This window comes from Rana temporaria, chromosome 13 (assembly GCF_905171775.1).
Source record: "Rana temporaria chromosome 13, aRanTem1.1, whole genome shotgun sequence".
Classification (NCBI taxonomy): domain Eukaryota; kingdom Metazoa; phylum Chordata; class Amphibia; order Anura; family Ranidae; genus Rana; species Rana temporaria.
In genome coordinates this window covers 4,828,252-4,944,446 of record NC_053501.1, presented here as the reverse complement: position 1 = coordinate 4,944,446, position 116,195 = coordinate 4,828,252, and the positions used below count along the sequence as shown (strand labels likewise).

At 45.3% G+C, this 116,195-nt stretch overlaps 3 protein-coding genes across 5 annotated transcripts in view; 2 read left to right on the top strand and 1 right to left on the bottom strand.

Annotated features, from left to right (window-relative positions):
• The first annotated feature begins 3,265 nt into the window (after positions 1 to 3,265).
• Positions 3,266 to 30,938, top strand: LOC120920553 (phospholipase B1, membrane-associated-like). The gene is made up of 16 exons (XM_040332698.1): positions 3,266 to 4,121; positions 6,164 to 6,228; positions 8,092 to 8,182; positions 11,563 to 11,621; positions 11,708 to 11,775; positions 14,130 to 14,173; positions 17,167 to 17,287; positions 17,510 to 17,561; positions 17,738 to 17,818; positions 19,888 to 19,953; positions 22,030 to 22,121; positions 26,022 to 26,103; positions 28,359 to 28,466; positions 28,602 to 28,697; positions 28,792 to 28,863; positions 30,622 to 30,938. Exons 1-16 carry the CDS (start codon positions 4,034 to 4,036, stop codon positions 30,784 to 30,786), a joined length of 1,350 nt encoding a protein of 449 aa, XP_040188632.1. The 5' UTR covers positions 3,266 to 4,033; the 3' UTR covers positions 30,787 to 30,938.
• An 11,133-nt stretch (positions 30,939 to 42,071) lies between these two features.
• Positions 42,072 to 87,472, top strand: LOC120920653 (interferon-induced very large GTPase 1-like). 2 transcript variants are annotated; one of them, XM_040332849.1, is made up of 3 exons: positions 42,072 to 42,217; positions 46,987 to 47,053; positions 78,950 to 87,472. In XM_040332849.1, exons 1-3 carry the CDS (start codon positions 42,083 to 42,085, stop codon positions 86,275 to 86,277), a joined length of 7,530 nt encoding a protein of 2,509 aa, XP_040188783.1. In that variant the 5' UTR covers positions 42,072 to 42,082; the 3' UTR covers positions 86,278 to 87,472. The 2 variants fall into 2 exon arrangements, with proteins under 2 accessions (XP_040188783.1, XP_040188782.1); XM_040332848.1 differs by lacking the exon at positions 42,072 to 42,217 and adding an exon at positions 44,042 to 44,130.
• Positions 87,473 to 101,984: 14,512 nt separating this feature from the next.
• ERO1A (endoplasmic reticulum oxidoreductase 1 alpha) overlaps positions 101,985 to 116,195 on the bottom strand; it is a 54,188-nt gene continuing 39,977 nt past the window's right edge. For both annotated transcript variants that reach the window (XM_040333679.1, XM_040333680.1), the window contains exons 11-16: positions 113,969 to 114,061; positions 112,187 to 112,433; positions 108,801 to 108,870; positions 106,538 to 106,624; positions 104,526 to 104,659; positions 101,985 to 102,494 (exon numbers count right to left, since the gene is read on the bottom strand). In XM_040333679.1, coding sequence (XP_040189613.1) covers positions 102,437 to 102,494; positions 104,526 to 104,659; positions 106,538 to 106,624; positions 108,801 to 108,870; positions 112,187 to 112,433; positions 113,969 to 114,061 — 689 coding nt within the window. In that variant the 3' untranslated portion in view covers positions 101,985 to 102,436. The remainder of the gene's footprint in view (positions 102,495 to 104,525; positions 104,660 to 106,537; positions 106,625 to 108,800; positions 108,871 to 112,186; positions 112,434 to 113,968; positions 114,062 to 116,195) is intronic.

Here is a 116,195-nt window from a genome sequence, read left to right as displayed (position 1 = left end):
AACACCCTAGAGAATAAAATGGTGATTGTTGCAATACTTTCTGTCACGCCGTATTTGCGCAGCGGTCTTACAAGCGCACTTTTTTGGGTAAAAATTACACTTTTTTTAATTAAAAAATAAGACAACAGTAAAGTAATCCCCATTTTTTTTTATTTTATGAAAGATAATGTTACGCCGAGTAAATTCATAACCAACATGTCACGCTTCAAAATTGCGTCCGCTCGTGGAATGCCGACAAACTTTTACCCTTTAAAATCTTCATAGGTGACTTTTAAAAAAATCTACAGGTTGCATGTTTTGAGTTACAGAGGAGGTCTAGGGCTAGAATTATTGCTCTCGCTCTACCAATCGCGGCGATACCTCACATGTGTGGTTTGAACACCGTTTACGTATGTGTTCGCTTCTGCGCGCAAGCCCATCGGGACGGGGTGCGTTTTCTGGCTCCTAACTTTTTTAGCTGGCTCCTAGATTCCAAGAAAATTTGTCAACCCCTGGCCTAAAACATCCTGCCCGCAGCTCGCTGCGATCCTGGGTCCTAATGGGAAAAAATAAATCGATTTGGTCAAAATCTGAATCGATTTTTCCTCGCAACTCGATTCAAGATTCAAATCGATTTGTTTTCCCCAACCTTAACACAAGTTCCGTGTTGATACGTTATCCATTTTACATACTGTGAGCCGAGTATAGGTAGCAAGGAGGGTGAGCACACCCTCATGCCGCGTACACGCGACCGTTTTTCAGGTTCTAAAAATTTTTATTTTTTTCATGTCATTAAAAACGATCGTGTGTGTGGGCTTCAGAGCATTTTTCGGGTTCTAAAAAATGGGCAAATTTTTTTTCGAACATGCTCTATTTTTTCACAACGTTTGTAAGGTTGTAAAAAATGATCGTGTGTGGGCTTTAACGGCGTGAATAAAACGCGCATGCTCAGAAGCAAGTTATGAGACGAGAGCGCTCGTTCTGGTAAAACTAGCGTTCGTAATGGAGTAAGCACATTCATCACGCTGTAACAGACAGAAAAGCGCAAATCGTCTTTTACTAACACAGAATCAGCTAAAGCAGCCCCAAGGGTGGCGCCATCCGCATGGAACTTCCCCTTTATAGTGCCGTCGTACGTGTTGTACGCCACCGCACTTTGCTAGAGCATTTTTTTTTTCACGATCGTGTGTAGGCAAGGCCATTATAATGATCGGGTTGAAAAAAACGTTTTTTTCTAGAGCCTGAAAAACGTCATTTTTTTTCACAGATACCGGTCCAACAATGTAACGACACATAGTGGTTTAATTTTGTGCTATTTACATGATGTTTCTATACAGTGATCCAAACAAGTAAAAAAAGTTAAGAAAATAGTTGCGCTACTTAACCACTTAAGACCCGGACCTTTAGGCAGCTAAAGGACCTGGACAGTTTTTGCGATTAGTCACTGCGTCGCTTTAACTGACATTTGCACGGTCGTGCAACGTGGCTCCCAAACAGAATTGACGTCCTTTTTTCCCCACAAATAGAGCTTTCTTTTGGTGGTATTTGATCACCTCTGCGGTTTTTATTTTTTGCGCTATAAACAAAAATAGAGCGACAATTTTGAAAAAAATTTTATATTTTTTTTCCTTTTTGCTGTAATAAATATTCCCCAAAAATATATAAACATTTTTTCCCTCAGTTTAGGCCGAAACGTATTCTTCTACCTATTTTTGGTAAAAAAAAATCACAATAAGCATTTATCGATTGGTTTGCGCAAAATTTATAGCGTTTACAAAATAGGGGATAGATTGTTGAGCCCAATTGGCCTGTTTTCAGCTTATAAGCCTCTGACTCGGGAGCCCCTGGTAGAGCAGACAGAGGATCAAGAGTCTAGAGGGGCACAAGCGCCTGATGGTAAGCTGGTTAGCGGACCGGATGTGGAGGCAGGCAGGCAGGTGTTGGAAGGGTCCTGGGAGGATACCACAGCAAACAGGAACCGAGATATGGCACTTGCGGGATAGGAGCCAAGCGGATGGCACAATCAAGTTCAGGTTAGTGGATCATGAAACTGGAACGGATCCGAAAGGGTTAGTCAAGTCCAGGCCGGGTCGATTTATCGGGCGGGCAGACAACAGAGCCAGGGGTTGAGCAGAATCGGTAGTCAGATCAAGCCGGGTCAGGGGCAGGCGGAAGAGGTCACAGGAAGCCCGGTCAGGTAAACAGGAAACAAACGGATAAGCAGGTGCAGATTCTTCAGGGAACACTGTAGACTGGTCAGCAAGATGGTGAGGGGCCAGACTGTTTAAATAGCATGTCTTGGCGCCAAAGCGCCGTCAGCGCACACGCTCCCGCCGCGTGCGCCACGCACTCTGCTGCAGCGCACGCAAAGGCGCGCCAACGCGCATGCGTCGGGACTGAATTCTACTGCCGTTGCCATTGGTGGCTAAATTGCTGGATCGTCTACCATGACATTATCACAAAGATGGGTGATCCCCACGCTCGAGGACATTCACCTGAATGGAGAAATCCAAGTGTGTAATAGGTTGAGAAGAACGCCAAATGAAAAATCCCTAGAAGTTCAAAGTCTTTATAGGTCAACTGGTTCCAACGAGCAGGGCAAAGCATAGCCAATGTGCTTTGGGGGCCACACGATCTCCCTTCATCAGTGAGTGACAAACTTTTATATAGCGCAACACATGCGAACTGAATCGCCTCTGGGCGCTTAGTATCCGTTCCCTACTGTCCTTTTGCCTTCAGAAAAGATGGGTTTTGAGGTTTTTTTCTGAAGGCCATGTGATTCACCTCCATTTGGATGCTGGTTGGTAGAGCGTTCCATAGTCTAGGTCCCTGGACTGCAAATCTTCGTTCTGCTTTGGCCTTGTATCTGGCTGTGGGTATCTGGAGTAGATTTTGGTCGGTGGATCGGAGAACGCGATTGGGGTTGTGACTTTTAAATTTTCCGCATAGATATTGGGGGGGCGTTTCCTCGAACACACTTATGCATTAGGTAGAGTGCCTTAAAAGTAATTCTGTCTTTTACTGGCAACCAATGAAGGGATCTCAGTGAAGGTGAGATTGATTCCCATGTTTTTTTTCCCAGTCACGGGTCCAGTGGCCGTATTTTGAACGACTTGCAGACGAGAGATTTGGTATTTTGGGAGTCCGAGGTAGAGGGCATTTGCATAGTCGAGTCTGGAGTTGATAATTGTTCCCGCCACGACTGCAATGTCTTCTTTCGGGATAAAGGGGGTGAGTCTACGTAGTAGGCGCAGCAGATGGTGCGATCCGCTGACTACTGACCCTATTTGTGCGTCCATTGTCATGTGGGTGTCAAAAATGACTCGGAGACTTTTGACTTTGGTGCTGGGGGTGATGATTTGTCGCAGAATGGGTGGCGGTGTCCATGTCCATGTCAGGGCTAGAGGAAAAGTTTACTATAACAACACAAAATGATGATAAAGAAAAAATTGCTACTAAATATCAATTTTATAATCAACAATTCGAAACTGAGAAGCCCCAACAGGAAAGGATCAAAGTTCATTCACCGTGTTTTCATCCCACAACCTCATTTACGCCGCGTTTGTAGAAAAATGTCCCTACTTTCCAAATAAAAGCCTCATTCATTGATCAGGTTATTTATTAATGGACAATCGCAGATGTTCCCATGCGTGTGAAGGTTTTCGTATCTTTGAACATTGTTGATCCCTGAGCTTCTCTCCAGAAGAGTCTTGTTGGCTCTCTATAAAGTGGTGAATGCGATAAGAAATTGATAATATTCGTGAGAAATCGCTGATGATGTATTTAGTATCTCGCTATCTTGCAGACGCAGTTTATATCGAATAATTATTGCAGCTCTTCTGCCAGGAAAAGGTCCCAACCTCCCCCTAAACGATCACAAAAACACGGGAGCTATCTCTCCGGGGGATGGACTTTGACAGCGCAATTAAACTGCTGCACAAAATAACCCCCAACAGGGAAATGCCTATAAGTGCTGCCCGGGCAGCTGAAGGACCACGTCGCCCTGCGTTCACATTACTGGCACCCCACTGGACAACTCCTAGACGTTTAATGTATGAAAGGTACTAGAGAAGACATCAGGAAGATGGCGGCATTACAGGTGACCCTACTAATCTGCATGCTGTACCTGAACCCTGTACATGGTGAGTGTCCTTATCCTACTAATATATGCAGTGGCGGTGCATCCATAGTGGGCGCAGGAGCGCCGCCCCCTCTCTCCCCTTTACCCGTCACTCAAGTCAACAATACATAGATGCATTGCATGCATCTATGTATTGTCGCCGCTGCCGCCCACTATTCAGATGGCCGGCCCCCTGGTGAGCGTCATCTGAATAACAGCAGTTGGTTGGTTTTTGGAAGTGCCTCAGAGCCAGACTGTGGGCTCTAATTGGCTTCCAAATAGTTAACCAGGGGACGCACAGAGTGTGCGTTCCCTGGTTAATACTGACACGCGTCTCAGCCAATCAGGTTCACCAGGTTTAGTTACCGGTAACCTGATTGGCTGAAGCGACATTGAGGGAGCGTGGAGGGAGGATGGCTGACCCGAGAAAGCTAAGTGCCAGGTGGGGGGGGGGCGGCAATCTGGTGGTATTTGAGGGGGCAATCTGGTGGCATTTTATGGGGAAAACTGGCGGTTTTCGAGGGGGCAAACTGGCGGCAATTGATGGGCACAGTGGCGACAATTGATGGGCACAGTGGCGACAATTGATGGCACAGTGGCGACAATTGATGGCACAGTGGCAACAATTGATGGCACAGTGGCGACAATTGATGGCACAGTGGTGACAATTGATGGCACAGTGGTGACAATTGATGGCACAGTGGCTGTGTTTCATGGCATGGCACAGTGGCGACAATTGATGGCACAGTGGCTGTGTTTGATGGCATGGCACAGTGGCGACAATTGATGGCACAGTGGCGACAATTGATGGCACAGTGGTGACAATTGATGGGCACAGTGAGGCTGCAATTGATGGGCACAGTGAGGCTGCAATTGATGTTTCTTTTTTTCATTTGTTTGCGCCCCTCCAAAAATTGACCACCAGCCACCACTGAATATAAGAGGGCTGCAGAGTATTGATCTATCTCATCTATCAATGAAATGTACATAATATATTCTGCAGATAACCCCATTGCTAACATCTCTAGAGATCTGCACAACATTGCTTTGTCCCACCTTTACCCTAACGGACACTGTAACGAAACGTCCCACACTTTGCTTGAGTGCTTACATCATATACCACTTCCTCCCAGTCTGAATATAGATATCAGATATTCCAACCGCTCACAAGGATAAAACAAGACGATACTTACTTGATTGCTGAACATGGACTGTTTATTAGAACCAGAATACAAGTCTTATATACAGTAGCAGAGGAGGTTCCTACCTTCTGCTCATATTACTCTAAAAATACACCTGTAACAAATTAACATGAGCTAATTGACTAATCCCTTAAAGCAGCCGATGTGACTCTGTGCATTCTTCCCACTGATCACCAATGTAAGGGACATTCTTCCCACTGATCACCAATGTAAGGGACATTCTTCTCACTGATCACCAATGTAAGGAACATTCTTCTCACTGATCACCAATGTAAGGGACATTCTTCTCACTGATCACCAATGTAAGGGACATTCTTCTCACTGATCACCAATGTAAGGGACATTCTTCTCACTGATCACCAATGTAAGGGACATTCTTCTCACTGATCACCAATGTAAGGGACATTCTTCCCACTGACCACCAATGTAAGGAACATTCTTCTCACTGATCACCAATGTAAGGGACATTCTTCTCACTGATCACCAATGTAAGGGACATTCTTCTCACTGATCACCAATGTAAGGGACATTCTTATCACTGATCACCAATGTAAGGGACATTCTTTTCACTGATCACCAATGTAAGGGACATTCTTCCCACTGATCACCAATGTAAGGGACATTCTTCTCACTGATCACCAATGTAAGGGACATTCTTCTCACTGATCACCAATGTAAGGGACATTCTTCCCACTGATCACCAATGTAAGGGACATTCTTCCCACTGATCACCAATGTAAGGGACATTCTTCCCATTTACCCCCAAGGTAAGGAGCATTTATTTCCCTGCCCCCCATTTAAATGGTCTTATGAGAAGTACCCCGGGACTTCTAATGAGCTCTCTAAATCTTGTGCTTTGCAGCAGTGGACTGGATGGCAAATTACATGGATGGAATGATAGAACAAATCTCTCGATATGGGCTGCAGGTAAGGGAGTCCGATGACTGCATTACAGTTTATATAGTGGATAGTAGATCTCCCTCAGCAACAATAGATCCCCCTACCAGCAACAGTAGACCCCCCCCCCAACAGCAATAGATCCTCCAGAAAACACCTGCAACAATTGAGCCCACCCTGCAACAGTAGATCCCATCCAGTAACAATATTCCTCTCCCTTGTAACACTACACTCCCACCCAGCAACAATAGATCTGTAGCTGAAATGCGCTAGGTTGTTTGTTTGTTTTTTGTGCTCTGCATTTCTTTTTAATCAAGGAGAATTCAATTTTTTTGTATTGTACACTAAGGGTATATGATATATGAACACAGGGATATGCAGCCATACAGTGTTAAATACAAGTGTATTTCGGCCCCCGGAAGCCACAGGTGATGTGTACAAATCAATTACAGGATACAGTAGCACATGATGCTATGGTCCTAAACCACAGAAGCATATGGACAGCTGCCTTAAGCTCACAATGCATACTATCCAAAGGAATCATTTTCCTCTCTTCCTACAATTTAATATTTGGACCTCTGATAGATGAAATCATATTCCCTCTGATCATTAAAAAATGACAATTGTTGTGTATAAAGACCAGAGATGAACACACACTATATTACCAAAAGTATTGGGACGCCTGCCTTTACACACACATGAACTTTAACCACTTAAGACCTGGACCTTTAGGCAGCTAAAGGACCCGGACAGTTTTTGCGATTCGGCACTGCGTCGCTTTAACTGACAATTGCGCGGTCGTGCGACGTGGCTCCCAAACAAAATTGGCGTCCTTTTTTTCCCACAAATAGAGATTTCTTTTGGTGGTATTTGATCACCTCTGCAGTCTTTTCTTTTTTGCGCTATAAACAAAAATAGAGCGACAATTTTGAAAAAAATTCAATATTTTTTACTTTTTGCTGTAATAAATATCCCCCAAAAAAAAATATATATATATATATATATATATATATATATATATATATATATATATAATATATATATATATATATATATATATATATATATATATATATATATATATATATAAATATAATATAATATAATATAATATATATATATATATATATATATATAATATAAAAATCCTCAGTTTAGGCCGATAAGTATTCTTCTACCTATTTTTGGTAAAAAAAAAAATCACAATAAGCGTTTATCGGTTGGTTTGCGCAAAATTTATATCATTTACAAAATAGGAAATAGTTTTATTGCATTTTCATAAAAAAAAATTTTTTTACTACTAATGGTGGCGATCAGCAATTTTTTTCGTGACTGCGACATTATGGCGGACACATCGGACAATTTTGACACATTTTTGGGACCATTGTCATTTTCACAGCAAAAAATGCATTTAAAATGCACTGATTACTGTGAAAATGACAATTGCAGTTTGGGAGTTAACCACAAGGGAGCGCTGAAAGGGTTAAGTGTGACCTCATTTGTGTTTCTAACTGTAGGGGGGTGTGGCTGTAGGTGTGACGTCATTGATTGTGGTTCCCTATAAAAGGGAACACGCGATCAATGACGGCGCCACAGTGAAGAACGGGGAAGCTGTGTTTACACACAGCTCTCCCCGTTCTTCAGCTCCGGGGACTGATCGCGGGACTCCAGTGGCGATCGGGTCCCGCGGTCACGGAGCTTCGGACCGGGTCCGCAGGCGCGCGCCCGCGACCCACGGCTGGGAACTTAGAGGACGTACCTGTACGTGCTTGTGCTCAGCCGTGCCATTCTGCCGACATATATGTGCAGGAGGCGGTCCTTAAGTGGTTAAGTGTGATGGACCTTTCAAAGCCTTGTGTGATTAAATAAACAATATCGTTCGATCATCTTCAGCAATTTCCAGAGAAGGCTGCAGGTCGAATGAGCTACCACCGACAACTTGCCTGTCCTGACACCTCCCCCTCTCCTCTGACACCCACTACAGGTAAGTCACTGCGTTTCATAATCTCTTTCTTTAGTGCATCTAAAGACAAAAAAATGTAACAAATGGTTAGCCTATGAGGAATGGGTTAGACTTGTTGTATTTTGTATTTGTTAGGTGGATAATGTGGCCGTAAATAATATATATTTTTTCTGCTAACCTGAAATATAATATAGTAAAATATAATGTGGCACCCTCTAGAGTGGTAGTGCAGACAAATTGTAGTCTGGCCCAGGGATAAACCTGAGTAATCTGGGTCAGGGTTATCAGAGGCCAGGGCTGGATGACCTATCCTGGCATCTCTCTGGTGCCTCCCCCTGATTCTAGAATGTTGGAGAATATTCTAGAAGTTAGTGGATGGAAGCTAGGAGGGGTTGCCTTGTAGGGGCCCTTAGACAATCCCCCAGAAAAGGGCTAAGGAGCCCTTAAATAAAAAGGAGACATGCCAGCTGGAAAGGTGAAGAAGTAGTGCCGAGGGAGTCTGTCGGTGGCTCTTGAGGGACCCCTGCTGGGAAGGGAGAGGTTTACCTTGGGTTGGAGCTTAGGGGGGGGCTGGAAGGATGCTACCACAGGAGGCAGTTGGAGGGACCCTAACCAGACAGACAGAAGGGAGAGCAATGAGAGACGGTGAGTAGATCAGCACAGTGCAGGGACAGACAAGGGCAGAGACTGCCAGCTGTAGCAGGTCTTTCTTGAACACGTGGAAATTTTCACTTAGGGGTGTACTCACTTTCGTTGCCGGCGGTTTAGACATTAAAGTGGTTGTATACCCTTTTTTTATAACTTTATGCTACAGGTAAGCCTGTAATAAAGTGGTTGTAAACCCAACCAGGCAATTTGCACCTAGATTAAGGCTTACCTGTAGGTGCAAGAAATATCTCCTTAACCTATACGGTTAAGGAGATATTTGCAGAAAACACTGCGCTGATGTCTACGGCGCATGCGCACACTGAGCGTTCCGGTTTTATCAATGGGATAATGCGCCGATACAAGGAAGACGCTCCGAGGGGGCATGGCGGCGGCGGAGGGGGAATTGAGGAGTGCTTCGGGGGCTTTGATTTCAGGCAAGTGCCACATAATGATCTCAGGTAGGTGCCACATAATGAGCTAGTATGCATACTAGCTCATTATGCCTTTTTCTTGCAGTTTTTTTTTTTTACAGGAATTTTTTTTGGGGGTTTACTTCCTCTTTAAGGCTTACATACACTCGGCGGCTATGGATGCAGAGTGTATGACACGGGAGCGCGCCCAAAAGGGAGAGAGCTTCCCAGAGGGGGCTAGCTATTGCGGGCAGGAGCCGCAAGAGCTGCCATGGGACCCCAGAAGAGGAGGATTGGGGCCACTATGTGCAAAACGAACTGCACAGTGGAGGTAAGTATGACATGTTTGTTATTTAAAAAAAAATAAAAACTGAACCTTTTAGTGTCACTAAATCCAGAGGTGATCATATATCACCAAAATAAAGCTCTATTTGTGTGAAAAATAAATGAAACAAATGTAATTGGGGTATAGTGTTTTATGACCGTGCAATTACCAGGTAAAGTAGCCCAGTGCTGAATATCAAAAAAATGCCCTGGTCATGAAGACAGTAAAACCTTCCGGAGGTCAAGTGGTTAAGAGACGAACTAAAGTCTGGAGGCGCATGCGCGGCGTGTAGGATGGCGGACGTGTGAGAGAAGAGCTCCGGTCCCCATCTCTCTGTTCGCGGCTCCTGCTCAGCTCACACCACATTATCCGCTCCAGGAGCGAAAAATCGGCTTCCAAAAAGCGACGTACAGAGGATTTATCCCGCTGCCATCGTCGCGGCCTATCCACACCATGGAGCGTTTGTACAGATACCGTTAAATCCCGCCCAACGGTCAAAAGTGTACCTTTGCTGGACCACAGCTCCCAGCAATCCCAACCACCTGACACTGCAGCTGTAGTGACCGTGGCTGTACTAGATCTCAGGCTGCAATCACTTCTCCAGGACCTGGCCCACAATATTGCAAGAGAGGTGGGTAAAAATAGCACACGAACTTCGGGGGAGATCGATCAATTGGGGGAGGGCACTGACACCTTGGAGAGCAAGTTCGATGAGTTAACTCAGTATGTCCATGTACTGGAGGAAGATAATGCCGCCATGAAGCACACAGTCTCCCAGCTCCAGTTACAGCAGGAAGATCTGGAAAATCGAGTAAGGCGGCAGAACTTGAGAATCCAAGGGATCCCCGAAACGGTCAGTGATAAGGAGCCCTACCTTCTGGGCCTGTTTGTTACCTTAGCTCCCCACATCCTAGACATAGATTGGCGACTTGATCGGGCCCACAGATCTCTAGTTACAACCCCCCCCCCCCCCCCCGGCTCTTACCACAGAGACGTTATCGTATGTTTCCACTTCTATGAAAGTAAGGAAGCCCTCACAGTCGCAACCCGCAACAAATCACGCATTGACTTTAAACAATCCAAGATCCAAATATTCAGCGATCTTTCCCCAATCACTTTGACAAACTAAAGTCTAACTCCAGCTAACATTTTTTAAGCAATTATAGCCATGTTTTTTTTTTGGGGGGGGGGGGAGGCAGGGCCGATCCTAGGGTCACAGGCGCCTGGGTGCAGAAATATTTCTGGCGCCCCCACATGGGCATTGTCGTTTTACTAACTCCTCCCCTTTACACATGTTTCTATGGCAATGACTCAACCACAGAGATGCTCCCCCACAAAGTCCTCATTACCCTGGTATCCTTACATGATCTCTTAACAATAAACAAAATACAGGAAGAGAAGCAGAGTACTTTATTGGGACCTAGAGGGGGGACTCTCTGATGGACACAGCGAGGGCTTCTGTTAGTGAGTCTGTTAGAAAGACCCCCAGACATACTACAGACATGATACAGGAGACGGCCAGAGACTGCAGACATGATACAGGAGATGGCCAGAGACTGCAGACATGATACAGGAGACGGTCAGAGACTGCAGACATGATACAGGAGACGGTCAGAGACTACAGACATGATACAGGAGACGGTCAGAGACTGCAGACATGATACAGGAGACGGTCAGAGACTGCAGACATGATACAGGAGACGGTCAGAGACTACAGATATGATACAGGAGACGGTCAGAGACTGCAGACATGATACAGGAGACAGTTAGAGACTGCAGACATAGTACACAAACAAGGAGAGAAGGAAGGAGGGGAGAACTCTGGCACTTTGGCGCCCCCACCTCTGCAGGCGCCTGGGTGCAATACAGCCTGTGCACCCTGCCTAGGATCAGCCCTGGAGGGAGGTTTGAACCACATTAATAAAAACTGAATGTTTCAAGCATTCCTGCCAGTGTTGTCTTTTTCTAGCACATATAAAGTTCATTCAGTCACTGACGAATCATTTCCTTCCTGACAGCCGACCGTGTCAAGCCCGCTGATGTTAAAATCGTAGCCGCCTTGGGAGACTCATTAACGGTAGGAGATTCCGGGTGATCTTTGGGTGTTCAGAAAACTCCAGTTGAATTTCTGAGCCATCTGATTAATGTGTTTTATTATTACAGACAGCCATTGGGGCCAACGCAACCAACGTCCTGCAGCTCCCAACCGAATACCGACAGTTCTCTTGGAGGTAAGCAAGTCGTATACAGATAGGGCCAATTCACACCATGTGCGGCGGTGACGGGCGTTTTACCGCGTGTTAAATGTCTGTCACTGCAAGGAGGCCTGGGACAAGGGGTGGCTGCCCTGGGATCGTTTCCTATGTGTCCCATTTAGTGCTGGGACAAGGTCATCTAGAGCCCAGGGCGAACATGCCAAACTGCCCCCCCCCCAATGTATAACCATTATGTGTCAGCAAAACCCCCCCCCCCCCCAAAAAAAAAAAATAGAAAAAAAGTGATCACTAATTTGTATGCTTACTTCCTAAGTATAAATCCCCCCCCCTTCCAATACCAATCCACCCCCTTGGCCCCCCCCCCCCAAGAAAAAAAATCCGTCCTAGCACAAATCCTCTCACTTACATTTCCCCTCTTAGTACACCTCTTCTGCCCCCATCAAATACCCTCTCCCAGCACAAATTCCCCTCCTCGCACAAATCTCCCCCCCATTCCCCTCTAAACACAAATCCCCCCCAAATTTCCCCTCCTAGAACAATACTTACCACCTGCAGCCCCCACAAATGTCCCCTTCCAACACAAATCCCCTCTCCCCCAATCTCCTTATGGCACCTCCCACCTCACGTGATACCACAGTGCCCAGGGCCGCCGTCCCTCCTGCCCACCCCAATTCCATTCACACTGCAACACAGCCTAGCGCTGTGCTGTGATAAAATGCAGACATAATGCAATTTATTGCAGTGCACCGGCCCGAATCGCACTGCATTGTCGGCATTGCAGCGCATCACGCTACCCAACATTGCAGTGAATGTGAAAGTCTTATGTTTTGTACAATTTCAAATTAAAGTTCTACAAAAGCCCCCCCCCCCAAAAAAAAGGGAACCGTGTGATGCATAGCTCCCAACTGTCCCGGATTTGGAGGGACTGTCCCGGATTAGGAACAATGTCCCGCTGTCCCTCTTTCCTCCTCAGTTGTCCCTCATTTTGCTCCGATCTATATAGTTGTATATAAAATCCACTATTTATCTTTCAAAAAGTGTTTTCCAGGGGAAAGAACTTACTAAAGCCTCTTGCAGCCAATGTTAGGGCTAGACATGTGTACTTCCGAGAAATTAGTTAATTTTTGTTTTATTCGTTTTTTAGCTTTTATCAGGAAATTTAGAAATTCAAAAATATGAAAATTTGGAATTAGGAATTCAGAAATACTAAAATTCTGAATTAGAAAATTCTGAAATTTCTAAATTTTCTCATTTCCGATTTTGGAATTTTTCAGAATTTCCAGTTTTAGAATTTTTCCTATTCAAATTTTTTTGCATTTCAATTTTTGAATTTTGACTTTCCGATTTTCGAAAAAGAAACTTCAAATTTTCACATTTCGGAAATTCAGAATTTCCGAATTTTGAAATTTCAGAAATTAGTAATTTTGGAAAAACGGTAATTTCGGAAATTACCGTAGTAATTTCGGAAATTGGTATTTTCGGAAATTCGAAAATTCGGAATTTGACGTTTCAGAAATTAGAAAATTCAAAAATTCGGGAATTTAAAAACTCTGAAATTCGGAAATTTCGGAATTAGCGAATTTGTCAAAATTCGTAAAAAAACTAATTCAGAACTAAACGAATTGCACATGTCTAGTTGCGGCCTCCCTAGGAAGCAGGGGTGTATTTAGGTCTTGTGCTGCTCTAGGTCTGACTAAATTCATGCACCCCCTAATTTAAATATGACCCACCCCTTCCTGTCAAGGCCACACCCCTTGTGGTTTAAGACCCACCCTGAAATTTTCAAGTGGGGACACTAGTTCTGATGGCCTGGGGGGGCAATGGATTCCCTTAATTTGCATAGATTTCCTGTTTGGCTATGGGGCAGGAAGTGAAATCTCTGCAATGGGACAGGGATGGTAAAAAATTAGAAGCCCCCCCCCCACAGTTGCAGAATGCCAACCGCCCACATACTGGAAGCAGTGCGACCGATTTATGGGGGCGCTAAACTAATTTGCCCAACAGGGTAGCGCAAGCCGGCGGGGACACTGTCCGTGCTGCCCCCCTACAAAGTGCTGCCCTAGGCCTGGGCCTTGTTGGCCTAGGCCAGGATACAGCATTGCTAGGAAGACAGGAGACAGGAATCTGGTACAGGAAAGGGTTCTGTTCCTATCAGAATTTGGAAAGTATGGAGGTTGACCCAAGATGCAGGAGGTGATGTAGGAGGTGATGTTGCAGTCTCTCTTCTCTCCCGCCGCTCACCGTGGCTCGGCTTCACGGAGTGCCACCAGTCCGCGGCCCGGGGGGGGGTTGGGGACCCCTGCTATAGACAGAACCTCCACCTGCTACAATTTTATACATTGATATCATTTTTTTTTTAATCTTTCCAGTATCGGAGGTTATGGAAATATATCTGATGTCATCACCCTGCCCAGTAAGTGTTTTTTACAGTGATTTCTATTGTTTAAATTAATTAAAAAAAAAAAATTATGAAAAAAATATGAAATGCATTTTTATAAAGAGTAATACCGAAATGTATTATTATAGCAGCTACCTACCATCCAGTATTGAAGGCTCTATTCTGAGCATTGACAATGCTTACAGGAGGGGCGGAGACAGACTGTTAAAAGGAAATCTCCCCATTGTGGGAGGGGCAGAGACACAAACTACTGCAGGAAATCTCATCATTGTGGGAGGGGCAGAGACACAAGCTACTCCAGGGAAACCTCCCCATTGTGGGAGGGGCAGAGACACAAACTAGTGCAGGAAATCTCCCCATTGTGGGAGGGGCAGAGACACAAACTACTGCAGGAAATCTCATCATTGTGGGAGGGGCAGAGACACAAGCTACTCCAGGGAAACCTCCCCATTGTGGGAGGGGCAGAGACACAAACTAGTGCAGGGAAATCTCACCATTGTGGGAGGGGCAGAGACACAAACTACTGCAGGGAATCTCACTATTGTGGGAGGGGCAGAGACACAAACTACTGCAGGGAATCTCACTATTGTGGGAGGGGCAGAGCCACAAACTACTGGGGGAAATCTCACCATTGTGGGAGGGGCAGAGACAAACAACTCCAGGGGAACCTCCCAATTGTGGGAGGGGCAGAGACACAAACTACTCCAGGGAAACCTCCCCATTGTGGGAGGGGCAGAGACACAAACTAGTGCAGGGAAATCTCACCATTGTGGGAGGGGCAGAGACACAAACTACTGCAGGAAATCTCACCATTGTGTGAGGGGCAGAGACACAAACTACTGCAGGGAATCTCACTATTGTGGGAGGGGCAGAGACACAAACTACTGCAGGGAATCTCACTATTGTGGGAGGGGCAGAGCCACAAACTACTGGGGGAAATCTCACCATTGTGGGAGGGGCAGAGACAAACAACTCCAGGGGAACCTCCCAATTGTGGGAGGGGCAGAGACACAAACTACTGCAGGAAATCTCACCATTGTGGGAGGGGCAGAGACACAAACTACTGGGGGAAATCTCACCATTGTGGGAGGGCAGAGACAAACAACTCCAGGGGAACCTCCCAATTGTGGGAGGGGCAGAGACACAAACTACTGCAGGGAATCTCACTGTTGTGGGAGGGGCAGAGACACAAACTACTGCAGGGAATCTTCCCCATTGTGTGAGGGGCAGAGACACAAACTACTGCAGGGAATCTCCCCATTGTGTGAGGGGCAGAGACACAAACTACTGCAGAGACATGTGATCATTGAGGAAGAGACCTAGACATGCGGTTCATTTTTGTTCCGAACTGAAATTCGGTCAAATTTTTCATTATTAATTACAAAAGTAATGAATTTAAACAAATCCAAAATTACAAATCAAAATTTCAGACGAAATTCTAATTTCAATCAAATTAGAATTTTCAAAGAGAATAAAATAGAATAGAAAATAAAAGAATAGAAAAAAAGGGACAAAATAAATAAAATAGAGCAAAACAGAACAAAATAGAATAGAGAATAAAAGTACAGAATACAAAAATAGAATAGAAAATAAAGGAATAGAATAAAATAGAATAAAAATAGAATAGAATAAGAAATAATATAGAATTTCGAATAGGAAACATTTGAATAGAAAAGAATAGAAAATAAAATAGAATAGAAAATAATAGAATAAAATAGAATATAACAAAATAACCGTTGTAACGGAACCCCAAATGGGACAGGGGTTAACGCCGTTTAAGACATTCCATTCCGAACCCTAGACAGCTACCGGCACGCCACAATCCGGCAGACGAACCCCAATAACGAGACACACAGGTCTGTTTGAGGTTCAAACGAATAGAGAGTTTAATGGGAAACTCAGGCTTCTTATATACAGTTAGCAACCAATTATGAACAATGACTGAACTCCACCCACAGCATGATACAATGAGTCCAATACACATCTTTTGGGTAGACTTTCTGGCACCAGGTCTGACATGATTTACATGAGATATTTAACTAATCATTTACCCAGACAAGGTGGCTCTGAGATAGGCTCCTCTCACCTGCTATACAATACACATTCCTTTAGTAGACATAATTTACATCAGGGATCCTCAAACTACGGCCCTCCAGCTGTTGTAGAACTACACATCCCATGAGGCCTTGTAATGCACTGACATTCACAGACATGACTAGGCATGATGGGAATTGTAGTTCCTGAACAACTGGAGGGCCGTAGTTTGAAGACCCATGATTTACATGCTAATTAACTACAGCTGACAAGTCAGACATGTGCTAACTCACAACACACATTATCATCAATAGAACTTCACACAATACAGTGTCAATTAGCATAAAAATTGAAAGGTTCTTGGAAGCCAGACTAAGGTTAATTTACATGACAGTAGCAGACGACATTAACATCTTAACAGTCTGTGTTCCTACATTGAATGAGTCACTCTTTCTTATTGACCTGTTGGGTTCAGAATCAACAACCTGTAAATAGTTCTTGCAGACATTCTTGAATATATTGTGGATTACAGACCCATGTTAAAACAATCCAACACATGTCCCTTATTTCCTGGCTCAATCTGTGGAAGAGCTTCTGGGTCCCACAGCCCTCCCGTTACAACCGTTATTCAAATTTTGAATAGAAAAAAACAGAATAGAAAAAAATATATAATAGAAAAAAAAATAGAATAGAATGGAATATAACTAATCTTCCAAAATTCGAATTTTCGAATACAATAAATTTGATTTAGAATGGAATTTAGTTTGAATGCAATTTTGAAAAATTTGAATAGATTTGAATTCAAATAAACTAAACAAATTCCCAAAACGATTTAAATGAATATAACGAAATAAATTTATGTAAATAACGAATTGAAATGAAACACAAGAAATGTTTTCGTTCTGCACGTGTCTGACCCAGACAGTTGCACGTTCACCATTTTTCTTTGGTTATGTGATGTTTGTCACTTGTAGATATTTTGAAGATTTTTAATCCGGATTTGGTTGGCTTTGCGAAGAGAAGCACCTTGACCTACCGACCGGCTGAGCTGGAGGCTACTGGACTCAACCTGGCCAAAACTGGAGCCAATTCTTAGTAAGGATTATACATCTATTATATTATATTATGTATTTCAACCTGTTTGACAGTGTTTTATATCTTATATCTGGAGGGCGGTGATGTCACTCCTGTATTATATATCTTATATCTGGAGAGCGGTGATGTCACAGGTGTCACATTATTGCTCCATGGTGGAATTTATCATTTATGTGGATATTTATATTTTATCACCTTCTGCTTCATTTTCTTTCATTTCAGCTTATTTCCGGAGCAGACCAGACATTTGATTGATACCCTGAAAACTCTCCCGGTAATAATCTGATATATATATAAATCTATGGATAATACGGGGGGGGGGGAGGGGTTATTATGTGAAGTGTGGCTTTGTCGTGGCTCCGCCCCCCCCAGTGACACCGATAGGCCGATCCATTTGCCGCATTGTATTTCTCTGTCGGATTCGCTCTCAGTGTCTTTCTGTCTCATTAGGGGATAAACTACGAAGAGGATTGGAAAGTCATCACCATATTTATTGGCGCCAATGATCTGTGCGACTATTGCAAGAATAAGGTGCGCCGCGTTCTCATGATGTTACATTTCTCCATGACAGGTCCACTTTATTATCATCGCACTCCGGAACGAGTGATACTTGGGTACATTCTGTCTGGGGATACATTGTACAATAATGCTACAATCATAAACTGAAAAGTCAATTACAGATCAAATCAAATATTGTTCAACTCTCGCTCAATGAAAGATGGATTCTGATTGGTTCCTGAGTGTTACTGTTCCTGTCCGCTATAATTCAAGGATCAGCATTGAAGCGGTATTAACACCAGAAGCAAACATTTATTATATTGCAGCTTACCAATTCTTAGATGTGATGGCTGCAATAGTTTTCTTTTTTTTTTAGCCCTTCTTTCTCCTGCTTTCATCTGGTGATCCAGCCAGTAAGTCTGTTGTTTAACCACTTGCCGCCCGCCATATAGCAAAATGATGGCGGCAAAGTGGTTTCAATATCCTGACTGGACGTCATATGACGTCTTCAGGATATTGAGCCGCTGCGCGCCCCCGGGGGCGCGCATCGTGGCGATCGTTGTTGCGGGGTGTCAGTCTGACACCCCGCAACACGATCTAGGTTAGAGTCTATGATGGAGACTCTTTACCACGTGACCAGCCGTGTCCAATCACGGCTGATCACGATGTAAACAGGAAAAGCCGGTGATCGGCTTTTCCTCACTCGTGTCTGTCAGACGCGAGTAGAGGAGAGCCGATCGGCTGCTCCTGTGACAGGGGGGGTTTGTGCTGATCGATTATCAGCACAGCCCCCCAAGGATGCCCACTGGACCACCAGGGATGCCACTAGACCAACAGGGATGCCACCAGACCACCAGGGATGCCATGCCACCAGACCACCAGGGATGCCACCAGACCACCAGGGATGCCATGCCACCCTAGACCACCAGGGATGCCCACCACAGGTATGCCACCCTAGACCACCAGGGATGCCAATCAGAAATGAATAATGGATGCCAATCAGTGGGCATCACTGATTGGCAGGCATTATTGTTTGGCACTGATTGGCATCCATTAGTACAACACATTACAGTACATCAGTGCCACCTATCAGTGCCCATCCGTGACACCTATCAGTGCTCATCCATGCCGCCTATCAGTGCCCATCCGTGCCGCCCATCAGTGCCGCATATTGGTGCCCATCAATGCCACCTCATTTGTGCCACCTCATTGCTGCCTATGAGTGCCGACTTATCAGTGCCCGTCAGTGCAGCCCCATCAGTGCCCATCAGTGAAGGAGAAAACGTACTTATTTACAATGTTTTATAACAGAAACCCCCAAAAACTATTTTTTTTCTCAAAATTTGCGGTCATTTTTTTATTTTTTTTGCAGAAAAAAAAATCTCAGAGGTGATCAAATATCATGAAAAGAAAGCTCTATTTGTGGGGAGAAAATGATACAAATTTTGTTTGGGTACAGTGTAGCACGACCGCGCAATTGTCATTCAAAGTGCAACAGCGCTGAAAGCTGAAATTTGGTCTGGGCAGGAAGGGGGTGTAAGTGCCCGGTATGGAAGTGGTTAATAAAAAATAAAAAAAACAAGCTCTCCTGCAAATGTATCAGTTTACAGGGTCGAAACAAACCATTTGCCACTGGCAGGGGTGCTGACAATGATCAGCTTTTATTCAATAATGTAAAACCTTTTTAGGCGAAATGGAAAAAAAAAACTGATTATATAGTGTAAGCTGGAGCGTGTCTTCAGTTTGTTAGTGTATCTAAATCTGCTAATACAAATAACACCCCCCCCCTCCCTCCCCAGACTGACAATGCTGCTGTCCAAAGGTGCCCCCTGTGCTCCTTCACCCAGAGTAAGGGGGGGGGGGGGGCGCTCTAATACAAGAGGTGTGTTACTGGCCAGATCACCATGTGAGGGAGGAACACTTAAAAAAAAAAGAAAACAAATGCAGCCATCACATCTAATGGTTGGTAAGCTGCAATATATTGCATTTTTGGTTTTTGGTTTAATACCGCTTTATATGTCATCTACATTATTATATAAAATATTATATACTGACAGGTCTTCATAGAGGAGATCATAACGTCATGTATTATTCTCTTGCAGACGCTGTTCTCGGTAGAAACTTTTATCAGCAGTGTGACCGAGTCTCTGGATATGATGCAGAAAGAGGTACAGTATATCATATGAAATACGAGACTGTATGAGCTGCCCCTGTGTACAAATATATGGAGGCTTTACTGCACACATCTCTCATAGCAGAGGCGTAACTAGAACCTTCAGTTCCCCTGGTGCAAGAAGAGGAGAATCAGGGCCACTCTGCGCTAAACCCTTGCACAGAGGAGGGAAGTATAACGTGTTTGTTTAAAAAAATAAAACTGAAGCTTTAGTGTCTGTGACGGGAGGGCCGGTGGAACCCAGAAACCCTTGGAGAGGTTGGAAACCCCTTGTTTCAGCTCCCCATGCACCCATTATGTCTAAGTCAGGGCTCGACAAAATCTGGGCGCCAGGTCGCAATTGCGACAAGAAATTGTGACCCGCGCCCGCCGGTAATTGAGGCCGCGGCTTTGCAGCCTACAAGGCCACAAAGCCGCGGCCTCAATTACCGGCCGTCGCGGGCCCGGTGATCGCGCAGCGGGGGAGATGGGGGCGCACGGAGGCAAAGTGTGCCCCCGTGCGCCCACACCTCCCCCGCCCGCAACGGCCAGTAATTGATGCCGTGGCTTTGCGGCCTTGTGAAGTGCCAAGCTTCCTTCTGTGACCCGCGCCATCTGGTGGTGGCCGTTGGCATTACAAGTAAAACAGCAGTTATAATATGTAATTTTTCACTGCCATCTCCTTCCCTCTAATTAAAACCCCCAAACATTATATATATTTTTTATTCTAACACCCTAGAGAATAAAATGGCGATTGTTGCAATACTTTCTGTGACGCCGTATTTGCGCAGCGGCCTTACAAGCGCACTTTTTTTGGGGGAAAAAAACACTTTTTTTAATTAAAAAATAAGACGACAGTAAAGTCAGCCCAATTTTTTTTATATTGTGAAAGATAATGTTACGCCGAGTAAATTGATACCCAACATGTCACGCTTCAAAATTGCGTCCGCTCGTAGAATGCCGACAAACCTTTACCCTTTAAAATCTCCATAAGCGATGTTTAAAAAATTCTACAGGTTGCATGTTTTGAGTTACAGAGGAGGCCTGGAGCTAGAATTATTGCTCTCGCTCTAACGATCGCGGTGATACCTCACATGTGTGGTTTGAATACCGTTTACATATGCGGGCGCTACTCACGTATGTGTTCACTTCTGCACGCGAACTCGTCGGGACGGGGCGCGTTTTCTGGCTCCTAACTTTTTTAGCTGGCTCCTAGATTCCAAGCAAATTTGTCTAAATGGTCTAAATCACCCTGTGTCTATCCTGGCACAGGCTGGCTGAGAAAATATATATTGGATTACTTAAAATGGGACAGTATTATTTATCCACAGTATCTCCCGGGATAGATGTAAAGACTATTCTTGGTTTGTTTGATTCTGAACTCAACATGTTAGTTGAGAGAGCTGATCACATTGGCCTCTGTACAATGTAGGAGACGGGCCGACTCCTGCCGGAGCTCCTGCTATTGTCACAAGGTGTCCTGTGTTTATACTTATGATAATGTATAATCTACTGTGTGAAGCTCGGTGACAACAAGTCTGACCTATAGTGAAATCCTGATTTATCACAACAATGACCAGGAGGGCACTGAGTCACATCGGCTTCTTTAAGGGATTAGTTAATTAGCTCATGTTAATTTTATGTTTCTGGTTACAGGTGTATTGTTCAAATAATCTGAGCAGGAGGGCGGAACCTCCTCTTCTACTGTATATAAGACTTGTATTCTGGTTCTAACAAACAGTCCATGTTCAGCAATCAAACGAGTATCGTCTTGTTTGTAGTTGTCAGCGGTTGGAATATCTAATATCTATATTCAGACTGGGAGGAAGTAGTATATGATTAAAGCACTCAAGCGGAGTGTGGGACGTTTCATTACAGTGTCCCTTTACGAGAACCTCCAGCCCCCCCCCCCCCCACAAAAAAAATTAAAAGTCAGCAATTACAACAACTCTAGCTCCGGGCCCCACGGCAGCTGCATGGTGTGCTATGATTATAGATATGCCTTTCCTTGTCAATCATATCCAGCCTTTCCCACCTCAAGTGGTCCAGAGGATGGGGTCTGTTCTACATCATAATATTCTTCTCTCTTCAGCTGCCGCGATCCATTGTCAATGTGGTCCAGCTGCTCCAAATCTACAAACTCCGTCAGGTCAATGATAACAGTCTGGGATGTATCCTTCAAAGGTGAGATGCCGCCATTGTTGGTCTGTCATCCAATATTCCTCTACAGGTCATGGTCATCTGTCTAGGGTCACCATCTGTCCTGACCATTAAAGTGCATGTAAGGACAAACTTATTGTTATTTAACGAGGGGGTTCACCCTATAAAAAAAAAAATTTTCTAGCATTTAGCCTAGGTTCACACTGCTGCGAATTCAAAATCGCGGTAAAATGCGCGATTTTACCGCGATTTTGCGGCTGCGATTTTACCGCGATTTCGGCCGCAATTTAACGTAAATCGCGGCCGGAAATCGTAAAAAGTAGTACAGGAACTACTTTTTGAAATCGCAGATGCGGTGTCGCACTGATTAGGACAGTGCCATTGCCGACAATTGCCGCCGATTTGAGATGCGATTTGACATGTCAAATCGCATCTCAAATCGTTCCAAATCGTACCCAGTGTGAACCAGGGCTAAATTAAGCATAGTAGCGCGAGCTACAGTATGCCTTTATTTTATTTTTTTTGCCCCGTACTCACTGTGCAATCCTATAGTGAAGATTCCGACTCCCCGCGGGGAATGGGCGTTCCTATCCAGAGGGAAGATGATTGACGGCCGGCTCTGGCGTGTCACGCTTCTCCGGAAATAGCCGAAATAGGACTTGGCTCTTCACGGCGCCTGCGCATAGTCTGTGCGCAGGCGCCGTGAAGAGCCGAGACCTGTTCCGGCTATCTTCGGGGAGCGTGACGTGCCATAGCCGGCCGTCAATCATCTTCCCTCTGTATAGGAACGCCCATTCCCCGCGGGGAGTCGGAATCTTCACTATAGGATTGCACAGTGAGTACTCGCGCTACTATGCTTAATTTAATGCTAAAATTTTGTTATTGTGGGTGAACCACCGCTTTAAGTCTAGATAGAGAAATGAGGAGTTAGACCCTCTGCCAAGTTTTATTTTGGACTTTCGGTGACCATTATCATCAGTACTGGTGGGAAATGGGACAATTTTTGATTTATCATGAGAGCATAAGGGGAGGAAAATTCTCCAGTGGGAACAAATGTTCTGGTGACTAGTAATGAGCTTGGGTTTGGTCTGCAAGCCAGAAGTAAGTTCTTATTGCCGAGCCAATTAACTCTACCCGGGACGTTTCCCACTCCATAAGCTGCATGCACACAAATGCTGGTTATGCTTGTGACATCATTGATGTCACCATATTGTGTTAATGACACTGGCCATATTAGATCAATTAAATTTACCTAATACAGCTGTATTAGGTCAAAGAGTCAACATGGTCATGAGGCTATGCTAGGTCAATGACATTGATCTAATATGGTCATATGTCTTTGACCCAATATGGCCATGAGACCATATTAGATTAATGATGTCACAAGCTGCCTCTCTTGTCTGGGCCACAGCTGATTGGTTCGGAAATGACAGCTTACTTCTGTGTTTGGACCAAGCTCTTCATCACTGATGACAGCTAGGGTTGTCCCGATACCAATACTAGTATCGGTATCAGGACCGATACTGAGCATTTGTACTCGCGCAAATGCTCCTGCCGCTACTTTTTTTTTCCCCAGAGAGAGAGCGGGCAGAGAGAGCAGAGCAGTCCTAGAGAAAGCCAAGCCCTCCCCCCCCCCCCCCGCCCCTAGTTGATCAGCGCGGGGAACATTACAGCTTTCATTTGAATAGCTGTGTGTTCCCCCGCCGCGCCTCATCATGTATAGCCACTCCCCCTTGTCCGGGCACTTTGATAGACAGATCACCCGTCCCAGAATTGGATGGGTGATCTGTCTATCAAAGTGCCCGGACAAGGGGGAGGGGCTATATATGATGAGGCGCGGTGGGGGAACACACAGCTATTCAAATGAACGCTGTAATGTTCCCCGCGCTGATCAACTAGACGGCGGGGCAGGGGGGAGGGCTTGGCTTTCTCTTGGGGGCATGGCTGCATATTTACATGGCTGCATTTTTGTGGGGGACATGGCTGCATATTTGTGGGGACAAGGCTGCATATTTGTGGGGACATGGCGGCATATTTGTGGGGACATGGCGGCATATTTGTGGGGACAAGGCTGCATATTTGTGGGGACATGGCGGCATATTTGTGGGGACATGGCGGCATATTTGTGGGGACATGGCTGCATATTTGTGGGGACATGGCTGCATATTTGTGGGGACATGGCTGCATATTTGTGGGGACATGGCGGCATATTTGTGGGGACATGGCTGCATTTTTGTGGGGACATGGCTGCATTTTTGTGGGGACATGGCTGCATATTTGTGGGGACATGGCGGCATATTTGTGGGGACATGGCTGCATTTGGGGACACATTTAAAAAAAAGTATCGGTATTCGGTATCGGCGAGTAAATGGGAAAAAAAGTATCGGTACTTGTACTCGTTCCTAAAAAAGTGGTATCGGGACAATCCTAATGACAACGAAGATGGGAACTCCTTTCACTTTGGGGAGATTCTTCATACCTCCTGTTTTGTCTCTGAGAGATATGAAAATGAATGAAAATCTCCCCAGAAGGACATACAGTACATACCCTGATAGCGTCTTTAACTGTTCCCTACTCTATCCCAAACCCACCAAAAAATAAAAAGTTTACGCTCTACATACCCTTTAAATATCCAATTATATATATGTAAGTAGCGGTACCCCGTAGGGGCTGCTAAGTGTTGTGGCCCACCTATCACCCTGCCCAGCCCAGCATTCATCTCTCCGACACTCCATGACATAAAACAGTCCATGTACGTTGTTTTTTTATATTTTATTGAGGGGTTTGAACTTGGATGGGGTAAGGGAAGTATGGGATGCCCAATGGAATTAGCACAACTTGCTTGGGACAACTATATACACTCTGGTATATACAATCTAATCTTCACTACAGCACAACCCTTACTGCAGGCTATCACTCCTCAGCTCCTCCAGCACATTGCTTACTTGAGCTTCCACGCACAGCTAGCACAAAAATGGTAAGGCCCGACACCGACTCAGCCAGGCCTTTGCAATTGTCCTTTGCAGGCAGGGACTGCAGGCCCCTATAGTGTAGCAAAATATAGAAAGTTGCTGGTACTAGCTGTCCTACATGTGGCTACTGAGCCCAGTAACCATCTTCAGGCCCTGCCAGCCCTCCTGGCTGCAGCTGGCCTTCTCCACTACCCATGACACCACAGTCCATTCCTCTGGTTCTGCACCCATTCCAGACTGCATTCTCCCAGTCCTCTCAGGCCTGTGCATGTCACTCACCAGCCCTCCTCCTGGAGACTTGCCCAGCAGTGCTCTCTCCTGCTGTCATCTCCTGCTCCTCCTGTCCAGGACATCTCCACGATTTCTTGGAGGGCCCTATTTGCACCCGAGACCAGGCCCAAGGTCACCCCCCCCCAGACAGGGGGGCTCCCTCAAATACCCCAACAGCCTAGCACTCCATCTCCAGCTCTTCCACCCAAATATTTCAAGGTATTTAAGGTGGCCTGCCCCCCTGCCAATCCAAATTGGGGATTGGTCAGGGCTCCCTAAAACACCACAGGAAGCTCCACCTCTCCTCCTCTCTTTCTAGACCATTCTAGAAAACTCTAGAAAGAAGAGAGATGTCTCAGTGATGCTGCCTATGAGTCACCAGCTGCTACCCTGAGCCACACACAGATCAGACCAAAACAGACAAGCCTGGTTACCAGACAGGCCTGCCTAAATGTACCTGTCCTACAAAATCCTATCTCAAGCACCTACCTACCTAGAGGGTGCTACATGTATAACTTTATGTATATGTATATGTTTTCACATATATTCGAAGTATGATGTTATTATGTTACTTTCTGCTAACAATGGCGGGGATATGGTATGACCAGGAAGAGGTATGGTGGGAAGGAGAGAGACGGAAGTTTTTCCAACCATCACATTCCACTTGTGTTCCTCACCGCAGGTCCTTCTGTGCCTGTGTGGTGAAACCAAAAGAAAATTCTCCGGAGTTGTTGGAGGTCATGGATCAGAATCGCCAGTTCCAGGTAAATCTTCCTCTGTACCTTTATCTGATCACACTAATATTATCAAAGAACCCTCTGAATACCACGTAGAAGAAGATCCACTGAGCATTGTTGTTGTTGTATGTGGTCACGCTCCTCTAGCCTCTCATCTGTTCTCTTTCTTTCAGCTCCCACATATTATTTCTCTCCACTGAAGGAAACTCTTACTTCTATATTGTACAAAACATTTTTACTCTTGCAAGTGTGGTAACAGGTTGGGGGAAAACCTTTTTCTGTTCCAGCATGTGTGTACTCTTGTGTTCAAAGCCAGCTCCATAAAGACATGGTTTAACCATTTCGGACCAGCTCCATAGAGTCATGGTTTGACCAGTTCGGACCAGTTCCATAGAGACATGGTTTGACCAGTTCAAACTTGCTCCATAAAGACATGGTTTGACCAGTTGGGACCAGCTCCATAGAGACATGGTTTGACCAGTTCGGACCAGCTCCATAACGACATGGTTTAACCAGTTCGGACCAGCTCCATAACGACATGGTTTAATCAGTTCGGACCAGCTCCATAGAGACATGGTTTAACCAGTTCGGACCAGCTCCATAGAGACATGGTTTAACCAGTTCGGACCAGCTCCATAGAGACATGGTTTGACCAGTTCGGACCAGTTCCATAGAGACATGGTTTAACCAGTTCGGACCAGCTCCATAGAGACATGGTTTAACCAGTTCGGACCAGCTCCATAGAGACATGGTTTGACCAGTTCGGACCAGTTCCATAGAGACATGGTTTGACCAGTTCGGACCAGCTTTATAGAGACATGGTTTGACCAGTTCGGACCAGCTCCATAGAGACATGGTTTGACCAGTTCGGACCAGCTCCATAGAGACATGGTTTGACCAGTTCAGACCAGCTCCATAGAGACATGGTTTAACCAATACAGACCAGTTCCATAAAGAGATGATTTAACCAATTCGAACCAGCTTAATAAAGACATGGTTTGACCAGTTGCGACCAGCTCCATAAAGAGATGGTTTGACCAGTTCGAACCAGCTTCACAAAGACATGATTTGACCAGTTGCGACCAGCTCCATAAAGAGATGGTTTGACCAGTTGTGACCAGCTCCATAAAGAGATGGTTTGACCAGTTGCGACCAGCTCCATAAAGAGATGGTTTGACCAGTTCGAACCAGCTTCACAAAGACATGGTTTGACCAGTTGCGACCAGCTCCATAAAGAGATGGTTTGACCAGTTGCGACCAGCTCCATAAAGAGATGGTTTGACCAGTTGCGACCAGCTCCAAAAAGACATGGTTTGACCAGTTTGGACCAGCGGAGCTTACACTCTAATGTCCTACCACAGCCACACACTATTATTATTATACATTTATATAGCTCTGACATATTCTGTATTGATGTACTGAGAACACTGAGCCATTCATATCAGTCTCTGTGCCTGAGGAACTTATATTCTAACGTTCCTTCACAATCACACACATTATTATTATTATACATTTATATACCACAGTCACAGTGCTGTGCAGAGAACCCTGAGTCAGTCACATCAGTCTCTGCACCAGAAGAGCTTATACTCTAATATCCTTGCTATGGACATGCAGTATTATATACATTTATAAAGCTCCAACATATTCTGCAGTGCTGTACAGAGAACACCGAGTCAGTCTCAGCAGACTCTGTATCACAGGAGCTTACACTCTAATGTCCTTCCGCAGTAACACACTATTATTATTATTGCGGAAGTAAACCCATCCATACAACAGTTTCATTTACGGCACATGCCGGAAATGTAACACTCCCGTTGGTTGTCCTCTCAACCAAACTGTCAAACCATCCAATGGTTGGTGTCAATACTGATCACCAACCGGAGGCTCTTTACCGAGATCGGAGATGCAGAGTGTCAGACTGACACCCCGCATCACCGATCGCCGCGCTGCGCGCCCGGCATGAAATCCTGCAGGACGTTCAGGAACGTCCAGTCAGGATTTCAAAACCACTTCCCGGACGTAAATCGGCTATAGGCCGGGCGGGAAGTGGTTAAACTTTAATACACATTTGTATAGCTTAGACCTATACCGCACTGCTGTACAGAGATCACTGCGCCATTCATATGTCTTTGTACCAGAGGAGCTTACACTCCAATGTCCCACCGCAGTCACACATTATTTTAGTCACATAGCTCGGACATATACCGCAGTTCTGTACACAGACAATAATACGTTCATATTCTCTTTAGTTTCTGATATTTTGTGTCCACATTCTGCAGGAGAAGTTGGAAGATCTGATCGTGAAGTCGAGGAGATATGACGGGAAGAGGGACTTTGCTGTCGTTCTGCAGCCCTTTCTGCAGCACGTAGAGCCGGCCATTGACCAGGTAGGTGACCTGTATCGGGGGGCGAAATGCTTTGCTGTAGTTTTCATTCATCGTTGTATTTCTGTGCTCATGTCATGTGACGTCACCCAGGGAATCATCTCGCTGTGCAACTGAGGTGTCTCTTCTCTTGTACAGAGCGGTCAGATTGACTATTCGTTCTTCACTCCAGACTGTTTCCACCTGACCATCAAGGGTCACGAGCAGATGGCAAAGGCTCTGTGGAATAACATGGTAATGTATAGAAGGTGCTGGAATCCTCCACAGATTGTATATTACTTCAAATAATATTTCATCCTCTGATTCACATTGTCTTTGTCTTGTCCAGCTGCAGCCGGTGGGGAAGAAGTCTCTGCTGGAAAGGTTTTCAGACGATATTGAGCCTCTGTGCCCGTCCGAGGTAAGACCCATGTACAGCAGGGTGTTCCAGTACAGCATTATTACAGAAAAAGTATTCATACCCCTTGAAATTTTTCACATTTTGTCATGTTACAACCAAAAACGTAAATGTATTTTATTGGGATTTTATGTAAGAGACCAACACAAAGTGTCACATAATTGCGAAGTGGAAGGAAAATTATACATTTTTTTCATTTACAGTTGTAGCACCCTGAAATTTTGTGCAGGGTTGCTATTAAATTTAGTTTACCAGGTGGTAATTGTCCTGGTTAATTGATAGAAGTGCAATTGATTCCTCTCAGGTTCTGGAACGCTGTACTCCCTCCCTTCTGTCAATATGCTGGTGGCATTGGATTGACAAGGGTGTAGTAAGATGGGACCATGGATAGATGGGGTGTCTCAGCCAATTGGCAGGGATTTCTTTGGGTCCCTTGGCCTGCTGGGAGAACCTATTTATTTGGAAACCCACGCATTACTGTGTGGAGTTACAGACAGAAGAACAGGAAGTGAGGATTTCTCAGAAATAAGGACATTTAAAAGTAAAATGGAAGGATGAGGTAAGTGAAGGAGGACGGCACTGAGGTAAAGGAAGATATTTAGGATTTTTTTTTTTTTTTACCTTTACAATAAGGTGACCAGATTTTTAAAATGAAATCCGGGGACATATTTTTACTAGTAATGGCAGCAATCAGTAGCTCTCTGCCCGTCGCCGCCCGCCTCACAGCCTCTCAAGTCTTACTCTCCAGGCCCCGGCTACTACTGGGTGGGGAGCAGAGGAAGATCACTCCGTCAGGGAAGGCAAGGAAATAGGCAGGCGGCTGGCCGGGACTTGAGCCAAGGCAGAAGAACATGAGAGCGGAGCTGAATGGGCATGTGCCTGAAACTGACTAAATATTCCCTTCACTCCGAGCAGCACATGATCATCAGAAAGGGGCACAGATAATGAGAAAAAATACACCCCCTAAGCTAGTAGGAGCGGCGGAGCGGGGGTGTGTAATTCTGATTTATTTTAATTAATTCTGCACAGTCCTTGAAATTGCCCCAGCCCCTGTTCAAATCCAATCCGGGGAAAAAACCGGGGACAGATTTGGTCCGGGGACAGTGTCCTCAATCCGGGGACTGTCCCCAGAAACCAGGGATGTCTAGTCACCCTACTTTACAACCCCCTTTAAGGATAGAATTCGGGAACCCCAAACTTTGACCAGTGGTGGGATAGGACCAGTGGCGGACCCGGTCATTTAAGCTACGACCCTTCAAGCTCGATCTCCTTTTTTTCTTTTTTATGTTCATGGCAGGTGAGGCTCTGTCTCACCTGCCTCCCCTGACCGCACATCCCTGGTCTGACCGCAGTGCAGTTTTACTGATCTTTACACGCTGTGTATACAGGCTCATAGAAAACATCTCTAAAAAAAGACACATTTTGTTGATGAAACACAATTTTATTTACAGCCATGAGCTCACTCCTGAGTCAGGCTGTGTGCTTCCATTGAAACACAAAACACGACTTGTCCTTGCCTCCCTCTCCCTCCTCACTGGATTTGGCTGACAGCAGAAGGAGCCAATCCAGCTGCTTCCTGTCAGTCCCTGTGTAAAGAGGGGAGAGAAGACTACAGCCCAGCACAGCACTGGGTTAATCCAGGAGTCAGGTAAGTGTTTAGAGGGGGGGGGGGACACAGCAAGTCCTAAAACGTTTTTACCTAAAATGCATTATGGTACAAAAGAAGTTTTCGCTTTAGAACCATTTTAATATATTTTGCAGGATCATCCATACATCTATACCAGGAAGCCAGAGGACACAGAGGGCAGAGGAGACACAGAGGATGAAAGGAACGTAGATGGGGCGTCCAGTGTCCCCGTCGGATCCCGCCTACTGACTGCCCTGTGTCTGATTACTCTCATTGCCCTGCCTGGCGCCTCCAGCTGATCCGGTGCAGGAGGAGGACAGAATGACTGTGATACAGGATAATAATTATAAGTCACTGGATCGGACCTTATTCTGGATCTTATTGTGTGGAAGATAATCAGGGACAATTGTCCCACAAACTCTCAGATCAGGAATCTGTAATAAAGAAATACGTGTAATTAGAGAGCTCCTTCTTCTTTGTGGTTAGGAAGGGGATGCAGAACAAAATGCGAGTCCAGTTATCCCCAAAGGGTCTTCGTCAGGGCAGGAACAAGGGGTGGGCAGGAGGGACGGCTGCCCTGGGCACTGTGGTATCATGTGGGGGGGGGGCAGGTTGATTTGTGTTGAGAAGGGGAATTTGGGCAGGGGGTAAGACTTGTTCTAGGTGTGCTAGGAGTGGTGATTGGGGGGGGGGGGGGGGGGGGGTGTAGGGGTGCAGACTGGCGCTGATTGACTTTAGGCAGTCTCAGTGTGTTTGTTCGGGTGCCCCCCCCCCCTTTTTAGAGAGATTTCAGTACAGGAATAGTAAAGACAGGAACACGGTGTATCTGAAATCATTCTCTGACTTTTACTGATAATACTAAGACAAATATATGCATTACAAAAAGGGAGGGGCCGAAATACATTAATTTCGGTAGTGAGCAAAGAAATATTATGTTGGCAATATGTGATTGGTTAATACAGACTACGTGTTCTGTAAAGATAAGATATTATAGCTTACTCGTTAAAAGCAGACTTCTTATTCATTAAAAAAGCTTAGTAAGTAAAAACAACAGCTGCATAATATAATTAAAAGGAGGGAACATTCCTAGTACGAGATAGATACAAAATATAATACAGTTCTAGCAATTAATAAGGAATGTCTCACATGTAATAGACTATATAAAAACAACACCTGTGAGAACAAGGAAAGATACATTTCTAGTAATTCGAAAGGAATGTTCTGCATGCACAATCTCCGCGATAAAAACTACTATGTGTGCAAGGCCTTTTAGAATTCTACAAAAAAATCGAGTGAAATAACATTCACTCTGAAACCCTTAACCCCTTACAATCATATGTAACAGTTAAAGCGGGAGTTCACCCAATTCGTTTTTTTTTTCTATTTTCCCCCTTAGCTTCATGCTCGTTTTGTCCAGGGGAATCGGCTATTTGTTTTAAAATATGAGCAGTACTTACCCGTTTTCGAGATGAATCTTCTCCGTCTTTTCCGGGTATTGGTCTTTGGGAGCGGGCGTTCCTTCTTGATTGACAGTCTTCCGAGAGGCTTCCGACGGTCGCATCCATCGCGTCACTCGAACGTCGGTGCGGCTCTATACTGCGCCTGCGCACCGACGTTCTGCTTCTTTCGGAAAATCGTGACGCGATGGATGCGACCGTCGGAAGACTGTCAATCAAGAAGGAACGCCCAGTCCCGCAGCCCATACCCGGAAGCGACGGAGAAGATGCATCTCGTAAACGGGTAAGTACGGATCATATTTTAAAACAAATAGCCGATTCCCCTAGACAAAACGAGCATGAAGCTAAGGGGAAAATGTGTAAGCTATGGGTGAACCTCCGCTTTAAGGAAGGACCCTAGCTTCAGAACCTTAAACCCTTAGGCCCAGATTCTTAGAGGAGATACGACGGCGTATCTCCAGATACGCCATCGTATCTCTGCGTCCGGCCGGTCGTATCTATGTGCCTGATTCTTAGAATCAGTTACGCGTAGATATCTGTTAGATCCGACAGGCGCAAGTCTCTTACGCCGTTGGATCGTAACTGCATTTTTAAGCTGACCGTTAGGGGCGTGTATGCTGATTTACGCGTCAAAATATGTAAATCAGCAAGATACGTGAATTCCCGAACGTACGCCCTAAGACAAGATGGGGAACCCTGGACTTGTAGAGGCATGACCTTTGAAAAATATGCTACAGGCCGTAGCTTGCCCCCGTGTTCTTGGGCCAGCACTCCCGCCATGGTTTTACAATTGTCTCTAGCATACAAATCAAACATCAATGAAAAGTCAGGGAGGCTCAGTCCAGGAATCATTACCATAGCTTTCTTTAATGCCTCAAAGGCATGCAACATTTCATTAGACCATTCAACCTTGTCAGGAGAATCTTTCAGAGTGGCTTGTCTCAGAATGTTATCATAAAAGGAACAATCAGGGATCCATTGCCTGCAATAATTAATCATACCAAGGAAGGATAGCATCTCCCTCTTTGTTTGTGGGGTGACCAGGCCCACTATTGCATGTATACGTGAAATACTGATGTTCCTTTTCCCCTTTGTGAAGACAAAGCCCAAGTATTCAACCATTTCGCTACACCATTGCAACTCCTTCCTGGAGTAATTTTTCCACCATTGGCTTGATTCCCTCTATCTTTTCTTTAGAGAGGGGATACTGTTTGTGGAAAAACAGGAGATGCGTCAGGTTTCAGAGTGACCCTGTAAGGGGTACAGAAGATTAGGCCAGTGTCATATTCTCCTGTGGCCCAAACATCTTCAGGCAGGTCCGGAAGATCCAGATATGCCTGTATGTTATACATGGTCACAATGTGTGATTCAGTAAAAGCTTTAATGGGTAATACTGAGGATTCAACAATTAATCCTACTCCCTCCTTTCTGGGGAACGGGTTACAAATTTTGTCGTGGCAAAATTGGTTGTATGCAGAGCACACCGCCATTTTGTCCTGTGCTAATCGCACACATTTCGTCTTAGTGAAATAAGCCATCTTTAAATTAAATAAGTTCACTCACCATGCATTCGGTCTGCCATTCATTCAAGTCAAGAGACCTCACCAATTGTTCTCATTCTAGCTCCCAGCCATCACTGGTCTGCCGGCGCCCTCACAAGCTGTTTTATTAACCACCCAGCAGGAAGTGATGTCACACCACGTGACCTCCTCCATATGAAGTGAGCTCACAGCATGTGGGCTCAACACAGCAAATGCCCATATATGTATTTGGCGGCACAAGATAAACCCTTCCGACAGGGATTCAATACAGTAATAATTCAATAACAATACAGTAATATAACAATAATAAAACAACAATAGGATACAGTTCCTTATCTGCAGGTGTAGGCTTACATCACAAAACAGTGTTGATCAGGCACTGAGAGATGACAGGAACACACACCAGCTAAACTGACAATGCGCTTGCAGCGCGGACGCACCCGGAAAGCGAATATCTGTGCATCACACAGGGGCCCTTTCGCCGGCCGACACCCCCACTCCACAAACACCCTTCTCCAAATCAGAAAGTGTATCTTAACCAGTCTGTCTGCCCCAGTCAGCTTTCTAGAGCGGGCTGAGGGAGAACCAACAATGGGTGACACTATGACAATACATATTAAATACATCTTCAAATTTCCACAACAGTTACAACTGCCCATATTTTTGGTCCATCCACTTAAATTGTCTATGAATGGGTTAATTAAATAATAATCTGTCCCACAAATGCGGGCCACATAATCTTTACAATTTTCACCCGGTTGGGGTGGACTAAGTTTAGATTTTTTAGCGCCCATTATTGGGACATAAAACCGCTGAAACAGTCAATGAACAGTTGTAAGTGACCCAGAGTCTGTCCAATGTAATCTTTTGGTACAGGGAAATGGCAATTAAGTTTATATAATGTTTGGTTTTTGCAATAGCGTTTTAGGTGGTCTACTGTAGCAGAAAAATGGTGTAAGTTATATGGTCTCTCACTAATATGTCTAATAATGTGTAAGTTGTCAGATCCTGTATGTTTAACTAATATATTCCACAAACACAATATTCACAAGACAGAAGTTTCTATATCATGGAACGCTCACAGTGCTCGCCTGCCACCTTCAAGTTACCCTGAAAAGTGTGTCTTCCCAAAACGTGAGCTAGTCACAGAGAAATGTTTTAGCCAAGCTGACAACATGGAGCGGGTCGAGTAAAAAGTGACCACCTTATCACTCTCAACAAAGGATAGAACAAAAGAACAATAATTTCAGTGATCCTGGAGGTCTGTACACTTACTAGCCAGACACTCGTATCACACAAACAAATTATCTTATACTTTATGTGATAGAAAAGGAAGCACAGATTTTAAACACAATGAGACTCCCAGTCATATCTCTTTCCCGGAAGGAGATCAAGTTTCCCTGAAACTTTTTTAGGTGCCTCCCAGAGACACAATTTTTGCCGGCTATGAAAGTGTCTCCCCGAGACACAATTGCAAAAGATTAGGTTTCCCTGAAACCTAATGTATCTCCCTGAGATACAATTGCAAGAAAATAGGTTTCCCCGAAACCTCTAAGGTGTTTCCCCGAAACACAATTGTTTAGCCGGCTTTGCCTTAGCGCCCTCTTCCCCAAATTAACCCACACTATTTACTCCCGGAGTGAATCTCCATTTGTGTTAATTTTAGCTCTAAATCGGAAATCTGATCAGAGCTCCGGTGACCCGGCAGACAAACAGCAAGAAAGTGTGTATATCTTACCGGGAATCTCCAGAGATGATCTTCCGATCTCGGGACCTCCAAAATGTAGGGGTTGCAGACTGGCTCTGATTGACTTTAGGCAATCTCGGTGGGTTTGTTCGGGTGGCCACACTTTTGAGAGAGACTTCAGTACAGGAATAGTAAAGACAGAAACACGATGTATCTGAAATCATTCTCTGACTTTAGTGATAATACTAAGACAATATATGCATTACAAAAAGGGAGGGGCCGTAATACATTAATTTTGGGCAAGAACAAAGAAATATTATGTTAGCAATATGTGACTGGCTAATACAGACTACGTGTCCTGTAAAGATAAAAAACAGACTTCTTATTCATTAAAAAAGCTTAGTAAGTAAATACAACAGCTGCATAGTAAAGGAGGAAAGTACAAGATAGAGAAGTTATAGATAAAAATATATAATTCAGTTCTAGTAATTAATAAAGAATGTCTCACTATATGAAAACAACACCTGTGAGAATAATAACAAGAAGAAAGATACATTTCTAACAATTACTAAAGAATGTTCCGCATGTATAATCTTTTGTTCATAGCTAAAAACGTATAAGAGATTATGGGCCAGATCCACAGACGAAGTACGCCGGCGTATCTACTGATACGCCGGCGTACTTTCAAATTTCCTGCGTCGTATCTTTAGTTTGAATCCTCAAACCAAGATACGACGGCATCTGGGTAAGATCCGACAGGCGTACGGCTTCGTACGCCTTCGGATCTTAGATGCAATACTTTGGCGCCCGCTGGGTGGAGTTTGCGTCGTTTTCCGCGTCGGGTATGCAAATTAGCGATTTACGACTATCCACGAACGTGCGCGCGACCGACGCATTTTCTAACGTTGTCTGTAGTCGGCTTTTTCCGGCGTATAGTTAAAGCCGGTATTTTGCGGCGTATAGATAGACTTGCCATGTTAAGTATGGCCGTCGTTCCCGCGTCGAAATTTAAAAAATTTTTTTTAGCGTAAGTCGTCCGTGAATAGGGATGGACGTAACTCACGTCTAAGTTCAAAAAATGACGTCGTTGCGACGTCATTTCGCGCAAAGCATGGCGGGAAATTTCAAAACGGAGCATGCGCAGTTTAATCGGTGCGGGGACGCGCTTCATTTAAATGAAACCACCCCCAACCCGCCCAATTCGAAATCCGCCGCCAGAAATACACTACGCCACCGTAACTTAAGGAGCGAACTCGCTGAGGATTCGAATATACGCCAGGTAAGGTACGGCGGCGTAGCGTATCTCTGATACGCTGCGCCTATCCAAATGTATGTGGATCTGGCCCTATGTGTGCAAGGCCTTTTTAGAATTCTACTAAAATGAGTGAAATAATATTCACTCTGAAACCCTTAACCCCTTCCAACCATATGTAACAGTTAAGGAAGGACCCTAGCTTCAGAACCTTAACCCCTTACAGGCCTGCCTAAATTTACCTGTGTTGACAATCCTATTCTAGCACCTTCCTATGGTAGAGGGTGCTACATGTAAAACAGGGGTCCTCAAACTACGACCCGCGGGCTGGATCCGGCCCGCCAGTGTGATTTACCTGGCCTGCGGACTGCCCCTTTAATTTCGCAGCAATCCCACTCCCCTCTGCTACCTTTTTATCACACAAGATTAGAAACATGGCAGGTTCGGACAAAAGGCGGGTCTTTTGAGTTAAGCAGCGGGGCAGTTTCAGCAATCAAACACCTGCCTTTCACTAGCAAAGTCCCGCCCTTTGTCAGGACCTGTCATGCTTCGCGTCTTGTGTGATTCAGGTAGCAGAGAGGCGGAGTGCTGGGATATTATAGAAGAGGCAGCAGTGTGATGGGGGTAGATCTGTGATGGGGGGTCTGTTATGGGGGCTATGTGAGGACAGGAGTTTGTGTTGAGTGGGCTTTGTGATGGGGGGGGGGGGTCTGTGATGAGGGGATCTGCTATGGGGGGACCTGATATGGGGGCTTTTTGATGGGGGAATCTGTGATGGAGAGGAGTCTGTGATGGGGGGATCAGTTATGGGGGTCTGGGCTTTGTGAGGGAGAGGAGTTTGTGTTGGGGGGCTTTATGATGGGGGAGGATCTGTTCTGGGGGCTTTTTGATGGAGAGGGGTTTGTGTTGGGGGTCTGTTATTGGGGGCTTTGTGATATAGAGGAGTTTGTGTTGGGGGCCTTTGTGATGGGGGGCTTTGTGATGGGGGGGGCCTGTTATGGAGAGGAATCTGTGAATTCCTGTTTTTTTGCACTTTAAAAAAATATGAACCTATGCACACATCTTATTTGAACTATAGTCCGGCCCCCCAACAGTCTGAGGGACCGTGAACTGGCCCCCTGTTTAAAAAGTTTGAGGACCCCTGGTGTAAAATAACCAAAAATACATTATTTTCACATTCCGGCACTTCCCTCAACTTATACTATAAATTCAGAGCGGGGTATTTATGATAATGGCGTGTCGGATAAAATCCATCAATGGCCGCTGGTCAGAAAAGAGTTAAAAAATAACCTGACACGACCTTCATAGAAGGAAGAAGATGGTGGAGAACACGTCAGTGGAAAAGAAATGTTAGGTGCGGCCCCAATGTCAGCGCAAACTTGTTTGTGTAAGAAAGAGAAAGTGAAACCGATTTGTTCAGACACAACAATGCAAAGAGGAACAGAAGAATGGAGAGACGGTCTGCAGGAACCTCTGACTAAGGTGAGGGCTTCCCCTTATCATTCCCTGCAGAGTATTTCTCTTCTTCAGCTAGAGCAGTGGTTCTCAACCTGGGGGTCAAATGATGATTTGCCAGGGGTCACCAAATCCTGGGCTGTTCCTGAAGCCCGCACTGCTCTCCCAGGAAGGGAGATAAGAGAGGAAGGAACAAAGAAAAAAAGAGAGAGCAAGAAAGACAGTAAGAGGGAGCGATGGGGGAAAAAAACAAGGAATTAGGATAGAGAGAGATGAAAGGGAAAGAAAGGAGAACGAAGAGTGGTACATCCTAAAATTTACCCTAAGGGGTTTTAATACCGTACAAGTGGAAGGCACTCAGGGAGCGCTAAATATCCGTGGGTTACAAATGACTTGTCTTGCCTTGGGTGCTTTTAACCCACGCTATAAAAATAATTTTACTGTTAGGGGTCCCCACAACTTGGGAAATTTTATCAAGGGGTCACGGCACTAGAAGGTTGAGAACCACTGATCTAGAGCAGCTCTCCTTTCCCTGCAAAGTGTATCTCCTTTCTCTGCAGAGTATCTCCCCTTTCCATGCAGAGTATCTCCTCTCTATCCCTGCCGAGTGTCTCTCCTCTTCTTACAGAGAATCTCTCCTTTTCTTGCTGAGTATCTCCCCTCTCCTTAAAGAGAATCTCCCCACTCCATGCAGAGTTTCTCCCCACTCCATGCAGAGTATCTCCCCACTCCATGCAGAGTATCTCCCCACTCCATGCAGAGTATCTCCCCACTCCATGCAGAGTATCTCCCCACTCCATGCAGAGTATCTCCCCACTCCATGCAGAGTATCTCCCCACTCCATGCAGAGTATCTCCCCACTCCATGCAGAGTATCTCCCCACTCCATGCAGAGTATCTCCCCACTCCATGCAGAGTATCTCCCCACTCCATGCAGAGTATCTCCCCACTCCATGCAGAGTTTCTCCCCACTCCATGCAGAGTATCTCCCCTCTCCTTAAAGAGAATCTCCCCACTCCATGCAGAGTTTCTCCCCACTCCATGCAGAGTATCTCCCCTCTCCTTAAAGAGAATCTCCCCACTCCATGCAGAGTTTCTCCCCACTCCATGCAGAGTATCTCCCCACTCCATGCAGAGTATCTCCCCACTCCATGCAGAGTATCTCCCCACTCCATGCAGAGTATCTCCCCACTCCATGCAGAGTATCTCCCCACTCCATGCAGAGTATCTCCCCACTCCATGCAGAGTATCTCCCCTCTCCTTAAAGAGAATCTCCCCACTCCATGCAGAGTTTCTCCCCACTCCATGCAGAGTATCTCCCCTCTCCTTAAAGAGAATCTCCCCACTCCATGCAGAGTATCTCCCCACTCCATGCAGAGTATCTCCCCACTCCATGCAGAGTATCTCCCCACTCCATGCAGAGTATCTCCCCACTCCATGCAGAGTATCTCCCCACTCCATGCAGAGTATCTCCCCTCTCCTTAAAGAGAATCTCCCCACTCCATGCAGAGTATCTCCCCTCTCCTTAAAGAGAATCTCCCCACTCCATGCAGAGTATCTCCCTTCTCCTTAAAGAGAATCTCCCCTCTCCTTCGCAGAGTATCTCCCCTCTCCTTCGCAGAGTATCTCCCCTCTCCTTAAAGAGAATCTACCCACTCCATGCAGAGTATCTCCCCTCTCCTTGCAGAGTATCTCCCCTCTCCGTGCAGAGTATCTCCCCTCTCCGTGCAGAGTATCTCCCCTCTCCGTGCAGAGTATCTCCCCTCTCCGTGCAGAGTATCTCCCCTCTCCGTGCAGAGTATCTCCCCTCTCCGTGCAGAGTATCTCCCCTCTCCGTGCAGAGTATCTCTCAGGTCTCTATTGCTCTCACCTACGGCATTTCTCTCTCTGTCTGAAAACTATCGCTTTCCCTCTGCAGAATATCTCGCCCTTCCTTGCTCTGTGTTATTTTTTCTCTCTCCTGATAGAGGGTTATGTATGTGTTGTGGTTTCCTAAACGCCATTCTTCCACAATAAGCACAAAGGTTGTTTTTGGTGTGTTTTGGACTATGTGAGAGGGTAAGATAATGAGACGTGAGGGGGGGTGCAATAGTGAGGGTGGTGAGTAATAGAAGGGTGTGGGGGGGGGGGGGGCAGAAAATAGCTGCGTTTTAACTTCCCCCCCTTAAAGGGGTTGTAAAGGAAAAAAAATATTTCCCTAAATATCTTCCTTTCCCTTAGTGCCGTCCTCCTTCACTTACCTCATCTTTCCATTTTGCTTTTAAATGTCCTTATTTCTTCTGAGAAATCCTCACTTCCTGTTCTGTCTGTAACTCCACACCGTAATGCGAGGCTTTCTCCCTGGTGTGGAGAAAGCCTCTTGAGGGGGGAGGGGGCGAGCAGGCAAGTCAGGACACTCTCTACTTTGCAGATAGAGAAAGGGGCTGTGTGTTAGTGGGTGTCCTGACACTCCTGCTCGCCCCCTTCCCCCTCAAGAGGCTTTCTCTACACCAGGGAGAAAGCCTTGCATTACTGTGTGGAGTTACAGACAGAAGAACAGGAAGTGAGGATTTCTCAGAAGAAATAAGGACATTTAAAAGCAAAACGGAAGGATGAGGTAAGTGAAGGAGGACTGCCCTAAGGGAAAGGAAGATATTTAGGGAAATACATGTATTGGATACCTTTCCTCTGAGGCCTCAGCACACAGACCAGCAAACATCACCACAATGTAAATTGTATAATATCCTACAAACTGGCCCCCCTTAGGTTGTAGTTCAATGAAAGCTATAGGATGCAAAGCTGTGATGCATAACAAAGAGGAAATGATCAACGTTCCTTCACTTTCCGGATATCTTCAGCTAGCCTGTTGTCTATACTGCAGTATAATTTGTAATCCAGGAAAAGACAAAAACAAAAGAAGAGCAGAGATGAGCTATTTGGTGCTTTGTCTGAAGAAGTAGTATCTCACGTATGTTCCTCTTTAACCACTTCCATACCAGGCACTTACCCCCCTTCCTGCCCAAGCCAATTTTCAGGTTTCTGCGCTGTCGCTGTTTAAATGACAATTGCGCGGTCATGCTACACTGTACGCAAATTTTTATAATAGAGCTTTCTTTTGGTGGTCTTTCATCACCTCTGCGTTTTTTGTTTTTTTTGCTAAACAATTAAAAAAAATAAAGAAGAATAAGAAAATAACAAGGGATAATAGTGAGGGTAGGGAGCAAAGGAAGGGGGCAATAGAGAGGGAAGGGAGCAATAAGATGGAGAAGGCAATAGTGAGGCTATAGAGTAATAGGAAGGGAGGGGCAATAGTGAGGATAGGTGACAATAAGGAGGGGCAGTAGTGAGGGGAGGAGCAATAGAAAGGGGGCAATAGTGAGGGGATGGGGCATTAGTGAGGGGAGGGAGCAATAGGAAGGGGGCAATAGCGAGGGTAGGGAGCAAAAATATGAGAAAGGCAATAGTGAGGTTAGGGAGTAATAGGAAGGGAGGGGCAATAGTGAGGATAGGTGACAATAAAGAGGGGCAATAGTGAGGGTAGGGAGCAATAGGAAGGGGGCAATAGTGAGGGTAGGGAGCAATAAGAAGGGAAAGGCAAAAGCGAGTCTAGGGAGTAATAGAAAGGGAGGGGCAATAGTGAGGATATGTGACAATAAGGAGGAGAAATAGGGAGTGAGCAATAGAAGGGGGGGGCAATAATTCAGGACAGGGAATAATAGGAAGGGGGGCAATAGTTAAGGTAGGTCGCAATTGGAAGGGGGCAATAGAAAGGGTAGTAGCAATAGATACAATATGCCATGACAATGCCCCGTATCTGTGTGGTGTATGGCCGGGCTATTCATTGTGAATGGCGTCCCAACACACTGTAGAGCGCAGGATGCGTCATGATGGGTCATGTGTGGTTTTTCATCGGTTGTGGTGCATTGGCAGCCCATTCATAATAAAGGTGCGTCCGTAACACAATGCTCGGTAACACATCTCATAACGCACAGTAACACACCGCAAGGAATTGCTGAATTGTGATCTAAAACGATCATGTGTAAAATAACCAAAACTACCAACACTTCCCGCAACTTATACTATAAATTCAGAGCGGGGTATTTATGAAAATGGCGTGTCGGATAAAATCCATCAATGGCCGCTGGTCAGAAAAGGGTTAAAAAATAACCTGACACCGACCTTCATAGAAGGAAGAAGATGGTGGAGAACACGTCAGTGGGAAAGAATGTTAGGTGCGGCCCCAATGTCAGCGCAAACTAGTTTGTGTAAGAAAGAGAAAGTGAAACCGATTTGTTCAGACACAACAATGCAAAGAGGAATAGAAGAATGGAGAGACGGTCTGCAGGAACCTCTGACTAAGGTGAGGGCTTCCCCTTATCATTCCCTGCAGAGTATTTCTCTTCTTCATCTAGAGCATCTCTCCTTTTCCTGCAAAGAGTATCTCCCCTCTCTGTGCAGAGTATCTCCCCTCTCCATGCAGAGTATCTCCCCTCTCCATGCAGAGTATCTCTCCTTTACTTGCAGAGTATCTCTCCTTTACTTGCAGAGTATCTCTCCTCTCCATGCAGAGTATCACTTTCCTTACTGCAGAGTATCTCTTTTCTCCTTGCAGAGTATTTCTTTTCTCCCTGCAGAGTATTTCTTTTCTCCCTGCAGAGTATAAGGGAGAAGCAATAGTGAGGATAGGTGACAATAAGAAGGGACAATAGTGAGGGGATGGGGCAATAGTGAGGGTAGGGAGCAATAAGAAGGGAAAGGCAAAAGTGAGCCTAGGGAGTAATAGAAAGGGAGGGGCAATTGTGAGGATAGGTGAAAATAAGGAGGGGCAATAGTGAGGGTAGGGAGCAAAGGAAGGGGGCCATAGTGAGGGTATGCAGCAATAAGATGGGGATGGCAATAGTGAGGCTAGGGAGTAAAAGAAAGGGAGGGGTAATAATGAGGATAGGTGACAATAACGAGGGGCAATATTGAGGGGAGGAGCAATAGGAAGGGGGCAATAGTGGGGGTAGGGAGCAATAAAATGGAAAAGGCAAAAGTGAGGCTACGGTGTAATAGGAAGGGAGGGGCAATAGTGAGGACAGGGGACAATAAGGAGGGACAATAGTGAGGTGAGGGAGCAAAAGGATGAGAAAGGCAATAGTGAGGCTAGGGAGTAATAAGAAGGGAGAAGCAATAGTGAGAATAGGTGACAATAAGAAGGGACAATAGTGAGGGGATGGGGCAATAGTGAGGGTAGGGAGCAATAAGAAGGGAAAGGCAAAAGTGAGCCTAGGGAGTAATAGAAAGGGAGAGGCAATTGTGAGGATAGGTGAAAATAAGGAGGGGCAATAGTAAGGGTAGGGAGCAAAGGAAGGGGGCAATAGTGAGGGTAGGGAGCAATAAGATGGGGATGGCAATAGTGAGGCTAGGGCATAATAGGAAGGGAGGGGCAATAGTGAGGATAGGTGACAATAAAGAGGGGCAATAGTGAGGGGAGGGAGCAATGAGAAGGGAAAGGCAAAAGTGAGTCTAGGGAGTAATAGAAAGGGAGGGGCAATAGTGAGGATATGTGACAATAAGGAGGAGAAATAGAGAGGGAGTGAGCAATAGGAGGGGGGGGGGGGAGAATTAGTTCAGGACAGGGAATAATAGGAAGGGGGCAATAGTTAAGGTAGGTAGCAATTGGAAGGGGGCAATAGAAAGGGTAGTAGCAATAGATACAATATGCCATGACAATGCCCCGTGACTGTGTGGTGTATGGCCGGGCTATTCATTGTGAATGGCGTCCCAACACACTGTAGAGCGCAGGATGCGTCATGATGGGTCATGTGTGGTTTTTCATCGGTTGTGGTGTGTTGGCAGCCCATTCATAATAAAGGTGCGTCCGTAACACAATGCTCGGTAACACATCTCATAACGCACAGTAACACACCGCAAGGAATTGCTGAATTGTGATCTAAAACGATTACGTGTAAAATAACCAAAAATACCAACACTTCCCGCAACTTATACTATAAATTCAGAGCGGGGTATTTATGAAAATGGCGTGTCGGATAAAATCCATCAATGGCTGCTGGTCAGAAAAGGGTTAAAAAAATAACCTGACACCGACCTTCATAGAAGGAAGAAGATGGTGGCGAACACGTCAGTGGAAAAGAAATGTTAGGTGCGGCCCCAATGTCAGCGCAAACTTGTTTGTGTAAGAAAGAGAAAGTGAAACCGATTTATTCTGACACAACAATGCAAAGAGGAACAGAAGAATGGAGAGACGGTCTGCAGGAACCTCTGACTAAGGTGAGGGCTTCCCCTTATCATTACCTGCAGAGCAGGGGCGGACTGACAACTCATGGGGCCCCCCGGGCAATAGAAGATTATGGGGCCCCCCCGGGCTTACAGATGGCCACCAAGCCAGGAGGCAGTACAGAGGCGGGGCAGCTAAAATCTCCTGATTTTCACATCAAAAGCATGTCGGTTTTGGACATATCAGGGACAGATGTAAAAAAAAAATGATTTTTACATGCTATCCCTGGTTTTACTGAGCCTGGCAACCCTGATGGGGCCCCCTAAGGGCATGGGGCCCTCGGGCAGTGCCCGAGTGCCTCAATGGTCAGTCCGCCCCTGCTGCAGAGTATTTCTCTTCCTCATCTAGAGCATCTCTCCTTTCTCTGCAAAGAGTATCTCCCCTCTCCGTGCAGAGTATCTCCCCTCTCCGTGCAGAGTATCTCCCCTCTCCGTGCAGAGTATCTCCCCTCTCCGTGCAGAGCATCTCCCCTCTCCGTGCAGAGCATCTCCCCTCTCCGTGCAGAGCATCTCCCCTCTCCGTGCAGAGTCTCTCCCCTCTCCGTGCAGAGTCTCTCCCCTCTCCGTGCAGAGTCTCTCCCCTCTCCGTGCAGAGTATCTCCCCTCTCCGTGCAGAGTATCTCTTTTCTCCCTGCAGAGTATCTATGTTCTCCCTGCAGAGTATTTCTTTTCTCCCTGCAGAGTAGGGCCCCGATTCACAAAGCACTTACGCCGACGTATCTCGAGATAAGCCGCGTAAGTGCAAATATGCGCCGTCGTATCTGCGCCATGTCCACAAAACTAGTGTGACAGACCTTGTTCCTCCAATGTAGACAGTCTCCAACCTGTCCGTCCAGCTCAGCATACCTCTCACACTGAGCTCTCACTTCCCACTTCCCTACCAGGTGATTGTTAATTAATAGGGAGAAGAGAGGAGGTTTACCTGTTGGCCAGGCTTAACCCCTTCCAGGGCAGGGAAAGCTGACCTTTCCAGTCTCTCACTGGCGTACATAAAATCGTGTACCCTGTCACACTAGATACGCCTGAAAATAGGCTTCATCCGACCGACGTAATTTGCCTACGCCGGCGTAGAGTGGGCGCCATAGGTGTGCGCAGCCTATTGCATTAGGGTGTGCACCCCAAAGCTCAAACATATTTGCATGTGTATATACAGTATACTGATGGTGTCAGCAGAGCGGTGGACAGTGTCAGTAGGGCAGTGGAATGTGTTGGTAGTTTTTTATTTTTAATATATATTTATTTTAGGAGCCCCATTAGGGTGCTTTGGTGAAATATCAGCGGTCTATTTCTGTGCGTTACTGCACACTTAATGCAGTATATTTCTGTGCGTTACTGCATGTTTAACGCAGTATATTCCAGTGTATTGCTGCACATTTAATGCAGCATATTTCTGTGCATTAGTGCACGTTTAACGTTGTATATTTCTGTGTGTTATGTGCCGTTTAATGCTGTATTTTCCTGTTAGTGCGCGTTTAACGCAGTATATTTCAATGCAATCTGCACCACACAGGGTGATAAGGGTGTGCCCAGGCACATCTGGCACACCCTGTGCGCACGCCTATGGTGGGCGCATATTTACGCGGGTCGTATTTGGCGCTCCCATTGATTTTCTATTCACATATGCAAATGAGGGAGATACGCCGATTCACGAACGTCCCTCCTTCTTTCCATAATAACAAAGGGCGGTGTAAACTGTACATGGTACATCTTATAGGCTTCAACTGTTTTTTTTTTCTTTTAATTTGATTTTTGTACAAGGCAGAATAACATGTGAGTGGAGCTGAATGGGTATACACCTGAAACTAAAGAAATATTCCCTCCGCTCCGACCAGCACATGATCATCAGAAAGGGGCACTGATAATGAAAAAAATACACCCCCCTAAGCTAGTAGGAGCAGCAGAGCGGGGGTGTGTTATTCATTTTTTTTATTATTCTGCACTGACTGTCTTTGAAATTGCCCCAGCCCCTGTACAAATCCAATCTGGGGACAAAACAGGGACAGACTTGGGACAGTGCCCTCAATCCGGAGACTGTCCCCGGAAACCGGGGATGTCTGATCACCCTAGCCTAGACAACACAACAACAACTCCACCGTGATTTAAACCAAATTAAACCAAATCGCCCTGATTTGCAGTAGGAGAACACTTGCCCCGCACACCAGTGCTTGACACCATGCAAAGTAGGTGCCTTAGGTGTTCAGGCGCCCTGTGCGAGCTAATCCTGTGGCGCCCCCCCATCTTCACCCCTTGCCCCCTGGTCACCTAAACATACACAAAGAGGCTGTCCGGGGCCCCTCTATCCTCTGGGGAGTGAGAATGAGGAGGAAGAGGTGAGGCAAGAGTCAGCGGAGCCCTTAGGTGGCAGTGCACCCTAGGAGGCTGCCTTCCTAATCCGCCTAGTGGTAGCGCCGACCGCCCGGCCCTGCTGCGACTCACATTTTGCAAGCTGCGATGGCGGCACCTGTTGCCCATGCACAGCTCGCACACCCCAAAGGCCGACCCTGGTGTTAGTGCCCTCCCCTTCCACTGCATTGGGATGATCGGCAGCCAAGTTCATGTAGGAATATGTATTGGGAACACCACCTTTCTTTTCCTGGTTCAGACCCCCATCTCTAATGCTGAGGGAGCGGCCCACACACAGGAACAAAAATGCAAATTTCTCTGCAATTCCTGATAGAATGGAGACCCTTTAAAAATAGGTTTCTCTGACAGAAAACAAGCTGTCTCTAGAATGATGATTTGGGATTTTAGTGATTTATGTACAAATATGGGTTACTGAGATTTAAAAAAACAAATCTAGGAGATTGGACTTGTTGATAATAAATATTCATACTTACTTTTCGTCTGCAGATTAGGAGAGCCTCCTCGGGTGAGGACATTGGAATGGCGGACAAAGAGATGGACGTGGAAGCTCCAGGTAATCGGACAGTAGTGGGATAGAGATTGGGATGGGTAATGGAATGGGGAATAGGCCGGTAATGGGATGGAGATTGGGACAGGGAATAGGCCAGTAACGTGATAGAGATTGGGACGGGTAATAGAATGGGGAATAGGCCGGTAACGTGATAGAGATTGGGACGGGTAATAGAATGGGGAATAGGCCGGTAACGTGATAGAGATTGGGACAGGTAATAGAATGGGGAATAGGCCGGTAACATGATAGAGATTGGGACGGGTAATAGAATGGGGAATAGTCCAGTAACGGGATAGAGATTGGGGAATAGGCTGGTAACGGGATAGAGATTGGGACAGGTAATAGAATGGGGAATAGTCCAGTAACGGGATAGAGATTGGGACGGGTAATAGAATGGTGAATAGGCTGGTAACGGCATAGAGATTGGGACGGGTAATAGAATGGGGAATAGTCCAGTAATGGGATAGAGATTGGGACGGGTAAGAGAATGGGGAATAGGCTGGTAACGGGATAGAGATTGGGACGGGTAATAGAATGGGGAATAGGCTGGTAACGGGATAGAGATTGGGACGGGTAATAGAATGGGGAATAGTCCAGTAACAGGATAGAGATTAGGACGTGTAATAGAATGGGGAATAGGCCGGTAACGGGATAGAGATTGGGACGGTTAATAGAATGGGGAATAGGCTGGTAACGGGATAGAGATTGGGACGGGTAATGGAATGGGGAATAGTCCGGTAACGGGATAGAGATTGGGACGGGTAATGGAATGGGGAATAGGCTGGTAACGGGATAGAGATTGGGACCAGTAATAGAATGGGGAATAGTCCAGTAACGGGATAGAGATTGGGATGGTAATAGAATGGGGGATTGGTCGTTAATGGGATAGAGATTGGGATGATAATATTATGGAGAATATGATGGAGAATGGGATGGGAAATGGGGCAGTAATGGCATGGGGAATAGGACAGGGATTGGGATGATAATGGGATATTAATGGGACAGGGATTGTAGTTGCAAATTGTAACGCATCCCGGTACTGAAAAGGAGTATGTCCGCTGTATATGCTTCTCTTGCTAGGTAACAGAATGATCCAAGATCCCGTAGCTCACCCAGTCACTAGTCGGGACACAGCGTAGGGTGGTAAAAAACATTTTTTTTTATTAAAACACAAGCACAAAGAGATATATACTCTGGGACAATCCCACCTTCTTTCCATAATAACAAAGGGCGGTGTAAACTGTACATGGTACATCTTATAGGCTTCAACTGTTTTTTTTTTCTTTTAATTTGATTTTGTACAAACAGTTAGACCTTTTCTTCAAATCTTCAGCACCTAACAGTATATTAAGTGGCTCTCCTACCTCCTGGAAATGCAAACTGTTCCTTCTGTATGTTGTAGAAGGACCTGTTACATTCCCTAACATCTGATCCATGGAGAAACTAGCCTTAAAGTAAAACTATAGGCAAAACTCTTTTTAAAATTTTTGGATAGCGCAAAAGAGGGTTATAACCCCAGTCGCCATCTGTGTCCCATTGGAGAGATTTCCCTTCACTTCCTGTCCCATAGCCAAACAGGAAGTGAGAGGAAATCCCTGCAAATTAAGGGAATTCCTTGGGGACCCCCAGGTCACCAGAACTAGTGTCCCCTTTGGAAGATTTCTCCTCTATTACTTTTCTGGGGACAACCTAAAATGTGGGATTTTCTTTTTCTTCCCAGAAGAGGAAACAATATGGGGGGAAACCTCAGCTCTGTGTACAGTCTATAAAGATTCCTGTACGAATGATGGAATTAATGGGTGTTTGAACAAGCAAACCTCCAACTGCAGTGGGAAGTGAAACATTTAGCAATGGTATCATTGCTACTCCTAAATGTGAAAGCTTCCTGCCAGGCGGGCATTCTATCAACCAGTGACTAATGCACACCTGGCACATTCAGCTGTTAGCTGGGAATTCCGGCTTGACAAAAGAATGTAGACCAAGGGGCGGGGATAGTGTAAAAAAAAAACTTTACGTGGGGTACCCCACAAAATTCATACCAAACCCCTTCAGGTCTGGATTTTATGGGGGAACCCTGAAAAAAAGGCATTGGTTCCCCGTAATTCCATACCTGAAGCTTAAATTTTATATGGACTGTAAGGGGGAACCCCACACAGTAAGGGGGAACCCCCACACAAAAACAAGAGAAACCTATACCAGACCCTTTTCCAAGCATGCAAACAGAATAGTTATAGGATGATTGTATGCCTGCTCCCTCCTTAACCGTTCTAGGCCACATGCTCTCACTATGGAGGGGAGGGGGGGTTACATGGTTAATGAGGACAATGGCCCTTTTCCAACAACCCTGGCCTGGTGGTTGTGGGGGTCTGCAGGTAGGAGGAGGCTTATTGGAATCCGGAGGCACCCTTAAATTAAAGGGGGACCCCAGATACTGACCCACATGCAAATGAGTAAGCGGTATGTAGGATTCCTACTTATTCACAAAAAATGTAAATAATACAACTAATACAAGGCCCCACTCATGCCTCAGGCCATACGCTCGATCTCATTTTCAAACAAGACTTGGAAATTGACGTCCTAGGAAATGAGCCGCAACCATGGACCGATCACCATGCCATCAAATTCACAATCACCAAAAATGCCAGCCCAAAAAAAACTACAAAACCGGTGACAACTCACTGGACTAGATCTCAGAAGAAGCTCCACTCGGAACTCTTCAAAACAACACTAGGGAACAAAATAAAAACAACCCAACAAAAACAAACAGCCACAGAAACACTTGACGCCATCAACAAGGCGCTACAACAGTCAGATGACTTAGTAGCACCAAAACGCAAAACTTGCATCCGGAAAAACAATTCCAGCTGGTTTAATGACCAGCTGACGTTGCTAAAGCAAGAGCGTAGAAGAGCAGAAACTGCGTGGAAAAGGTGCTCTTCAGATAAAAGCCACACCATTTACAAGATAATAACAAAGAAATATCACAAAGAAATCTTCACGGCCAAAAAAAATCATTTCTCCAACATCATCGCAAATGCCCTTAACCGCCCCCGAGAACTCTTCAAGCTGGTCACTCAGACTATGAATCCAGCTTGTTTAGAGGCCCCCAATTCTGATTCACAAGAATTTTGCAACGAATTATCGGATTATTTCATTAATAAAATTGAAAAAATCAGTGAAAGTATTCAGCAAAATGGAACCGTCACCAACTCCCCCCCCAAATCACAAACCTAATACCCACATAAATCCGTCGCAACCACCAAAATTCACTCTAAAACCCATTTCCATCGATGCCACTAAAAACATCATCGGGACTCTGCGTAATAGCACAGCACCCAATGATATCATCCCCACTAAACTGCTGAAAGAAAGTGACGATATACTGGCACCAGCTATCACGCAGCTCATTAACCAATCATTCAAGGAGGGCATGGTGCCCACCTTGCTAAAACAAGGTACAATAAAACCAATTCTAAAAAAAACTACCCTTGACCCCAAAGACCCAAACAACCGGAGGCCCATAACAGCTCTAAATGTCTTCTCCAAGGTAATGGAGAAAGTAGTTGTACAACAGCTGCAACTGCATTTAGACACCCATAAATTACTCGATCCGTTTCAATCAGGCTTCGGTCCGGGTCACGGAACAGAAACGGCGCTGCTTAAAATATGGGATGACGCTCTAGAGGCCGCAGACTAAGGAGAATCTTGTCTCCTGATACTGCTGGACCTAAGCGCGGCTTTTGACACTGTAGACCATGGACTACTACTGGCTAGGCTAGCTGAAGTAGCCGGAGTCGCTGAAGGTGATTTACCCTGGTTCTCCTCCTTCTTGGAAAACCGATCACAAATGGTGTGTGCTGTTCTCTTTATAGTTATTTGTACATTACATTATTAATCTTTATTTCTACATGTTTGTTTTCATGCATTTCTTTCACTGCTGCCATCTGCTGGCCAGAATTTGCATGCCACACGTCCCTGTTCTTGTTAGTAAAGTTTTTTCTATTCGGAGGCGTGGACTCTTGCTGGGCAGGTCTCTTCACTGGGAGCAGCCATTTTCAGTATCCCCTCATGGCTGTGTGACTAGACACTCCACATTTTTGGGCTCGAGAGAAGGCATCAGTTTTTGACCACGCAGAAGTCAGCAGAAGTCAGCAGTAGTTAGCAGCAGCTCAGCAGCAGCTCTGCAGCCACAGCAGCTAGCCTCAGGACATATTCTAACAAGTCAGCATTGATACCACTACTACAGAACAGTATTGTATCACCGTTTGTTGTCTTATCTGGATTGAATAAACCCACGCTGATTTCATCTTCATGTCTGAGTCTGGATCCATCTAACCTGAACATCTGCCGGTCCTGTCTGCCCCACTGCTTGGATACGAAGGTAAGAAGTCACACAGCTATTATCAGTTATACCTTCATTCGCCTTCATGTGGGAACAGAACAGTCAAAAACTGCCTTAATGTCCACACCCCAGTCACAGATTCCCTCAGAGTTACCACACTAAGGAATCGCCCTGCAACAGGCCTATCTGCAGCGAATCTGCCCAGCTACAGTGCATGTTCCACAAGTCTAAGGGCAAGCACCGCATGTCCACAGTATCTTTACTGTTGCCTGAAAGCCCTCCACAACTCATCAAGCCGTTTCCTATACCCCATATCAATCTTTGCTCGCATAGCAGAACTGTTAACGCACACGGGGTCCCTCTTTAACCTAAACCCCCGCAAATCACTTAAAACACCTGAGGAACCTTGCCAGAGTGCCCCAGCACAGCCACACTGCAATTTTCAGCCCCCAATTCAAACGTTTATTTTCTTAAAGAGACAGCGCACCTTAAATCAAAATGGACAAAAAGGACCTTGCACAGTTCCCCAGTGATGAAACAGAGCTAATGCAGCCTGATACTGATCACCAAGAAGTACAGGAAGCAGAACCCACACTTCCAGCAGACCAAGTCGTGCGACCAAGACGCTCCCTCAAACCGACAATAAAGGTCAGGGAAAACTATCAAACCACAAAAGATGAGCTATGCGATAACCTGGAAGAGCTATGGGAGCGAGTTTCCTCCCTCATGTCAGGACTTAAATCCTCTGGTGATACCTCAAGCTTACAAGTTGGCATCAGGCGGCTGAACACAGCTCATGAAGGATACAAGAGACTGTTCACAAGGTATATAACCTTTCTAAAAAACGTTAATAATGATGAAGCCCTTTCAGAACTGAGCAAGGCAGAATCTATAGACATTCAAAGAGACACCATGGTGCTGCTTGCTAAAGATAAAGCGGAACTCCGCATCTCCCATTTGCAAGAAACTAGATCACACAGATCAAATTCATCCAAACATTCCTCTCGGTCATACAGATCATCGTGCTCAAGAAGCTCAACCCTAAGCGACAGACTACTAGAGGCCCGCATAAATGCAGAGCAATCCAAAGCCAGACGTTCCTTCACTGAAAAGGAAGCTCTGGCAAAAGCAGAAGCAGAGGCCAAGAGGGCAGACGCAGAATCAGAGGCCAAGAGGGCAGAAGCAGAGGCCAAGAGGGCAGACGCAGAATCAGAGGCCAAGAGGGCAGAAGCAGAAGCAGAGGCTCGAATAAAGATTCTTGAATCAGAGATGGAAGAGGAAGTTGCATTAGCTAAAGTAAGACTACTTGAGCAAGCATTAAGCCAAGGTCTTGATCCAGTCTGCTCGCTACCACAGGAGGTAGAAGATTCAGCTTACCGCACCAGCGACTATGTACTGAAACAATTATCTGCATCACCCCCAGTATGCAGTACCGTCCAAGCTGACAACGCCGAAACCTCAAAGTCATCTCCACCTACAGTGCCAGTGTCACTTACAGCACCCGAGAAATCTGATGGTGTTCACCCAGATGTGCCCTCTCAAGGACAGTTATTACGAAACTACAAAAAGGGCCATCAGGCGTTTCCTGGCCTACCTCCACAGCTCAAGCAGCAGTCCTCACGATCTACAGAGACTAGATCACAGCTCAACCCTGCAGCAGCATCATTCTACCTGGATGCATCTCACCCTTTCACGCCGCAAAGCCTACACGCCCCGGCGGCACCACAGGTTGTCGTGGCAACAAGCAGTGAGAAATCAGATATGTCTGAGTTGGCCAGGATTATGGCGATCAGAGAGCTAATTAACACAAGTCTCTCAAAATTTGATGACCGTGCAGAGAGCTACAGAGCTTGGAAGGCAACTTTCAAGGCCACCATTGCCAACCTCAAACTAGACGCAGAGAAGGAGCTCAACCTCATGATCTCATGGCTGGGTCCAAGCTCCACAAATCGCATCAAGAGCCTCAGAACTGTCTATGTGGGACAAGCAGAAGCAGGTCTCGCTGCCGCCTGGCAGAGACTCGAACGTACCTTTGGCAGTGCAGAAGCTATAGAGAAGGCCCTATTTAAGAGATTGCAGAACATTCCAAAGATCAATCTTAAGGACGTCCATAAGCTTCAGGATTTGAGTGACCTGCTCATGGAACTAGAGCTTGCCAAAAGAGACCCTCGTCTGATCGGGCTATGCTACCTGGATACAGCCCATGGAGTGAACCCAATTGTCGTGAAATTACCATACAGTCTGCAAGAAAAGTGGGCGGCATCAGTCTCAAGGTACAAAAGGGTGCATGACATCACCTTTCCCCCATTTATTCATTTCTGCAGATTCATTGAAGAACAGTCCCAGATGAGGAATGACCCCAGCCTCGATTTCCTGGAGTTCAACACTACAGCTCCAGCGACACCATCACCAAGGTATGAGAGTGCCATGCATAAACACAGAGACTTTAAGAGCAGCGTGAGTGTTAGAAAGACTAACCTACCGTCTTATGCAGCACCCACGGGTAAACAGTACAATACCTCATCAGGAGACAAGTCCTTCAATAGTGAATGTCCCATTCATAAAAAACCACACTCACTGAACAAATGCAGAGGGTTTAGATCCAAACCCATACAGGAGCGCAAGAAGTTCCTCAGCGAGCTTGGGGTATGTTTCAGATGCTGCGCTTCATTGGAGCACATGGCTAAGGACTGTAAATCCATCATCAAGTGTGAGGAGTGTCATAGTGAAAGACATGCCTCGGCTATGCACCCAGTTCCACTGCCCAGAGACTCACCAGCTGCCGTCGCCACCAGTCCCGCTCCAAGTCATGGCGGGGAGCCCCAGAACCACGCTAACGCAGCCGCCGCTGTTTCCTGCTCATGTTTGGAAGTATGTGGCGAGGGCCAGGGTGAGAAATGTTGTGCCCGAATATGCCTAATCAAGGTCTATCCAGAGGGACTACCAGAAAAGGCAGTAAAAATGTATGCCATCATCGATGACCAAAGCAACCGGTCCCTAGCAGGACCTAAATTCTTTGAAGCCTTCGGGATAAAGGGACCATCAGAACCCTACATCTTAAACACCTGCTCAGGCCGCATTGAGACTAGCGGCAGGAGGGCGCAAGGATTCATTGCTTCCCCCATCAGTGGGAATACCGAAATACCCCTACCAACACTGATTGAATGCGATCAAATACCCAACCATAGGGATGAGATTCCTACCCCAGAAGCTGCGTTTCACCAACCGCACCTAAGGCACCTAGCCAACGTTATCCCACCTATGGACAACAATGCTGAGATTCTACTCCTGCTTGGCAGAGACAATCTAAGGGTGCACAAGGTGCGCCAACAGTGTAATGGTCCTGACTACGCACCATATGCCCAGAGGCTGGACCTGGGATGGGTAGTCATAGGAAACGTATGCCTGGATCAACCAGAAATCGACTCCTTCAAAACGTACGTGCGTGGAGACGGACGCACAACTTGCATTAAGCCGTGTCCTCATCACTACGAAGTGAAAGAGAAGTCTCCAGACCTCGTACAACCACCTGACATCATTTCTCCCCTCTTTGCTGACGACTTGGGGAGATCAGTCTTTCGCGCAACCAAGGATGACGATAAGGTAGCCTTATCAGTAGAAGACAGAGTTCTTTAAACACAAAACCAATCACTGGGTTTCTCCATTACCCTACGGAACCACCAGGGTAAGACTCCCGGACAATCAGGAGCAAGCGCCATCCAGATCTAACTCTCTTCAGCGCACCATGGACAGCAAGCCTGAGACGAGAGAACACATTGTCGTACCATCCGAACTTAATCCAGCAGATCACGCCACCAGGCCTACGTCTGTGGGTTCCTTTGCTAAATCTACTTGGCTTACAGGCCCAGAATTTCTGCTAGGACGGGCAGACAAATGTGAACAGGAAGTTTACAGCATCCAGGATCCGGATAATGATCCAGAAATCCGCGCCGAAGTTAGCGCATTAGTCACTGAAACAAAGCAGACCTCCAGGCTTGACTGTCATCGTTTTGAACATTTCTCCAGTTGGATGAGACTTGTCAGAACCATTGCAAGGTTAGTGCACATCGCCAGATGTTATCACAACACTCAAGAAGATAAAGATTGTCACGGTTGGCACATCTGCCATAAACCATTCTCTGCTGAGGACATTTCTCATAGCGAGTCTCTCATAATACGTCATGTCCAGCAGCAGGAATTTAACGTAGAATGGAAGTGCTTGAACAACAGACAGCAGATTCCTATAAAAAGACCTCTTGCTAACTTAAATCCAATTATGGACACTTTTGGCCTGCTCAGAGTTGGTGGTCGTTTGAATCAAGCCCACCTAGGAGTTGCGGAGCAAAATCCTGTCATTATTCCCAGCAAACATCATATCACCACGTTGCTGATCCGACATTACCACAAAAAGACTGAACACCAGGGCAGACAAATCACTGAGGGCAAGTTAAGGTCTGCGGGTCTTTGGATTATAGGTATGAAGAAACGTGTGGCCCAACTACTGCATGACTGTGTGCACTGTCGTAAAGCCAGAGGAAAACAGCTACACCAACAAATGGCCGACTTGCCCGCGGATAGACTATGCACAGAGCCGCCCTTCACCTACACTGGCCTAGACGTCTTTGGACCATGGATGGTGTCCGCACGTAGAACCCGTGGTGGTCACGCAAACAGCAAACGTTGGGCCGTGCTATTTACTTGCATGAGTGTGCGAGCCGTTCATATAGAGGTGATAGAATCTATGGACACATCCAGCCTCATTAATGCCTTAAGACGGTTCTTCGCCATCAGAGGACCAGTGAAACAGTTGAGGTCAGACCAGGGAAGTAACTTCATCGGCGCCTGTAGAGAACTGAACATCGACACTAAGCCTATCCAAGATCAGTTGGCGGAGAAAGGTTGCACCTGGATTTTTAATCCTCCTCATAGTTCCCACATGGGGGGTTCCTGGGAGAGAATGATCGGGATCTCACGCAACATCTTAAATTCTATGTTGATGGATGTAAACTCTTCAAGACTTACGCACGAGACTCTCGTCACTCTTCTCGCTGAAGTTTCAGCTATCATCAATTCAAGACCCCTTGTGCCAGTATCTATGGATCCTGAAACACCAGCCATACTGTCTCCGGCTATTCTACTTACCCAAAAAACGGACAATATGCTCACGCCTAGTGGAGAATTTACCCATGGGAATATCTACCAAAAACACTGGAAACGTGTACAACACCTGGCAGATTACTTCTGGAACAGATGGCGTAAAGAGTATCTCAATATTCTTCAAGGAAGGAGGAAATGGCAACATCAAAAACCAAACTTGAAAGAAGGAGACCTCGTATTAATGAAGGAGCAACAAACCGAAAGGATCACCTGGCCTATGGGACTAATTACAAAGGTTCTTCCTAGCAAGGATGGCAAGGTCCGAAAGGTGGAGCTGAAGATCTTCAGGAAGGGTGAGCTTAAAACTTTTGCAAGGCCGATTAACGAACTCATTCTAATATTACCCATCGAGAACGTTCCTGAAGGATGAAAAAGGACTGAACTCGAACTTCACAGTTTTACCCGCTATGGGTCAGCCAACCCACTATGTCATGTTTATTGCATTTCACATGTTCTTTGTTACAGGTTGTATTATATTTTTATGGACATTCGTCATAGTGAAATCTCCTTACGTAAATTTCAGACGGGGAGTGTGCTGTTCTCTTTATAGTTATTTGTACATTACATTATTAATCTTTATTTCTACATGTTTGTTTTCATGCATTTCTTTCACTGCTGCCATCTGCTGGCCAGAATTTGCATGCCACACGTCCCTGTTCTTGTTAGTAAAGTTTTTTCTATTCGGAGGCGTGGACTCTTGCTGGGCAGGTCTCTTCACTGGGAGCAGCCATTTTCAGTATCCCCTCATGGCTGTGTGACTAGACACTCCACATTTTTGGGCTCGAGAGAAGGCATCAGTTTTTGACCACGCAGAAGTCAGCAGAAGTCAGCAGTAGTTAGCAGCAGCTCAGCAGCAGCTCTGCAGCCACAGCAGCTAGCCTCAGGACATATTCTAACAAGTCAGCATTGATACCACTACTACAGAACAGTATTGTATCACCGTTTGTTGTCTTATCTGGATTGAATAAACCCACGCTGATTTCATCTTCATGTCTGAGTCTGGATCCATCTAACCTGAACATCTGCCGGTCCTGTCTGCCCCACTGCTTGGATACGAAGGTAAGAAGTCACACAGCTATTATCAGTTATACCTTCATTCGCCTTCATGTGGGAACAGAACATGGTGAAACTGGGGTCTTTCACTTCTGAAAAACGTACGGTGTCATGCGGAGTCCCTCAGGGATCTCCCTTATCGCCCGTATTGTTTAATATCTATCTTCGCCCTCTCTTTGAAATCATCAGTAACCAGAAGTTACTTTACCACTCCTATGCAGACGACACACAAAACTGTATTTCCGCATCTGCAACAAAAAGGATCATTCTCTTGGACTAGAGAAATGCCTCACTCTAATAGATAACTGGATGACAAACAGTTATCTTAAACTCAATGGTTCGAAAACAGAACTTCTCCTGTTTCACGCTAACCGGAAAAATCACCCCGCGTCAACATGGACTCCCCCACCCATTCTGGGTAAAACTATCACCCCTAGCACCAAAGTCAAAAGTCTCGGAGTCATTTTCGATACCTACATGACAATGGATGCACAAATAGGGTCAGTAGTCAGCAGATCCCACCATCTGCTGCGCCTACTACGCAGACTCACGCCCTTTATCCCGAAAGAGGACATTGCAGTCGTGGTGGGAACAACCATCAATTCCAGACTCGACTACGCAAATGCCCTCTATCTAGGACTCCCCAAATACCAAATCACTCGTCTGCAAGTCGTTCAAAATACGGCCGCTCGACTAGTGACTGGGAGAAAACCATGGGAATCAATCTCACCTTCACTGAGATCCCTTCATTGGTTGCCAGTAAAAGACACTTTCAAGGCACTCTGTCTAATACATAAGTGTATTCAAGGCAACGCCCCCCAATATCTATGCCAAAAAAAATAAAAGCCCATAACCCCAATCGCATTCTGCGATCCACCAATCAAAACCTCCTCCAGATACCCAAGGCCAGATACAAGTCCAAAGGAGATCGAAGATTTGCAGTCCAGGGACCTCGCCTGTGGAATGCACTACCAACCACCATCCGACTGGAGTCGGACCACTTGGCCTTCAGGAGAAAGATGAAAACCCATCTCTTCTGAGGTCAAGGGGTTCCTTACCCATGAAATGGATACAGCGCCCAGAGGCGATTCAGTTTGCATGTGTTGCGCTTTACAAGTCTCTCTCTCTCTCTCTCTAAACACTAACGGTCACCACCATTTACGATATTCCATTCCATCGCCCCACGACAGCTTATCCGACACTCCACAATCCGACAGGCACGACCCATTCCATTTCCCAGAAAAACCGAGACACAAGCTCTAGTCTTTCTGGTTTGTATGAACAAACTCTTTAATGGTTAGCTCTCTTATATACAGTACAAGCCTGTTACAGTAATCAAAGGAACAAAGACACACTCCACCCACACATCACACAATGGGGCTTCAATCACATTATTTTAATGACATTCAGAGGAGTTAATTATCCCCCAGACGTCCGGACTCCGATAATAAGTGATTCATCTGCATAATACACATTCTTATGTCAGACGTTCTGTCTCCGACAATAAGCTATTCACACCTGATCATCAATAGGCTTTTCACACCATACAGTGTCATTAGCATCGCACAATGGAATGTCTTTCAGGAGCAGACCTAATTAGCACAATGGACACAAAACAGTATTAGCATCACACAATGGACAATAGAATGTAAAGCCCCATCCTACTGACATACCAACTGTAATATTCCAAGATATCCTGCAAAACATGAATTATCATTTATCAGTCACCCTATGCCAGAAGGGGCATAGGGTGACCCTAGACCCAAGAGTCATTAGTGACGCTGGCACAGGAGTACCCCGCATCCTTCAAAAGTCTCTGGGTGTCACGGGTCATTCCGTTACAAACACACAGTTTTTATAAAGTCCTTTCATTTAAAAAAATCCCACAATTTAAATAAACCATTAATTACATAATCCAGCAATGCAGATCCATGTCATTCATAATAAACACCTGCCAGAAGAATAAAACCCCGCCCGCACGTCCGATCATATTTTAGTCAGCAACGTCATAATGATCCCTCTCAACAATCAAGAGCCCTGAGCAGGAAGATTTCACATTTAGCAGTGGTAGGAATACGGGACTAAATGTCTCACTTCCCACTGCAGCTTCAGGTTCGCTTGGCCAAATGCCAATTTGTCTAGCTGCTTACACAGGATTCACACCTATACCTTGCCAAGGCCTCCCTCATACTGTATTATTTCCTCTTATGGTCAAAAGTTTTTGGCCTACAGTGTTAGGCTTGTAGGCAGGTGCAGTCTACTTTTTTCACTGCAGGTGGCGCTCATCTGAAGCAGCTTTGTAGCTGGAGAGGAAGTCAAGAGGAACACTGTAGACCACAGGTGTCAAACACAAGGCCCTCGCACCTCTCCTGCAGCTGCAGGAGAGCTCCAGTCCTCCTCCAGATCCTTACTTTCTGCTTTTCAAGCAGTGCATCCAGGTCCTTCCCAGCAGCAGCATAAGGAAAGGTGGTGCGCTATGATGTAAGGGAGAGTGGGAGACTCAACTTCTGATGTTAGTGTGGCACTTGACATCTAATGTAAGGGGAGGGGATGTGCTGGACATTTAATCTTACAGATACAACCGGCCCTTTTGAGGGCAATCATAATGCTGATGCGGCCCACAATGAAAATGAGTTTGACACCCCTGCTGTAGACCAAAAACATTCGACCAGAAGAGGAAATAATGTAATATGAGGGATGCCTTGGCAAAGTATGCAAATTATAGGTGCTAAAGTAAAATTTTTGCAATACTATACACCCTATATAACTTTTGCATATATGTATTAATTCGTACATCCCTAAAATTAGCTAGTCTATCAGGGTATACTAGGCCCAATGATATAATGTTAGCAATGAAGACAGACACGTATGCTAGTAAACAATATCTTATTTATTTCCCAAGAAAATAGGAATATCACTAACTGCAGATATATATAGAGCCTATAACAATAATAAAACAGTACATGTACTTAAAGGGTCACTAAAGGGAAAAAATGTTTTAGCTGAATTGACTGTTCACAGGGTATTGAGACATAATAGTTAACTGATTCCTTTTAAAAACGATTAAAAATAGATAAAAATCAATCAGTTTCGTTTTAGCATCTAACTTAGTTTTTGCATGTTATTTGATGCTTCTGTGCTGGACAGACCCATAGAGCAGTATTGGTTTGGAAAACAAAACTAGAATCTCCCAGTACTGTGGTGATCAGGAAACAGACAACCAAGAAGTGTCCAGAACAGAGCAGAATTACAGCAACATCAGAGCAAAAACGAACAATGAGCACATGAAACCAGGACTGCAGTAAGGTAAAGGAAGCTATTTAGCTAAAAAAAATCCCTTTAGTGACCCTTTAACACTTCTTCTAGGTAGAATCCTTGTTGGCTGAGCTCAGATGTTAAAAGAGGGCTCTCTGTTTCAAACGGTCCTATTTAAAGAACCTCAGTCATAACTCACTCAAACTCCCCCCATTGCCAACCCCTTTTCTTCTGGACAAATCATATTGTTCACAGGACAATCCTCCTCAATAGATTATATTACTGACTGTCCTGCCATACTTGGCCTCTGGGGGCAGTATTGCCCATATCAGCTCCAATAGCTTGCTAGCCTTTGATCATTGTCATTACTTATGTTGGCAGTTACACCTCCCTTTGAAGATTATTTACGGAGGGGCTAATCAAGAAATCTCACAGACAGATTGGAGCCACTAGGATCATATAAATTTAGAGGCTTAACTGGCTTCATTACAACCTGGGGGGAGGGGCGGCATCCTGTCCTCCAGGAAACTACAAGCATCAGCCTGGCTGACAGAATGGAATGAAAACAGATGTGTAGAAAATCCATAAATTATAATAATTCATGTTGCCTTCCAACAGGTGCCAATAAGTGAATCCTGTGCAAGCAGCTAGACAAATTGGTATTTGGCCAAGTGAACTTCAAGCTGCTGCCCCATGTAACTTTGGCAGCCATCTTGGGTCAGGCCGAGCCTATTTAAGACCCTGGCTCCCAGATTTGGCGTGCTTTGTGGGAGTGGGTAGTATAAGGAAAGGTATCCCGTCTGATAGGGACAGTACTAGCATTAAGAAAAGGTTCCTGATTAGGAGGGAAAGCATAGGGTCACTACTCCTCTGGACATCTTCCCGCTTGGGCATGAGATGTTCAGGCTGCATTCTGCCCTCTTAACAGACGTTGTCAGTCCTGCTGAAACCTGCTCTTTTCATGTTGCTGACAACTGTGAGTGCACCAGGTTGGGCGGCCTTTTCACTGGGTTTGTTTTGAACTGTTGCTGCATTACTTCAATACAAGTCTTCAATTGCACCTGACTGTGAATTATTGCCGTCGCACCACGCTGCACCACACCTTCAGGCTTTTTTTCTCCATTGACTTTCTTTAACACCTCTGGTTATAAAGTATGTTCTCAAGGCTATTTTCTCTTAGGATTGAATATCTGGGAATGCCAAAAGGCAACAAATGGAAACTGACGTTACACACATACTGTATTACAAACTATACAGGTATTATTTGTGACTTTTGTGCTGAGACTAGTGTTGAGCAGAATATGCCATATTCGATTTCGCGATATATCTCGAATATATATTCGAATATTCGAGATATATTCGCTAAATTCGAATATTCGTGATATTTTATCGAAATTAATTGAATGCGATTTTTCGCTATTGCGAATGCGAAAATAATTGCGATTTTTTTAATAACTGCGGTAGGAGCGCTCTGATTGGCTTAGAATATTCGTGATATTTTATCGAAATATTGCAACATGCGAATGCGATATTTATTGCGCAATTTCGAGATATGCTGGAGGAGCGCTCTGATTGGCTCAGAATATTCGTGATATTTTATCGAAATATCGCAACATGCGAATGCGATATTTATTGCGCAATTTCGAGATATGCTGGAGGAGCGCTCTGATTGGCTCAGAATATTCGTGATATTTTATCGAAATATCGCAACATGCGAATGCGATATTTATTGCGCAATTTCGAGATATGCTGGAGGAGCGCTCTGATTGGCTCAGAATATTCCTGATATTTTATCGAAATATCGCAACATGCGAATGCGAAATTTATTGCAGATATTTCGAAAACTGCTGTAGCAGCACTCTGAAATCGAATATGTATGATATTTTAACCAAAATACATATTGCGATTGCGATTTTTCGATCGCGCATGCGCAATTGCGCGAACAACACGCGACCATTTCCTGGAGCCTTGCCAGTTTCCCAATATTACAGCAACATGGTGGGAAGCAATTTCTCAAAGTCTGAGGAAAAGTTGCTGATTTGTGTAAGTATTTTGACCACTGTTATTTCATCATCTTCAACTGCATTTAAGTCTAGTTTAAAAGTTAGTATATATGATCAGATATTAGTATTTAACCAAAAATGTGTCTCCTGCTTTTACAAAACTACAAGTCCCAGCATGCCTGGACAGCTGCAGACACCCTGGTTGGCAAATGTGTATTTAGGCACTTTTCCTTGTTATTTAGCATAATGAATTTAAAATTTTTTTGGACATAGGACGTATGCGAACGTCCTGACTTCAGTGTCCTCAAGGCCCAAGGACGTTCGAATACATATTGCCCTTTAGATGTTGCAGAACTACAACTTCCAGCATGCCTGGGAATGCTGGCACTTCTAGTATTGTAAGTTCTGCAGGCCCACATTTTTCAGGCCTTTATGCACGGGTCTCTAAACTGTGGCACCCTAGATGCAGCAAAAGTAAAATTCTTAGCATGCACTGAAAGACCGTGGCTGATGGGAGTAGTAGTTTTGCAACAGCTGGAGGTGGACTGGTCTTGAAACCCAGAGTTAGGTAACAAACCCGTAGTGTTTTGCAACCATTCTGCCTCCAGCTGGTTATTTTCTGTTGAAAAGCCTGTGGCGTGCAAAACACAACCCAAAAACTCCACCCGGTGCAAGGAAAAATTTGCACACACCTAAAGAGTGACATCACAAAAAACTGCGACGGTTGCATACGTCAGTGGTCCTCCGAAAAGGTCCCGTCTCTGACCCCCCGGGGCGTTAGGCTCCTAGGCTCCTGACAGGGAAAAGAGTTACTGTGGTCCATACAGCCGAAGCCATATGGACCCATCTCGGTCCAAGCAGCGCAATCAACACGCGAACAACACGCGACCATTTCCTGGAGCCTTGCCAGTTTCCAACTTATGATCGCAGCGCAATCACACAGCAACATGGTTGGAAGCAATTTCACTAAGTCTGAGGAAAAGTTGCTGATTTGTGTAAGTATTTTGACCACTGTTATTTCATCATCTTCAACTGCATTTAAGTCTAGTTTAAAAGTTAGTATATATGATCAGATATTAGTATTTAACCAAAAATGTGTCTCCTGCTTTTACAAAACTACAAGTCCCAGCCCAGCCCAGCATTTAAGTCTAGTTTAAAAGTTAGTATATATGATCATATATTAGTATTTCACAAAAAATGTGTCTCCTGCTTTTACAAAACTACAAGTCCCAGCATGCCTGGACAGCTGCAGACACCCTGGTTGGCAAATGTGTATATTGGCACTTTTCCTTGTTATTTAGCATAATGAATTTAAAATTTTTTTGGACATAGGACGTATGCGAACGTCCTGACTTCAGTGTCCTCAAGGCCCAAGGACGTTCGAATACATATTGCCCTTTAGATGTTGCAGAACTACAACTTCCAGCATGCCTGGGAATGCTGGCACTTCTAGTATTGTAAGTTCTGCAGGCCCCCATTTTTCAGGCCTTTATGCACGGGTCTCTAAACTGTGGCACCCTAAATGCAGCAAAAGTAAAATTCTTAGCATGCACTGACAGACCGTGGCTGATGGGAGTAGTAGTTTTGCAACAGCTGGAGGTGGACTGGTCTTGAAACCCAGAGTTAAGTAACAAACACGTAGTGTTTTGCAACCATTCTGCCTCCAGCTGTTTTTTTCCTGTTGAAAAGCCTGTGGCGTGCAAAACACAACCCAAAAACTCCACCCGGATGCAGTGAAAAATGTGCACACACCTAAAGAGTGACATCACAAAAAACTGCGACTGGTACATACGTCAGTGGTCCTCCGAAAAAGGTCCCGTCTCTGACCCCCCGGGGCGTTAGGCTCCTGACAGGGAAAAGAGTTAGCAACGCATATCTCCCCTATACGTGTATCCTGTGTTGTTAATAATATATTCATAATTATGCAAATGATAATGGCTGCTATATTTATGCAAAAAAGGTGGCGACCGAAATGGCAGGATATAAAATCTTTCATGTTACCCCTGTCATTGATTAATAAGGCGAGAATGCTTCCAATTGTTGAATAGCATACATTTACGTCATATATCCATAAGGCTGTCAACAGAAGTATTACAATATACTTTGTTCTTCATCTTGCAGAAGTTCCTGGAAACAGGATATGATGACCTGCGGCGGCAGCCACAGAAAAGGGCTGTGGTCAGCGCCCTAATCGCTGACTTTGGCGGCCAACATGACCACAAGGCCATTGTTAAGAAGTGGTCTGACCTCAAGAGGCGCCAAATGGGTAATGTCAGACGTCTTCGGGCTAAATATCATCCAGGTAAGTTATTGTTGACAGTTATGTTTTTTTTTAAAAAAGTGTATTTTGTGCGTGAACTCGAAAGAGAGAGGAGCCGGCCTGCAGGAGTTGGGAGGCCTCCCCCAGAGGCAATCTGCCACCTTTCTCCATGCCCCGGTTGGCAATGGCGGGTGTGAGGGGGTCCTCCCAACCCAACCTCGCATAGCACACCCACCAGTGGCGGGGCTGAGACCACCAAACTCAATTCACAGGTAGCCGAGAGCGGGATCCGAACCCCTAGCTGCAGAGGTGAATCAGTTGTCAGTGCAGTGGCAATCGCGTGGAGCCACCGCAGCTCCTTTGGTGACAGTTATGTAAGGTCATATGTAATTCATGTAAGGTCAGATGTTGTTAACCAAGATGCCATGTTGTGCTAACATATATCACCACCGGCCAAGGTATTCATAGTACTGTTGAAAAAAGACATGGGGCAGCAGACAGGAACACAGAAGTTATGTGGGAACATAATTTTCCCATTGCTTTGCATGGGACTTTAAAGAAAAACCCCGACCATGGCAAGTGGGGGTGGGTAAGGTTTAAACCACCTATCCTATGTTTGTGGCTGACATATAAGTAACCTGTGTGCCAAGTTTCATATAAATATCTTTAGCCGTTTGTACGTGATGCTGGAACATACATACATACATACATACATACATACATTTATGCACACACACACGTTGAGTTTTATATATATAGATTACCACTAAATTCCTGTGTTAGGAGTGGGGTTGTTATAGTAATCCCGTGTGCTCCATCAGGCCCTTTTTTTAACATGAGATGGTCTGAACAAAACAAAGGAGACAAAAACAGCTCATTTTAACATGGTTGCATCCCAGCTCACGCTCAGTCCCCTGTAGTGCCCACAAGACCCTTTAATATAACATTGTCCCATTGGTTAACTGTCTATATAAATCAATTTGTATTCATATACAATACAGCACAGTACACAGAATTTGCATACGTCATTAGAAAACATTTTTATAATATATGAACATTGTGTTATTATAGGAGCTCCAATGCCAGTTGTCCGCGCCAAGCGCAGAAGGCGCCAGGCCGATGAGGAGGAGGAGGAGGATGCGGCAGAGGAGGATGCGGCAGAGGAGGACATGGATGAGGAGGAGCAGCCAGGGCCCTCCCACTCCCCAACCCCAGCTCCTGTTGAGGAGCAAGCTGAGGAGCTTCCCCCCCCCACCACCCCAACTTCTCAAGCAGAAGAGCAGGAGGAAGAGAGCGGTCCTGTGAGCCTCATTCAGGAAGGTAAATATGTGCACAATGATTAATAACATTTCAACAACAAAATGTAGATATAAAAATGGACAACATATAAAGCGCACCTGTCAGATTGTATAACCATAATATGGTATTGATGCTAGAAGTATACAGGTAGTGCATAATTATTAGGCAAGTTGTATTTTTTGAGGATTCATTTTATTATTGAACAACAACCATGTTCTCAATGAACCCCAAAAACTCATTAATATCAAAGCTGAATTTTTTTGGAAGTAGTTTTTAGTTTGTTTTTAGTGTTAGTTATTTTCGGGGGATATCTGTGTGTGCAGGTGACTACTATTACTGTGCAGAATTATTAGGCAACTTAACCAAAAAATAAATAGATAGCCATTTCAATGATTTATTTTTAACAGTGAAACCAATATAACATCTCAACATTCACAAATACACATTTCTGACATTTAAAAACAAAACAAAAACAAATCAGTGACCAATATAGCCACCTTTCTTTGCAAGGACACTCAAAAGCCTGACATCCATGGATTCTGTCAGTGTTTTGATCTGTTCACCATCAACATTGCGTGCAGCAGCAACCACAGCCTGCCAGACACTGTTCAGAGAGGTGTACTGTTTTCCCTCCTTGTAAATCCCACATTTGATGATGGACCACAGGTTCTCAATGGGGTTCAGATCAGGTGAACAAGGAGGCCATGTCATTACTTTTTTTTATTTAATACCCTTCCTTGCCAGCCACGCTGTGGAGTACTTTGACACGTGTGATGGAGCATTGTCCTGCATGAAAATCATGTTTTTCTTGAAGGATGGTGACTTTTTCCTGTACCACTGCTTGAAGAAGGTCTCTTCCATAATCTGGCAGTAGGACTGGGAGTTGAGCTTGACTCCATCCTCAATCCGAAAAGGCCCCACAAGCTCATCTTTGATGATACCAGCCCAAACCAGTACTCCACCACCACCTTGCTGGCGTCTGAGTCGGACTGGAGCTCCCTGCCCTTTACCAATCCAGCCACGGGCTCTTCCATCTGGCCCATCAAGACTCACTCTCATTTCAGTAGTCCATAAAACCTTAGAAAAATCTTTCTTGAGATATTTATTGGCACAGTCTTGACGTTGCAGCTTGTGTGTCTTGTTCAGTGGTCATCGTCTTTCAGCCTTTCTTACCTTGGCCATGTCTCTGGGTATTGCACACCTTGTGCTTTTGGGCACCCCAGTGATGTTGCAGCTCTGAAATATGGCCAATCTTGTGGCAAGTGGCATCTTGGCAGCTGCACGCTTAACTTTTCTCAGTTCATGGGCAGTTATTTTGCACCTTTGTTTTTCCACACGCTTCTTTTGTTTGATGATCACGCTTCAGAAGCTTTGCAACTTTAAGAGTGCTGCATCCCTCTGCTAGATATCTCTCTATTTTGGACTTTTCAGAGTCTGTCAAATCCTTCTTTTGGTCAATTTTGCCAAAGAAAAGGAAATTGACTAATAATTATGCACACCTGATATAGAGTGTTGATGTCATTAGACCACACACCTTCTCATTACAGAGATGTACATTACCTAATATGCCTAATCTGTAGTAGGCTTTCGAGCCTATACAGCTTGGAGTAAGACAACATGCATAAAGAGGATGATGTGGTCCAAATACTCATTTGCCTAATAATTCTGCACTCCCGGGATGTGTTAGACACATAACAAGTGTATACACATGATAATGATTGATTAATAAGCAAAAAAAAATATTTATTTATTTGGTAACGTTATTTGAAATCCAAATGTTTTTTTATTATATCCTAAAAGCATCAAGAGATCTGAAGAGGCAAAATATACTCATTGAAAAGACGCACCAGAAGATCCTTCAGAACCAGCGTAAGATGAGCTACCTCAACCAACAAAATGCTCTGCTAGAGCAGCAGCTATCGGGTCAGATTGCGGAAATGCACCGCATTCAAAAACGGATTGAGAGCTATATTTAAATTTATTTTTGTATTAAAAAAACTTATTTTTTGGAAATGTTTCATTTCTTTTTGAGATAGAGTTGTAGGTTTTTCAACACATCTAACTTCACATCAAACAAATCAACATCAACACATTTAACTTCATAATAAGCAAAAACATTTTATACTATTATTTTATTTAACATTAACCTAGGACAAACTAAAGCACACGACACAGACACGACGAACACAAAATAAACTGTTGAAAAATGAACATAACAAAAGCAACAATATATATATATATATATACAAAGAGAGAGAGAGGGAGAGCAAGAAAGAGAGAGAATGCAGATGAGCTCTTGCAGTCAGCCCAATGGTTGCAGTATAAATGCCGCAAAACAGGGTTTAACATAAGGTTCATTGTTATAGTTACACTTGCTGTTTAGATCCGGTCTGGTAGTCCGGTCTGGTAGCTTGTAGCGGAGGCTGTTGGTGGATCCGCTGTGCCAGAAAGGTCATGAAGCTTTACTCAGCATGGAGGCAGCAGCAGGAGTATTAAAATATAATATAACTAGACAATGCATTTCCTGAGGAAAATGCGAGTGGGAATGCTTAATTGGTGAGCCCCTTGCCAAAGACATTCACCATAACCACTACACTATCTTTAGGACACACAGCTTCTTTCTCTATCTGCAAAGTATAGAGTATGCTGACTTCCTGGTCGCCCCTCCCCCCTCAATAGGTTTCCCCTCCCCCCCAGGTCAGTGAGGAGGAATATTGCACTGAGGTCAGGAAAGTTATTTATGGAAAGAAATAACATTACAAACGCTTTTAATTCACAGATCTAATACATGATTTAAGCCTCCAAACAAAGCTTAATAAATCCTCAAACGTACATGCAATTGATACAACGACTACACCGTTTGAAATACACGGCCCTTGTAAACGCATCGATATGAAATTTATGTAGATAAACTTAAAAATGTGGCCATTTCTGCGATTTAGAAAAGAGCGTCTTTGTGAGTTCTGCAGCAACATTTTTTAGATAATTTCACATGAGAGTCTATGAGACATAATTTCTGGCTGTTGCTCCAATAATTAAAACTAAAATACGTATCGCAGAATTGGTCACATTGCCATAAACCAGACAAGCATAGCTACGTTTTGATCTAAAAATTGTGTATGAAAAGTAGATCTTGTGGGCGTGAGACCAATTTGTTTCCCCTTTTTGTAAAGATATTTTTAATTACAAAGATCTCCAATGTTAAGGTCACATGACAGACTCTAAATCCCCTCCATAGGATTACATTATAACCTATTGCATTTTTGTGAAAAATTCGCAAAACGTAAATTGCGTTTTCACCACAAAATTGTAAACGATAACGATCTGAAAAGTCATAGCCGGATAGCTAAATATTTTGTGACCGCTTTAAAGTTTTTTCAGTGTCTGTAAGTGAAAGTATGAAGTAGCTGAAACTTTTGGCATGGCATGTGAATTCAAAGGGGAAAAGGATGTTCTCATTGACTTCAATGTTTAAAAAAAGGGTCTAAAAGCTTAAAATTTATAAAAGTGTAAAAAGTAGAAAAAAACTTGAAGAAGTCCCATCATTAGCTGAACGAGACGAACATTTTTACAGTTGAATGGTCTCAATAGCTGAAAGTATGCCGAAGTTACGCAGAACCAAAAAACTTAAGGAATAATAAGATTACTAAATTTACGGATATCAATACTGGAAATGTTTATTAAAGCATTCACACTAATTAAGATTAATACATTTACGGGTATCCATACTAGGAATGCTTATTAAAGCATTCCCACTAAGTATCACACAGGCATGATTTACAAGCAGTAGTGGTAATAGTAATACATAGCATAAAAACACTTGGGGAATACTTTACAGCATCAGTAGTGGTCATAGTAGTCAATAGTGTACCAAAAAATTGGGACACAGGTGTCTTGACTGAGCTGTAATAGTAGTAGTAGACATTGACAATACAGTGTCAAATCACTCGGGCAAGAGGTGCCATGATGAACAGCAGTCTTAATAAGAGTATATAGGGTGTGAAATAACTGCTGACATAGGTGTCTTGACTGGGCAGCAGAAGCAGCAGTAGTAGTATTAACAGTAGTAGTTGATACAGAGTCATATCACATGGGCAGGAGGTGCCATCATGAACAGCAGTAGGAATAGGAGTATATAGAGTGTCAAATAACTGCTGACATAGGTGTCTTGACTGGGCAGCAGCAGCAGAAGCAGCAGTAGTATTAACAGTAGTAGTTGATACAGAGTCATATCACATGGGCAGGAGGTGCCATCATGAACAGCAGTAGGAATAGGAGTATATAGAGTGTCAAATAACTGCTGACATAGGTGTCTTGACTGGGCAGCAGCAGCAGCAGAAGCAGCAGCAGTAGTATTAACAGTAGTAGTTGATACAGAGTCATATCACATGGGCAGGAGGTGCCATGATGAACAGCAGTAGGAATAGGAGTATATAGAGTGTCAAATAACTGCTGACATAGGTGTATTGACTGGGCAGCAGCAGCAGAAGCAGCAGTAGTATTAACAGTAGTAGTTGATACAGAGTCATATCACATGGGCAGGAGGTGCCATCATGAACAGCAGTAGGAATAGGAGTATATAGAGTGTCAAATAACTGCTGACATAGGTGTCTTGACTGGGCAGCAGCAGCAGCAGAAGCAGCAGCAGTAGTATTAACAGTAGTAGTTGATACAGAGTCATATCACATGGGCAGGAGGTGCCATGATGAACAGCAGTAGGAATAGGAGTATATAGAGTGTCAAATAACTGCTGACATAGGTGTATTGACTGGGCAGCAGCAGCAGAAGCAGCAGTAGTATTAACAGTAGTAGTTGATACAGAGTCATATCACATGGGCAGGAGGTGCCATCATGAACAGCAGTAGGAATAGGAGTATATAGAGTGTCAAATAACTGCTGACATAGGTGTCTTGACTGGGCAGCAGCAGCAGCAGAAGCAGCAGCAGTAGTATTAACAGTAGTAGTTGATACAGAGTCATATCACATGGGCAGGAGGTGCCATGATGAACAGCAGTAGGAATAGGAGTATATAGAGTGTCAAATAACTGCTGACATAGGTGTCTTGACTGGGCAGCAGCAGCAGAAGCAGCAGTAGTATTAACAGTAGTAGTTGATACAGAGTCATATCACATGGGCAGGAGGTGCCATCATGAACAGCAGTAGGAATAGGAGTATATAGAGTGTCAAATAACTGCTGACATAGGTGTCTTGACTGGGCAGCAGCAGCAGCAGAAGCAGCAGCAGTAGTATTAACAGTAGTAGTTGATACAGAGTCATATCACATGGGCAGGAGGTGCCATGATGAACAGCAGTAGGAATAGGAGTATATAGAGTGTCAAATAACTGCTGACATAGGTGTCTTGACTGGGCAGCAGCAGCAGAAGCAGCAGTAGTATTAACAGTAGTAGTTGATACAGAGTCATATCACATGGGCAGGAGGTGCCATGATGAACAGCAGTAGGAATAGGAGTATATAGAGTGTCAAATAACTGCTGACATAGGTGTCTTGACTGGGCAGCAGCAGCAGCAGAAGCAGCAGTAGTAGTATTAACAGTAGTAGTTGATACAGAGTCATATCACATGGGCAGGAGTTGCCATGATGTACAGCAGTCTTAATAAGAGTATATAGGGTGTGAAATAACTGCTGACATAATTGTCTTGACTGATCCAAAGGAGTCATGGGAGAAAATCATGTGGTCAGATGAGACTATAATATAATTTTTTGATCATAATTTCACTAACCGTGTTCGGAGGAAGAATAATGATGAGTACCATGCCAAGAATGCCATCCCTAATGTGAAGCATGGGGGTGGTAGCATCATGCTTTGGTGGTGTTTTTCTGCACATGGGACAGGGTGACTGCACTGTATTAAGGAGAGGATGACCGGGGCCATGTATTGCAAGATTTTGGGCAACAACCTCCTTCCCTGAGTTAGAGCTTTGAAGATGGGTCGAGGCTGGGTCTTCCAACATGAGAATGACCCAAAGCACACAGCCAGGATAACCAAGGATTGGCTCTGTAAGGAGCATATCAAGGTTCTGGCGTGGCCTAGCCAGTCTCCAGACCTAAACCCAATAGAGAATCTTTGGAGGGAGCTCAAACTCCGTGTTTCTCAGCGATAGCCCAGAAACATGACTGATGTAGAGAAGATCTGTGTGGAGGAGTGGGCCAAAATCCCTCCTCCAGTGTGTGCAAAGCTGGTGTAAAACTACAAGAAATTTTTGACCGCTGTAATTGCAAAGAAAGCCTACTGTACCAAATATTAACATTGATTTTCTCTGATGTTGAAATAGTTATATTCAGCACTGTAAATACATCAGGTCCGGGGCTTCATCAGGGAATGCATGGCAAGGGACCCTTCAGCGCCCTGAACCGACGACGGGTGCCAGAAAGTCACCGCCGATCCAGGACTCATTCATCTTTATGAATGTGAGTCTGTCCACGGACTCTGTGGACAGACGGGTCCTCTTGTCCGTGACCACCCCACCTGCCGCGCTGAATGTCCGCTCAGATAGTACGCTGGAGGGGGGGCAAGACAATAACTCCAGCGCATACTGAGCGAGCTCGCGGCAGGTGTCCAATCTGGCAACCCAGTACTCCATGGGGTCGTCGGTGCTCATACTGTCAGAAGCACCGACGGACGCCATGTAGTCTGCCACCATGTGGGCCAGCCGCTGGTGGTGACTGCTGCTGCTGCTGCTGGTGGTGGTACTGGGTCGCTCGGTTTGGAAGAACATCCTCATCTCTTCCATTAGGTCCCCTGCTCGGCTGCAGCTGGGTGCAGCCACCTGCTGGGTGAGATGAGGGGGGACAACTGGAGGCCGGGGAGTTGCCTGCTCCAACCGTCTGACAATGGCTGCCTGCAGTTCCTCCATCCGGTGCTGCCTCCGGCTGGCTGGGATGAACTGCTCCAGTTTCCCCTTGCACCTGGGATCCAAAAGGGTGGCCATCCAGAAATCATCCCTCGTCTTGATGGTCTTAACCCGGGGGTCCCTCCTGAGGCATCTGAGCATGTGGGCAGCCATGGGGAAGAGCACAGCCCGCTGTGACTCCTCAATGCTGGCCAGGTTAATGAGGTGCGACTCTTCTTCCCTGAGGCGCTGCTGGTCAAACTCAGACATGCCCAACCCCCGGACTATCGGTGCCCCCAACACCGGCTCTCCCTCCTGACCAGGCCCTGACTCCGGGACGACACCAGCAACCACCTCCTCCTCCTCTTCATCATCATCCTCCTCCTCCTCCTCCTCCTCCTCCTGGTCCTGGCCCTGGTCTCGGTGGAGCATTGCTGACTCCTCCTGCTCCACCAAGGCACTCTCCCCAGCCTCGAGCAGGCGATCTAGTGTCCTCTCCAGCATGAACAGTATTGGCAGCACGCTATTGAGGCCAATTTGCTCACTGCTGACCATCTTGGTCGCCTGCTCGAAGGAGGACAACACTTGGCAGACCTGGTTTATCTGCCCCCACTCCGCACAGGCGATGAAAGGGAGTTGTGGTGAAGCCCTCTGAGTGCCTAGTTCCATCAGGTACTCCCTCACCGCCCTTTGCTGCTCCCACAACCTCTTCAGCATGTGGAGGGTGGAGTTCCACCGCGTCACACTGTCCACAATCAGCCTGTGAAGGGGCAGATTGTACTTCCGCTGCAATTTGGACAGGGACGCGGTAGCGGTTGGGGAGCGCCTGAAGTGGCTGGCAATCCTACGCGCCTTTGCCACAATGTCACTCAACCCTGGATAAGTGCGCAGGAACTTCTGCACCACCAGGTTGAGGACATGTGCCAGACAGGGCACGTGCGTCAGACTGCCAGCATGGAGGGCGGCGAGTAGGTTGCTGCCGTTATCGCAGACAACCATACCTGGCTGGAGCCTTCGGGGTGTCAGCCACTTCTGGACCTGAGCTTGAAGTGCTTTCAGCACTTCTTCTGCAGTGTGTCTCCGGTCCCCTAAACTAACAAGCTGGAGCACGGCCTGACAGCGCACGTGCCCCACACTTGAGTAGCTACGGGGGCGCTTGCTGGGAGGCTCAGCAGCTGCGGAGACAGTGGCTTGAGGGAGACCAGCAGTTCTCCCCTGGACACCCCGGGGCGGCACCACAAGATCGGTTGCCGACGATCCCTCACCGACGCCTCGGAGGGAAACCCAATGGGCCGTGAAGCTGATGTAGCGTCCCTGCCCATGCCTGCTGGTCCAGCCATCCATTGTCAGATGAACCCTGTCGCTGACAGCGTGATCCAGCGACAGGGTTACATTCTGAACAATGTGCTGGTGTAGGGCAGGGACACCAGTCCTGGCAAAGAAATGGCGGCTGGGGACACGCCATTGGGGTTGGGCCTGCTCCAACATCTGCCTGAAGGGGTTGCTGTCAACTATGTTGAAGGGCAGCAGATGTTGGGCAATAACCCTTGCCAGGAGCCCATTGAGGGAACGCACACGTCGGTCTCCAGGGGGGAAGGGAGTGGTGCGGTCAAAGGCGTCTGAAATCGACGCCTGGCGCCGCACGGCAGTGCGGGACACAGACGTGGAGGGTGCTGTGGAAGTAGAGGTCTGGCTGCCGGTACCAGTACCTCTACTAGAGGGAGCGGGGGGGCATGACCTGCTGGAAACAGATGAAGATGTGGCAGGGGCTGCTGTACCCTGCTCACTTGTGGTGGTGGCGCTGCTACCACCACCACGCTTCATCTCCTCATACAACGCCCAGTGGTTTATCCTGAGGTGCTGGTTCAGGGCTGTGGTACCCACCCGAGCCAAACACTTCCCTCTCTTCACCCTCACTTTACAAATCCGGCAGATGGCCACGGTAGGGTTGTCTGCCACCAGGGTAAAGAAATTCCAGACAGGTGACTTCAGCACCGCCCTCCTGTCAGATGGGGTGACGCTTACTTGCACCTGCTGGGATTCGGTGCGCACAGGTGGAGCTGCCTGCTGCTGCTGCTGCTGCTGCTGCTCCTCCTCCTGACACCTCCTGCTGCCATCACCAGTGGAGACCCTGACGATGGTCTCCCTGGTGGTGACCTGGCGCACCGTTTCACCAGGGTGCCTACCTTCCCCGTCGTCACTGACGTAGTGAGCCGACGCGTCAGATGGCAACCATGATGGGTCACCCTCTTCGCCCCCAGAGATGTCAGACCAAGGGCTGAGATGTGTTGGTCTGAGGGAACCACGTGACATGGAGCCTCTAGCCTGGCTCCGCTGTCCCCTCACCCACGCCTGGGTCTGACTAGGTGCTGCTGTTTCCTGCACCAAAACAGCAGCACCAGTTTGAAGGGATGTCTCTGGGATACTGCCAGCAGGTATCCCATCCTCCTCATCCATCCCTTCAAAAAGGTCCTGACCATCAGGACAGAGCTGGAGGTCTGCCTGATGCATGGCCTCCCCCAAGAGATCCCTATCACTGTCGCTGTCGAACAGTAAGATGCTGGACTCTTGGGGGCTGGGGGGGGGTAGTACAGGCAACGGTGTAATGGTGGTACTACTGTGAGTCGGGACCGACGACTCAGTGGCACTGCTGTGCCCCATGTAGTCCACCACTACTTGAGCCTGAGATGGCAATATCGGGCGGCTGCCCGATGGGAAGAACTCCCGGATCAGGCGTACTCCCCTTGCACCCGATCCTCTACCACTAGTAGGGGCACGAGAGGTACCCCGTGCTGGCAGCGATCCAGCACTGGGAGTAACTCCCCTACCCCTACTGCCACGGCCACGGATGCCGCTCATAATTGCTGATATGTGTGTGGGGGGGTTAAACTTTATTAGGGGGGAAAATGTGAACAAAATGTGTTTTTGTGTTTTTTTTACAAGACAGGCACGCAGACAAAGACGTACACAGACAGCTACTAAACTATAAGAAAAGTAGTACACCAGACAAGGACTACAAAATTAAAGAAAAAAAAAAAAAGCACTAAACAAACACTAACTTTTTTTTTTTTTTTTTTTTTTAAACACAAAACACAGACACTAAACACACACTAAGCTAAGCTAGATGAAATAAATGTACACTAACAGTGTGTACACTTACTACACAAAATTTAACTAAACTGAACACAAAACTTAGCTTTTATAAAAGCTCTTTAGGGAAAACTAAACAAAATTTGAACTGAGATGCCTATCAAATATCACTGAACAGTGAACCTGCAAGATCTGACAGTAACACAAGATGAACAAAACTTAGCTTTTAGAAAAGCTCTTTTATAAAGCTCAGATCAATATGTGTTCTGAAATCTCTTGCAAATATAACTGAACAGGGAGGATTGCAGGATCAAACAGTAACACAAATGAAAAAAACAGCACAAAACAGCACAAAACGTAGCTTTGAAAAAAGCTCTTGGGTCTATTGCTTTGAAAAAAGCAGTTGATATACTGGAAAAGATCCACTGGAATCACTAAATAGCAATGCTGGTGATGATCTAAATCAATCAAGAACAAAGACACAGGAAACCAGGAAACCAGGAACACAGAAACAGCCTCCACACTCTATAGCAAGCTTCTGAATCTGCAATGAAATGGTGCTGGGAGTGAGCTTATATAATGTCCATGCAGGCAGGTTCCTATTGGTTGCTAACCTGTGACGAGTGTGGAAGGAGAACTCTGATTGGCTCTGATGCAAAAGGGCGGAGCAAATAATCGCGCAATATTCCTATTGCCGAATATTCGCATTGCGATTATTCGGCAATATAAAATGATCGCTTCAGCTACTCTGCCCAATGGCTCTAATCATACCAGCAATGCTTTCAGACGTCTATGGAGATCACTAGGATGTGATCTGTTTTAAAAATGAAACTGTAAAAATCGCTCTGATGCGGAAGATCGGGGCGAGGAAAATAATCGCGCGATATTGCGTTTGCCGAATAATCGCATTGCGATCTTTCTGGAAAATTCAATGAACGCTTCAGCTACTCGGCCCAGGGTCTCTAATGATACCAGCAATGCTTTTAGACGTCGATGGAGATATCTAGGATGTGATCTGATTCAAAAAAAAAATTGTAAAAAATCGAATATTCGGAATTGCGAATATTCACCGCGAATTTCGAAATATAGCGCGATTTCTCGAATATGCTATATTCGAGTCGAATATTCGCAATGCGAATATTCGTGAGCAACACTAGCTGAGACATTCACAAAGCAAATTATTTATACATAGACCCCTAAGCAGTGAGGCTTTGTAATGGAAGTCTTTGGCTGCTGTAGAGACACTCAGAAATTGGTGGCATGGTGAAAAGCACTGCATACTAGCACTGGCACATTTAACTAGGCACTGAGGAACTGAATTTTGGATTTCAAGGCACTCCACTCTCAGGCCCCGTACACACGACAGAGGAACTCGACGTGCTTGGCACGTCGAGTTCCTCGTCGAGTTTTGGGATGAAGCCGCCGAGGAGCTCGGCGGGCCGCCTTCTCCCATAGAACAATGCGGACAACGAGAAAATAGAGAACATGTTCTCTATTTTCTCGTCGAGTTCCTCGGCGGCTCCATTGAGCCAAAACTGTACAGACGACAGGGATTCTCGGCAGAATCCGGGTTTTGACCGAGTTTCTTGGTGAATTCTGCCGAGAAACTCTGTCGTGTGTACGAGGCCTTACACATGACTAATGTCGAATGAATGTTCGATGTTATAGGAGGATTTCTTGTCTCTTGAACTCAAACATCCAGATCAGAGACTGCAGATCCCAAAATGTTGTACCTTCTGTAGATGTCTACTATCAAATGTGGTAGTCAACGCAATCCCAAAATTCTGCTTCTAAGGGTGTTAATTTAAATGTTTTTCACTGTATTTATTATTGGGTTGTGTACATTATCAAAGGAACAACTTTTATCTTTAATGCCTTGTACACACGATCGGTTTTCCCGGCTCGGTTGCTTTTCCCCATGTACACACGGCCGGTTTTCCCGACAGGAAAACTGCCATGACAGCTTTGGTCAGGAAAACCGGCGGTGTGTATGCTCCACTGCAGTGTTTCCCATAGTAAAACTGCAGAGCAAACAAACGCAGAGAATCACGGCGGGAAAAAAAAAGAGAACAAGTTTTCATTTTTTTGCTCGCAGTTTTCCTGTTGGGAAAACTGCTATGGAACATACACACAGATGGTTTTCCCGACCGAAAGCAAACATGGCAGTTTTTCCGTCGGGAAAAACGATTGTGTGTACGAGGCATAAGACTTTATGGCAGGCCATATATTTTGCAATTTTCTTTCCTTCAACCCTTAGAAAATTGCTTGATTCCCCCATCAAAGCAGCCAGTGTTGATGGAGGAATTACTCCTGCAGCGCTATTGTGTTCTTCTGCCAGGGAGTGCAGGGAATCTTTACCACTAGCAGAATACACTCATCACTGATGGCAGCTACAGTATATCCACCAATAGTTTATGCAAGAAAAACAGACAGGCTGGTTGTACGGAAGTCAATCAATTTCAGTACAACCAGCCTGTCCTAGATGGATCAAAATTCACCCGGCTCTTGCTGAACTGATTGAATTTCGATCTGTCTATAGCCAGCTTAAATCTCACCGAGTATTAAAGCATATTGTCTTTGTTTTTTAGCCCTGTCTGAAGCAAGAGATGAGACTCCTGCAAAAATGGAGCTTGGCAAAAAAGATGTTGGACCCAAACCAGCAGAAACAGAGCTTGGCAAGAAGCTTAAAACATTTGCACTCAAACCAGAAAAATGGGTGCCGCATTTCCAGCAACTCCTAGGAGTGGAAAACACAGAGGCCTTGCAATATCTGGGTACCGAGGACTACTTTAAGCTTGAAAAGAACACCGAACATCCTTGGGAAAAACAAGCACTACAGAAGCTCTTGAATATAGAAGATCCTCAGATTACCCAGAAGAAATTACTGGATGAACAGGCTGCAAAGAAGAAAGAAATCGAAGACAACGCCAAGAGAGAGCTAAAAGAAAAACAAGACAAAGCTAAGCAAGATATTTCAGAAAAGCAAGACAAAGCCAAGAAAGCACTAGAGGAATTCAAAAAATTGCATAAAGAAGCCAAAACTTTGACCGATAACACTGCTAAGTTAGCAGCGGAGAGCCTCAAAAAGCACAAAGATAAATCTGTAAAATCCTCCAATCCGCTAGAAGAAATGATTGAAAAATCACACAAAGAGCTGACTGCGGCAGGGGGATCACCTCCCAATGCTGCTAACCTATCAGATGCAGATGTTTTATACCAGGCATCAGGCGGCCTTGCTTTGGAAGGAATTTACATGACAAAGAGGCAGGAAGATGTCCTAATGAAACGGGAAAGACTTCTCGATGTCCCGAATGGCCTTGCCCTCGCTGGTCCTCTGCAGCAACCTGTGCTTAAGCAGAAAGAGTTCTCATCCTCTGATGAAGAATCAATGTTCCAACACTCAATGGAGAAGTTGGGTTTCAGTATTACTACTGCAGCTAAAGGTGGCTTCTGGGGGTTCCAAGCCGAGGCCAGTTTTGGCTACAGCTCAACCAATATGTCAGAGAAAAAGAGAGAGTCTCACACAGAACATGCCTATATCTCTACAACAAAATACAACTACATTCCACTGGCCTCCTGCTATATTCCCAAAGAGAAGCTCCTACTCTCTCCAGCAGCCTTGGAAGAACTAAAATCAATTGAGGAACTTTTGGAATATTGTGATAAGTTAGAACAAGCTTCTGTGAAGGAACGATATAATAGGTTCTTCAGCTGTTATGGCTCTCATGCTAATCAAGGGCCACTTCATTTTGGAGGGATATATTGGTGGACGGCTTCATCCCGGGGGTTTAAACAGGAGATGCTGGAAAAAGTTAAAGAGGAAACTACCATGGCTGTAAATGCTTCAGTGGATGTAAGTTATTCTGGTCTATGGTCAGCATCCGCTGGTGTTGATGTCGCAAAAACTGACACAAAACAATCCTCTTCCAAACATGAGACTAAAAAGCTTGAGAAGAACATCGAACTGTCTGTAACAAAAACTGGAGGACCGCCAACAGTGGACTCTCTAAATGACTGGAAATCTGGTCTTCAAGCCAACAATAAGACCTGGAGTGTGATCGATCGAGGTACCCATCTCATTCCTGTCTGGGATATAATATTGTCTAGCCACAAAGAGGATTTTAAAAACATGTATCAAGTAGCAAAAGATCTAAAAAACATATATGCATCTGCTACTGGTCTACACCACAATTTGCCAATTGGTGAAAATGTTTCCTCCGCCGTTAATGAAGCCAATTCATTTTTTTTACAACTGCAATCTTGGGAGGTTCATCCAACACAGCAGCAATTAAAGAGGTTGATTGATTTTAGACAATATCTCAATGAAAAGACCGGGAACTACAATGTCTGGTTAAATGTTTGCCTCCCTCATGAGGAATTAAAAAGTTTCTTAGGAAGAGTTCAAGAATTTTACAGTCAAAGCTCCAGAGAAGATGAATCTGTTATTCGTTGCATGTTGAAATGTCTTCTTCAAAACATTGCATGTTCTAGTGACATTGAAGATTCATATGCACCTCTAATTAAATGGATTTACCAGTCTAAGAAAGAGCAACACCTTCTTGATGTCTCTGATTTTTCAGCTCTAATTAATCTGATGTCCCAGGCTAAAGAAGACCTACAAGTTGATAAAACTGATGATGATGATGATGAAGAAATTCAAGAAGCAACAACCAAACTTTCAGTTATTATCAATTCTTATCTTCAATCCTTCTTAAAAACATTGAGACGCATGGAACAAAAAGAAGAGGAGCTTTTGGTTGTTTGTGCTGCAAGCTGTGTGGGATACTCATTGCAGAATCATTATTTCAAGCAGAGTCTTGGGTGGCAAGAGGTCACCTTCATGGTTGAAAAGATGCAGTATTTAATGAAGGAATATAGGAATCTCAAAGACATCAAAGCATATAGAGGGCAAGCCTTTATATTGGCAGAAGGACTAACATTGGGTGACGAGGAAAGTAGACCCAGGTCTACTGCACAAAAAAAGGAATTTCTCCAATTCATGTTGGAGAACATAGGAAGTACCCTGGAACCAGAGATAAGGACTGTTCTACAAAAGCATAGTGAACCTTTTGATTTGCAGTATTTAATTGCTGACTTGAACCATTTACGCTTAGGTACTTCTGAAGCCATTGGCAACGATACTACAGAAAGCCTTGTAAACACATTAAAAACAATAATTGGATCAACTACTGAATCTCAAGACCAACCAACCATTACCACTGTAGAAACTACTACTGACAATCAAAATGTTCACAGTCTCATGGAAACGTTGGGCCTGGGGAAATATTACCCTAAAGGATTAAACAGAAGAAACTTCCATGTAGTTCACAAATCTCTTCAGATTCATCCAGAGAAGGAGAATGAGCTCCCTCTACAGTTTATGCAGCTGCTGATGAGTTTAGATTATCGCTTTAGGTACCTTGTATGCAAGAACACTGATGTTGTTAACAATGCTGAAAATTTAAAGAACCCTGAAGATGACATTAGCATGTTTGACACCGTTGATGAGCTATTTGATTTCTGTTCCAAAGAAGAGACACATGTGGTTCAAACCGAGACGAAGGTGATACACCCCATGGACCTGTTGTTGGCTGTCTTCCACTGTGCAGATGATATGATGAGGCAATATATTTTTACCAAAATGTCCATATGCCAGTTTGCACTGCCACTTATAGTTCCCAGGCCTTATGATTCCATGATAGAAATACCTCTGTGGGCTTTCAGACAGGTCTATAAAAGTATTTTGGACACTGATGTATCAGACGTTGTGAAGCATAAAGAAAAAACGATCTGTGAAAATGATTTTCCAGTTGTCTGTTTCACTCGATTTGGAAACGCTCCATTTTCAAAATCCCAGATTGTGAACAATCTGCTGAGTAAGCACAAACATGATGTGTTCTTTCATAGGAACTGTGAAGGAAGTGTGAAAAATCGCATTTTGGTTGATGGACTTGCTGAGATCTTCTGGTTTTGCCCAAGTGGGAAGGACACAGACCAGTTTAAAAAATGCACTGCCTTCGTTAACCTCCATGGTGATGCCTGCAAATATGCCAAACAAGCTTCAATTTTACAAGAGATTTCTTCAGTAAATGTAATTCTTTTCTCAAGATCTGATAAAAAAGAACAAGGTAGTGAATTGTTAAAAAAACTAAAAGAGAAACCACTGATCATTCTCTCCCCAGACAAAGAGTCTTCTATGAATGTGTACAAAGAAAGCAAACAGGTGATAATTGGCCTAAAAAACCAAAATGAAGCAAAAATCTTGAAGGAACTAACTGATTCTATTTGTCGTTTGTTGGCTTTGTATTCTAAGCCTTGCAGCCTTGAACGTTGTGCTGAAATAGGTCGACAGCATGGGTTCCTAGTGGATGAAGACAGCAAGGAATGCACAGAGGGCAAATCCCAAGCTCAGAAGATTATGTCTCTTTTAAAACAAAAAGATCTTCTGAAGGCCAAGGACGAATTCTTACCCCTTTCAGGTCAGCTCTGGCATTCCTGGTGCAAAAAAGACAAAGAATTGACTCAATTACAGAACAAGGTGAACCAAAGCATTGAGCAACACTCCAGCAATATCGAGATGGAAAAACAGTTAATCAGGAAGAAACAGATAGAAAATGCAAGTCACAATGAATTCATGAAAACCTTCATATCTCAGTTGAGATCTCCTTCAAAAACAACCAAACTGTTCTTCTTACAGTGGCTAAAAATCTACATTGATGACTTGTCCTGTGACCGTGTGATGGATCTAAGAAATGAATACAACAAACTGTGGAGTCAACTTCAATCAGAACAGATAGAGGCCAAAGATTTAAAGAATGCAGTACAAGAAGACTTGGAATCTCTCTCGGAGCAGATGAATGCCTGTATGTTCGGTCTTGAGCATGTTCTTAGGGAAGTTGGGCAGACTTATGAAGCTCTCTCTGACTTGCAATATAAAGATGACTGCTTCTATGAACTGCCTAAAATTGCTGCAGAAATTATGGTTTCTGGATACCCTATTGAGCTGATGGATGGTGATGCTTGCTACGTGCCCCTGAAATGGATAAAAGCTGTTCTAGGAGAATTAAACAAAATCATAGGAGATAAGAAATTATTTGTACTGTCTGTACTTGGGGTTCAGAGTTCGGGTAAATCAACTCTGCTCAACACCATGTTTGGTCTACAGTTTGCTGTCAGTGCTGGGAGATGTACCCGAGGAGCTTTCATGCAGCTTGTTGAAATTGCAGATGAGCTCAGAAAAGATTTGGGTATTGATTACATCTTGGTTATTGATACCGAAGGCCTGAGAGCCATGGAACTATCCAGCAAAGTAACCTTGAATCATGACAATGAACTAGCAACATTTGTTATAGGCGTGGGCAACATGACATTAATCAACGTCTTTGGTGAAAATCCTGCTGAGATCAAAGATATTCTCCAAATTGCTGTCCAGGCATTTCTGAGAATGAAACGGGTAAAGCTCTCCTCAAGTTGCCTCTTTGTTCATCAAAATGTTGGAGACGTAACCGCTAGGGATAAAAACATGGAAGGGCGTCATAACCTTCAGATGGAATTAGACAAAATGACGGCTCTCGCAGCCGAACAAGAACAGTGCAATATTCAGCGATTCAGTGAGGTCATCAAATTTGATGCAAAAACACACATTTATTATTTTGCTCATTTGTGGGAAGGAAACCCTCCAATGGCTCCACCTAACCCGTGCTATAGCGAGGATGCTCAAATAGTTAAAGATATCATACTGAGTAAGCAAAAAGATCCCCACAGCATTCTGAACATCTCGAAGCTCATTGTCCGTATAGAGGACCTTTGGTCAGCTCTGAGAAATGAGAACTTTGTGTTTAGTTTTAAAAACACCTTGGAGATTTCTGCCTACAGCAAGGTAGAACACAGATACAGAAACCTAACATGGCAGCTGAGACGCAGTTTTCTTGAACTCCAAACAAGACTGAACAACAGAATTAAGAAGGGTGAGATAAACACTGTCAGCCAAAATGCTGTGGAGGAAGAGGTGACAAAAACATTTGACTCAATTAAAGAAGAATTTGAAATATTTTTCAGTGAAGATAGGGACAAAGAGATACTGATCCAGTGGAAAGCCCACACTGAAAACAGATTAAAGTGTCTATATACAGAACTTGTAGAAGAAACCACAAGGCAAGCAATGGAACACATCAATCTGAAAAAGAGTCAGAGAAAAGTGAAGCAGAGGCAGACGGGGTATGAGGAAGAATTATTTAGTAAAAGTAAACAGCTGGCACTTGATATTAAAGATGAAGGTCTAGATGAATCCCAACTAAGTGACCACTTCGACATGCTGTGGCAAGAATGGGTTGCTGAAATAAATGCCACTACCCCACATACAGAAAAACCTAACATCATTTCTGAAGCAGAGAATGTCCTGTTGGGGTATTTCCGGCATGAACGTAGTATGAATCTTAAACTTAACACTTTCAGTAGATGGACATCATTCTCCATTGACTTGTCAAACCATGCTGTTGGTAAAAAACAATGGAAGATAATACCCCATAAACCAGATGACTCTGATAGGAAACAAATCATGATGGTATTCAATAACCTTGTTGTAGACGTTTGTGATTATCTAGAGAAAAAAAGAAAAGACGGGGTAGATTATAATCAAGCATACTTTCATGAGATAATTAATAAAGTATCCGAATCTATTAACAGCATAAATTCTGACGCATCAAGAAAATTTATATTGACCCAATTGTTTAAGTTTGAGGTGTCCTTGCATCTCTTTGGCTTGGCAGTGCCCAAGTTTGATTACATGCATGAGACATTTCAGAGAGCCAACAATCCTGTTGTAACTCTGGAGAACAACCGCAAGGTGTTTTTCAATTGTTTCAAGATTTCTTGCCAAGGTGCTGCCTCCATCAAATTCTTTTCTGACTCCCTGTGTACGAAGATCGTGGAAGCTATGCGTTCTGCATTGTATGACAGAACAACTCTGGCGATTGTCGATGAGATGACCTGTAACTTTCCACCCTTTAGTGGTAACCGTTCCAAACTGGAAAATTACATTTTAATAGACTTAGCTAAACAGGAGGACTTTGAAAAATACAGGGAATATATTCACTTCCCAAACAGGTTTTTCAAAAGCTTTATTGAGAAATGCGTTAATGATTACTGTCTGGGCAAGAACTCTCAAAAAATGAAGAATTTCTTGCAGATCAGTCTTGATTATTTCCACAAACAAATTCTCGAGAGCATCATTGAATCCACCAAATTTATGAATAAAAGCAGTGATATGTCTAACTGGCTTGATGTCTTCTATGACCGAATTGATGATCTTGTAAGTTTTTCGAGAGCAGATCTGAAGAGCATTGAGCACCAGGAGATCCAGGACATCCAGTTCTTTCAGGAAGTCATGTGTACTGCTTGGGATACTGCCGTTGAGCATTTTCAAAAAGGATTAGCAACAATAAATTTTGACTCTTTTGAGAAGAAGCCTCATGAAATACTTATTGATCAGCTTTGTGGCTGCTGGGAACAGTGCCCATTCTGCAAAGCAATATGCACCAACACAATCCCTGGCCATGATGGAGATCACTCTGTGGCTTTCCACCGTTCCCAGGCAATTAATGGCATGCCATGGGTGCATTCAAATGAATTTGTCACAGAGATATGTTCAAGCCTCGTTAGCTCTGATTCCTGCCTGGTCGCAGACAGCGTAACTCAAATCCCTTACAAACATTACAGAAAAATGGGCCCTAATTATGCCAACTGGAGCATCACCCCGGACACATCTTCTCAGCCCTACTGGAAGTGGTATGTGTGCAAATTCCGTACAAATTTGGAAAATGACTATGGCTTGAAGTTTGAACACAAAGGAGAAATTCCACACCAGTGGGAAAGTATCACTAAAGAAGATGTGATTGCCAGCTTGAGGGACCTTTAAAGTATATCTATTGCCAAAATAGTTTTGGATGGAGCAGGTTATGATCAGGACCCCATTCAATGTTATCTTTTTGCTATGTCTGTGTCCAGTTTTGGATATCCAGGTGTTCAGAAGACACAACATGAAGCAAGAGAAAGTCTATCCACAGTTTCAGGATGTCCCCCTTTGGGCACCAGGACATACATCTCCATTGGAAGATTTCCCCTCACTTTCTGTTTTTGACGTTTCTGTGACGTTTTTAATCTCCCATTATTTCCTCTCATGGTGAGAGGGGTTATAACTGTTCCCTACCAAAACAAAAAAAAAAAACAATTATAGATAGACTTTAAAAGAAAACTGTACCCCATAATACAGGTTGTCATTTAACAAATCCCCCAACGTCTCTGAGTGCGCACACTTGGTAACGTACTTATCGTCCTCCCCATTCCAGTTATCTTGTGTGCATGCACTTCGTAGACCTCTTTCATTCCTATGGGGGAGCCATACTCATGGTAGCCTCCAGCAAGGCTCCCCCATAAGTTTGAATGGGGTTGCAGGGCACATGCCCACTAACCAGAATACCCAATGGGTACATTTTCTGAGGACCACATGCTCGGCAGGGCCAAACAAATGGGCTGCACTTGTGGGCGATGGGCATATTTATTGAAAGGCAACTTGTACTAAAAGGTACAGTTTAACTACACAGAATCTACCAAAAGCCAAACTAAACCTGAGTGGATTCATTTAATCTCAATTTGATGCAACTTTTTCTGATATGGTGTCCTCAGGACTGAAAAAGTCTCACTATCATTATCCATGGTGGAACCCCTCTTAGATGTAGAAGAAAGCATTAAAGGGACACTAACATTCCAAACTGTTCTATCCCAGAATAGACTGTCTTCACCATAAAAAAAATCAAATATACATTTTGTAGATAACGAGCAAGTTCAACAGCTGTGTGTCTACCTCATCTCACTTTCCTCTATATTGATTATCCTTTACTGCCTTAGCCATGCTTGCTACAATACCATGTCCTTCCCCCAAGGATGCTGCCTATATATTATATGATGCTAGATCACACCCCAATCTCTCCATAGCATTAGAAAGCCTAATCATGCTGTGAAATTTTATGAAATTAGACAAAATATTATATGTCTTGGAAGATATATGCATGCAAACAATATTAATAAAGCTTTGCTAAGCATTATATCATGAATATGCTTTATTTTTCCCTCTTGTTGTATACATTTATTATGACTGCAGTAAACCTGTATATAGACACATTAGGGTTGATTACTAAAAATGGAGGGGCAGATCCACAGAGCGAGTACGCCGCCGTATCTACTGATACGCCGGCATACTTTCAAATTACCCGCGTCGTATCTTTGGTTTGAATCCTCAAACCAAGATACGACGGCATCTGGGCTAGATCCGACAGGCGTATGGCTTCGTACGCCTTCGGATCTGAGATGCAATACTTCGGCGTCCGCTGGGTGGAGTTCTCGTCGTTTTCCCGCGTTGAGTATGCAAATGAGCCATTTCCGATGATCCACGAACGTACGCGCGGCCGTCGCATTCTCTTACGTCGTCTCTAGTCGGCTTTTTCCGGCGTATAGTTAAAGCTGCTGTTTTGCTGCGTATAGTTAGACTTGCCATGTTAAGTAAGGGCGTTGTTCCCGCGTTTATTTTGAATTTTTTTTTGCGTAAGTCGTCCGTGAATCGGGATGGACGTAATTCACGTCTACGTTAAAAAATATGACGTCCTTGCGACGTCATTTAGCGCAATGCACGGCGGAAAATTTAGGGACGGCGCATGCGCAGTTCATTCGGCGCGGGGACGCGCTTCATTTAAATGAAACACACCCCCTAATCGCCGATTTGAATTCCGCGCCGTTACGCCGCTTGAGATACACTACACCGCCGTAACTTACGGCGCAAATTCTTTATGGATTCGATTTAAAGCCAGGTAAGGTACGGCGGCGTAGCGTATCTCGGATATGATGCGCCGGGGCAGATCTTTGTGGATTTGCCCCTTAGGCCCCATACACACGATAGAATCCATCCGCTGAAAAATCCCAGCGAATGGGTTTCAGCGGATAGATCCTATGGTGTGTACAATCCAGCGGATCTGTTTCCGCGGATATTTCTCCCCTGGGATGGATTCCAGCAGATCGAATATTCGCTGACATGCTAAACAAATCTATCTGCTGGAATCCATCCCAACGGATGGATCCGCTGGTCTGTATAGACTCACCGGATCCATCCGTCCGAAGGGATCCCCCGCATGCATCGTAATGATTCGACGCATGCGTGGAATTCCTTATATGACAGCGTCGCGCACGTCATAATCGCGGCGACGGCGCGACACGTCATCGCCAGAGGATTTCGGCGCGGATTTCAATGCGATGGTGAGTACACTCCATCGCATAGAAATCCGCTGAAATCCTCGAGAGGATTTATCCGCGGAAACGGTCCGCTGGACCGTATTCGCGGATAAATCCTCTCGTGTGTATGGGGCCATAGAGTGCAAAATCTGGTTCAGCTATGCATGGTAGCCAATCGGCTTCAAACTTCAACTTGTTCAATTAAGCTTTGAGGGAAAAAAAAAAGAAACCTGGAAGCCGGTTGGTTTCTATGCAGAGCTGCAACAGAGTTTGCACTCTCCAGTTTTAGTAAATTAAGCCCATTGGGTGGTAATTGTGAAAGTGTCTGAATTATGGAAACTTGCTCCATGAAAATGGCACATATGTTTTGAGGTTCTGATAAATGGTTTGGTTGTCTTTAACTTCAATGATAGATATTATACATTTGTAGGCACATGTGGGTTGCAGAATATCCACTAACCTAAAGGTGGCACTGCGCTTTTTCTTTAGGCTGGCTGTAGACCATTGAGGACTAAATGTCCCTGCTATGGGCTCCAGGCAGCAACCTTTGGTGGGGGGGGGGGGGGGGCAGCATTCCTATTGGATATCGAAGTCCTATGAGATGTGGGCAGCCATCTTTACTCAGAATTCCATAAATAGCAGATTCTGCATCATTCGGTGCGGGAGTGAGATAGGGAGAGAGCTCTGCTGTCTTGGGAGAGAGTGGGAACAGTATTAAAAGAGAAGTACATTTTTTTTCCCCCTAGTTATACTTACCTCGGTGGATGGAGCATCAGACCGATGCTGCATCTGTCCCCTGGTGTCTCTGCACTGAGAACCGAGCCACCGAACACTGCCGATGGCTCGGTTCACCAAAACCCCCCCCCCCCGAACTGACTTCGGTCAGCATTGCTTCTGCTCTACTTCTCAGCGCTCATTGGAGCGATGAGCAGTGGAGGGGCGGGGAGTGGCCGTCTCAGCGTCTCGCTGAAACTGCCATTAATCAGCTGGAGGATCCCGATTTGGAGTCGTGATGACGCGCTGCTCCCGACTGATGGCAGCGACGGCATTGGAGAGCGGACTTCAGACCACTCTCCGCTGAAAGCGGGTCACAGGGGTTCAAAATTAATTGCACTCCTGTTAGGCCTCGTACACACGACAGAGTTTCTCGGCAGAATTCGGCGAGAAACTCGGTCGGAGCCTGATTCTGCCGAGAAACTCTGTCGTCTGTACACTTTCGGCCCGATGGAGCCGCCGAGGAACTCGTCGAGAAAATAGAGAACATGTTCTCTATTTTCTCGTTGTTCTATGGGAGTCCTCGGCGGCTTCAGGGCTGAACTCGCCGAGGAACTCGACGTGTTTGGCACGTCGAGTTCCTCGGCCGTGTGTACGAGGCCTCACCCTTTGGAGAAGCCCAGCCGAAAAAGCTCAGTCTGGACTTCTCCTGTTGAGGACGGAAAAGTCTCCTTTTAGGGCTTCTCTTATTTCAGCTTTACGGAATAGTCTCCCACTGGCAGTTAGATATCTGCAGGCACATTTAGGGATTGCAGTGTGACCAAAACTTTATCATTGTCCATTCCAAGGGAAGCGCTCCTCTAGTATTCTGTGGTATGTAAGTGCTTGATATACTACGATTGAAAATTGCCTTGTAGATAAACATTGCCCTCTTGCTCATGGAGAGAGGGGAGCCAGAGTGACAACACGCTGTCTCCCAATTGTACCCTGCGTTGTCACCCTGTTACATGGGCTTCCTACAGGTGGCCTTTTCAACACAAGCATGGTCCACTATTGTTATCATTAGGTAACATGTCCTTAAAAAACCCATACAACCATTGCTGGAGTGGATGTAGACCAGAAGTATCTGAAAAGAGGAGGTTAATAGCACTGAGATGGAAAAGGTGAAACGTGTATTTCATTTAACAAAAAACAGCTGGTGGTACAATGGGACTCATGGCAAAACTGGTGTCCAGTAGCTCTCTATCAATGCTCAGACCTCAGATCCATGTGGGTGATAAGAAGTTGTGTAGAGTGGAACAGATGATACCAAACAGTGGCCCAGATTCAGGTAGGACTTGCGCTTTATTTGCGGAGGCACAGGGCAACGATTTTGCCCTGCGCCCACGCAAATATTTTGCGCTGCCCTCGATTCACGGAGCAGTAGCTCCGTAAATTGCGAGGGCGCGCCGGCAAAATTGCCCGGCGTAAGCCGGGGGCGGGAATCATTTAAATTAGGCGTGCTCCCGCGCCGAGCGTACAGCGCATGCTCCGTTGGGAAACTTTCCCGACATGCATTGCGGCAAATGACGTTGCAAGGACGTCATTTGCTTCAAAGTGAACGTGAATGGTGTCCAGCGCCATTCACGATTCACTTCCGCAAACGACGTAAAATTAGAACGTCGCGACGTGGGAACGCCGGGTATCCTTTAGCATTGGCTGCCGCTGCTTTTAGCATGGGCAGCCTTACGCTAAAGATGCCGTACGCAACCGACGTAACTCGCGTACGCAGGGGGCGCGCAACATTGTGAATCGGCGTAAGTATGCAATTTGCATACTATACGCTGACCACAATGGGAGCGCCCCCTAGCGGTCAACGCAAGAATGCAGCCTAAAATCTGCGTGGCATAAGAGCCTTATGCCACGCAGATTTTAGGCTGCAGTCGGCGTAACGAGTTCTCTGAATCAGGAGAACTCGTTACGCCGGCGCAAGTCAGCAATTTTTTTTTCACGATCTTGTGTGGGCAAGGCCGTTTTAAATGATGAAGTTGAAAAAAAAAAAAAAAAATTTCTTCTTGAGGCTGAAAAACGTTTTTTTTACAACCCGAAAAATGATCGTGTGTACGCGGCATAAAAGATTTCAGTGGAGGAAATGATGTCACATTGTTGGTATCAGTCAATGAAAATCGTTCCGAGGGCCAGATCAAACTGCGGCCCTTTGCTTGCTTTTAAAGACCATAGATAACAATTTTCTTTATTCCAGCCATCATTTACTTTTTGCATTCTCAGTAAAATTGACATCAGAAGAACATTTCAAATGTGCATTTATTTAAATGTTTTTATGGTTTTTGTACAGTTTTCGGAGGGGCAAAATGAATACATAAAACATAACAGACAGAAGGTGACTGAGCTGCCCCCAGGAGCTTACAATCTAATCATGATTTGCATGGTGGCTGCTCAAAGCTGAAACAGTTAGGAATTGGATGTAAATATCTAAACATGTAATATTATTGCAGAATACTAGTCCTCGTTGCTCTGTGCAGCGACTGTATTTTTTTTTCTTCTTTTTAAGCTTTTTTTGCTCCCTGGTGATCCTGCAAATAACACTTTCTGTCCCTGGGTGGCTACAAAACTCCTCCATTGTATCTATGGGAGGGAGCCATGCATAGGTGTGAAAACATTAGGGTGTGCACCCCAAAGCTCAAACACACACTACCGATCACTCACGCTGTTCATTCAGAATGGGAGGGGGCCAGTAAATTACATATTTATCAGCCCCTTCCCTCACTCACCCTATAAAATCCCTGCAGCAATAGCTGGCGGGAAGTTGGAAGTGCTGTGGGGAGGAAGGGCTAGGGCATTAAGGGGGGATCTGTGCTGCACAGGATGATTAGGGTGTGCCTGGGCACACCCTGTGCGCACGCCTATGGAGCCATGGCTGTTGCCCAAGGCTGCTCTACTGTAGGGGTGAGCTGAGGTGTGCTTCGATCTCAGTCTGAGCGCCCCAGGAAGCGGTCAGCTGCCAATCATATGTGGCCAAGGCCAGGGGCGGACTGACAACTCATGGGGCCTCCGGGCAATAGAAGATTATGGGGCCCCTGGGCTTACGGATGGCCACCACGCCAGGAGGTAGTGCAGAGGCGGGGCAGCTAAAATCTCTGGATTTTCACATCAGAAGCATGTTGGTTTCAGACATATCAGGGACAGATGTAAAAAAAAAAAAAAAAAAAATAGATTTTTACATACTGTCCCTGGTTTTACTGAGCCTGGCAACCCTGATGGGGTCCCCTAGTGACATTGGGCCCTCGGGCAGTGCCCGAGTGACCCAATGGTCAGTCCGCCCCTGGCCAAGGCATTCCTCGCCCAACAGCCACATTGTATTCATGGATCAGGGAAAGCCTCATCTGCAGATGATCTATCACCGTACAGGCGACTGCTTCCTATGCAAGCTTGGTCAGGTGGGCTTGGACTGGAATTCAAACAAACACACATCCGAGCCGATCCCTACTCTCCAGCTATACAGCTGAACCTCGGATTACGAGCATAATCCGGGCCAGGAGAACGCTCGTAATCCAAAGTACTCGCATATCAAAGCAAGTTTCCCCATTGAAGTCAATGGAAACAAAACTAATTTGTCATGCATCGACTTCAATGATATGCAATACCGCATGCGGCCAGAGGTGGGGGGGATGCTGAAGAGCCTCAGAAACAGACGGAAAGGCCGGAGGATACCTCGGCAAATCTCAGAAAGACTCCGCTCCCGAGGTCAGTCGAGCTGTCCTCGGGCCTTTCCAAACAGCTGTGATTGGCACCGCTCAGCTCTAGCTCCCCCCCCACCTCAGGCCAAAACACGGTACTGCACACCGCTTTGGCCTGAATCCGTTTCGTTTTGCAAGACACTCGCAAACAGAGTTAGGATTTTTTTTTTAAATACAGCGCTCGTAGTGTAAAACGCTTCTTAACCGCATTACTCGCAATCCGAGGTTCCACTGTATGTCCGTATCGCTTCACCGCCATGGCGTGGAGGGCCAGTGCAATAGTAGTTTACAGAAGATACCTAGGAAAGGAAAATATTCTTTGGTGCAGCTCAAAAAGGAAGTGACAAGGACGCTATATCTGGCAGGATCAACATTTATTTTCTGCTTTTACTGAAAATCTTCTTTGTACGGGGGTGACCCACTAATGCAGCCACCATGTCTAGGGACTGTAAGCCGTGACAGATTGCATTTTTAATCTTGGGTTCAGTAATCCTTTAAAACCAGACGTATTTTTGTTGGTTGAGAGGAAAGACTCCATACGGACCTATGGTGAGGAAACATGGGGCAGCAGCAACAAAATGTGCGACCAATGGGAAGGGTTTTTCCTTTTTGTGCAAGAGTTCAGGAATCATTGCAAATAGGCAACGGGCAAGCATGCCCAAGACATTTCTTTGCACAAAACACGCCTTATTAGTTGTGAAAGTGTATAAAAAAAATGTAATATATTGCAGCTTACCATAAGGTGACCAGAATTTTTATACGTAATCCGGGGACATATTTTTATTTTACTAGTAATAGCAGCAATCAGCGACTCTCTGCCCATCGCCCGCCTCTCAAGTCTTGCTCTCCAGGCCCCGGCTACTACTGGGTGGGGAGCGGAGGAAGATCACTCCGCCACCAGGGAAGGCAAGGAGATAAGCAGGCAGGCGGTTGGCCGGGACTTGAGTCAAGGCGGAAGAACATGCGAGCGGAGCTGGATGGACATGCACCCGAAACTGAAGAAATATTCCCTCCGCTCCGACCAGCACGGGGCACAGATAATGGAGAAAAATACCACCCCTAAGCTAGTAGGAGCGGCAGACCGGGGGGGGGGGGGGGAGATGTAATTCAGATTTTTTTTTTCTAAATTCTGCACTGACTGTCTTTCGAAATTGCCCGAGCCCCTGTTCAAATTCAATCCGGGGAAAAAAAACAGGGGACAGACTTGGTCCGGGGACAGTGTCCTCAATCCGGGGACTGTCCCTGGAAACCGGGGACGTCTGGTCACCCTAGCTTACCAGTCTTTAGATGTGGTGGCTGCATTCGTTTTCTTTTCTTGGACTAAGAACATTTTAGCATGTACATAATATTTCACCAGAAGAGCGCCGTCCTAGTCCCTTCTGCTGAAAATACAAAACCAACCTATCCTAATCATACATAACACTGTATTCATAAACCCTGGGTTATACATGTGCACTTTCCGGTGATTGGACACTGGCAAAGCTTTTGAGGCCATGCCCCTCCCTGGGCACCTCCCTTACCCCATGTCATGATTCCTTTAGGTTTTTGCTAGTGGCCCAAGGTGATGGTTTGCTTCTCTTTTATGAAGAAAATCACTTTTAGCTTAAAGGGGTTGTAAGGGTAAAAAAAAAAATTCACCTTAATGCATTCTATGCATTAAGGTGAAAAAACATCAGATGGTGCCGCCGCGCCCCCCCCCCCCGTTTTACTTAGCCGACTCTTCGAAAGACCTGCGCACGCCCCTGTCATCCTCCTCGAGTCAAAGCCTGGCCGTTGATTGGCTGCAGTGGATGGATTGAAAGCAGCGCAGTCATTGGCTGGCGCTGCTGTCAATCACATCCACCGCCTTGTGGCCTCACAGCCAGTTTCCTGTGTTTTGTGAATGGGCCAGTCTTCTGGGACATGTAAAGTGTCCCATAAGGCTACAGGGGAAGGAGAGCAAAAAAGGTGCAAAATGTGGCTGGGGGGGAGGGGGGGGGGGGTGGACAAGCAGAGCTTCCCCTTTTGGGTGAAGCGCAGCTTCAACTAGAAGATTATTTTACAGGTCCATGGGTCAAGGTCTATCCCTATGGAAACCAGACCCTGAAATTCAGGGTCATGCCCACCATGATGGGCAAAGCCTGCCCTTCGTATAGGGTCTAGTAGGGTTACACCAATACCGATATCGGTACTAGTGTCTAGCATTGAGGGCTAGTAAGCTGCAATATATGATTTTTTTGTTTTTCAGCAAATGTTAGATATCCCAAATCAAGGTGGATGAAGGCAAGAAATATTTTCCAACACTGTACACTAATCTCACCGAAGGAGAACGCGGATTGCCATGTTCTTTCCTAATGCAGAGGTATGGGTCCCATCCCTACACTGAATAGAAATCAAGATTCTGAAAGTTCCATGCAAGTGCAGGAAACTTTACATATGGCTGAAGGAGAGACCTGAGATATCTTGAAAGCTTGCCCCGTTAGCCATTGGTGCAGGTTTGGTGATCCAATGACCCTTGTTGTGGTATTTGTCACAGGCAGAGCGACAACTTTCAGAGAATGAGATTCTACACACTCCATGTCACCATCACCTGCTGACCACTCTTCAAGATGCTGGTGAATAGCAAGTTCTTTCCTACAAGTCCACCAAGTCCCTTCCTTCTACAGATGTGGCCAAAAGTTTTGAGAATGACACAAATATAACATTTTCACAAAGTCTGCTGACTATTTTTTTTATGATGGAATTTGCATATACTCCAGAATGGTATGAAGAGCGATCAGATGAATTGCAAAGTCCCTCTTTGCCATGAAAATTAACTTCACTAATGCAGTGGAAATGTTTTTTATTGGATGAAGAAGGCTTCAAGGTGCCCAAAAAAGTCCAGCAAGTGCTAGGACCATCTCCTACAGTGAATTCATCTACGGGATCCGGGCACCACCAGTGCAGAGGGGGAGGGGATGGGGGCGCCACCAGTGCAGAGGGGGAGGGGATGGGGGCGTCACCAGTGCAGAGGGGGAGGGGATGGGGGCGTCACCAGTGCAGAGGGGGAGGGGATGGGGGCGCCACCAGTGCAGAGGGAGAAGACCGGAGAAAAGACTGGACAGCCGCACTTCCACAAAATTCTTAAAAAGTTGCTTTTAATTGTAAAAAATGGAAACAGCACTACAAGTCACAGCAGACAGTTGGATAGATAGCTAACGCGTTTCGCACTGGGGTGTCAGCGCTTAGTCATAGCTGAGGGAGAGGGGAGGGGATGGGGGCACCACCAGTGCAGAGGGAGAAGGGAGGGGATGGGGGAACCACCAGTGCAGAGGGAGAAGGGAGAGGGATGGCGGCGCCACCAGTGCAGAGGGAGAACGGAGGGGATGGGGGCGCCACCACCACTGCAGCGCTTGCTCATGAATGGCAGCAGGCAGGTGTGAGGACATCGGCACACACAGTGAGGAGAAGACTTTTGGAGGACGGTTTGGTGTCAAGGGCATCAAAGAAGCCACTTCTCTCCAGGAAAATATCAGGGACAGACTGATATTCTGCAATAAGTACAGGGATTGGACTGCTGAGGACCAGGGGAAAGTCATTTTCTCACGAATTCCCTTTCCAATCGTTTGGGGAATCCAGGAAGAAACCTTGTCTGGAAAAGAAAGGTGAGCGCCACCATCAGTCCTCTGTCATGCCAACAGTAAAGCATCCTGAGACCATTCATGTGTGTGTGTGTGGGCGCGTGTGTGGGGGCTTCTCATCCAAGGGAGGGGGGGCTTACTCACAATTTTATCCAAGAACACCACCATGAATAAAGAATGGTCTAAAAACATCCTCCGGGAGCAACTTCTCCCAACCATCCAAGAACAGTTTGGTGAGGAACAATGTCTTCTCCAGCATGATGGAGCTCCTTATCATAAGGCCAAAGTGATACCCAAGTGGCTTGGGGAACAAAACATCAACATTTTGGGTCCATGGCCAGGAAACTCCCCAGACCTTTAATCCCGCCTGTGGTTAATCCTTAAGAGGCAGTTGAACAAAAAAAACGGCACGCATTGATTATGCAAGAATGGGTCACCATCGGTCAGGATGTGGCCCAGATTACCAGCATGCTGGGGAGTCAACGCTGCAAATATGGACTCTTTGCATAAACTTAATGCCATTGTCCAAAAAAAGAAAAGAAGACTTTGACACTTATGAAATGCTTTTAATTATACTTCAGTACACCAGTACCTGATGAACAAAAAGACCTAAAAACACTAAGAAAAAACCCCCACTAAAAACAAGCAGCAAACTCCGAAAATGAATATTTGTGTCATTCTCAAAAATTTGGCCACGGCTGTAGAGTGGGAACTTCCACTGAAAAGCTGATTTTAGACAACTCCATATAAAAAGGATTGGAGTCTAGGCCGATACACATGGCACAACAAGTGAATGAAAGGCAATTTAAGCAACACGATGTGACCCGCTGTCATACAGCTCTCCAGCAGTCCTCACCAACCACTGCAGGAGGAGGAGTTGGATGTAAACAGAAATGATGCAGAGCTTTGGTAAACCGTATAAGCTACCGACCTCTAGTGGTTCATTTTTAAAATTACAAAAAGTTAGAATTCAACATCAGCTGCAAAGTATTTGGTTATAGGAGTTACACATGCATTGCTTATCATTCATAGCAGTGCTTTATTTTTCTTCTTTTAATAAGTAGTTAAAAGGGAGCTTTATGTCAATGGTTTTTAGCCATAAGGTTTAATACACACCAATCTCTAAGGCTTTGTTGCCGTTTATAAAATAACATATGGTTCACATTTACCAGAATCCACTTTGCAGGCTTTTCCAGCCTGTGTGACTTTCCAGATTTTTGTAGCACGACATGCATCAGCCACAGGTTGCAAAAGTTAAATAAAAAAAAATATATATATATATATATATATATATATATAAATTTTTATTATGGGATAATAAAATATATATATTTTTTTATTATCCCATTATATATATATATATATATATATATATATATATATATATATATATATATATATATATATAAAAAAAAATAATGGGATAATAAAAAATAAATGTAATGGGATAATAAAAAATATATATAATGGGATAATAATATAAAAAAAAAATAATGGCATAATAAAAAAATATATATATTTTATTATCCCATTATATATTTTTTTTATTATCCCATTAAATTTTTTTTTTATTATCCCATTATTATTTTTTTTTTTTTTTTTTATTATCCCATTATTTTTTTTTTTTTTTTTTTTTATTATCCCATTATCTCATAACATAACAGGAGCTTACAAAAGTTAAAATGGGCACTTCAGGAATGGCCTTTAAACAAGATGACATAAGAAAAAAAATAAAAAATAATAATAATAATAATAAACCAACCACGCAAGCATCATGTTACACAGATATAAGAATTGGGAAACAAAATTTGTATGGGCAGCCCCCCCCCCCCCCCAAATAAAATGTAGGTTTAGATGCAATTCCTTATATTGGCCACCAGGGGGCAATATCTACACATTCCAGATTCAAAAACACCATAGAGCAGCATTATAGAAGTAAAATAAATACTTTCCAAGTCATATTTATTGAACCAGCTGTCCTGCAACAAATATAACATTTATACACATCAGAATAGTCCCTGAGTAACAGGAGCATTCAATACCCCCTAATCTCACCCCCCCCCCCCCAAAAAAAAAAAAAAAAACATTCTTGGGAAATACAATTTTACCTGGTTTATGAAAACAAATACATTATGATGATGCAATAGTTAAACAGCCGTGACCTAAGCAGGTTCCCCCCCCCCCCCAGACCCCTTTCACACTGGGGCAGTTTGCAGGCACTGTTGCGCTAAAAATAGCGCCTGCAAACCGACCTGAAACAGCCACTGCTGTGTCTCCAGTGTGAAAGCCCCTATGGCAGCGCTTTTAAAAAAAAAAAAAAAAAAAAAAAAATAACTCCTGCTAGCCGTATGTTTGGAACGGTGCGTTTACCGCTCCTGCCCACTGAAATCAATGGGACACAACGGCTATACCGCCGGCAAAGCGCCTCTGCAGAGGCAGTTTTTAACCCCTTCTCGGCCACCAGCGGGGAATAAAGCCGCCCCCGCTAGCGGGCGAATAGTGCCGTGAAATTGGCAGTAAAGTACCGCTAAAAATAGCGGCGCTTTACCACAGACGCACCAGTGTGAAAGGGGCCTAAGAAAGGCTTAAGCAGAATGCCCACCAAATCAATAAATAGGTCTGTGTGACCCGATTTACTTGCCAAAATATTGCGTTCAGCCGCTCTTGCGATTCCCACACAGTACTGGCTCTAACATGGAGGACCCGAGCAATAAAAAATGACTGGTTCTCACAGCTCCGCCTGAAAAACTGGTCAGTGTGAAAGGGACCTTTAGCGCCGCTAAAAATAGCACCGGTATAGCGCCGTTAAAAATAGCGGCACTATATCGTCGGAATTGCCGCGGGATTCGGCCACTAGTGGTGCGGTATTAACCCCCGCTAGCAGCCGATAAAGGGTTAATACCGCCCGCAATGCGCCTCTGCAGAGGTATTACCGCGGTTTCCCATGGTTTTAAATGGGACGGAGCGGTATACACTATATGATGTATATACACGGTATACATCTAGTGACCGACAGCGCTTGTGTGTTTTTTTTTTTACCCTAAGTGCAGGCGTAGCTTCATGCAACAGAGCCTTCTCATAGCAAGCCACACACTTATTAGCAGATGTTAAAATGCATCAATGAGTGTGGAAGTGTTGCGTTTATTTTCTCCAAGCATTAGGTTTCAGAATAAGTCTACGGTTATCAGATGAGCAAGTTCAGAGCCGGTTCACACTGGGGCGGCACGACTTCGGGGGCGACTCGGCAAGGCGGCCTGAAGACGACTTGCAAAATGAGTTCTGTATAGAAGTCAATGCAAGTCGCCCCCAAAGTCGTACAAGAACCTTTTTCTAGAACGGTTCTATTGAATACAATGGGACGCGACTTGTCAGGTGGCTGAGTCGCCCCTAGTGTGAACCGGCTCTAAGGCGCACACAGAACATGCATTACAGTCCGAGCGCCACCAGCAGTCCCAAAACACGAGAACATGGCCTTACCTTGGGAAAGGGGGGGGGGGGGGGGGCTGCCTTGTTAACTGATGACAACAGGCCTTGTTGAGTCATGCCGGTCATCATCAGGACCCCCTACAATCAGAGGAGCAGCAGCCTGCCATCAGGACCCCTACAATCAGAGGAGCAGCAGCCTGCCTACCATCAGGAAAAAAAAAAAAGGAGGGCAAAGAAAGGAAAAAAAAGTCATGTATATGAAGCTCAATAATTCACAAATTTACGCTTGAGTTATTGAGCTTCCTATACATGACTTTTTTTCTTTGGCCTATGAAGCTCAATAATTCACAAATTTACGCTTGCGTTATTGAGCTTCCTATACATGACTTGTTTCTTTGGTATTTTTTTTTTTCTTTTAATGTACATTAAGCCAAATAACGCAAGCTTAAAATTTGCATGTGCCTCCCTAAAAATTACTCAAACAGTAGGGCTTGTTCACATCATACATGTATGAAAACCGATTGGGAAAAACCACACAGATTTCACTTGCAGAGACATCCGTTTATGATGTGAACAAGCCCTACTGTTTGAATAATTTTTTAGGGAGGCATATACAAATTAAGCTTGAGTTATTGAGCTGCTTATATAAAAATTTTCTTGGGTCCATTTTTTTTTTTATCACCATAGTTTAGGGGGGGGGGGGGGGGCTGGACTGGGAACTACATTTTTTTAAATCAATTTAATAAAGATAATGCATAGTGGTCTTGTATGTGTTTTGTTTAGGGGGGACACAGACAGGGGAAAAAATAAATAAAATATAAAAAAAGTGTTAAGTTCATAGGGCCAGATTCACCAAAGAGATACTCCGTCGTATCCCTGTTTCTATCTATGCGACCGATTCATAGAATCAGTTACGCATAGATATCCCTAAGATCCGACAGGTGTAATTTTTTTACACTGTCGGATCTTAGGATGCAATACCGCGGCCGCCGCTGGGGGGAGTTTGCGTCGTAAACCAGCGTCGGGTATGCAAATTAGGAGTTAAGGCGATTCCCGACGGATTTTCGCGTTCGCTACGTCGCCGCTAGTCTAGTTTCCCGTCGCAAAGTTAGTCGTTTTTTTTTGTGCCTTAACTTTACGCAGCAATCGTATTGCTGTATAAAGTATGGCCGTCGTTCCCGCATCGAAATTTTAAAAACAACGTCTTTGCGTAAGCCGTCCGGGAATACGGAATTACGCTACTCGCGTCGCCGTTCGAAAAAAATGACGTTACGGCGCGCAAAGCACGACGGGAATTACGAAACGAAGCATGCGCAGTAGGTCCGGCGCGGGAGCGCGCCTAATTTAAATGGCACACGCCCATTTGAATTGGCCCGCCTTGCGCCGGATTTCATCGCAAGTGCTTGGTGAATCAGGCACTTGCGATGAAAACTTGCGGCGGTGTAACGTATCTACGATACGTTACGCCGCCGCAGTTATATGCGAATCTGGCCCATAGTCTTTCCACCCCATCACTTTTTTTCCTCCATCTGTATCCCTCCTAAGCAAAAAACATACAAAGAACAATATGCATTCTCTTTATTAAATTAATAAAAAAAAAAAAAAAAAACACCTCAGTTCATATTCTTTCCAACCCATCTAAGAAAAAAAAAAAATTATATAAACACGCGTTTTGGATTGAAGTACCACGTTCACAACCCCCCCCCCCCGCAAATAAAAAAGGGCTTCTTTTTGAGAGATGACTACTATTAGGTCATGATCTTATGACCTTTCCAGGATTCAAATCTTTATTTAACAAAAATAGCTCAGACGAAGGTTTTGACCCTCAAAAATACAATTTCTTTTTCTCTCTCTCTTTTTTTTTTTTTAACAACAACAGTCTTCCCTTCCATGCCCCGCTCTGCTGCACCAACATACCTGCTACCAACAGAGAAACGCATTGGTTTGGTCATAGCAGGCAGCACATGTGAGGTGAGGCAGATACACAAAGCGGTCACTGGACAGACGTGGTCAAGGCAGATGAAACAGATTCTCGTGATTTAGGAATAGAGAAAAAAAAAAAAACTATCCCCTTGCAAAAAGGTGATCAGAGCTTCATCAGGGTGTCCGATAGAAGTGCAGTTACAAGTCACGGTAAATAGAAAAAAAAAAATCTTAAGCGTATTTATTTTACAATATACACAGGAAAGTCCTCCAAGGACCAGTTTTCACAGTGAGAATGGAGATTCTCAGACTTTGACCAAAAAGATGTTCTTGTCAAACAAGTATGGGCCACCATAGTGCAAAATTTCCCTGCTGCCGAGTCCTTGTCCCTCCGCCGTCACACGCTGTCCAAAAGTCTTTTAAAGTTTTCCAGCTCTTTGACACTCGTAGAAATCCTGCAGGAAGGAAGTGGAAAACGGTTGACGTTTGGGAACTTGCATCAAAAAGGTAAAAATCGACCACAACATTGAGGTTCATTTGCTAAAGGCGAATAGATTTTGCGCTTTTCGAAAGTGCAGTTGCTCCAGAGCTTAGTAAATGGAGGTAAAGCTTCACTTTGCAAAGAGCATCCAAACGCAAGGAAGAAAAAGAAAAAGGAAAGAAGGAATAAAGAAAAAGGAAAGAAGGAAGAAAGAAAAATGAAAGATGGTAGAAAAAAAAAAAAAAAGAAGAGAAAGAAGAGAAAGAAAAGAAAGAAGAGAAAGAGAAAGAAAAGAAAGAAGAGAAAGAAAAGAAAGAAGAGAAAGAAAAGAAAGAAAGAAAGAAAAGGGGGGGGGGGGGGTAGGACAAAAACAAAAACCCTGCATTGTTGCTTGCACACGATTGGATGATGGAAAAAAATAAAAAAATAAATAAAAAAAAATCGGAGTTTCTGCTCATTTACTAAGCGCTGGAGCAACTGCTCTTAAAAATCTCCATAGGCGACGCTTACATTTGTAAGTACTGAAGTTTGGCGCCATTCCATGAGTGTGCGCAATTTTAAAGCGTGACAAGTTAGGTATCTATTTACTTGGCGTAACATTGTCTTTCACATTATACACAACATATAAAAAAAATTGGGCTAACGCTAAGTTTTGTTATTTTTTAATTCATGAAACGTTTTTCGCCCAAAAAAAAGGCATTTGAAAAATTATTGCGCACATACCATGCGAGATAAAAAGTTGCAATGACCGCTATTTTAGTCCCTAGTGTGTCTGAGAGATTATTGGGCCAGATTCACGTAGCTCAGCGGATCAATAGATCCGCTCGATCTACGTGAATTAAGATCCGCTCCCGCAAGTTTGAGAGGCAAGTGGCTAATTCACAAACCACTTACCTCCAAACTTGCGACGGCGGATCCTAAATCCCCCGGCGGAATTCAAATTCCGTGGCTAGGGGGAGTGTACTATTTAAATCAGGCGCGTTCCCGCGTCGATTTAAATGCGCATGCGCCGTCCGGGGAATTTCCCGGCGTGCATTGCTCCCACTGACGTCACTAGGACGTCAGTGGTTTCGACGTGAGCGTGACTTGCGACGCGCGTGTTTGTGAATCGGCGTACGCAAACGACGTTAGAAAATTAAAATTCGACGCGGGAACGCCGGCTATACTTAACATTGGCTGCGCCTGATAAAAGCAGGGGTAAGTATACGACGGGAAAGCCGCTACGGAAACGTCGTAAGAAGACTGCGTCGGGTCCGCGTACGTTCGTGAATTTGCGTATCTCGCTGATTTACATATTATTCAAGGTAAATCAGCAGGAACGCCCCCGGCGCCATTTTTAAATCGAAAATAAGATCCGACAGTGTAACACATTGTAACACTGTCGGATCTAAGCCCTATCTATGCGTAAGTGATTCTATGAATCAGGCGCATAGATAGGACCAGTGTAAGTCAGAGATACGACGGTGTATCTGTAGATACACCGTCGTATCTCTTTGTGAATCTGGTATATATATATATATATATATATATATATATATATATATATATATATATATATATATATAAATAATATTTCCTCTCTATTTTTTTGGGGGTTCTGAGTAATTTTCGGGCAAAAAAAAAAAATAAATAGGATTTTTACATGAGAAGTGCCAGAATAGGCCCGGTGCTGAAGTGGTTAAAGTGGAGCTAAAGAGTGTTTAAAAAGGCTTCAAAGCTTGCGGACAGCTCTGCAAATACTTTGTAAAAGCTTGTTATACAAACTGCTTTTATGAAAGTAGAAAGCTGTGCGCATAATGACATCACGACAGGTTCTCTTTACATCCACCTAAAACAACAAAACCGTCATGGATAATTGATTTCAGGTTCTCCACGGAAATGCTCAGATTCAGACTGAAAATGGAAGTAATGTCCCTTCCATGGGGTCTCCCTATCCTCCATATCCTATACATCATAAAGGAGGAAAAGCCCAACAAGACAAAGCAAACCATTTATATGTACTGACCTTCCAAATGCATTGAGAAGGGCCACGATTTCCTGGCGCTTTAAATGGAAGCCGTAGTATGGCCCAATTTCTGGCATGCTCTCAATTTGTTTTTCAGAAAATAGAATTTTCAGTGCCGTTCCTAATCCCTGAGTCTGCATGAGATACAATGATCACTACAGGCCATACAGCAATAGACAATACAAATTATACATCTAGACACACACACACACACACACACACACACACACAAGATATATATATATATATATATATATAATATATAATATATATATATATATATATCAAGTCCTGAGCCACTAGCCAGACCTTAAGAGTTACTCGCAACCAGTTGCCCCACCCAACCTCTCCCCTGACCCACCCCTAAAACACATCCTTGTAAAATTATCTCATGAAATTACACTGTTAAATGTTTTCAGCAGAATTAAGTTCCAAAAATAAACAACAACTTTAACAATATTAACATAAAGCATATCAGTACCCATCAAATGCAGCCTCACTGTGCCCATCAACGCAGCCTCACTGTGCCCATCAACGCAGCTCAGAGGCGTAACTAGAACCTTCAGGGCCCCAGTGCAAGAAACCATGAAGGGCCCCCTGCCCCCTGGAGCGACCCAGCCCCATGCTTCAGAGGGCCCATGTGTCACCCCTGTACACCTGGATAGGAAGAGGGCCGGGGGCAGCATACAGAGGAAACGATCCCATCCATTTTCCCATCCCCGATCCCATTCCCCCATTACTGTCACTATTCCCAGCCCCATGCTTCAGGGGGCCCATGTCTCACCCCTGTACACCCGGATAGGAGGGGCGGCATAGAGAGGAACCAATACCCTTAATTTTCCTCCTGCAGTCACGGCTGCAGGAGGAAAATGGAGGGTATTGGTTCCTCTCTATGCCGCCCGCTGCCCCTCCTATCCGGGTGTACAGGGGTGAGACATGGGCCCCCTGAAGCATGGGGCAGGGATGAGTGACAGTGAGTGGTGGCTACTTTTTATCTTTTTGTATTCTATTTAGATACAATTGTTCAACAACATATCACAATTGTGAAATATTAAAATTCGTTACACTTTTTATACGTGCCTACAAAGTCTATTTTTTGTCCATTATTCTATTCATTCTCTACTAGGACACGGCACATTGGCTATTCATGGGGTCGATTACCACCAAGGGGTTATTAGTAATCAAATTCAATTCCCTTTCGCACTAGGGCGGTTTGCAGGCGCTACTGCGCCAAAAAAAAAAAAAAAGCAGCACCTGCAAACCAACCTGAAACGTGGCTGAGGGCTTTCACACTGGAGCTGTGCGCTGACAGGATGAAAAAAAAAAAAAAAAAAGGCCTGCTAGCCGCATTTTTGGAGCAGTGTGTATAGCGCTCCTGCCCATTAAAATCAATGAGCTACCGCGGTTATACCGCCGGCAATGCGCTTCTGCTGAGGTGCATTGCGGCCGGTTTTAACCCTGTCTCGGCCGCTAGCTCGGCCAAGCTTTACCGCTAAAAATGGCGGCGCTTTACTGCCACCGCACCTCCCGCCCCAGTGTGAAAGGGACCTTAGAGAGGGGAAGGGTTGAGTCCTCCAGCAAATTTTTACAACATTTTTGTTTCTGGGAAAATCTCTTAATTTTGCTCCTTTTCACACTGGGTGGTGCAGGAGTTAGCGGCACAGCTGTTTTCACACCTGCTAGCTAGGGCTAATAGCGCCCGGGTTTCGGTGCTGCCTAATCACTTTGCAGGCGGCAGCACGGCCCATACCTTTCAACGGGCAGGGTGTTTTAGGAGCGGTGTATATACACACACACACACACACATACACACACACACACACACACACACCACTCCCGCACCGCCTCAAAGATGCTGCTTGCAGGACTTTTCCCCCATCCTGCAAGCGCACCGCTACCCAGTGTAAAAGCAATCAGGCTTTCACACTGGGGTGGCCTGAGGGGCGCTTTTGTGGCAGCGAGAAAGTTTTGAGCGGCCTTTAGCAGGTCCCCCCCCCCCCCGGGCTCCTTACCTGCACTTTTCCCCAAAGGCGACATTTAACGCAACCAACACAGTCCATTATTCTAGAGATATTCCGGAAGTGCTGCCGGAATTCTTCCTATATAAAAAGAAAAAACAATTTATCGGTTTATAAAAAGTCCCATGTACATAAGTATCACACATAACCTTTGCTCAATAATTTGGTGAAGCATGTTCGGCACCAATTACAACCTCAATTATTTCTGAGTATGATGCTACAAGCTCGGCACTCCTATTTTTGGGCAGTTTCTCCCATTCTGTGCAGGACCTCTCCAGCTCCATCAGGTTGGATGGGGAGTGTCGGTGCACAGCCATTTCCAGATCTCTCCATCCGGTTCAAGTCTAGGCTCTGGCTGGGTCACTCCAAGGACATACACAGAGTTGTCCCATAACAAAGAAGTGCGTGCTTAAGGTCATTGGCCTGTTGGAAGATGAGCCTTCGCCCGAGTCTGAGGTCCAGAGGGCTCTGGAGCAGGTTATCATCAAGGATGTCTCTGTACATTGCTGTATTCATCTGTCCCTCGATCCCGACTAGTCTCCCAGTTCCTACCACTGAAAAACACCCCCACAGCATGATGCTGCCACCACCATGCTTCACTGTATTGATGTATTGGCCAGGTGATGAGCGGTGCCCGGTTCCCTCCAGACATGACGCTTGCCATTCAGGCCAAAGACTTCAATCGTTTTTTCATCAGACCAGAGAGTTTTGTTTCTCATGATCTGAGAGTCCTTCAAGTGTCTTTTGGCAAACTCCAGGCGGGCGGTCATGTGCCTTTTACCGAGGAGTGACTTTCGTCTGGCCGCTCCCCCATACAGGCCTGATTGGTGGAGTGCTGCAGAGATGGTTGTTCTTCTGGAAGCTTCTCCTTTCTCCACAGAGAAACGATGGAGCTCTGTCAGTGACCATTGGGTTCTTGGTCACCTCCTTGTCCAAGGTCCTTCTCCCCCGATCGCTAGATAGAATGCATAAAAAAAAAAAAAAACTTCTGCTTTTCCAACTCCTTTAACCATTAAGGACCGCCTCCTGCATATATACGTCGGCAGAATGGCACAGCTGGGCACAAGCATGTACCTGTACGTCCTCTTTAAGTGCTCAGCCGTGGGTTGCGGGCGCACCGCGGCACCCGATCGCCGCCGGTGTCCCGCGATCGGTCCCCGGAGCTGAAGAACGGGGAGAGGTGAGTGTAAACACAGCTTCCCCATTCTTCACTGTGGCGGCGTCATTGATAGTGTGTTCCCTGTTATAGGGAAACACAATCAATGACGTCACACACCTACAGCCACACCCCCCTACAGTTAGAAACAGACATGAGGTCACACTTAACCCCTTCAGCGCCCCCTTGTGGTTAACTCCCAAACTGCAATTGTCATTTTCACAGTAAACAATGCATTTTTATAGCATTTTTAGCTGTGAAAATGACAATGGTCCCAAAAATTTGTCAAAATTGTCCGATGTGTCCGCCATAATGTCGCAGTCACAAAAAAAAAACAAATCGCTGATCGCCGCCATTAGTAGTAAAAATTAAATAAAAATGCAATAAAACTATCCCCTATTTTGTAAACACTATAAATTTTGCGCAAACCAAATCGATAAACGCTTATTGTGATTTTTTTTACCAAAAATATGTAGAAGAATACGTATCGGCCTAAACTGAGTAAAACTTTTTAAAATATATATATATATATATATATATCACGTCGAAACAACTGCCTAAGATACGTCGAATCACTGCCTACAACGTGAACGTAACCTACGCCTAGCCATATTCACGTACAACATAAACAATGTAAAATACGACGGCTGTGTTCCCTGGTCCATACCTTTGCATGACTTGCGCCTCCTATATGGGGAATAACTTTACGCTGGACGTACGACTTGCGCAAAGCGTGTATATTATGCGCCGGGCGCAACTACGTTCGTGAATCGGCATATCTCCCTCATTTGCATATGTGCATAGAAAATCAATGGGAGCGGAAAATGCGCCCAGCGTAAATATACGCCCACGATCCGACGGCGTAGGAAAGTTACGTCGTTCGTAGGAAGCCTATTTTTAGGCGTATCTCAGATTGTGGGCACGGCGCATAGATACGACAACGCATAGATAGACTTACGCGGCGTATCTCGAGATACGTCGGCGTAAGTGCTTTGTGAATCTGGGCCTATATCTGGTTTCGGCTGCTCCTGAATATTCCACAAAACCAGAGAAAGCCTCAATCCTCGCACAGGCTAATATTAGTCGTATTGCGTACGTTACCTTTAAGCGGTCAGCTTGCTTCTTATCACCGGCAAAAAGTGAGTTTTCATCGAAGTGCAGGGGAAAATCTCTAGAACATGACAGAGAAAGAAGAATAACTTGACCAGTAATGACTCAGAGAATGGAATGTAGATGATGCCTTTAGGCTCAGTTTACATAAGGATATTTATTTTAGCTATGCGACTGTCATTTCTTAAATCTTATTCGACTCAGAGGCTGAAAAATGACTGTCAGTCTACAAAGAAGGATCCTTATCCTGGTGTTCTAGTTTTGGAAATTAACATGCCAACCATGGGTGTCCGCTCCATAGGGCAAGGGAGGGCGCTTGCCCTTCCCTAGAAATCAGTGCCATGATCCTCGGTGAGAAAAACAGCAGGCAGGTAGCAAGACGGCGGCACAGCAAAACCAATTAGAGCCGCTCTCTCTTCTAGCTCCAGCTGACAGAGAGGGGGAGGGGGTTGTCATTTCCTTGGGGGGGGGGGGTCAATTTTTTATGATATTGTTATTCAAAGTTGCATCAGGTTTCTCAAACATTTGCATGCCTGCGCTTTATGTGATAATGACTAAGCCCCTCCCCTTCATGAAATTGTCAAAGGGAACGAGCATGGATGACCTTAAAATGATGCCCCCCCTCCCTGAAAAAAGTTCAGCGGACGCCCATGATGCCAACGTTCTACATTCATGCCAAGGCCACATGAATGCGTACACCCTGTGCAAGGGCCGTCTTTGCCCGCATGGGATGCACAGGTGTTCCATGCATCTGCATGATGGCAGTTCCATTCAAGTCATTTGGGATGCAGCAGTTGCCCAGACATAAGAAATCCATGCAGATGCGGGTTCCCAAAATGCACACCGTCTGCATTCAGGGCCACACACGCCCGCATGGATGGCAAATTGGAACCACCGGCTGTGTCTGTGCAACCGTTGCCTCCCAATCATGAACAGGACTGCCTGCATGCAGAAGCATAGAACACTTGCGATTCCCCCAAAAAAAGCCCTTCACACAGCTATCGCCCAAGTACACTTGCGTAAACATGGCCTTAAAAGTGATATTAAAGCGAACAAACATGTCATACTTGCCAGCTCTGTGCAGTGGTTTTGCACAGAGAAGCCGGGTCCTCCTTTTGGGTGCCCCACTGGCGCTCCTGGCTCCACCCCCTTGACCAGTGCCCCCCCCCAATAGCAAGCTGCTTGCTATGGGGTTACTAGTGCATGATCGCTACTGCATCCAGCCCCCTCACTGGCTGTCTCAGCAAATAGGGGGGGGGGGGGTTGGGGGGAGCCCTAGGACAGCTGAGGCTCTCGTGCACATTACTGGATCAAGAGGGAGCCCTTTAACACTGGGGCAGTTTTATAAATAGCCTCTGCTAAGCACCTGAAAACCGCCTCCCATTTATTCCAGTGTTTCTTTTCCCAATAGGGCAATGCGCTTGCAAAACAGAAAAAAAAAAAAAAATTAAAAAGTCCTGCAAGCCGCATCTTCGGGGGCGGGTTGGGAGCACTGTATACATCCCGGCCCAAATGAATGACCGGGCGGCCCTTACTAATCACCTGAAAAGAGCTTTGAAAGCGCCGCAAAACTGGAGTTTTTAAGCCCTTTTTTGGGGTTAAAATAGGCCGTTGGCATACAAAACGCGGCGCAAAAAAAGCAACGCTTAAACGAGCGGCGCTTTAGCACGAATGCGGCCCCCCATGTGGAAGGGGTCTTACAGAGGAGGCATGCTTTCAAGGCAGAGCTGCTTTTTTGGTGAAAAATAGGATTTTTTGTACTCACCGTAAAATCCTTTTCTCTGATCGTCCATGGACGGACACAGCTCCTTAAATCTTGACAAGTGGGTTATGTTCCCTGTTTATAGGAGAGGACTTCTCCTGTAAACAGGGAACATAACCCACTTGTCAAGATTTAAGGAGCTGTGTCCGTCCATGGACGATGAAGAGAAATAATATTTTTTTTTACCTAGAGTTGAGCCTTAACGCTGAACTCCAGTCATTGTGAAAATGGCAGAGTGGCCCCGCTGCAAAAGTTTAAATGCTCATTAAAGTGTTTGTAAAGGCCGATTTTCTTTTTTTTTTTTTTAACCTTTATGCATTCCTGCAAACCTTCTCTGTGCAGCAGCTCCCCCCCCCCAAAAAAAAAACTTACCTGAGCCCCATCATGATCCAGCGATGTGCAAGGGAGCCTCAGATCTCTGGGGTCTCTTCCTTCTCGTTGGATAAGACAGCAGCTGGAGCCATTGGCTCCTGCTTTTGTCAATCACAGGCAGGGGAGGGAGAGGGAGAGGCAGAGCCACAGCTCTGTGTGTGAATGGATAAGAGCCACAGCGAGCCTCGGGTGCCCCATTGCAAGCTGCTTGCTCTGGGGGCACTTGGCAGGTGGGGGCCAGGAGCACCGGCAGGGGACCCAAGTAGAGGAGGATCTGGGCTGCTCTGTGCAAAACCATTACACAGAGCAGGCAAGTACAAACACCTTTAATATCATCAAGTCTAGGGGTAGAGGCACACTTTATTCCTCGCTTTTGTAGGCTCCATCTCTCTTCTCTGATGCGCCGGGGTTCTGACTGCCTTCAGGACAGGTACAATGCAGCACTGCTGGTCCTGCATTTAACTTGAAGACATCAGAGTGCAAACGCCGGCTTGAGGGACGAAAAGGAGGCTTCCATGGACCAGTTGTATAGTGTGGATAGAGCCTGCCGGAGCGAGGAGTAAGGTCAGGTTTATAGATTACCTCTAGACTTGCCCCCTTGCTGTAGGGCAGGGGGTGTCCAAACTTTTTTCAAAGAGGGCCAGATTTGATGAAGTGAACATGCGTAAGGGCCGACCATTTTGCCCGACATTCTTTGAACCATTACAATTTGGTCTAAGTGTGTTAGTTCGAGCTCTAATACACTGCCCAACACAAATTCTCTTGCCTTTGTGGCTGTGTGTGGTGAAGAGATGAGCGTGGGCGTGTTATTTCGATATACCGTATTTAACGGCATATAAACACACACCTTCACTTTAGGAGGGAAGCTTCAGGGAAAAAAATAAATAAATGTAAATAAAAAAACTGTGAAGCAAAATAAGGGTCATTGCCCATCAATGCAGTCTAATCAGTGCCCATCTGCAGCCTCACCATTGCCATGAATGCAGCCTCACCATTGCCATGAATGCAGCCTGAATGTAATTTGACAGCACTCGTTCCCCCCCATCCCTGTCCCCTCCGAGGCAGCGCCGATAAATATAGTATATATCCAAATTACCAGGGGGGCCACATTAAACTGGAACGGGGGCCACAATTGGCCCCCGGGCCGGACTTTGGACATGCCTGCTGTAGGGCTTTAAATTAGGTTCTGAGCTCTGTGGCCCTACTGTAAAAAAAGAATGTCCATGAAGCGCACGAGTCTTACTTGGCATCATGCAGAAGTTCGATCAGAAGCTGTTTTGTCTCCAGGTCTTTGGTGTCGTTTCCGGTATATAGTAGGAAAGATTGTCGCTCAAAGAAGGGGAGGACCTTGGAGATGGCTCTCAGCTCAATGAGGTATAAAAAGTACAGGTTCTTTAGTCGCCGTGGACCTTCGTTCTGGGTTTCTGTGGCGTCAAAGCGTTTCTGAAACTCTGTCACATTACGTCCCCAGATTTTATTCATCCAGGTGTCTACAGAGGAAGAAAAAAATAAAAAAATGTACAACCGTCAGTGAAATCAAATCTACAGATACACTTAAAATGTTTGAAGCTCATCCAACGATAAAACTGGGGGAACGATCAAGATCTTTGGTCACGTTGGTTTTCTGCCTGTGTCTACTCTTCACCTATTGGAGGCACAACAAAAAGTTAAAAACAAACTCTCCTCTCAGGAGGAGGGACGAGGGAGGATCGGGGCTGCTCTGTGCAACACCAATTCACAGAGCAGGCAAGTATTACATTAATATTTTTTAAACAAAAATAAATAAAAAACTAGGACTTGATGCATTTTATACCATACTTACCTCCACTGTGGAGTGCGTTTTGCACAGAGTGGCCCAGATCCTCGTCTTCCGGGGTCCCTTGGCGGCGGTCTTGGCGGCTGCCCGCAATAGCTAAGCCCCCTCTGGAAGATCTCTCCCAAGGGGGTTAGCTTGCGGGCGCGCTCCCATCTCATACACTCGGCGTCAATAGACACAGAGGGCTGGATTCACGTAGCGCTTACGCCGACGTATCTACAGATACGCCGCGTAAGTGTAAATGTGCGCCGTCATATCTGTGCGCCATGCCCACAGAACTAGATACGCCTGAAAATAGGCTTCATCCGACCGACGTAACTTTCCTATGCTGGCGTATCGTGGGCGCATATTTACGCTGGAGGCATATGGGAAATTCATATCCCATATGCAAATGAGTGCGATACGCCGATTCACGAACGTACTTGCGCCCGGCGCATTAATATACGCTGTTTACACAAGTCGTACTTCCGGCGTAAATTTAAGCTTCATAAAGCAGGGGTAAGTCATGTTAAGGTATGGACCAGGGAACAGCCATCGTATTTTACGTTGTTTATGTAGTAGTACGTGAATAGGGCTGGGCGTAGGTTACGTCACATCGTAGGCAGTGATTTGACGTATCTTATGGAGTTTTTACGACGCGATTCTGACGCATGCGTACTGGGATGCGTCCACGGGACGACGCATGTGCCGTTCATTCGGCCCATCATTTGCATGGGGTCACGGTTCATTTAAATGGATCACGCTGCATTAGATCCTCCCCCAGCCTCCCCAATACCTACCTGAGCCCCCTCTAGACCCAACGATGTTGCACGAGACACTCAGCTGGCCTGGACTCTCCTCCTCATTGGCCGGGACAGCTGCGCAGCACCATTGGCTCCCCGCTGCTGTCAAAGTCATTCAGCCAATACAGAGAGTAAGGTGGCAGGGCCAGGCCAGGACATGGCTCTGTGTCTAAAAATGGACACCCAGCAGTGGTCCAGCTCGGGTGCCCCCATAGCAAGCTGCTTGCCGTGGCGGCACTCAACAGGGAGGGCCCAAGATCACAGATGAGACACGACAAGGAGGATCTGGGCTGCTCTGTACAAATCCACTGCACAGAGGAGGCAAAGTAAACCTTTTTTTTTTTTTTTAAACAAAAAAACAAAAAAAAAAAAAAGAAGGCTTTAATATTACTACGGTAAGTGAGCAAGAAAAGTATATCTTCCATACCTTGCAATAGATATCTTGCACTGAGGTGAATGTTGATGCTTGCATGTAACCCAGATATCAGTCTATAGAAAGCTCTTTTCTCAACACACAGACCTACAAAAAGTACAAATTCAGCTTTAAAAATAAAATAAATAAAAAACAGCACAAACCAATATATAAAAAGGAGGAATGGTTAAGCGTTTTCCTCATTACAACCAATCGGCCGTCCCCCACAGGTCCCTTTGGGCCACAGGGGCTTTCCTGTCCTATAGTCTGGCCAGGCTAAAGTATACAAGGCAGTGACACTCACTGTGACCTCACATCCTGACATTCATCTCCAATACACCCCATTACAATGTTATTTTGGATGATTGGAGAGCTGCTGATGTGCAAGTAATAGATCTCCCCCCCCCCCATTCCAGACACTTAAGATTATTAGTTTTCTCTGACCCCCCCCCCCCCCCCCCGCTCTAATATCACTGCAAAATCAGCAAGAAGCGTGCAGAGTGTGCCCAACCACCTTCACCAACAGCTATGCCATGCCAAGGGAAAATGGCTCTTATGTGGAAGTAACCCCCCCCCTATCTTTTTTCGGCCAAGGAAGCAGCCATCTTGGCCTCAGTTTGATTTGCAACTGCACATCTGATCAGTTATGACACCAGCCATTGGATGGTTCGACAGTTTGGTTGAGAGCACAACCAACCAATGTGACAGTTACATCCTCAGCACGTGACTGAAACTTTTTTTATTTAAATCTTACTGTATTTTCCGGCGTATAAGACGACCCCCTAATTTTCCAGCTAAAATGTTGGTTTTGGGATATACTCGCCGTATAAGATGACCCCCTTCCTACTAGTCTCGCCTCACTGTGCCATTACATGCCAGCCTCACTGTGCCACCATTACATGCCAGCCTCACTGTGCCCCATTACATGCCTCACTGTGCCACTGCATGTCTTGACGATCCCTTACCTTATCCTAAGACATGCAGAATCTGTCAGACCGCGGCCGTCCATTTTTTCAAAAGCCGCGCCTCCTCCTTCTGCTGTTCCGTGATAGGCGGAATACTCAGCTTCCCAGGAGACACTGCGTTCAGTGTTCGCCTATCACGGAGGCCCTCTTGGTCAAGAGGGCCTCCGTGATAGGCGGAACACTGAACACCGCGTTCAACCACATTTGGCACCTTTAGGGGGGGGAGGGCACATCCTTCTTCCTCCGCACCATTCACAAAGCGCAGCTCGCTTCACACATGTGCAGCAGGGAACCGGCTGTGAAGGCTCAAGTCTTTACTGCCGGTTTCTCTTAGAAGGAATGATGGCAGCAGCACCCAAGTGCCGATTAGGCAAAACAAAAATCGGCCGGGGTGCCGACATCGCGGGATCCCTGGACAGAGGGGGCTGGAGCTTCGCTTTCTTTTCTTAAAAATCGTCCTCATGTGCACGCATTGTGCCGCGTACACGCGAACGGAAATTCCAACAATAAAAACAGTCATTGTTGGGTAAGAGAAATTACCGCTCCAGGTGGGTCTGCTGGACAATCAGTAGCTGCTCAGGGAGGCCAGGAGTGCCGACAATGCACGAGGCAAAATATAGAAACTGAAAGGATGGACAGCCGCACCTCCAAAAAAAAAACCTTTGGTTGTCTTTATTTTAAAAAAATTGGATGAAAAATGCACTACAAATAACAGCAAAGGGTGATGACTAAGCACTGATCGCAGTGCGAAACGCGTAGGTGAATGACTTTACGGTTTTGTCAGGAGAGAAACATGCTACACACTATGCTTGTAACTAGGGTTGTCCCTATACCACTTTTTTAGGACTGAGTACAAGTACCGATACTTTTTTTTAAATGTGTCCCCAAATGCAGCCATGTCCCCCCCCCCATATCCAGCCATGTCCCCCCCCCCCCATATCCAGCCATGTCCCCCCCCCCCCCCATATCCAGCCATGTCCCCCCCCCATATATGCAGCCATGTCCCCCCTACCTACATGCTGCCGCGCCGCCGCTTGGTTAATACGGGCGGGGAACATTAAAGCTTTAAATTTGAATAGCTGTAGTGTTTCGCGCCGCGCTGCGTACAGACACTTCCCCTTGCTCGGGATTGGACAGTTCACCCGAGCAAGGGGGAGTGTCTATAGGCGGCGCGGCGGGGAAACACTACAGCTATTCAAATGAAAGCTGTAATGTTCCCCGCCCGTATTAACTAAGCGGTGGCGGCATCGGGGATGCGGCGTAGCGGGGGGATGCGG

Excerpts from the sequence above, each read along its gene's own strand:
- LOC120920553 (XM_040332698.1), top strand. The coding sequence starts at position 4,034 with ATGAAAGGTACTAGAGAAGACATCAGGAAGATGGCGGCATTACAGGTG. Across the intron at positions 11,776-14,129 it reads TACCGACAGTTCTCTTGGAG|TATCGGAGGTTATGGAAATA; the intron begins GTAAGCAAGTCG and ends TAATCTTTCCAG. Across the intron at positions 14,174-17,166 it reads TGATGTCATCACCCTGCCCA|ATATTTTGAAGATTTTTAAT; the intron begins GTAAGTGTTTTT and ends TGTCACTTGTAG.
- LOC120920653 (XM_040332849.1), top strand. The coding sequence starts at position 42,083 with ATGTTAGGTGCGGCCCCAATGTCAGCGCAAACTAGTTTGTGTAAGAAA. Across the intron at positions 42,218-46,986 it reads TGCAGGAACCTCTGACTAAG|ATTAGGAGAGCCTCCTCGGG; the intron begins GTGAGGGCTTCC and ends TTTCGTCTGCAG. Across the intron at positions 47,054-78,949 it reads GATGGACGTGGAAGCTCCAG|CCCTGTCTGAAGCAAGAGAT; the intron begins GTAATCGGACAG and ends TTTGTTTTTTAG.